At 44.0% G+C, this 123,264-nt stretch overlaps 4 protein-coding genes across 6 annotated transcripts; 3 read left to right on the forward strand and 1 right to left on the reverse strand.

The window, feature by feature from the left end:
- Positions 1-8,815: 8,815 nt before the first annotated feature.
- SAT1 (spermidine/spermine N1-acetyltransferase 1) lies at positions 8,816-12,578 on the reverse strand. The gene is made up of 6 exons (XM_066599811.1): positions 12,327-12,578; positions 11,770-11,821; positions 11,231-11,314; positions 10,309-10,410; positions 10,180-10,220; positions 8,816-9,305 (listed from the first exon to the last, which is right to left on the reverse strand). The coding sequence occupies exons 1-6, from the start codon at positions 12,390-12,392 to the stop codon at positions 9,135-9,137; spliced, it is 516 nt and encodes a 171-aa protein (XP_066455908.1). The 5' UTR covers positions 12,393-12,578; the 3' UTR covers positions 8,816-9,134.
- A 2,005-nt stretch (positions 12,579-14,583) lies between these two features.
- ACOT9 (acyl-CoA thioesterase 9) lies at positions 14,584-46,388 on the forward strand. 3 transcript variants are annotated; one of them, XM_066599813.1, is made up of 16 exons: positions 14,584-14,710; positions 16,228-16,325; positions 21,486-21,512; positions 26,223-26,268; positions 29,055-29,225; positions 29,650-29,687; positions 31,334-31,417; positions 33,507-33,610; positions 35,380-35,453; positions 36,352-36,419; positions 36,514-36,625; positions 37,708-37,798; positions 38,582-38,667; positions 41,816-41,903; positions 42,591-42,741; positions 46,021-46,388. In XM_066599813.1, exons 1-16 carry the CDS (start codon positions 14,694-14,696, stop codon positions 46,098-46,100), a joined length of 1,335 nt encoding a protein of 444 aa, XP_066455910.1. In that variant the 5' UTR covers positions 14,584-14,693; the 3' UTR covers positions 46,101-46,388. The 3 variants fall into 3 exon arrangements, with proteins under 3 accessions (XP_066455910.1, XP_066455911.1, XP_066455912.1); XM_066599814.1 differs by lacking the exon at positions 21,486-21,512; XM_066599815.1 differs by lacking the exons at positions 14,584-14,710; positions 16,228-16,325 and having other exon boundaries at positions 21,486-21,519.
- Positions 46,389-50,965: 4,577 nt separating this feature from the next.
- Positions 50,966-76,586, forward strand: EIF2S3 (eukaryotic translation initiation factor 2 subunit gamma). Its single transcript, XM_066599812.1, has 12 exons — positions 50,966-51,079; positions 59,776-59,839; positions 61,883-62,010; positions 62,597-62,718; positions 68,005-68,099; positions 68,772-68,930; positions 69,235-69,369; positions 72,116-72,210; positions 72,950-73,094; positions 73,926-74,095; positions 74,200-74,372; positions 75,762-76,586. Exons 1-12 carry the CDS (start codon positions 51,011-51,013, stop codon positions 75,823-75,825), a joined length of 1,419 nt encoding a protein of 472 aa, XP_066455909.1. The 5' UTR covers positions 50,966-51,010; the 3' UTR covers positions 75,826-76,586.
- An 18,751-nt stretch (positions 76,587-95,337) lies between these two features.
- ZFX (zinc finger protein X-linked) lies at positions 95,338-122,818 on the forward strand. The gene is made up of 8 exons (XM_066599816.1): positions 95,338-95,585; positions 103,689-103,780; positions 109,277-109,822; positions 112,968-113,117; positions 113,228-113,371; positions 113,963-114,100; positions 116,058-116,210; positions 118,824-122,818. Exons 2-8 carry the CDS (start codon positions 103,717-103,719, stop codon positions 120,014-120,016), a joined length of 2,388 nt encoding a protein of 795 aa, XP_066455913.1. The 5' UTR covers positions 95,338-95,585; positions 103,689-103,716; the 3' UTR covers positions 120,017-122,818.
- The last annotated feature ends 446 nt before the right edge of the window (positions 122,819-123,264 follow it).

The following is a 123,264-nucleotide window of genomic DNA, read 5'->3' on the forward strand; positions in this document are numbered from 1 at the left end:
CACATGGGTAGTGACTTCAAAGCAGGCCTGACAGTTAAAATACACAAGCTCGAGCCGTCACCAGAGGAACACATATTCACCCGCCAGTTGTGGACAGGTTATTAGACAACACTTGCGTTACTTTTGGATTGTGTGGTGGCGACTGCCTTTGCTGGGTTGAAACGTTCAGTGGTGCTACCACATGTTCTACAGTCGAAGTGTGTTGCTGATCTTTGTGATTTATAGAAGATTGTTTCCATACCCCACTCACATTGGGGTTAAGCATAATCTTAATTTCTGAATAATACTTATTTATTAACAGGATCTTCTACTGCCAACTTAATCTCTTAAATTTTTTTGTTAAAATAAAAAAAATAATTTTTTTTTGTAATCCTGGTGTTAACATCGTACCCGACTCCAGTGTCATCTGCCTACTGCAACAACTGCTGTAAAACCATGTATGGACAGCCACTGATGGGTTAAAGACTATTGAGCTGAGAAGACTTGAAACTGAAAAAGCAAATTGCTCTCGCGTAGAAAGTGAAGCTTATGTAACGTTAGTAATGCAGTTTTACGGGTTATGATGTGTCATTTTTTTCTCGGAAACAACAGTGATTTATTTTTTTTTATTGTTCACATTCTATAATTAGAATATCTTTTACTGCTAGCCATTGGAAAACTGGAATGACAGTAAGGCTAATTTCACACAGGCGAGTGCGTTATCGGGTTGTGAAACTCGGCTCGATATCGCGCTTGCCAACATGCGATATTTCTGCGAATGCAAGGCGTTTTTGGGTTAAATCTACCTCAGGGAAAGTAGCGATCCTCCGGCACGGCTGTCAGCTAAACTCTCTCCCTCCGGCCAACGGAATTCTGGGCTGTGGCGTATATACGCTAAAACCTGGCCGTGTGAATGGACAAGAAAACGTGAGATTTAGCCACGACTTGGTTGCAGCTTTCTCTCACTCATGCAATTTTTGTCCATGATGCGGGTGGCTGAAAATCGCAACGCCCATGTGAAAGAGGCCTCAGAGATCTGACCTGATTTTGCACTACTAAGGACAAAAACACATGGATGTGTTTTTCTCTTCTTATATAGCGTGATAATCACGGCCGTATAAGGGCACAAAACGAAACCACTGATCTCAATAGAAGCTCCGTGTTTTCGTTTTCACGGCTGGGATTTCTCGTCCGAGAGAATATAGGACCTGCCCTATCTTCCCTGCACGTAGTGAACAAATGCGAGGAAGATTGTCAGCCACTATCTTCCCACCTCTTTTTTCAAACTCCTACGCTCTGGTGCATAGTTTGAACTGCCAGCGTGGGAGAAAAAGTCTCCCTCGTTCAGATGCAGCTACACTCCATACTGTCCAGCGTATTTCCGCCCATGGCAGTGTGTTTTCAGCCTAAGTGCGGCTTCACGTGAACGTAATTAGCTGTGTGCAGCTCCCATGTGACAGTTGCGCGGCACGCAGCAACTACGCAATGACATTGCATACTTGCTGTGGGCCGCCGATCGTCATGCACTATCTTGACGTGCATGCACACGTAATACACGGCAAGATAGTACATGCTGCGATCTTTATTGCGCGCATATTTCATATAATATGTGTGATCAGAAATATGGGAGGCTATAGCAGATTGCTACAGTGTATTTTGTGCATGGAATATGCTGTAACCTAACGTTTCTGTGAAGAAGCCCTAAGGGTTAATTGCTAGGTGTTCTATCTCATTTTTCTCTCCTTTTTTCTGTTTAGTCTGCTTACCGTTTTGCTTGTTTATTGCTTGTATGTTTCTTTTCAAACTAAGCAGTGCGTCATGTTCTTATGCTATAACTAAGGGCGGCTGTGAGCTTGAAACGCACCGGTTTGTGATGCCACTGTATGTCCTTCCTATTGGGATTTTAATATGTTTCAATAAAGCTGTGATTTTACAGATGTTGGATCCTTTTCTTGCTGTTTTAGGGCTCATGCCCACGGGCGTATGCTTAAAGCGCTGCCTGTCACCCCACAGCACTTTACCCATTGTGTAACCATATGCTCAGCCGGCAGAGAGCCAGCAGAGACTGCGTATGGTTGTGTGTGGACTGCGCATGCCCACGTATCACATGGAGATGCGCAGTGTGACTCTTTATTTTTTCTAATTCCCTGCTGTTTAAGAGCAGGGATGGGTATGAAAACGCTGCCTATACACAATGCATTGCATCAACCACAATTTTCAGTGGGGTTAGTAAAGCATCACACTGTCCCCCTCCCTTTGCTGGCTGATCGCAACAATAAAAGCTCCCATAAAAGCTTATGGGAGTAGCCGGCAAAGGGAGAGAAGTGGGAGGGAGTTTAGCAGCGTGACCCGCCGCTAAGGTCCCTCCCCTTCCCCTTGCCAGCAGCTCCCATAGGCTTGTTTGGGGGCTGCCAGCTGATCGTGACCAAAAGATAAGGCAAGACCTATCTTTTCCGACCGTGCTTAAAAGCGGCCAGCTGGAATCTGCAGCGTATGTGCTAACTTTTCCAGCCAGACGATTTTACATGCTGGAAAATTGCCCATCTGAACGAATGCATTGGAATCCAATGCTTCAGATGGTTGCGATTTTCAGCCGACAATTTATGGTGGCAAAATAGCTGTGATAAAACGTTTGTGTGAATAAGGCCTTATTTAAACCAAAGGGGGTGCTGAGTTTCAACCAAAAAATCCAGTATGTTTCTCTATTAAGTAATTTTTGCTGGTGGTCACCTCTCCTAAATGAATGACAGGAACCTCCACCCATGACATAACTGTGCATAACATACATTTTACCAGAAATAATGTCCTCCTTAACACAAAATCTGAGCCTGAGGGTGTTTTGGGGGGAAATGAGTAGTTTCATTATTATCTTGTTGCACAGCAATAGAACTGAGAACCAGGAAGAATAAAAACTACTTTGTTGAGAAGTTATATGTGGTTGTGCAATTGAGACATGAAAAATACATAAACCTGGTGATTATGTAACACCAGAAAAGATAAACTTTTCTATACAATAAAAAAGCCCAATATACTGACATATACCTGCCCAATAGATGCTCTTCTGGCATCCCTCAGGTGAATGGACCCGATGGATATTTTCTGCATTTACACTTGAAGCTGTTTGTTGCATAAACTGATCATTGAGAAGAAACCTTATATAAACATTAAAAATTTGCTTCTTTATCTCTTCCCCCAAGAGACAACCATTTTGTATTTGTGCCCAAGTGTCTTCCTTAGGCCATGAGTCCAGACGGTCACCCTGTGTACCTCCATAACTGGAGGATGACCGCGGAGGCATGCAGGCGGCCATGAATAGTTTGATTTTTCTTCCACTCAAGAAATACGCAATTCGTACCCGCAAGTGTGAACGAAAAATCCAAAATGAATGCCTTTCAATGCTCATGTTTTACCTCGCATCATCCGTATGGACTGCGGTCGAGGAATCCGCAATACAAATCCGCCCGTGTAAGCCAGCCTTATGAAGACCACCTACCTTGACATCCCCAATACGAGGTGGAGATGTCAAATTTCTCTCAAATGTTTCAGATAGAGAAATGCAAATTTTCCCTGCTTCATCTTCTTAGTGAAGACAATGCAAATTAGCAACTATCGCACCAAAATGTTGACCACTCAAATTGCCTTTCCACAATGAAAGAAAACCACCAAGGGACCTTTTACACTGGAAGGCATTACGCCGCAGGACGCAGCCAAATTCGCGGCTGCAAAATTTAACACCAAAATCCGCAGATCTAACCGCAGATTTTGATTCTAAATTGCAGGCAGGTTTTACTCCATTTTCAATACTGCATCAAAATCTGCAGGTAGCCTACGGATTTTGGTGCGGAAATTAATGTGGCTTGCGGGGCATCATGCGGCCTACTTCGTCCCATATGAATAGTAATCACCATTGCTTTTGGACTGGGGACTGTGCAAATTCTGTTCACCTTAGAAACTACTTCTTCATGTAGGATAACCGCCATAGCGGCCACTTCTGTGTCATCTTATTGTAGACGCAAACCTTCAACAACATTGGAAAATTGAAAAAGAAAACAATGCATATATCTGGAACCTGAAATGGATTGTATTGGTAACGCACTGAGTCACGGGCTTTCTTAAAGGGAATCTGTCGCCATGTTTTTGCAGTCCTCACACAGAGCACCACAAGATAAAGCCTGTCACAGTGATATGTCTGCTGTGAGTATCTGTGCAGTAGTTTCGGATAAATTTGCATTATATTAGTATTCATGAGCTGTAGTCTAGCCACAACCATCCCGACCTCCCGCCAATGATTGGCAGTACTCTCTCTATGCACAGTAATAGGCAGACAGCAGTCAATTAGTGGCTGGAGAGCAGGGTGGGAGTAGGTAACCTGCAGATCATGAATATCCAGGACTACCTTACAGGGGTTTCGTCATTACAACAAAACCCTGTCCACCTGCTCAGCCCAGCCTAAAATAAAGAAAAAGGGCATACTTGCCGTCCTGGAGCCCCGGGACGCAGCTGAGAGCCATCGCCGGTATCGGCGACGACTTCTGGGTAGATGGCTCGGGGAAAGTCATGTGTTGTCTGCGGCCAGAGGCTGTAGCCTAACTGTACATACGTCACAGTACATGCTCCTGGTAAACATGTACGGTGACACTGCGGCCTCTGATTGGACGGAGACGACACCTGACTTCTGCTGGGCCTTTTACCTGGAAGTTGCCACCAATATCAGCGGTGGCTCTCAGCTGCTTTCCAGGGCTCCATGACAGGTGAGTATGCCCTCTTTTTTTTATTTTAGGCCGGGCCGAGCAGGTGGACGGGGCTTTGTTGTAATGACAAAACCCCTTTAAGTAGTCCTCTATGCCTGTGCTGCCACTGATAAAATGTAATTTTCTCTAAAACTACTGCAGAGATAGCACAGCAAATATATCACTGCAATCAATATGACAGGCACTACCATGTGCTTTCCTCAAATAGGGGTACAAAAAGATGGTGACAGAGTCTCTTTAAAATGTATTACATGGTGATAGATGATCCTCTTGAATATAATCCGTCATATTACAGACATAATCATTGTCTCATGAATGATACAAAAAAGCGGTAGATCTGTGTACCGAAAACTAAAAAAAAGTCTAAATGAAAGTAATAGAGACATAAAATGAGATTTGTCATGCTAAATTAATGGCTTGCATGTGGATATAATTTCACTAGAGGTCAAACACTGTACATCTGTGGACAATAGCTGTGTTGAGTCTTAATGTAATGCAATAAGAAGGCTACATTAATTTATTCATTTCAACTGGAACATAATTGATCTTGAGTTGGGATTTTGCTTTTATCAGGATAGTTTGTGATTTGTACAGTTTGTGGACATCAACAATATTGAGCTAAGATATAAATTGTTGGAAAATATCAGCTCCTAAAAGGAGTTTTTGTTTTGCTGCGCAAAAGGCTCTCAGAGGCTACTTGCGTGTATGGCCTCTTTTTACGGTTGTGTAGAGCTTGCTGACCAATAGATATGCCTCTACGATGCAATCAAAAAGATTTTGCAAAGTTACGCCCTTTTAGACACAACGATTTTCGCTCAAAAATCACTTAAAGCCATCTTTTGAGCGATAATCGTTGTGTCTAACTGCACTGACATTGTGCAGTTTTCGTTAAGCCGTCGCTGATCGCTGATCTTTCAGCATGCTGAAAGATCAGCGATCAGTTATCAGGGATTCACAGCGGAATACAGCTGATATTATTGTTTCAGCTGTATCCCAGTCCCTGAAGAACAGAGTGGTCAAGCTGTGTTCTTCATACCCCTTTCGAAGCGCTTGGCTGTATAACAGCCGGGCGCTCCAAGCAGAGAACAGCTGGCTGTAAAAGACAAGCGGAGCCACCCCGCTTGTCTTCTGCATCCCCCGCTCGGCACACTCGGCGACGGTAACAAGAGGGCATCCGCTACGTTTAGAGGAAAGTAGGTTTCATCGCCAACACAGAAAAGGGCTCTTTACTGTTAGAGCAGTTAGACTGTGGAACTCTCTGCCTGAGGATGTGGTGATGGCAAAATCCATAGAGGAGTTTAAAAGGGGACTTGATGTCTTTCTAGAGTGGAAGGATATTACGGGATATAAATCTTAGGTTAATTGGTATACAAGCTTGTAGGAAATATTAGGGGTTGATCCAGGGATTAGTCTGATTGCCATTAGGGAGTTGGGAAGGAATTTTTCCCCCAAAAGGGCTAATTGGCTTCTGCCCTTGGTTTTTTTTTTTGCCTTCCTCTGGATCAACAACACAGGAGGATAGACAGGCTGGACTAGATGGACATTGTCTTCATTCGGCCTTACAAACTATGTTACTATGTTACCCTAGGAAACTGGAAGCCTCCATAGCAGGCAAGAAATGTGGGTTACCAAATAATGGCATTAATGGTACCCTCTTATTGGGCAGTCCACATCTTATCGCTGATTTATACCACATTTTCAGGAAGTCTTCCGCGAAAGGCGAGTGCTCTATAGTATTAGGTATCTTGTCTGTGCCAACCATGCCAAACACCCCACCTTCATTTCCATATTATGAAATTTTAACCTGAAACGCAACAATAGTGATTTTTAACTAAAGGCCTTTTTTCAGGGAACACATAAAGAACAGCTGCTCTGTGGAAGCCTCCACGTCGACCTCTGTGTAGGAGCCGGCGCCTGTAATTGCAGGCATGACTCCAATTAATTTCAATGAAAGCCGTGCTTGCAGTTACAAGTGCCGGCCACTACATGAGAGCTCGGCGCGGAAACTTGCACTCTGACCTCGATGTATTTGCGGTGCTGACAACATGCGCCCAGTCAGTTGATCAGTCGGGGTTCCAAGTGATGGACCAAAGCTAATCAACTGTTGATGACCTATTCTGCTGATAGGTCATCAATATTATTGTCTTGGAACACCCCTTTAAGCAGTTAAAGGGCCCGTGATTGGCACTAACTCTAACTGCGGCTATTAGAAACAGGTGATAGTCACTGGGTATGAATTGAGTTCAGTTCCCGAGCCTGCTTAACACAATCCTTTGTAACCCATGACAGGTATATCAAAGGTCGTTAAGAGGTTAAATAATGCAAAACAGGATTACTATACTTATAAACTGAATGACTCACCCCCATGTGTTTTGAGAAAACAAAAAAATTGAATTGAATTTAGAATTTGTGTGTATGTTTCTGTTTGTCCTTGAACAGAAATAGTGATTATAAGTGTACAGACAATGACGTCATCTCCTATTCCTACATTAGCTTCAAGGCTTTTGCACTTATGCCTTCATGAAGCCACCCTTAGTTCCATAAATGCATGCCTTCTATAATCACGTTTAGCAGACCATGCTGACTTGCATGTGGCAGACGTAAAGTGTGAAGACATCCTTAAAGAATAATTATAATTTCTGGTGACCTCAGCATAAGCTGCCATGTGTGTACATGAGGAATAGCAGTACTTAGAACTATAAAGCTAGGGCTACATGGCAATTTTGGCTGCAACACAGGTCACATGGCCAAAAATCACAGCATAGCCTTGCTGTGACCTGCAGATCATAAGAAATCTATTGTCATGGCAATGTGAGACACTCCGTAACCACATTGACTTCTATTATGTTCCAGTGTCACAGTGATCTTGGCTGGTGAACCTATGTTTTGGCTAAGTTGTTGTGTAGCCCAAGCCATATCACTTGCATCCTGCATTTATCAGTAGTTTTACTTTCAGCAGGCTCTATTACTAATTGGCAGTTTTCCCTGAACTTGTCTGCAGCATAAGTGCAGACTAGCTTCTATGATGTCTCCCATACACAGCATACAGAAAACGAGATCCTGCTCCTTTGTGTTTGTAGCACACCCTCAAAAACAGTATTGAGGACATTATACAGTAGTACTGAGCAGTGTAGCTGTGAGTATCACTGCCCCGACAGATACTGTCGCTTCTAGTAAGTTTTCTATCTCTAGTGTTTCCTTTTTTCTCCTCACAGACTTTTATGGGCAGCAGCTGTAATCTGATCCCTTAGTAAGTAGTAGATTTGTCTTTACTGAAGACAAATTCTAGCAGTGAACTAAGTGAGAAGGGGAGAAGGAATCTGGCAAGTAGAAAAACACTTTCCCTACTATATTGCTAGGTTTCTTTACTTGTATTATTGATTTATGCTTAAAAGGAGTTGTTCCATGAAAAATATTTAGTTAAATCCAGCTCGTAATGCTAAACATTTTGTTTTTACACTTATTTAAAAAATATTTCCATCCCCAGATATTCCAGGACTAATGTTAGAATAGCGCCACCTGCTACCTTATTCTGTATCTTGCTCAGTAACAGTTCCATCAGTTTAGTCTTGCTCTTCTTTCTGCTCCATACAGCATAGAAGCAGGACTGTGTAGGTATGTCCACCTTGGAATTTTTACTGAGGTGGACCAGCTACAAAAAAGGCAAGACTGCTCAATAGTAACAGCAGGTGGCACTATTCTAACATTAGTCCTGGAATACCTGGGGGACAAAAACCTTTTTTTATAAGTAAATAGAAAAAATGTTTAGAACTATGAGCTGGATTTAACTATAAGCAATATTTTTGTGGGATAGCCCCCTTAAGACTTACATCTGTTCAAGTATCATTAAATAGACCCTCCCATTCATCATCCATACATAGGACAAATAGGGGGTCTGTATGCATACGAATTATGCAGATGCCATGCATGTGCACAGCATAGTCTATCTCTCTTGGACTATAGTAGAGCACAGGATGTTAATCCTCCCTTCTACCATTACCCCAAATATCTATGTGCTGAGTGAAACATTCAGATGTATAACCATTCATGATAGTAGTCAGAACATTAAAGAAAGACACCCCAAGAACCGAGAACAAATGCTGCTCTTTAATTTGTAAAAACATGTTAATTATACAAAAACCTTAAATACCAGTGTGTACATTGTACACAATCATGACTTACAAGAATGAAGTTATATGTACACATAACTGAGGATCTTTTATTTTGAAGGCGGTCAGAACTGTCTTGTCAAAAAGGAAATTGGTGAAGAGCCGATGAGTGATAATCTCATGCTACAATGTCACTGGTACTAAAGCTTCTGAATTAGTCACCATGTAAACACTACATAACAAGCAAAGCATTTTTATTTTTTTTTTAGCAATCTCCTTTGGGATATATTGGGCTTCACTCCTCAGCTGCCATCTTGCATAAGTACTCCTTGTCGATCTTAAAGAGGCGCCAGCCTTCTTCAGTGGAAAGATCGGATGCTCCACGTCTCTTGTAAAACCGGATAGATGGTTCATTCCACTCGGCTACCAGGAAGTGCATACTGCTGCAGCGACACTTCACAGCAATCTGGTGAGAAAGGGCAAGTCAGTTAGACATGTAACATTGACCAAAATATGGTGGATTTTAGACAAGTCTCGGAAACAGACGATTCAAGGCATTAGTAGGAAATTGATCATGTAGGATATGGTTTTTGTATTGGCAATGCACTAAAAACTATCAATCCAAATTGCTATCATTGAGTGACAGTATCTGTAATTATATATTTTGCTAAAAGTGCCATGTATTGTAAACCCCACCAAATGCTAGAGGGAAAAGATTACAGCATTCTTCACAGCAAAGTGCTCCTTTGACTCCAATTAACGTCTGCTTCATTCAGGAGAGATGAAGACAAACCATGGATCCATTTAGTGTTATTGCCCATCTTTGTCTACTCCAAGTGAAGCCAAGAGCCATAGACGCTTCGCTCTAGACCAGTGTTGGGTGAGTTTACACTACACTAACCTGCACCAATAAGGTCTGACAAGTCAAGTTTTGAAATTGGAGGTACACCAAATATAGCTTAAATCCTAACACCTTATAAACAGCTATGTATAGTAGTTGGGCACGTCCATTTTGCAAATAAGGATGGCTATTCACTCTAGATAGCTGTTGGACGAACACCTTTGGCCAACTACTATCTTGCCTGACACCTCCTCTGTCTGAGGAACTGATGAAGTTAGGAGGCCACCATACACAGATCAGCCGAATCTGCCAAATTAGCTGATTCTGCTGAAATGCACATCATTTGACTATATCCACTCTTATGCTGCACAACAGGCAACTGCACAGAAAATAAAAATTGTTTCTAATGAGGACAAGAGATCTACTTGCTACTGTAGAACTATTTGAATATTCTGTCTTTTACTAACTGAAAACCAATTAGAATACAAAGAAAACTCACCTGACTCAGATGCTTGAATATTTCGGATCCAATTCCTGACCCTAAGAGAAAAAGAAAACAGTTCATATAAATTTGTAAAATTAACATCATTCATTACTGACCATCGTTATAGAATGATTGAGAACATACCTCTGAGCTCATTCATTACAAAGAAGTCTTCCAGATAGAGAAGTTTCCCTATCCATGGGTCATATGTGAAGTAGTACATTGCGAACCCAACAATTGTATATCCTGTTAAAGAAGAACATTATTCGTTTAGAAGGCAACCCAAAATACGCAGTGCCAATAGTTTATGCGACTCCATGCATATCAATACAAAGGTCAAAGTCATATTCATGTAGTAAATGTGGCACGATATCCATTATAGAAATATACTGAGATTTCCTTGTACACGGCAGTTCAGAATAGTAATCCACAGCGCCATAAACTTATCTGTCTCTCCGAAAAATAAGGACTTATTTACAGCTTTGGTTATTGGATATTTAATCCAAATTTGCAAATGTTTAGGCCAGGAGAGGAAAAAGCAATTTGTACCATAAAACAAAAAGAAAAAAAACAAACGTTGGTGTCCACACAAAGGAATTGTAAAGTGGAAAGAGGGAGATTTCTTACAAGCAATACTGCCCCTTAGGTCAAATTTTCAAGTTGGTAACAGATTGCTCTTGGAAAAAAAAAAAAGTGGTGGCGAATGTTCTGCAGACGTAATGAAAAACTCCATGTTCTCCACTAGAACACTCATCAGCTGCACACGTTTCTGATCTACCGTGTTGGTTACTCTTCAATGGATGTCCCTAGTGGCCTTACCTCGTTTCATGCTCATCTATGTTATTGTGTAACGGATCTTTTAGTTACCTCCCCACCCGCCCATGTACACGGAAGGGCCATCCATGTACATGGCGAAGCTAGAGACTGTAACCTGAAGATTGGGACAAATTAAAGAGAAAATGTGATTTAACAAATATTGCAACCGCTTACAAATAGGGTCAAAGCAAGAAATGCCACAAGGTTCATTATAGGTCGGATAAAGGAGCTAAAGAAATTAACGTGTTACCATCAGCCGTCTGGTTCTCTTTCGGTACTTCAGCAACAAGACAGTGGTAGAAAGGATGTTCTCCAAAGCCGTCTTCTAAAAGATCTTAACGAAGAAGAGAAATAATTAGGATTGCATGTTGTGAGAAACTGGTAAGTAGACACCCCTCCCCCTCCTTACAATGTTCCATTTTATTTATCTAAGCAGTGCTCCAAAGGCTCATGGGACCAGACTGGCAGAAAGCCCATTCTAAGATCACTGAAGCAAAACAAGTCCGTCTTTTCAAGTGTAAAAATAACTGTACAGCGCCGCAGGTGCTCCGAGACTATAAAACCTGAGACTTCACAAAACACCTCAATATTCATGCAGAATGGCTTATCGAGGAAGTTCCATGTATGGAGAACATGTTCAAGGCTCTTTAGCTCCTGCTCAGAACAGGTTGGGCAGTTGGGGGCTCAAGTGGTTTCTCTTGCATATTTTATAAAACGGCCATTCATAAGTAATAAAAGGAACATAGAAGTTGCATGAAGCTGTATAGAGGTTAGAAACGTGTTCCATACCTTTCTCAGTTAATACTACTTGGTTCTCCATATCTTCGTACTTCGCCAATTCCTTCAAGAAAAGAAAAATTAAGGTTAGTTAATGTAACTAAAACAGTCCAGTTTGCACCCACACTCCAAAAATACACCGAGCCCCATTATAAACTAACCACACCACTGCAGAATATGATGGTGCTATACTGTACCACAAACAGGAGATAAGTTACAAGACCTCGAATTATAAATGCTTATCACTGGGTAATAAGTCTAAACGGGAGCGAGCTGCTTAGTAAAGATAAAAGGATTGCTACATGATCATTGTTTTAGATCTGATCAAGAGCAAGTGAAAGTTACCCATCTCCCGTACAGCTAGTAAAGGGTTATTTATTGGCACAGATGGCAACCTCTGCCCCTAGGGGTGAGGGGAGGATGAGACTGAAGGACATACAGTAAATACTGAAGAGCTTTTGTATAAGGCTGATACTCCCCCCTACATTCCTCAAAGACAAGTGCGGACTATTTACACATATATTTGCATAACACGAATATTCAGTTAACCCAAACTACTGAGGAAGCACCTTTATGAGTCGCAGTATGTCCTTACAGTCTCCGGGCACAGCTGATCGTATAATATAATTGGCCATTTTCGTCTCTTGCTCTTTTTTCCTTTTCTCACAAGTCCTCTGTACGTGAAGAGAAGTAGAAGGTGTTTCTTCATTCGCTTCCCAGGGGCTTTCGCTCCTCAGTCAGTCTGGGACCCTGACTTGGCAGAAACTCCACAAACAAGCCACGGTGCTCTGCAAACTCCACCGACGAAGTGAGGAAACAAGCCGAATCGGCCTATTTATAGATGTTGAGCCCCTTCTGGTCACACCCTCCTTTGTGTTTCAGCCATTGAGATTAGGCTTGCGTAACTCCTTTCTCACCCCACCCTATGTACTGTGATCACTGACATCATGTATCCCGGAAACTGTGACTCACCAGAGGGATGTGATCTGCAGCTCGTCACTGTCCCCTAGTGGCCGGCTTTTGTCTTGGCACTCTTTTAAACAAAGTGCTTGTATGGTGCTTTTTTATGTATATAACCTACATACAATAAAACGTCTCTAAAAGACCACCTCTATGAAAAGACCACCCCCCATATTCAGACCAGACTTCTAGTGACAGTTTTTTAGTCTCACCATATAATATGGGGAAATTTACTTAGACCAGCATTTTATAAAACAGATTAATGTCCCTTTTACACAATTCAATCTGAGCCATATAATAAGCGCCGATCACCAGGATAGGCGCTCGTTTAACTGGCCTTCACTCGTCAGCTGACAAACGTGAGATTGACGGGTCCCGAGACCCATATTTAACAATGTATTTTTATCTGCCATATTTTACGCCACAACAATGGAGGAATTTATTGTGAGGGTTTTTAAAAGTCTGTTTTGTTGGAGGCAACATTATCGTTATTTGCAACAAATTTATTGCAGTGTTGAAGGGATCATTGACACGACCCTGATTTCATTGCGCATTACATACCTGATGCGCAGCCGCGTGATATGTGGTAAATGGAGTTAGGCCCCCTGCACACGGGCGGAAATTCCGCGGTGGGATTTCCTGCAGAATTTCCGCCTGTGCATGCCTGCGTAGGATTGCATTAGATAACGCGGCATGGAAAAACAGCAAATTTTGCCGCAGCAAATCCGCATGCGGCCGCTAATCCTGGGATTAGCCAGCCAAGTGGACGAGATTTCTCAGAAATCTCGTCCACACTAGACGGCAAATCCGCTGCGGCTAATCCGGCAGAAACCGCCGCTGCGGCGTGGCTTTGCCGACCGCAGCCGCGGATTTGCCGACCGCAGCATGTCCATTCTTTTTTTCTTTCCGCTGCGGCCGTGCTCTTCTCAATGGGAGCGCCGGCCGCAGCGGAAGAGCGAGCGTCCGGGCCGCTTCAAAGCCACCGCAGGTTTTTCCGTGGCGGTTCTCCCGGTGGAAATCTCACGTTTTTTGCTGCGGCCAAACCGCGGGATTTGCGTTGGGAATCCGCCCCGTGGGACCCCAGCCCTAGGCATATCTAAAGAAGCAACAAATTTCTCCACATTGTAGGACATTTTGCTAATCTTGTCGACGATATGAGCAATCTGGCCTCCAGCAAACCCAACCTCAAAAATGTCCCCCTAAAAAATGTTCTCCAACATCCCCTTTCCTTAACAAATTGCAAAACTGCCTGACATGGCGCAAAAAGGTTTACCATTTAATAAATATGGCACAAATGGGAATAAGAATGAAATTACGGTAGAGCAAATTTGGCCCCAAACAATCAGGTGCCCATGAAATGATAACGCAGGAATGTTATCTTCTCTCCATGTTGTCGGTTTCACAAGCCCACCCTCCCATTTCTCGGGTTGTCTCGGTGTTTGTTTTTGTTTTCTCTTCACAATGGCGCCATTTACATTCCCGCCAAACAACAGAAACCTGGGAACTAGTGTTGTGATATTTCCAGTCACAGAGACGTTCTGAAGTAAAAACACAATATTGTGGTTTATCGGTAACAAGTTTATTTCCTGATGTAATTTCACGACCCCACATAGCCGTGTCCATCATTTTACTTCACACCAGCGCAGCAGGCTTACAATGGCAGAGGCCATGTTTGTATTCAGTATAAACATAAAATGCACAGGGGTTAGTGTTATCCCGCACTAGCACGCCTGGGATGTGGCTCTGCTAGTGAAGGGTTGTGTGATTCGCATTATTTGAAGGACTGAGGTAACATAAGCACTGTGAGGCCCTGACAATACTGTTATCTATGGTAGCTGGGCGCTCTGTACTGCGTCTCTATGGTGCGGGAGGAGCACTGCAGAATAGATGGGTGTGTCGCCGGCAGGGGCAGCAGAGAGCATTGCTCCGTGTAGAAGGCTGCTTGTCACCGCGGAGGGTCTGTGACAGTAAGGACAATGCTGCTCGGAGTCAGGTAGGAGCTTCTGTCCTGCAGTAGGTGACACCGCCCACACGGCTGTCCTGATATGACCTCTGCCGGCAGCCGTAGGCCACCCGGAATGGGGCAATGTGGGGGAGTTCTCACAGCACAGGGTGTGGGCCAGGAGTTACAGGAATGGGCAGGAGTGCCAGCTTGTGAGGGAGCTGTGCCCACACGAATTCTTTACAGTGGAACTCTTTAATTAATGACACCATAGCAGATCGTCATTAAGTAATTCCGCACACCGCCCTCATTATCTATGCTGTGCCAAAGCCCATTCTCCTGTATTCACTGTGTTTTTACTGCAGATTTACCAACTTTGGGCATCCCTCCAAGAATTGTACCTGCGCCCCTTCCGAGGTTATGTGGTAGTCGGCAATGTTTAGAAAAGTATATATTTCTGCACTTTTTTGTAGTATTGAAAAGTGTAACCCGCTACGCCCTTCTTTTCCACAAAAAACATGGAAATGTATACTTTTTTTTTTTTAATATCGCAGTCAATGGTAAATATGGCTGTATGTTTCCATACGCTTTAATGTCTGCGTTTTTTTGTGATCACATGCCTTAAAAAAAGTAGTGAACTTTGAAACTATTAAGAAAAACTAATTTACAGTGAAAAATGTGCAAGGTTTTTTTTTTCATATAAAAATGGATCAAAACATGATTAAAAAAAAAATATGGGCTTTTACACATTTTTATTTTTCATATAGATTTCTTGCATGTGAGGGTGCCAGTGTGGACGGGGCCCAACTGTTGCACCCCTGTTCATATACTATGTTATAGATTGGCTTGGGACCCCCAAATGTAGCTAGAACAGAAAGCCAGTGCATGTCCCTCCCCAGCAGACCTGCCTGATGCTTGTTGGTCTGGTTGTACCCTATAAGAGGGAGCTTTAGCGGTTGTAAACAGGATGCTAAAATGTACAACTGTCTAAAAAAACATTTCACGCGTCCGCCTCTAGATTCCGCAGCAAATACCGCCCATAGCAGGCAATGGAAACACGGATTATCCTGCATGAGTGTAAATCAATTGCGGTTTTTATTTTTTATTTTTTTCCTCTTTCCGCCCGCTGGAGAAATAAATTGCAGCCTGCTCAATTTTGCGGCGAATTCCGTGCGGACGGCTTCCATTGCGGTCATCATTGCGGAAAGGTCGCGCCAAGCGATGGTGCGACATCTGTACTGCGCATGTGCGCCAGCCGTCACATCCGCAGCACAGAAGAAAAAGAATCCGGACAGGTATGCGGGGGTCACCGGCCGGGCAGAGGGTTGGATTCCATTGTGGGATCCTTCAGGCTGCCAAAATCCACATCCAAATCTGCACCGTATGGTGTGGATCCGCTGAAGGTTTCACCACTTCAATTGAAGAGGGCAAATCTGCTGCAGATCCACACCAAAATCTGCCTCGAAACCCGCATGAACGGCGTGCACATTGGCGCATATTTTGGTGTTTATTTGCTGTGTATGATCGTGAACGCGCTCTTATTGATCAGTCTGTTCTCTCCATTTCAGACTTGGTGTAACCTGTCGAGGGTCTGGGTTTCTCAGGAGATGGCTGATGACTTCGAGCACCATGCACTCAAACGGCAAACTACCAGATATGTATGAAGGTAAATAGTGAGATGTGTTATTGGCTGCAGCCCCTGTGGCATCCTGTAAACCAGGCGGACTGCAGCTCTAACTCAGACCGGAGCGGGGGACCACGCAGCGGCACAGGACACGGGGAGAGGTGAGTATATGGGATGGGCAGTATTGGCTACTGCCACAATAAATTGTGCCCCGCTCACTTTATGAAAGAGTGGCAAGGTTCAACATGAAAGTTAAAAAAAACTATTTTGGAGCTTGCAGAAAAACAGAAATTTTTATGCCAGAAATTTGGTGTAAAATAATACACATGCCTTAAGGTGCTCATTTCAAGAATCTTACTGCTAAGATTTTGGTATTTGATAGAAAAATTAGGTTCCAGCAGGGCCGGTACCAAACTTGAACTACTGTCTCCTTAATCTCCACATTGTTGGGTTGATGGGGTTTACTTCAAGGCAATCTGTCACCATGTTCATTCTGCCTGAACCACAACATAAGCCGGGACAGGTATGCACAACACTGCAGTGTTTAGGAATAAACATACGTTGGTGTTTGATTCTGAATGGCGCTCCAAATCATGAGGGCACTGCCCTGCTGGCCTCCCCCTGCCTACATCATATAGAGTGACAGCTCTCCCCATATACAAGCAAAGAGATAATGGTCACCCTAGATGATCTAGGCGGGCAGAGGCCAGCATGACGTCACCCCCATGACGCAGAATGAAACGTCAAAGTATGTTTATTCTGAAACACTGCAGAGTACACACCTGTCTTGGGTTCATGCTGCCTGTGGTTTGGGGAGCATGACGCTGGTGACCTTTTTAAATAAATAGGAAATAATGTATATGTAATAAATACATATATTACATGCACACTTTTTCCTCAATGCATTTTGCCAGGCACAACTTTTTATCTTTGTGTAAAGTAGCGGCTTAGGCTCTCATTTTTTGCAGGACAAGTTATAAGTGATCCAGTAGTCCTACGCCACAATGACACTGAAAACTGTTAGAACTTGTCCTGCAAAACAGAAGGCCCTAAATGGCTACTTTACACATAGAAATAAAAAGTTTTGTCTGACAAAATGCATTGAGACAGAAATGAAAAACTTCCTTGCAGGGTGGATTCTCTGCAGGTTTTTCATGCAAACATTCTGCATGGAAATTCCGCAGCATTTACAGTAGCTGCCAAGTGGATGAGATTTTGAAACTCTCATCCACAAGCTGCAGAAATAATCCGCATTAAACCCATGTGGAAATTGACATGCGGTGCAGAATTCAATTTCACAAGAAGTCAATTTTATTGCCACTTCCGCTGAAGAATTTACCGCTTCTCTATGAGGTGTGAATTCTGCACAGAAATGCGTGATAAAACCCACATGAAAGGGTGCATGTTTGCAAGCAGGCATTCCTCTGCTGCAGAATGTACATTGCACTGCAGATCAGCCTGTGTGAACTCAACTTTAAAGTCCATATAGTCTCATTACTTAAGGGGTTAAATCTGTGCAGAATAGTCCACACACAGCCTGTATTTGTAGTATGCTGTAATTCAGGTGCTACCCTGTTTCCCTGAAAATAAGACATAGCATGATTTTACAGAATTTTTGAGGATGCAAAATGATTTTTCAGGTTTTTTGAGGATGCTTGAAATATAAGCCCTACTCCAAAATTAAGCCCTGCTAACAGTTAATTAAAAAAGTCAATTTAAATAGTGTCCAGACAGCTATACATGTAAAAAAATGTAACCTTTTTGAACAAAAATTAATATAAGACACTGTCTTATTTTTGGGGGAACACAGTAGTACCCTTTGCTTAAATGACAACAAAGAACCCACAAACTGTGTGTGAAATATACAACATGAGGACAGTGTGAGAACTGCCCATAGGCCTGGCATGTGCCTTCTGGGGTACCTTAGGTTGAGAAGCTAAAGCCCCAATTACACACAGATTATTGCTCAAAATTCATCAGAAACTTAACAGTTTTGAGCGATCATTTTGCATTAGCAACTAATAGGTTAATTAGCCCATTAGTAGCTAACTAGCTTCATTTGCATGTATTTAGATAACAGCTGGTGGTCTGTTCTCCAAATACATCACTATAGTTCTCCAGCAGGACAACAGCTGAAAGAATGTTATCAGTGCTGCGCACGGAGAATACAGCATGCCATCTTTCTTAGCAGGCACGATGGATTTTAAGCTGAGCTGAACTCTGCGATGGACGAAAAATTCACGATGAGCACACATTTACATGCAATGATTATCGCTCAAAAGATGGCGTATCTCAGACTACTTTCCTGTCTGAGATGATTAATTTATCAAGTGATAAGGTTATTACATCAACATTGTTGATATTTAATGATATAGTATGTCATGTGGAGGTTGGCATGTGTGAAAACGTTCAGTCGTAATTGGCAGTGCCTGTAAGGCCGCTCTCACATTCGGGTCGGAACCTCTGGTCGGAGGTTCCGTCACAGATCTGGCTGAAAACACTGGAAGAAAAGCCAGACAGCTGGACTGAAAGGGGGCGGACCGGACCCTATTCTAGTCAACGAGGTCCATCCGGTGCAGTTCGGTTCTGTCCTGAACAATTCGGCCGTGGTGATCCCCTTTCCTGCTCCCCAGACGGTGCAGGAAAGCGGAATCCCTAGCACACATGTGAAACCACCCTGACATAATGTGTCTTCTGTAGTAACAGCGTGTACTGTATATGGAATTATAAGTAAATGCTTTCAGCGCTTCCACATGTATACATTGTAGCTGGCATCTGGACGGCACATTCACACTTTTTTTTTTTATCCTTTGTTCTCCTGAATTGCATATTGTACTGTGTGTGGGGGGGAGGGGGTGCATGCCATGGTAGATGGCACCCACAGTAAGTACAATGCACGGCATGTCCTCATATATTGTATACTCCAAGTACATCTTTACTGCAGAGATCTCCTTGATTTGTTCTCTTCTGGCAATTGTATTGAGACAATAAAGCCTGATCGCTGTATAATCATCGGATACAATATACCCATATACTTTGCTTCACTTGTGGAGACTCGAAGGCAACAGACCTTTTACAAACCTTGTCTTTAAGGGGTTTTACAGGACTCCAAGGAATATTTTTACAGCCCTGGAGTGCTGTGATGAAAGAAAAGAAAGTCCCAGTCCTCCTTTAGTGGCTCCCCATCCCATCCAGCACTGGAGCTCCAGTCCCCACCGTACCAAAACCGGCTGCGGGCACGTGCCGTTCACTGTGCATGTGGCTGCTTTAGCGCTGATGCTGTCAGACCGCTGAAGCCTGTGATTGGCTCAGTGGTCACATGCGCAGTGAACAGCTTCTTCTGCATTCGGTGCAGTGGGGACTGGGACCCCAGTGCTGGACGTGGAGCCACTGGAGAGGCGGCGAGTATTACAGGACTGTGTAAGAAAAAATAATTGAGTCCTGGAAACCCTTTTAACTGGATATACTTCTATTGATCTAAACAAAGCTACATTACCTGGACTCCAGACTGATACATTGTGGCAAACAGCCAGAGAGATCTGTGAAGTTGATGTACAGTCTTTAGCTTGTAGGGCATTGCCTGGACTGATACAATTGTATCCAGTTACCATCTGAAAGCGCCAGGTGAGTACCAGTGTGCTGCCTCTGGTTGTAAACAAGAATGCTGTCATTCACTGATGGCAAACTGGTGAAGAATTGAAGCATAAGGGTGACTACCCACTACAGTTTTTTTCACTGCGAAATTTGCAGCGTTTTTTTTCCTGCAGGGATCTATGGGACTTGTAATGTTAAAATCGCGATTGTGCAAAATCACGATTTCGCGGTAAATTGCGATTTTGCGCAATCGCGATTTTAACATTACAAGTCCCATAGACCCTTGCAGGGAAAAAAAACGCTGCGAATTTCACAGTGAAAAAAAACTATAGTGGGTAGTCACCCTAAAGCTTATTAGGAAGTTGTACAACTGTGTATTTACACTGAATGGCCACTTTATTAAAGGCACCTACCTAGTAGCATGTTGGACCTTCTTTGGCCTTCACAACCACAGCAGTTCATTGTGGCGACCAGAGTGCCCATGGCTTGTTCCACGTCACTCAATTTTTATGTCTTATTTTTCGGATCCTAATGTGGGTTCCCACTGACACTGATCCACGGAAGGCTTGCTCACCTGGTCTTTCTGCTGCACTCCGGAGTCGCATGTCTAATTTCCATTCAGGGAAACGCCAATTGTAAGAAGGCCGGTGTATCAAATAGAGGTTATTCAATGTACAGAATTAAATTAGTTGAAGAGTTTGTTATTACTAGACAGAGAACAATTCAAGAAGCTTTATTTGAAGAACATTTACCAAATTCTGAGTCAAATGACTAATAATGGATGACTTACCGTATTTTTCGTCTTATAAGACGCACCGGTCTATAAGACGCACCCCCGATTAGAGCCGGAAAATGGGTGAAAAAAAAAATTACTCACCCTCCCCCGGCGGGCGGCGGCGTTCGGCGGCGGGCGGCCGGGCGGCAGCGGCGGCATTGGGCGGCGGGCGGGCGGCAGCGGCGGCATTCAGCGCTGCAGGCTGTCGCTTCCTCCTGGTCCACGGGAGAGCATTACTTTCTGGACGCAGGGCTTAAAAATCCCCGCCTCCAGAAAGCTACTACTGTGATTGGCTAACACACCGTCAGCCAATCACAGCCATTCAATGACATCATTGAATGGCTGTGATTGGCTGAAGGCGGACGTGTGTTAGCCAATCACAGCCATTCAATGATGTCATTGAATGGCTGTGATTGGCTGACGGCGTGTGTTAGCCAACACAGTATTAGCTTTCTGGAGGCCGGGATTTCAAGCCCCGCGTCCAGAAAGCAATGCTCTGCTGGGGACCAGGAGGGAGCGACATCCTGTAGCAGCGCCGCAGAACACTGGGAGAGGTGAGTAATGATTTTTTTTGGCGAATTTTCGGCACATTCGCTTTATAAGACGCAGGAACTTTCCCCCCCCCCCGCTTTGGAGGCGGAAAAAGTGCGTCTTATAGAGCGAAAAATACGGTAATTTGTGGGTCTACAAAACTAAAGAGCAGTAAGTCAAGCAAAATCGGCAGTGCATTGTACTAGAGCCGGGTGGCATGCTGCGATGTGTCGGGTTGGACTACATGTGATTTGCGTTGCTTCCCTTGTATATTGTTTGTATAACCTTGTCTTCCCTTCCAGGATGCATACCCGTCCATGTGAATAATGGTTTGTGGTAATTTAATGCATGATCTTAGCTCACCTTGCTTTACACTTCTGCTGTGCATTTTGTTCTGGACTGCAGAGACACTTGAGGTTAGATGGTAAAATATGATAGTGTTAATTGGGCATAAGCAAACTGACACAGTACTCACTATTACAGGCCAACTATAGCCAAACCATAGTGTTTTTACATTTGATTATGTTTAATTTACACAAACTTACAAATAGAAACAATGATAAATCATAAAACTGCTCATCTTGTTACAGGCCCTAGTATGCTTCTATATGCCATTTTACCCTTCCCACTATACATAGATCCTTTTGTTACTGTGTCAATCTATTTGGTATTTGACAGAAACAGAACTGGACTTCTAAGTTTAGACTGGAGCTTTTGCACCTTGCAAGAGAGTCGAAAACAACCACGATTCTCCATAGACATAATTACCATAGTGTTTTGGACTATGAGACGCACCCCAGGGTTAGGCAACAAATTTTGGGAGAAACATATTTCATACTTTTCTGGTGATCTGAGGAACAGGAGAGGTCAGTGTCACTAACTTCGTTGGCCCAGTGTAGCACCTCCTTTTTTTTAAATTCTAAGGTGGGGATTAAAAGGCAACAATCCACTGCTGGAAGGGTGACTTTGGATGGGGCAACAGGAGTGATAGTGGTAAATGGAGGCGGAGCCCGCCAGAGATCTCTACCGTCTGTCCGCCTCCAATCACTAGATGAACGACTCCATGTTTATACTGAGCGAGAAGTTGTTCCATCTCAGTGAACTGAAATGGAACAACTAGCGACTTCTCACTCAGTACTTCGTTGGGTGCCGTGTTTACACAGACCGACAGTTCGAGAGATTATTCGGCTGACTATAGGCCCATGTATCAGTACTATAAGGCTGTGTTCACACAGTGGAGTTTCCTGTGTGAATTCCAGCTCTACAATCTGCATCAACATCCACGGTTTTTGGTGCAGATCTGCACAGGGATTTAGCCCTAATTTACATGGAAATGCATTTTTCACATGCAGCTTTTGCACGTTGATTGGCTAAATCGCTGTGCGGATCAACAGCGAGTGTCGCAGTACAAAGACATGGATTTTAGAGGCGGAATTCATGCAGAGAATTCCGTTGTGAATTCCGCCATATGAACATACTCTAAGGCCTCATGTCCACGGGCAAAAGAAGAATTAAAATCCGCAGCAGATTTTAACTCTTCTCCTGCCCGCGGATCCGCACCCCATAGGGATGCATTGACCACCCGCGGGGTAGATAAATACCCGCGGATGGTCAATAAAAGGGATTTCAAAAAAAATGGAGCATGAAAAAATCTGGACCATGCTCCATTTTCATGCGGGTCTCCCGCGGGGACGGCTCCCGTGGGCTTCTATTGAAGCCTATGGAAGCCGTCCGGATCCGCGGGAGACCTAAAATAGGAATTTAAAAGAATTTACCCATCCGGAGCGGACCGGGAAGGTCTTCTCTTCCTCACGGCCGCAACTTTCTTGCTTCGGCTCGGCGGATGTGCCCGGCGCATGCGCGCGGCACGTCGGCGACGTGCCGCAGCCGTGACGAGTTCATCCGCCAGCCGAAAAAGAAGATCCGGCCGTGAGGAAGAGAAGACTTTCCCCGCCCGCTACGGATGGGTAAATTCTTTTAAATTCCTATTTTCAGCCCTCTTGTCCGCGGGGCAGGAGGGACCCGCTGCAGATTCTCCATGTAGAATCCATAGCGGGCCTGATTTTCCCCGTGGACATGAGGCCTTAGGCTGCCTTAACACTGGCGAGACAATCAGGTAAGATTTGTGCGTTGAGACACATAAATATGAACCCCCCATTCTTTTGAATAGGTTCATATACATTAGCGATGTTTTCCTGCATGGCACCACGATTCTATGCAGGAAACAAGCCTGAAATACAAGCCCTACCCCGAAAATAAGCACTAGCTACAGAATAAAAGTATACACCATCTTAGAAGCGCTGTCCAGGGCTCCGCTGCATCTTCTTCCTGGCAATGTTTTTCATCTCTTATGGCGAGGAATTGAAAAATCCCCGCCTCCTGGAAGGGCTGGCTGTGATTGGCTGACGCTTAGCCAATTGCAGGCAGCGCTTCCACGAGGCAGGGATTTTTCAATCCCCGGCCAGAAGAGATGAGGGAGAATAGTGCTGGGAGAAGACACGACGGAGCTGACAGCGCTTCTAAGGTGATGTATCCTTTTTTTTTTTTTTTTCCCCCCCCTGTAATTAGGGCTTGCTACAAAACATCACACGTGTGAATTAACCCATAGGAAAGCATGGGTTTCACATACATGTCATTTGTAGCAACGCAGCAGAATCGCACGACTTTGTCGCCCGTGTGAACGAGGCCGTATGTATGTATGTATGTATGTACGTACGTACGCACACACATGCTGCAGCCTCATTTCGATCTTAAAGGGTATAAATGATTTGTTGCAGTGAGTGTAAAAACCCAGCTTTTCTGCTGGGCTCTCTTGCTGGCTGGTATGACTGTTCCCTCACTTCTGATTGGCCACAGGATCGAGACCTCGGAAAGGTCCTTCACACCAGCTTTGCTCTCTTGCTGTGCTCTGTTGCACTCAGAGGACCTGCAGGATGGTGAGCTTCAGTGTATAAGATGTAGACCCTTTTTATCAAAATCTTTTTCTTGCTAAAGTTGTGTCTTATAGTCCAAAAAATACTGTATTTTTCTATAGTAGGATATAAAAATAGCACACGGCTTGTATAACAGGAACTGTTATGCTACATCATAAATCAATATGGCTTCCAGCACTTAATCACCTCAACCTCAACAAGCGCATGGAGATCTGGATTTGTCACCTGTTAGTCACAAACTTAGTTCCTAACCATAGTGTTACCTAGAAAACATTGAGGCCAAATGTTTGGGAACTCGAGGAGTCCCTCATAAGTTGAAGACTGACCTCTACCAGTGTCTGCAAAGCTTTATCCAGCCAGCAAAATGCATTTCTTCATGTTTTCTGCATTCATGACTGAGGGTTTGTGTGATCTATTTTCATCTTCATCCCACTTGGTTAATGCTGCTCTTATTCTCTTCTACAGCTCTGACCTTTTTATCTGTTCATCTGTTATGTTTTAAGTTCTTGCCTAAATCCTTATTGTTTGGGAAGTTTGCAGTTACATAAGACTGATAAATATGCAAGGAGGTCCTGACTGACCACAAAATTGGTCATGAGAAAAGAAATAGTACATGTATTATTGTAGATATGCCAGATCTATAGTGACAAGAGCCCCCTAGATTACTGTCTTTGTCCATCTACCTGCTGGGATCTTAACAATGGCTTGGTTATACTTGACATGATTATTTCAGATAGAAAAATAATTGGGTAAACCATTGCAAGCCTATGTCCCCTAAGGGAATACAAAAATTGATTTAGTTTTGAAAAAAAAAAAAAAAAATATATATATATATATATTTATTTTAAAGTTCTGAGTTTTAAAAAAACAAACAAAAAAAACCTTTTCCCATATTCATCTATCAAAGTAATGCATTATTTAACCCATGTGCTGAATGGCGTCAAAAAAAGTACAATGTTAGAATTGCGCTTTTTCGGTCACCATGTCCCCAAAAATAAACAAAAAAAGGTTAATAAAAAGCAATCAAAGTTACATGTATGCCCAAATATTACCAATAAAATCTACAGGATGTCCCACAAAAAACGTGCCCTCGTACAACTATGTCGATGAAAAAAATAAAGTTGTAAAGCTGTGTACAGCAAAAAAAAACCCTATATAAATTTGTTGTAGTAATCGTACGGACCCACAGAATAAAGTTAGGTCATTTTTGCTGCAGTGTGTACACCGTAGAAACAAGACACCCTCTTCTCCCAAAGATGGTGTAATTGCAGTTTATTATTCAATTTCACTCCGTTTTTCCAATTTTTTAAAAAGTTTTTCAGTACATTATATACTACAGTAAATAGTACTATTGAAATATACAACTCATCCTGCAAAAAACAAGCCCTCAGACATCTACGTTGATGGATAAAGAAAAGCATTATGATTTTTTTTAAATGGGGGGGGGGGGGGGGAAATCAAAAAAGAGGGAGAAAAAGAAAAAAAAAAAAGGCCGCATCCTAAAGGGGTTAAAGGGAACTTGCTACGTCCCCACAGCACCTGAAGTAAGTTACAGTGCTGTAAGGGGATGTGACAGGGAGCCGGGTGATGTTTTTTTGTTTTTTTCCATAGTCACTCAATCCTCTGATCCAGCGCTCTCTGAAGATCGCACAAAGCTGGAAAATCTGTCCCTTTCCAGAGTCTCGTAAGCAGGCTCTCCTGTACAAGTCTAAGAGAACCCTGCGCCCAGGACTCTGAAAAGAGTCAGATTTACCAGCGGCATGGGATCTTCAAAGGGCAACAGCAGTGAATTACCAGCTCCCTTTCCCGTCTCTTAGTAGCACCATGTTAGGTTATGGTGCTGTGGGAACGTAACGGGTTCCCTTAAACTACAGGAATAGGGCATACGCCACACAAAGAATCCCCATTTATACGCTTGTAATAACTGGTAAATTGCATCCTCTCGTTCTATCTGGGTAGGCCTTCTACAGAGGTGAGTTCTATGGTGGGACCTTCCAGCTGCTGTCTGTGTCTTCCTTGCTCTTCCTTATTTCGCATGGCCTTGTCTCTTGCATTGCTCTAGTATGTTTGCCCTCTAGTAACAATGCCCATCTCCTTCTCTTACAGTGCGTGATAAGCTGAGGGAAATAGTTGGAGCCTCTACAAACTGGAGGTATTCACTCGCCATATTATGCTGCGCCATATTGTATTTCTTTTATGAATGTGCACAATGAGGAAAAGTTTCCCTTTTGCATCAGAAATGGAAAGCTTTCATTTTGCTTCTGTTGGGTTTACAGAAATCCAATGGAATGGAAGCAAACTGTAAGCCTCCCATTTAATGGGAAAGGAGATGGAACCTCTCCATTCTGTTTTAACTCCATCTCTCTGTTCTAAAAACGGAACAGAGAGATGCAAAGTGTGAACGAGCCCTTGAGCAAACCAATAACATCCGTTACAAACTGCTTGTGAAGGATGTCTAACTGATGCATACAGGAACAATTTTTTTTTCTTTTAAAAATAAATATTTTGGGTCCGTTAATGAGGGAAAAATCCCGCTGATGTGAACTCGGCTTAAGGCCGCTCTCAGAGTATTGAATTTTTACTCAGTATTTGGTCCATGTTTTGCAGACCGTAATATGAAGCCAATGTAAATCTACGTATGGCCTCATATGGCCGCATCTTTCACGGTCGTGTTTAATCCACCACTTTTGTCTGTGTAGTTACATTCATTGGTATTGTTTTCTATTGGGCAAATACGGATCCATATTAACCCAGTAGAACATAAAAACAATGACCGCAAATACTGATGACGTACGGCGGCAACCTCACCTGTAAAGTGTCAGTACTATGCATCAGTGTTAAAGATGTGTCTTCACACATGCAGTTTATGATTGAGACTTCTTTCTATGGGAACCACTTCTGGTTTTGGCTTTAAGAAAAGCATCAAAAACTGTACGTGTGTTTCCCGCCTCAGGGAAAACTATTGGGGTGGATTTATCCCCTAGTCACACCAAATACAAATTACATTTTAAACTTTTCCCGCAAATACATGTAACTGGGTATCCATCCTGTTGATGTATTGCCACAAATGGACGTACAGTCACTGTACGGCTAGTAGATGGTACGGGCACAATAGTTGTGCCCATACCATCAGCAGAGGGCGCTGTGTGTCAGATATAGCCAACATCCACTGCAGTGGCCATTAGATGCTGTGGACAATAGCGACCTTGGCATCTAGGTGGTTGGAAAGAGGGAGGGGCATCTAGGTGGTTGGAAAGAGGGAGGGGCTCCCATTTTCATCCCATCAGCATGGCACAATGTTTTCACAGGGTGATGATGGCTACCAAGGCAGCTGGGAACCTAGTAAAGGGACAGCCTGCTAGATTCCCTGTCAGTTCATTACTGACAGGCAGCAATGCTGTGGTATACCAAAGCATTTTATAAGTGATCGCATTGTGAAGTGCCCTAGTGGGCTTAAAAATATAATTAAGTACAATTTATTTGAAAATAAAGTGTTCACAGTTTAAAGAAAAAGAGTGAAAGCATGTAATATATATATCTATATCTCTATCTTTTTGAAAAAGTGTTTTAAGACATTTTAGACACATATATGGTATTCCTGCAATCGTAACCAAAGGGTAATAAAGTTAAAATGTTGTTTGAAATGGACGGTGAAGAACTAAAAAACAAAAAGCAGGATTAGTGATTTTTTTTTTCCATCACTAAATCTAACATTCTGCAAAAAAACCCAAAGCACAAAAACCCTTTATACGGCTACATCGACTGAAAGATAAAGGAGTTAAAGTTATGACTCTTGAAATGTGGTGAACCCCCTCCCCTTTTTATTTCTCCATAAAATGTGCTATTATTGTTAACATTTATCAAATCATACAAAATCACTGAATAACGCATTACAAGGGCAGGTACGAACCCCAGTTTCCAGCAACATGTCAAAGGCAAAATGCTATATGGGGGAAGTATCACAGGTGCGAAATACTGATGAAGAACTAGTCTTGCATCTACCATTCATAAAAAGCTGGGGTGAATGGTTGCTTGATAAAAGGCCGTATTTACATGGCCGATAGTGAGTTGCGCCCAACATTCTCAGGTGAGACTCGCAGTGCACAGAACATGGATAACATGTCCGAGTTCTGTGTGATGTGTTGGACACCGCAGGTTTGCATGCACTGTTCCTGCATGTAAATAGGACATGCTGGCACTCTTCTATCTTGCAGCATTGCTGCGGGAGAAAAATCTCCCATGTAAATAGACTCATTGCAAACAATGGGGTGTCATTTTGTGCGTCCCGCAACACACAAAACCTACGCGAGAATATCGGCCGTGTACATGCAGCCTTATACTTGTGCATAGATAAGTCTTCTTTACGGTGCCAGTCGTACAGATGATAAACAATGCATTTGGTATCGCTATTATTGCGCCAACTAACAGAATAAAGAACACATTATAATACAGTTGAAAGTGAATATAAGTTTAATTGATTAGCTTTATGTACCCTGCAATAGTGCGAGTGAATAATACAAAAAATAAGCCCTTGTTACAGCTGTATATAAAACCGCTCCGTAAATGGGACGTTCTTAAGGCCAGCTTCACACACGTATCACGGTGACCTTTCCGTGTTCCATATGACGGTGAGGTCTACTGACTCGAACTGTCACCATCCTAGATCCCTATAATGGGACCACTCAGGTCAGTAAACTCCATTGTTGGGCGACGATATACGTCCATATCACTGATTCAGAAATGCAGCCATAATACTTTCATGTGAAACTGACTTAACCCGAAAATAGGCTGCGTGCTGGAGACGATAAGTAAGAGAATGGTGTGGTTTTTCTTTCCTTGCCTAAAATGTACTTTATTTAAGTGTGTAAGTACAGGGTATTGTAACTGCCATCCGATAGCAACAGGTGTCTTATTTTTGGCTCTTTTGGATTATATTAGAGATCATGTGCAAGCCATGGAGGAAAGGAAAGCCCTGCAGTCCCTCCTGGCCAAGAAGCAAGAAGATCTTCCCCCACGCAGGATGAAGGACAGTTATATTGAGGTTTTGTTACCACTTGGCAGTGAACCACAGTTGAGAGAAAAATACCTGAATGTATACAACAATGTCCGGTAAGAATATTTTGCCTGAAGCAATATGTATATACAATGACTACTAAATGGGCTTTGTCCTCTCCTATGAGACCCATAAACTAAGGTAATGCACTGATAAGAGTTGGGGTGCTGAGTCCAAAGTTACTCTCTTATACACACCTTCCTCCCCTTTCACCCACTGCCTACTTGAGTGGACTTGTCTACTGTATGCAGCTTGCGAGAGAACAGGGAGGAAGGTGAGTATCTTCAGATTCGGTGCAGCAGTAAATTCATTACTTTATGGGACTCATAGGAGAGGACTGAATTTCTTAAAATTTTTAGACCGCCCATGAAGTATTTTGGCTGTGTTCGTACTGAAGAATCATGAAGACCCAGTACCATTTATAAGACGTTTGAGGCCACTGTTTTTAGTTTGACTACTTAAACTGTAATTGTATTGTAGGTTTGGCAAAATCCTTGAAGACCTGGACAGCCTTGGAGGTATAAGACCTTGTCGATGTAACTGGATACTATAAAAGCAGTTTGTGAAAACACAGAAGTCAAACTTGCGAAACCTTCATAATTAATACTTTGGGGTGTAGAAATCGTATCCAGTGAATTTCTCTGTAGGTCTACCTTTTATTCTTTAGTTCCAGGCTAATTGTTGGGCTATAAGACGATAATATCGGGCACTTAAAGTATCAACAGCTCTCAATACAGCATTTAGAAATTTGTAATGGACTATATGGAAGTTGTAATGTTACTGACAATCTGTATTAGTGACCTTCGTTCTCACTACCCATGTATAGAGAACATTGGGTGGAAGAGATATTTGGCCAGACTGTTATGCACTATATAGACAAAAGTATTTGGACACTGCTGAAAATCAGCAAATATGCAAATACCGAGTTTGCCGAACGGCATGCTGGGAAGGGCATGGGTAAAATAAAAAGCTGCTCATTTTGTAATAACTATTCAGTCATCCGATCGGGCACTTGTGGGACGAACTGGAGCGACAGGTACGACACCGTCACCCACGCCCATCCTCACACCAATCTCTTCTCACAGCCTTGCACAAGGAATGGCGAGCTGTTCCTGCCCAGACTTACAGAGAACTTGTGGAAAGTATGCCTCAACATATTACCGCTGTAATACAAGCAAAAGGATGGCCGACACGTTACTAAATAGAATGATAAAGCACTTTTTCTGAAAAACATGCAGTGTCCAAATACTTTTGTCCATATAGTGTATATGTTAAAAAAAAAAACTTCAGACAAGACATCCTGGTCAAATGTTATTAGTAATAAACAGTTTCTCCCTCTATGCCTGTTGAGTGGGTATACTCTTCATGGTGTGATGTGTCCTACGAGCCCATCGGCTGTCTCCCACTGGCTATGGTCTGTCCCCTTTCATAGGATGCCGCCTCACGGACACACTGAGAAACTGCAGCAGCATCTCCCTCCTCGTCCTCTTCTGTTAACTGTAGATGGATTTGGCAGTGTCATTCACCAGCTGTAAAATTACAGGAGAGCATATTTTAAATTAAATCTGCTACAAAGATCTAAGATACCAAGGCTTAATTGTTTATTTATATTGAGGGGAAATATATTTCCCCTTCTGTAATGTATTTATATTAGTGTAGGGACCCACTACATGCAAGGAACCGTGAAGTGGTTAGTGGGCTCATGTATCTTGGCCAAAATCCAACCAATGCCTTGCATTTATTATCTATCATTCACATGCAGCGTAGCTTTAAGACTCCAGGGGGAGCCCAAGGTGGCAGTACCAATGTGATTCACTGATGGAAATGCAGCGCAACCCGCCGAATTAACATGGTGTCATTAATAGGTTGCTGGTCTGCGTGGTGAACTACATATATCAGAATGGCCTGCCACTTTGTATTCATTCTGTGTGGGAGTATACACCAAGCAGCCACCCCTCTCCATATCAAGAGGCAGTGTGATTGGCTGTCTCAGTGGTGTCCTGCACTGGTGCAATTAGCTCCCTCATTTGGTAGTCAGCTACCTGCATGGTGAGAGGATGCATCTATAGGCACTCCTTAGTGAGTAAGTATATGGCTGTTTTCTGTGATTGTGTTTATCTACATTGAGAAGCATAATGATTTCCTTTCCCTTTTTTCACTCTAGTTCTCGTCTGTTATACTCATACAAAGTCTGAATCCCGTAACATGTCTCCTCTGTCAATCGTCACAGCTCTGGTGGATAAGATAGGTAAGCAAGATAGGTGAAGGTATTAAAGGTATTATTTGGGGAGCAGTTAAAAAAGCTTTACCAGTAGAAACTTGTCTAAACAATGTTGGGCAACATCAGATAACTTGCATGTAAGAAATTTGGTTTTAGCATTACTCCCCAGTGTAATACTGCAGCCATTAGCAAACTTTGGGGTGTGAGGCAGGACTTGCATTTGCTCCGTTTGCTAAAAATTCCATGATGCATCTTCGTCTCCTTCTGCACTATATTACTGCCCATCTCTGAGCTCAGTCTCTGTATTCCCAGTTACTAGTCACAGCTCTGGAATAAAACCCTTATGATGAACCCACAACACAAAAGACCACCTTCAGTTGGGCGGTCAAGTGTCAGTGTAACCTCATCGGGAAAAGAACTACTGGACTTTCAGGCACCCTGCAGTGTACTGTCAAATGGGGAACTGGCCTAACGGGAGAAACGTATGCATTAGTAAGTGTAGCCATTCTATAGGGGTCTTCTGACTTTTTTTTTTTAATAGGCTGCCCATGATAAAATACACAATAAGAGATCCTGTATACCTGTACTTGCTCCTCTTGGATCCCCACACCTCGGCACCGCATTTCTATTTTCACTGGCAGCACTGTGTTGACTGCTGAGATCTGTGTTTGGCTACAGCAGTTTGATATCCCATTTATAGACTGCCTCGGCAGCCTGTGAACGTCAATGAAAGGACCTCCGGCCGACTTCACGTGACTGCATTCCTATCGCAGAATCCACGGCCGGGGTTTGCACAGAGGATCCGCAGCAAATCGCATACATTAAAAGGTATGTACTTTTTGCTTTTTTCTTCACACTCGTGGAAACTAATTGTGTTTTCTGCGAGCGGAGGAAAAATCGCAGCATGCTCTATGGTGCTGAGGACTCCACACAGACGGCCTCCGTTGAAGTCAATGGAGGCTGTCTGATCCGTAAGCCCAACTGCAATGTCAATTATCCACGTCATCGCTTAGCAACACTGCGGGAAATACAAATATTAAAAAAAATAAAAAAAAATTAAATCTGTACTGTGCATGACTGACGAGCGCCCACCGTCATCGGCAATGCTGGATTTCGCTGCGGGAACCTGCATGCGGAATCCGGATCGTTTGTGTGCAGCCGACCTGAGAGAAAGGTGTATAGGGAGGGTGTTGTTGTGGTTTTTTTTTTCGTTTTTCTATTTATTTATTTTTTTTGGTTTGTTTTTTTTTTAACATGGGCAGCCTATTTAGGCTGGTTTCACACAGGACGGAATTGCTAAGGAATTTCTAAGCGGACTTTCCACATGGAAATTCTGCCTGCAATCTTGCACCTGCGCCTAAGCAGCAAAGTGGACGAGAGTTGCAAACATCTCGTCCATACGCTGCGGACAAGCCGTTGTGGCCAAGACCCACTGAAACTGAAATGCCACGCGGAATTCAAAGCTGTGGCATGCCAATTGTATCGCCGTTTCCACTGCAGCCATCTCTCCTCTCTAGGAGGAGAGATGGTCGCAGCGGAATACAGGTGGTGAAGCCGCTTCAAAACCTACGTGGGTTTTGACGCTGTCTTTCTGTCGCGGAAATCTTGTGGAATTTCCGTGTGGTCTCGCTACGGTTATTCCGCAAGATTTTCGAGGCATTTCCGCCCGTGTGATCCACGGGCGGATCAGGTTCCGCATACGGGAGCCCGCTACAGAATCTGACCTTGCCCGTGGCCGAGGACACTGCTAACCCATTCGGGTCTTTTGTGTGCCTGTCCGGGTCTTCTGTTTTCTTCACTGCCATCGCACATGCGCAGTGGAGTTTTTTTTCTTTTTTTAAACGCCTGCAGAATCTGCGGCCCATCCTTAATTAAATTGTGGACGGGCCACAGATCGGACTGCTTCATCTGACTATAATGGAAGCTGTCCATGCAGAAATCGTACTGAAATGGAGCAAAACAAATCTGCATACTTTAATTCATGTGCGGACACAACGCACGTACAACAGTAATGCAGTGTAGTTACCATCTTGTATAAGGTTTTATGTGCATTAATGAAACAAAAGCAGTAACATTTCTACATATTCTATATTTCTCTTCTTGTAATCTATTTCAGATCTTCGTAAACAGACTATTTCTCCTGATTGTGATATCAAGTTGACAGGCCATGTGTCTTGGGTTGGGAAGACCTCAATGGAAGTTAAAATGCACATGTTACAGGTATGTGAGACCTGGGGCTCATTTAGACACTGTATACATTTTAAACAAATACAGAAACTCTTCCCAGAGATGGGAGAAACGTTGGTTTCCCCCTAGGATGCCATATCCTTCTTTTCCTAGAAATATATATTTCACAAGTCTCTCTTGTCTTTCCTTCTACTTCTATAGAACCTTTAAAGACAGCCATTGTACTAATGTATGTCAAAAGAAGAATATGTATACACGCAAGACATATATAAACATCAGATTTAGGCCGTCTGCACACAACTGTGCCAGATCCCTCAGCAGAATTCAACCCATTGCTCGGCTAGTGACCCCTGTGTACCTGTCCGCCATCTTTTCTGTGCTGCGGAGGTGCCGGCGCGCCAGGCCCACATGGGCATTACAGATAATGCCGTGCCATCGCTAGCCGATGACGCGGATCCCGCGACCTTTCCACAATGATGATTGTGGAATAGCCACGAGTCTGATGGCTTCCATTGACTTAAGTGGAAGCCGTCCATGCGGACTCTGCACAGAATTGCAGCATGCTGCGATTTCTCCTCTGCAAGTGGAAAATCGCAATCGATTTCCACTCGTGTAGATGAAATCGCGTTTTACATAGCATGCTATGGGCGGTATTTGCTGCGGAATCTGAAGTGGGCAAATCCGCCCGTGTGCGGCGGCCTAAACAATATTTCATTGGATAGACTAGTTCACAAAACGTTTACCTAAAAACAGGCATAACGAATTCAAAAGAAGCCGTAAGAAACACGGACTGCAATCACATCAACAATGAATAGACCCACATCTGATAGTTACTTTAGTGAATACTAAGTATACAAGCGTATAACGCAATTAATATTAAACGTGAAGTATCAGGTGAGTTGTCATATACAAAGATAACACTTGCAGATCCGGTTCTGTCTGCACCCTGACACGCGTTTCATACTGGCTTTCTCAAGGGATATCTACTACTACAGATTGTTCTTCCTATACTAACAGTAATACGCTAGTGATTCTACAAAATGTAGAAGTGCTCTAGAAATCCCTATACTGGAAAATTAGTTTATTAAGCAAATCATCCCACAAATAGTAACCTGCAGCTCCTTGAAGATGAATGGAGCAGCAGCACACATGCTTCTCTCATTCATATGGGGGCCAGGCAAACAGGAAACCCATGCCTTGATCATTAGGGGTCCCGGCAGTCATATTCCCACCGATTAGATCTTTATTCCCTATCCTGTTCTGTTTAAAGAAACCCACTGGGGCCTGGCTGCACCAGCTTCTCTGACTACTTGATACACACAGTGCATTAGTATGCATAGGTAGTGTCTTTGTTCAAGCCTGAAGGGTCACTTTAATCTTGGCAGACCCCTGACATGTCAGTAAGTTCAGCTGCATATTATTGCAGCTGTGGCCCCACTGACTCCAACAATGGCACTGACCTTTGTTTCCCCATATCGGCTCTTGGATTAGGCCCTCAGTGCTGTGAATGTGTCTATTTGCAGTCGCTACTAGACACATTCACAGCTCAGGGAACTGAATTTAAGAAGGGCTAGTATGGTGGAGCTGGGGTAACTATCATTTAAATAAATTGTTGGAGTTAGAGGGGCTGCGGCTGCCAGCTATGTAGCCAACCCTGCTGACATGAGGCTATGACAGGCCCTGTTTAAGTGACCTGTTGATTGACATACAGTAGTCATTTAATTTGGGCAGTGTATTATGGGTGTGTGGTGTCTCTGTTCCTCACAGATTATCAAAGCAGTTGTATTTCTTCCTCTCTTAAGCTCCATGATGGCATCTACGTTCCAGTTTTGGATGCAACGTTTGTTATGGTGGCCAGAGATCCAGAGAACAGGAGGTATGTGCATAGTGCTCTGTTAAGATTTTATTCTTGCATTGTAAATTTATTGAGGCATCATCTTTTGCTCTATTAAAGTCCCATTAGTATAACTGCTCCGTTTTTCACAGGACTATTCCTCCAGCAGAACAGCAGATGTTGATTTGCATGAAAAGTGTTCTTTCCAGGCAGTTTGGGGGAGTTTCCTGTAGAAACACTGGTGCGGGACTTAAAATGTTAGCAAACCTTTCTGCCGGGTTATCAGTGCTTTGCAAGAACAAATCCCCTTTATTCCTCCCAAACAAACAGACCGCTTGCTGTCTGTTCATCTGGAAGGAATGAAGAGGATTTGTTTTGCACCATCGATGCTGTCACATTTCTCTATTTTTGGCTATACTCTAGACCTTGGATTCAAGTGCAACTTTGCATTGTTATTTCCCTGCTGGAGACAGTTTGCAGGATTGTGCTGCTGGCATCCGGTTCTCTGTTTGCTTTGTAAGAATATTGACTGTAGCTCCAAGGTCCTCATGACAACATTGTCTTGTGTTCTGACAGTTAACACTCTGACTCGAACTTTTAGTACATCTCTATTTCACTTATATAGTGAGACCTATATATCTGTGTGTGTGTGTGTGTACAATATAGTGAGATACTGTATGTACGTGTGTGTGTGTGTGTATGTATGTATATATATATATTATTACTGTTAGAACATATATAATAATTTTCCCTGACACCACTGTAAAGTAAATGCTCTAATACATAATTGTGGCAATGTTACAACATGGGGAAACTAATTAGACCATTGGTGTACATGAAACTAAATGAGAGCAATTTAAAGACCCTCTAATTTCATGTTAGTTTGTGATTTGATAACCAGATTCTGCATTCTGATCTAATTGTATCCTCCCACCTTTAGGCCAGCTTTTGTTAATCCATTAGTACCAGAAGGTCCTGAAGAGGAAAGCCTTTTTAAGCAAGGAGAATGTATGTACTTGATTGATTACTTTTTTAACCAGTGCTGATTTCTCTATTCGGTCACCTCCTTTGAACTGGCTCTGTTTGGTCATGTTACCTCTAGTGAACAAGTTGAGAAGAGTTGAATTCAGCACAGCATCTTTACTAAAAATGGCTCCAACCGCCGAAGAAAGGAAGATTATCCATGACATATTTCTAAACACTCTGGATACAAAGTAAGTCAGAGAAACAAATAAAGGACATGAGATAGTGGGGTCTTTCTGTCGTTTTAGGTTTTTCCTAATGGCATCAGAAAGTTGCCTTTTATTGAGGGAAGATCTGTCATGTATGAACTTAGTCTGAAGCTTGGATTTTGTTCATGCACAGTCACTAGAAAACTGAGCAGGGGTTTCCAGGACTTTACTATTGATGACCTTGTTATATTGTGGAAGCTGTCAGTGAGGGTGGAGCCGGAATCTGACAGCTCCGTCTGTCTTCATTCCCACTAACAGCTGGCCCTATACCATCTAATCCCTAGGGCCCGAACAGCGGACCCCCACCATCCACTATTGATGACCTATTCTTTGGATACATAATCAACAAGAAAGTCCCAGAAAACCCCTTTTAAGAAAATGAAAAGTGAATGTTTATTGGTTTTCATGTACAACAAGGACACTTCTTTATGGAGATAGTGTTGATAAATCTAAATTCGGATGGATTGGATGGATAAGATAGATAAGATTAGATAGATACGTGCTGACTAGAGATGAGCGAACGTACTCGTTTCGAGTAATTACTCGATCGAGTACTGCTATTTTCGAGTACTTCAGTACTCGAGTGAAAAGATTCGGGGGGCGCCGGGGGGAGGCGTGGCGGCGCGGGGAGTAGCAGCGGGGAACAGGGGGGAGCCCTCTCTCTCTCCCTCTCCCCCCCCCCCCCACTCCCCGCTGCAACCCCCCACTCACCCACGGCGCCCCCCGAATCTTTTCACCCCAATTACGGAAGTACTCGAAAATAGTGGTACTCGGGCGAAAAAGGGGCGTGGCCGAGTAGGCTCGCTCATCTCTAGTGCTGACCATGTAATCACCTTGAGACCACCACAAAGAATATTTCTTGGCTAATAGAGGGGATTAATCAGCAGGTAAAAGCTCACATGTGAGCCAGCTGCTGTATGTATAGGAGTCAGATTCACAAGAACGCGGGCTTTATTTTCTTCGTCATTTTGTAATCTAGATAACAAACTGCATTCTTATAAACAAGTTCCAGAATGGCTTTTTTAATTCTAACTTCCAGAAGTGCCTTATTGTGTGTCTTACAGCACTGTGAGCTTCAGGAGTCGTATCTTGCCACCTAATTCAGTTTGGATGGAAGATGCTAAACTTAAGGGTTTGGAAATTTGTCATCCACAGGTAATTATTATGAAAGCATAATGAGAAAACCATAGCACATTACATATTTTAGTGCTTTTCTCCTATAGTAAGACCTACCCAAATTTTCAGGGGAGGCTTGAAATATAAGCCTTCCCCTGAAAATAAGCCCTTGCTAGGCTACATGTTAAAATAAAAATAATACCTACCGCCGGCGTTCCGGTCCTCGCACTGGTCTCAGTCGCTGCTGCAGGCTGCCGCGTCCTCCTTCAAGCCGACAGAGCAGTTCTTCCTGGAAGTGGGGCTTGAATACCCCGCCTCCAGGAAGCTAATGCTCTGATTGGTTAATCCAGAACAGTGTCAGCCAAGGAAAGCCGCCGCTGGATTAACCAATCACAGCCATTCAATGATGTTCAGGAATAACTATTCTGTTGGCTTGAAGGAGGACGCGGCAGCCTGCAGAAGCGACTGAGGCCAGTGCGAGGACCGGAACGCCGGCGGTAGGTGAATATTATTAGACACTCCCTGAAAATAAGACACTGTGCCTCAAAAATTAATATAAGACAGCATATTGGGGCCATGCTCACATTTTATAACAGAGGATCTGCAGTCAGATGACACAGGGCTCCTTCAGTCTAGCTATGAAGTATCATCTCTGCATAGTATCTGGAAATATACGGTGCCCTGTGCTGGGGGTCTTGTCCTGCTTTGCATCATGACTAATGGGGAATATTTTGGAGTTCGGCGAGGATGATGGATGATGATTTATTGTTAAAAAAAAAAAATGTTTTAAAATATACATATTTCAAATCCCCTTGTCTTCAGCAAAGGAATATCTTCAATAGGATCTTTGGTGGTTTTCTTATGAGGAAAGCACACGAATTAGGATGGGCAATCGCTTGTTCTTATGGGTAAGTGCTATTTTCCAATGACTAGCTTTTGATCCTCTGAATATAATAGGAATTAAGATTTCACAGCTCATGCAAACACAAAATATGTCCTAAATATAGTGAAAGCTCTTTATACAATATGTAGCTGCAATATTCTGTACAGTAACACTATTAATTTCTCATGCATATATTAAATTCGTGGTTTCGCAGTTGATAAGTGGTATGTATGAATTCTGAACATCCTGAATAGAGATGAGCGAACGTACTCGTTTAGGGCAATTTCTCAATCGAGCATCGCTTTTTTTCGAGTAACTGCCTACTCGGGCGAAAAGATTCGGGGGGCGACGGGGGGGTGAGCGGGGGGGGGGGGGTTGCGGGAGGGGGGAGAGAGAGCTACCCCTGCTCTGCCACGCCGCCCCCCCCGAATATTTTGGCCCGAGTAGTCAGTCACTCGAAAAAAGCGGTGCTCGATTGCGAAATTGCCCTAAATGAGTACGTTCGCTCATCTCTAATCCTGAACTTTTTTTAGTAGGTATTGTGTATCTGAGGTTCTGCTTGGATCAAACTTTCAGCCACAAACATGGATTATTTTGTCCAACAAAACGTTACGTATCAGTGTAACATAGTATGTTCGGCTGAATGAAGACAATGTCCATCTAGTTCAGCCTGTTTCAACCCCTTTCTTGTTGGTCGAGAGGAAGGCAATTCCTTTGTGACTCCATAATGACAGCCAGAGTAATCCCTAGATCAACATTTGAGTTCAACAACCCGCTGGTTATTTAATGTCTATATCCTGTAATATCATAGCGTTCTAGAAAGACGTCTAGTCGCTTCTTAAATTCCTCTATGGATTTTGCCATCGCCATGTTCTCAGGCAGAGAGTTCCACAGTCTCACTGCTCTTACAGTAAAGAACCCCCTTCTATGTTGGTGATGAAACCTGCTTTCTTCTAGACGTACCATTGCAGTCCTGGGTATAAACAGATCCTGTGAGAGATCCTTGTATTGTCCCCTCATGTATTTATACATAGTTATTTGATCGCAACTTAAATGGCTTTTTTCCAGGGTAAATAATCCCAATTTTGATAGCCTCTCTGGGTATTCCAGTCCTCTCGTTCTGTTTATTAACTTAGTTGCCCTTCTTTGAACCCCCTTAAGCTCTGCAACATCTTTCCTGATCACTGGTGTCCAGAACTGTGCACAGTATTCCATGTGGGGCCTGACAAGTGCCTTATATAGCGGAAGAATAATGTTCTCGTCCCTCGCCTCTATACCTCTTTTAATGCACCCCAAGACTTTATTTGCTTTTGCAGCAGCTGACTGGCATTGATTGCTCCAGTTAAGTCTACAGTCGACTAGTACCCCCAGGTCTTTTTCCATATCACTTTTCCCTAGCAGTACCCCATTTAGTGTATATTGGTGACATCAGTTTCTCCTGCCCATGTGCAGAACCTTACATTTATCAACATTGAACATCATTTGCCATTTTCTACCCAAGCCCCCAGCTTATCTAGGTCCGTTTGTAGCCGTACATTGTCCTCCGTTGCATTGATTATATTGTATAATTTTGTATCATCTGCAAATATTGATATTTTACTGTGCAGCCCCTCTATCAGGTCATTGATAAATATACTGAACAGAATGGGGCCTAATACTAAACCCTGTGGCACCCTACTAGCAACGGTGGCCCAATCAGAGTACGCACCATTTATTACTACCCTCTGCTTTCTATCTCTGAGACAGTTCTTTACCCAGATACACACGTTTTCACCCAATCCGAGCTGTCTCATTTTATATATCAGCCTATTATTTGGCACGGTGTCAAATGCTTTAGAGAAATCCATGTATACGAGATCAATAGACTCTCCCAGGTCCAGCCTAGAGCTTACGTCATCAAGCTGATCAAATTGGTCTGACATGATCGACCCCTCCTGAACCCATGCTGATGAGGGGTTATACTGTTGTTTTCCTTGAGGTATTCTAGGATAGCGTCTCTCAGAAACCCCTCAAATATTTTTCTAATTATTGAAGTGACACTTACCGGCTTATAGTTACCAGGCTCACTTTTGGACCCCTTTTTGTATATTGGAACCACATTGGCAATGCGCCAATCCATTGGTATAACACCCCGGCCTCTCTAGTGTCCATAAATATAAGAAATAGCGGTCTAGCTATCATGTCACTTAGTTCCTTTAGAATCCTTGGGTGTATTCCATCTGGGCCTGGCGATTTATCGTTTTTTGTTTTTTTTTGTTTTTTTTTAATCCACTTTAACCGGTTTTGCACTTCCTCCTGTGTTAGGCATGCAATATTCAACTTGCTGGATAGCATTTCCACAATGTGCCAGGTGTTTACTTTCAGAAAATGTACGGTGTGTCGGATTTATAAATGCTTTCATTGTGTTTGTCAAAGCTGTAAAACTTGCCTTGGAAGTGAAAGGGTTAAACGAGTCCCATAGTCCTCTACAATGAAACTGTACCTGAGAGATTTGAATCTGATTGTGATGCCATTTTTCTAATGGACACCTTTTCTAGAATCTGTCTGTGGGCAACATTTGCAGGAGAAAGCAAGATGCCCTCTGTGTATATAGTATACAGTAGTAGTTCCTGGCGAAGCTATTGGTTGTAGTTGGCGAAACGCGTTGTCTATATACTCTGGATTGCTGGAAGTGCGCTGTGAAGAAACTCCTTATCCTTCGTACACAGTAGTAGCTGCAGTACAGAGTAGAACCTCCTGAAGATGTTTTTACACCTCTCCCTGCTTCCCCTGCAAATGCTGTTAATGCAGCACAGAGGCAGAATTAGGATACGATATGGGTTTCAGCTTCAGGGGTAACATTCTGCTATATTGTAGGACTTCATTAAAGGGGATTATTCCACCAAAAACGCTTTTAAATATATGGTGTCTGGGAGTCCGATTGCTGGATACCCCAACAATCATGAAAATGGCAGTCCCAAAGCAATCTAGTGAAATGAGTGACAGCTCGGATGTATTACCACAGCCCTATTCACTTTTATAAGGATGTAGCTGAGAGCATTGCTGGAATACCACCACAGACCATGAACTGGTCATGCACCAGTCTTGTACTGTTTGAGAAACGTAAAACACAAACGTAATAAAATGTCAGGATTATTGTGATCCTTGGTTTTAAGCAGAACCTTCTTTCCCAGTGGTTCTAGGCCATATGTAATAGCTGTTGATGACATCATGTTCCAGAGACCAGTGGAGATTGGGTCATTACTGTTCCTGTCCTCTCAGGTAGGACTTTTCTCTTCTCTTTGTTACATGGGTTGAAATAAGATACAGATTCATTACTGACCGGGGAGCGTTTAGACGTAACGAGAAGTGAGCGAACCAGCCATGATTTTCATGCAGGCTGAAACTGAGCGACAAACGAAAAGTGCGCGATGGCTTTGTGTTTAGACGTAATGATTATCGCGCAATGTCGTTCGTCTGAACACATTTTGAGGAGGCATCATTATGTGTAAATGGCCATTAGACTTGGGATGCTTCCACGCATCATGGAATATTCGGCCACACTCAGCAGAATTTTTCGTTCTCATTTATCACCTATCCACAGGTCAGATGATAAATGTAAGATCGCTGGGGGTCCCACCACTTGCCGGAGGAGGAAACTGGGCCATGAGACCCTCGCTCTTGTGACTGATGGGTTCACAGTGGGGAAACGTCAGATATACGGGGGAATGCCAAACTGAGTCTTTGCTGCAGGTGCAGGATGCCCTAGCTATGTGTTTGTACGACTACTACAGCCTAGGCGCACTATTTTAGGATATATTATAGAGCGTATATTGTGGCTAGCAGAGGGCACAGATAGTTGAAGCAATACATTATCTCACATGTAAATGTAAAACTAATTGTATAAGATAATGCAAGTTATTAAAGTTTGCGCTTCATTTGTGATGATTGTTGTGGTATTTCACGTAGGTGTGTTACACGGAGAATAACTACATGCAAGTAAGGGTGCACAGTGAGGTTTCAGATCCCATCACCCGAGAACATCATACAACCAACATCTTCCACTTTACATACATGTCCCATAAAGAAGTGCCACAGATTGTGCCTCAGACATATGGAGGTGAGTATGAAACTTGTTAGAAGAAATTGTCTTTACTTCTCTCCTTAATCCTTTTTTTTTTTTTCTTTTTATAAATTCTTTATTTTTCCTTTTCCAAAATTACCAACAATAATCACAGAAGGAAAATGGGCCCTAACTAGAGATGAGCGAACGTACTCGTTTAGGACGATTACTCGATCGAGCATCGCTTTTTTCAAGTAACTGCCTACTCGGGCAAAAAGATTCGGGGGGTGGAGCAGTGGGGACCTCTCTCTCTCTTTCCGCCCCGCTCCACCCCGCCGCCCCCCGAATCTTTTCGCCCGAGTAGGTAGTTACTCGAAAAAATGCTTTTTCTAATATTAGCATAAAAAAAGGTAAAAAAAAATTAAAATGGCACATATTTGGTATTGAGGCATCCATAACGACGTGTACAAAAAGGTGAACGTTTGTTGTTTTTTTGTACGGCAAAAAGTGTAAAAAAAACGCTAAAAAACAGAGGCAAAATGCTAATTTTTAGCATTTTGCCTCCCAAAAAATGCAATAAAAGTGATCAAAAAAGCCGTATATTCCCCAAAATGGTACCAATAAAAACTACAGCTCGTCCCGCAAAAAATAAGCCCTCACAGAGTTCCGTACATGGAAAAATAAAGTTACAGGACTTTGAATGCAGCGCTATAGAAAAAAAAGTTTTCCAAAAAAAGGGTTTTAAGTGGAAAAACCTAAAAAAAGAATTTTGGTATCCTTGTAATCGTACCGACCCGCAGAAAAAATGTATTGTATCATTTATGTTCCATGAATAACTCTGTAAAAAAAAAAAATCTATGGCAGAATTGATGCATTTTCTCTCCGTTATCATAAAAAAAATAATAAAAGTTTTATAATATAGTCTATGTACCCAAAAATGGCACCATCAAAAACTACAGTTCGCTACGCAAAAAACAAGCCCTTATACGGCCGCATCGACAGAAAAATAAAAAAGTTATGGCTTTTGAAAAATGGAGATGAAAATCCGCCAAAAATCGTTGCGTTTTTAGGCCCAAAATAGGCCATGTCACTAAGGGGTTAATGTACCATATAATGTACTGAAAAAGTTTAAAAAAATTATAAGGGGAGTAAAATGAAAAAAAAACCAAAAACTACATTCCGCCATCTTTCAGTGTGTCTTGTTTCTACGGCACACAAACTGCAACAAAAACAACATAACTTTATTCTATGGGTCAGTACAATTGCTACGATACCAAACTTGTATAGCCTTTTTTTACTGTACTACTTTTTTTACAAAGACATTTTATTTTTTTTTTATTTTCTGCCGCCATCTTCTGCGCGCAATAACTTTTTTATTTTTCTGTCGACGTAGTTGAACGAGGGCTCCTTTTTTGCGGGATGTCTTGTAGTTTCCGTTTAGTACCAATTGCGTTTTTTTCTGGTAGACAGGGTTACTGAAAAAGTGCACTTCTAGTGGTCTTTATTTATTTATTTTTTTCGGACGACGTTCACCGTGTGGGGAAAATGATGCACTACTTTGATAGATTGGACTTTTACTAACGCGGCGATACCAAACATGTATTTTTCTTTTATGATTTAGCTTTTTAATTATAGATAGGGCAAAAGGGGGGTGATTTTAAACTTTTTATAACTTTTTTTCCCCCCACAATTAATAAAACTTTATTAATCTTTTTTTTAACTTTTCTTTTAAGTCCCCCTGAGGGACTACAACATGCAATGCTTTGATCGCTCCTGCATTATGACGTAATAGCTGATGCCCGCACTGTATGAAGAGAATGTACGTCCTGGAAGGGATTAATATATTATTTATACTGCTCAGAGAATGCAGTGAACAATCAAAAACCTGCCAGAATTACAGATTTTGTTAATCTTGCCCCTAGAAAAAATGGAATAAAAAGCTATCAAAATTCTACATGTTCCTAAAAATTAGATAAATGAAGACTAGAGTTCATCCCGCAATAAACAAGGCCTTCTAGAGGTCTGGCAATGGAGAAATAAAATTAATACGGCTCTGGGAATGTGGCGACACAAAAGCAAACCTTTAAGAAAAAAAATGTTTAAATGTACAAAAATAGCAAAACATAAAAAAACTGTATAAACTTGGTATCGCCGTAATCGTGCTGACTCAGAGAATAATGATATCACATTATTTATTCTGCATGCTAAGCGCCGAAAAAAGGAAATCCAAAAAACAAATGGCAGAATTGCTTTTTTTCCCCCCCAATCTCCCTACAAATGTTTTTACAAAAGTTATGCAATACATTATATATACCCAAAAATGATGCCACCAAAAAGTACAACTTGTCCTGCAAAAAACAAGCCCTTATATGGCCATGTCAATGGAAAAATGAAAAAGGTATGGCTCTTGGAACGCAACTGCAAAATTAGTTGAAATTAAATGATTAGACCATTTAAAAAAACCTGCCCTGGTGGGCACGACAGGGTGGTAAGAAACCCGCCACTGAAAGGGTTAATAAGCAGGAGACAGAAGTCATTTTGTAATTTCATAATTTGCTGACTACTTAATAATTATGGGGTAGATTTACTACTGGACATATGCTAGCTGTCTGCTGCAAATTGTCGTGTTACAACTCGTCTAACAAAGGGCCGAGGCTTTATGAAAAGGGGCGTGGCTTAAATGTGACATTGCACCAAAATTTTGGCGTAAACAAAGCCAACTAATAGTTTACGGTCAGACTAGACGGTCTGTAAAGATTAAACAGACTTATCATTCAGCAGAACCACTGATAAATCTGCTGCATTTTAAGACTATAGTGTAAGTGTGCTTTATAACTATTGGACAGTATTCATAAATAAGCCCCATTGTCTTCATTCACACAGGCCTCTGTAGTAAAATTGGTTACTAACCTGAGGTTTTCACTATGCGTATGTGGTCTCGTATAAGCCTTGTGGTTGTCGGATTTTCTCCCATTCAGTGTACAATGGAACAATTATTGAATAAATGATTGAATAATTGAATAAATTACTGTTTAATTGTACACTGCATCACTTCACTACATCTTGAGTGTTCCGCCTCCTCTCATTGCAAATAGTGCAGGGGGGTGGAGAGGAGGCAGAGAGAGGGGGCGGGAGCTCAGTGCACTGCTCCCGGCTCTTCCAGCCTCCTCCCCCTGCAGAGAGAGACGCCCTGTATCAGCTGGGTGTGAAAACCAGGACGATATACGATCGTCTGAATGCACCCTGAGACTGTGGTTTGTCATCTGCATCCTCTAAATAGCTACTCTGCATTTTCTTCCGGGCGATGTTGTATACATGAATGTATTTGTTTTCCAGAGTCCATGCTGTATTTGGATGGAAAACGACATTTTGATGCAGTGGTTAAAAACAGAAATGATGAAAGCCAAAACACCTAAACAATGGATATCACTACCGTAAGGAAAAATCCTGAAACTGCTTTCTAAAGGAAAGAAGGGTTGAGAGCCGGTGGAATTCAGGCTCCCACAATGCCTTGCTATATGGTTACTGCAATTCTGTATATTCATTTAGCAGCTCTTAGAACAATAAATGTAATCCTGATGACTTGTGTTTTTTAACAATACATAAAACATTTTGTACATCTGAATGCTTCCATATCAGTGCTTACATTACATGCTTTTATTTCCACTGTATTGGTTCATAAAATAAATGATATATATATTTTTCCAAGGATTTACATTATTTAATCCGCACTGTCCGTGTCCTGAAAAGACTTCCTTCTGCCTGGCTTCTAACCGTTCTGACTATTTGCCATTGAATATTCTTATTGCTTGCCAACCACTATGTCCTAGAGTGATCTAATTGACTCCATTATTGGATCCATCCCTGGTACATAACTTCACAATATCCTCAAGTACAATAATAAATATATTGGTGCTGCTTCGTAAGACTATAGTTAAACTCTGAATATTACTGGAATCCTCAAGTGTAACGTAGTATTATAAAGAGATGGTGAAACTGCTACTTGGCAAGATTGAATTAGCATGTAGAAATATCTTATTTGGGATATACAGTGAAAATTCTCCAAAAGACCACCTATTTGAGAACATATTGATGAAAAGTATTAATCGTGTTGGACCGCTCTGTTCTTCATACCCCGCCTGTCATCAGGGAGTGGGATACAGTTGAAACAATAGTATCAGCTGTATCCCGCTGTGAATTCCTGATAAGACTCATTGTTGTCTTTCAGCATGCTGAAAGACAACAATCAGCAACTGGTTAATGAAAACTGCACAATGTCAGCTCAAAAGATAATCGTTGTGTCTAAATGGGCCTTTAGACCCAATAACCAGGGTCTCCGCAGCACGCCTACAATCCCCCAGAGTAGGAAAAGGGCTATCGAAAACTAAAAAAAATAACTAGGTCCCTAAAATATCATCAACCATATATGGGGAAATAGGTCAGTCCCAGGTAGCGATTGAACTGTAACTCAGCAAGAGAATATCTTGGAGAGAGTCACAGCCTATGAAGTATTCGCTTTAGTCTTGGATCATCGAGCAGTAACTTCCTTCCATTTTTTACGCTCCGGAGATGACAGCAGGACCTGTAGAGCTGGCCAGTGGGGTAGTAATATCATGGGAAGCTCAAACCTTCCCAAGAACGTAAGCAAGTCCCTCAAATCGCAGAAGCTTGTAGCTTTCCACTCCTTAAATATGATCAATTGAACAGGAAATTCCCATCTGTATGGGATATGTCTCTCTTTTTAGAAAGGTGAGAATTGGGTGCATCGCTCTGCAGAGCTGAAGGCTTCTACCGAACAGATCTGGAAGAATCTGTATAGTAGTACCCCTTGTTCAACGGTGCCTTTCTGCCGAGGATGTTCTCCTTCTCTCTGTAAAAATGCACTCTGCACTCTGCCCCCTAGGTCAAGCGGGCGAGCTGCATCTGTAGGTTGAGGCCCCACAGTTCGGTGCACTTGGTCGAGCTCAATAGTAAGGAGAACGGACTCCCCAAGAACACCTTAAAGATGTCATGTACACATCGCTCCAGGTTTTTAGAGCCCTGAAACTCGGGCACCCCTAGAATCCAGAGATTATTCCTCCGGTTACGGTTGTCTATCTGGGCAGTATTAGATTGAATTACTTTTCGCTGTTGGTCAAGACTATTATGTGTAAGCTTCTGAGCTTTTTCAACCACCTCCACTCAGTGCCACATATGCTGTAGATCTTCTTTAAAAACCTCAATCTTTGTTCTGTATGTCTGCTCCAGTCAGACTACCTCTTTCTCCAAGTCCTCCTTAGTAGGGAATGCCTTTGGAGTACTAATGGGTGTCCCAGTCTGAATTGGAAGCAGCTGATCATGGACTAACGAGGTCTTTGTCTGGCCATAGAGAGTGACTGCTTGGGGCAGATGCTGGGGAAGAAGAGCCATCAACCATCTTGGATGCAGTAGTAGAATCCTTCCCTGATAACTGGGAGCTGAAATATCATTGAATGCCAGAGTCCTTTAGTTGTGGAGAAGATGCAGAAGATGGTTGGGGGTTTCTTTGCCCCATGTCAAAAGTGCAGGTTACCTGGGTGTAGAGAGTCAAGACCCTTCACACCTCCATGGACAAGTCACTGCCCACAGGGGTTAAATGGAAAAACTATCTGCAATGCCCACATAGAATGGGTAGTCCTCTATTCAGAAAAAATTGGGGTGTAAGATCCCTAAAAAAAGTACATGTGATGTACTTCAGCCCAATGGACTGACAGACAAGAGCGAGCCCACAGACTTCCCGAAGAAACTATTGAAAACTATTGGAGTTATACTTCCAGATGCAGAAATGTAAGGCCTCCCTCACACAGGCGTTTGCAGAAAAGCGACATTTGTCAACCCTGCGTTCTCATGCATTTTTTTTACGTTTTGGCTGTGTTTTCAACACAGCTGTCCCTGTTGCTGCTCCCCGAAGCACCCAGCACTTGTCATCACCGACAGAGGTTCTTTTGTTAGTGATAGGGTTTGAAGACCCCGCCTCCAGCAAGAGATTGCTCTGATTGGCTGAGCCCACTGAGTGTCAGCAGGCTCAGCAAATCACAACCAGCGCTGGATGCACCAATCACAGCGATTCATTGAATTGGTGCATTGAGCGCCGGCTCTGATTGTTGAAGCCGGTTCTCCTGAACCAATCAAAGCAATCTCTCGCTGGGAGGCGGGGATTTCAATCCCCATCACTAGCAATAGATGCTTTGTTGGCTTGACAAATGCCCGGCAGTCTGCCTGGAGCTCTGGAGAACAGCTGAAGAGTCCCGGATGGCGGCAGCTAGTTGAGTATTCCTATTTTTAAGGTCGTGCAGGTAGCGCTTGTGTTTAGCGCTGCCAAAAATGTGGTACCAAGTTGTGACATGTTTTCGGCAGCGCTGAAACTGCTGCCCATTCATTTCAATGAGCGCCGCAGGGCTGAAAACTGTCAAAGAGAGAACATGCATCGCTGTCAAAACGCAGCGTTGAAGACGTTGCGTTTTGAACAGCTGCAGTGAAATGAATATGTGCATTGTGCAGCGCTGAAAAGGCAACGCTAAACGCTGTACAAAAACGTCTGTGTGAGGGAGGCCTAATGATGTGAAAAAACTCAATGAGAAGGAAGTTTACAGACTTCCTGAAGAAAGTCCATAAGCGGTGAAGCTAAGCTCCCAGAAGTACAGGACTATAGGTGCAGCACTAGCCACCAGAGACCACTAGATGGCAACCATTGCTCCGTGATTGTGAAGATCTGGCATGAATGCTGGAAAAACAGTTAATATTTGTGAAGTCTCAATAAAATTACTTCAACAGTACGGTAGAGAAGATATTGTGGGCTACAGAGTTGGCTTTTTGTCGAGTCGCACTATAAATAAAAATGAGGACTGCTGGAGGTAAACAGTCTTACTTTGCAGTAAGGCCTAGAAGTGATGCCTTCAAAGATGCTAGTGGATAATGCAGCGAAGATGAAAAGCGCCTGGCGTGTAAAGGAGCCCTTAGTCCTATAAGTTACGCTTAGGGGCTAGAAGTAGGTGAGCTGCTGAGTCCGGGGGTGTAAGTACTTACCTTTCCCGTCACTCCTCCGATGTCAGCGCTAAGTAGTCCACCCATTTTAAGATTAGAATGGGCAAACTACTCTTCTGCAAAAAAACGCAGCGCACTGTTAGCTTTGGTTTTTTGTTTTTTTTTTGGATGGAGAAATAACAGAATGGAAGCAAAGCCTTTCCGGGTTTTTTTGGGGCGGGGGAGGGGAGGTAAACCCATTGAAATCAATATGGAAAAAACTTCAGTTCAGTTTTATTTCAGTTTCTCTCCTCCAAAAATTGAGCAGAAAGACGTAAACCCTGATCTGCCTCTAACGCCGGCGTGAAAGAGCCCTTAAACAGCATGGCGTTGAAACACGCACTAGTTTACAAACTCTCCAATGTTTTGTCTACAAGGCCAGATTCACACGGGTGTATGCATAGTTGCACACACGTGAGCGCAGTGGTTTTTCGGAACGGACATTATTTTTTTTGCGCACGCATAGCCGTATTTCACTGCCCTTTTTCTGCGTGCAAGTCATGTGCATTTGCAAAAAAATATGCACTTCTTGAAATGACTTCACCAGTCTAATGAGTTCCAGATGCGTTCTTCTTCCTACACAATTACTGTTTCCCGCATTTCCTGGCATATTTTGTGCGCATCCCTACTGACCTTATGGGGGCTTTTTGTGCGCAAAAGCACAGGAAAATAGAGCAAGCTACGTTTTTTTGTCCGACTGAAACGCGCAAGTGAAATAAGTGCATGTGAGCGAACGCATTGACATCAGTATGAATGTGGCGGTTATATTTACGTGCCACCAGATGGCTCGTATACACAGTTATAGTGACTCCAAGAATATATTGATTTTGGCAGCTATGTCATGTGACCCACCACGTGTTTCCCTACTGCACCTTAATACTATATAAATATAACATCCCTTGCTGGGATTCTGTTGGTTTTCACACATATGTGTATTTAATTACATCCACAATAGAGAATTGGTGCTGGGTGGTGACATTGCATCATCTGCAGGGTGGAGGTGGGAGCTGAGAAGGAACTACTTCCGGTTCACAGCAGAATGAATGAATGAATACACAAGCCGCTTGTCACTGCTCTCTATTTTCTACCCGGCGCTGAAAGAGTGTAATCTCTAGGTCACGCTGTGACGTCACCGACCACTCACCAATCACTCGTTAGTTTTTCCCCGGAAAAGACGGTTCCTTAAAAACCAAGTTGAGGCGTGGAACGCAACCTGTACCGGAAGTGACCTCCGTGAGCATTCTGGGATTGCTTGTAGTTTGCCTGTAACTTCCTCTTCAGCAAGATGGCGGGCGACGAGCCGGGAGTGACTCTGGGGCAGCCTCATTTATCCAAGCAGGATCTAGCGACTCTGGTGAGTTTCCCACCTTTGTGGTCTGTTATCACCTGAACGGAGCAGAGAGCTAATGCTGGAGTGTGAGGCCCTCATGACGGAGAACACATGACTGCAGGGCTTATCTCCTACCTCGTGTGCTGCCCCGCAGGCCCAGCCGTGAGGAGGTGGCTTGGTCTGTGGCTGAGCACACAGCTGCTCCCTAGAAATACACTTCTCACTACTGCCCTCTTATGGACCGGACGGATAAGGCTGGGTGCACACGAATGGGTTGTATTCTGCAGCGGAAGATCTGCGATCCATCGCGGATAGTAGTTGCGGAAGATCGTTGATGCGTTCGTTTTTCCCGCATATCGTCTACACGAAAGAAAGATCTCTCTCCTCTCCACCCAGCTCTTCTATCTATCCTCCTATCAAGTTGTGTGCCATGTGATGTTTCCCATTTCAATCAATGGTAAACCCTGGCCGATCCCCTGACACTGGCCGATCCCCTGACACTGGCCGATCCCCTGACACGGGCCGATCCCCTGACACGGGCCGATCCCCTGACACGGGCCGATCCTCTGACATGCGGGAGATAAGCGCTGGAGGATCGGAGTTTTGGTGAAGTGGTACGAGGCGTTTTTCCATGAAAACCCTCCCATCCGTAGGTAACGCACGTTGACAAGTGCGATAATGGGCCGTCTGATACCATGGTCGCCCCTGTGAACGTAGCCTGAGGGGCTTGTACACTGATCTAAGGCTCCTTTAGATGGAGCGATTATCGCTCACTTTTACTCGTTTGAACAATAATTCAGTGTAAACGCGATCCGACAGATAATTGTTGGGTTTTCGCTCGTTCATGTTACGCAGGCACACCAACCATTGTTGGCTCATTCACTTATCATTCGGTTTAACCAGCGCTTGCTTAGTCATTCGTATAACAGTGAATGTGAGCGATTGTTTGAACGAGCCAACGATGTATCTGCTCTATAAACTGTCCGCCTGCGCGCTAATAATGACCTCGCTCGTTCAAACACGAATCGGGCTGTCTATAAGGACCCTTATCGTTCACACAAGAATCGGGCTGTCTAGAAGGACCCTTATCATTCACACAAACAATGTCTGGGGTCGCTCGTGCAGCCCGCATATAAAGGCGCTAAAGCGTTCAGTCGTTTATTCACTGTACCAGTGAATGAGAACAATTTACGATCGGTATTTAGCGAACGCGCTAACGATGGTTTTAATACTAGCATGAAGCTAACAATAAGCGAACAAATTATCGTTTGATCGTCGGCTGTTTACTCTGAACGATTATTGTCCAAATTTGAATGATCTAGTGATTTATTTTTCCTCTTATTTAGGCTGGGTTCACACGGGGCGGATTCCCGTTGGAAATCTCGCGGTTTGGCCGCAGCAAAAACCGCAAGATTTCTGCCGGGAGAACCGCCGCGGTTTAAGCCGCGGCGGCTTTGAAGCGGCCTGGCCGCTCGCTCTTTCGCTGCGGCCGGCGCTCCCATAGAGGAGAGCGCGGCCGCGACGAAAATAAACAAAAAAGGAAAGGTAAATAGACATGCTGCTTCTTTACCGCAGCGGATTAGCCGTACCGTGTGGACGAGGTTTCTGAGAAATCTCGTCCACATGGCTGGCTAATCCCGAGATTAGCGGCCACGGGCGGATCTGCCGCAGCAAAACCGCGCCAAATCCGCTCTGTGCGAACACAGCCTTAATGTTTGTTCCGTCCAAACCGAGGGGCGATTTGTCCTGACAAGTGGCTATAACTGTCAGTGTAAACGCTCTGCACGAGTGCGGGCGACCTTAGCGGTGACATCGGCGGTCCTTTACCTGACTGTCGTCCCGTGTGAAAGGGCCATTACACTGTGCTCAGTGCTCCCTACTCACATATTCGCTCCCTCCAGAACAGTGGTTCCTACAGTCATCGGGGAACTTGAGCAGCATGGCGGCTGGCCGAATAACCTCCTGATGGTATGACATCCAGGGGATGAATTTCAAGAATTCTACTTTTTGTTGGTGGTTCCACCGGTTTATCAATATTTGCAGTGAATGGGCTGCATTTACACAAGCGATGCGGCGCACGTTGTGTGCGATTGTGAGGCTCAGAACTTGTACATTTTAAGAACCTGGTGTTTCCAATGGCGCAATATTGGGCCATAAACTCAGGCTGATATCACGCTCAGGAACACGCGATTTAAAAAAAATTTTTTCTCATGGATGCAAAGCATTTTTTGACCCGGTACTACAGGAATGTTGGACCCACAAGTGTTTACAGTGTTTTTGCACATCGCTCATGTATTTGACCCCATATACAACACACAAATTTTGCGCGATTTTCACAGCTGTGTGAAAGCAGCTTTAGGTGATTTGGCTTTGAGAACCAGATACTTTTCTGTATGGGAGCTAAAAACAAACCCACATCGCGTATACATGTCAATACGATTTTCATGTGAGTGTCGTGTGTTTCTATTTCACCTGTTTTGTTTTGTGTTTTTTTGTCCACATATGTAAGAAATGTACAGTGATGAGAATCGCATATATTTAATGCAAAAAACGCATCGCAGAAGCTTCAGGCTGGGATCGCACAGGGCGGATTTGCCGCTGAAATTCCGTGCGGAATTTCGCGGAGGCTAATCCTAGGATCAGCCAGCCATGTGGACAAGATTTGATCCGTCGCGGCAAAGCCGGTGTTGCGGCGCGGATTCCCTGGCCGCAGTATGTCTATTTTTTTTCTTTTTCTGTTGCAGCCATGTTCTCTTCTATGGAGGGTCCGGCTGCAATGGAAAAGCATGCAACCAAGATGCACCAAAACACGTGGCTAAGTGCCGTGGGTTTTGAAGTTGTGCTTTCTCGGCGGAAATCTCACGGTTTTTCGCTGTGGCAAAACCGCGAGATTTCCGCCAAGAATCCACCCCATGGGAACCCAGCCTAAGAAAAATTGCAGGTTTTTGAGTGCGATAGAAGTCCTAATTTTTTCAGCCCTAAGTCTCCCTCGCCTGTGTGAGTACGGCCTGGCATCAGTAGGGGTTATCTGTGGGTATAACAGAACTGTAAGGGTGCTTTTGGACGGGTCAGGTTTTCCACCTGGTGGAGCGAGAGCGGACCAACATGTATGTTTTCTATTACATGGGCTGAGAATCTGCACATGGGGATCACTTCTATGATTGATCGTCCCTTATGCCGTCGGAGCGTCGCTCTGTTTACACTGTGAGATGTACCGCTAATCGGTAAGTGGTTTTTATGCTCACTGAAACTGACCAATCGTCCAACGTCAGCACTCTGGAAAATGGCGCTCGTATGTCCAGAATGAATTAGAGACTCGTGTAGAAGTCTTGTTGGGGAACGGCAGTGATAAAGCCTTGGTCACACAGTGAGCGGCTCCATGACCTCATCCAAAGAGGTTGGGAAGTCTAGAACTGGCCACAAGGCAGCAAGTAGGGGTCCTGTTAGATAGGACGATGGTGATCGCTCAGCGCATGGAGGCCAGAGATCTCTTCCAGCTGCCCGCCTCCACTCACAGTATACAGGCCACACTATCGATGGATGGCGCTCCATTCACTGTTATGTCAGGTGGCTCTCCCACCTGCAGTGACAAGAGGGGGACATTGGACCCCCATTAGGATTGGTGGGGTTTTCGGCACTGAGACACCTGTGATCAGCAGGGAGATGACTTGTAATTCTGGTACAAGCCCTTTAAGGCGCTTCACTTATACCCAACATATAGCCATTCAAATCCATCAAGTGAGCAGACTGTTCAATGTGGCGTCATTTAGGCTGTTTTCACACTGACGTTTTTTGCTCTGCTTTATTTTAGTTGCTTTTTCTTTGCGACTTTATTGTGGTTTTTTTTATGTGGTAAATACAAGGAAAATATAATTTACAACGAGTTGTAATGCTGTTTTTACAGGGGAAATACGTAAAACACACGGGGGCATGTGTATGATTTTTCTTGGCATGAAAAATAATCAATTTTGGCACCCGTGCCAAAATTGCAACTTTTTGATGGTTTATGCTGGGTACTACCACTTTTTAAAAAAGTAGTCGGGGTCTATCATTCAGCTGCATCAGACGTGCTATTGTTTATGCCAGAAACGGTCAGCTTGTAGCTGATGTAGACGTCCGTCCGGCGCAGGTAGGTGCTCCCAGATGCAACAAAATGTATTAATATATAGTGCTGCGCAAAGTTTACTTAGACTGCCATACGAAACAGCGGTCTAAGTAAATAAGCCCCATTGTTTTTAGAACACTGTTTCTCTGCATTTCATGAGTGCATTAAGAGGGGTTCTCTGAGTACCCCAGATATTGGTGGCAGTAGGTGTGTGGGGGGCATGTAGGATTAAAAGTACAAACCTCCCGCTGAGTGCTGCTCCATTGATGCTCGCTGTGCGCCAATGTTCTGTTTACTCCTGGCTGCAATTGTCGTGTGGGTTGTTTACCAATGTGACTGCTACAGCCAATGGGAGACGGACAAGGACATCATCAGTGACTTCCCGTAAACCTGCATCAAGGCTTGTAATTTAGAAGCCCATGTGATAGTTTTACAGGACGTCAACGGGCCTTTTGCCCGGGTGACGTCACCTGCCAGATCCCTAGGTGATGAAGTGGTGGTCCAACGCCATGGTGAGAATATAGATTTGGCATAGGGGGGTCCAAAACTATATAAAATAAGTAACTCAGAAAATCCCTTTTAAACCGCAGTATGTAAATCCAGCCATAAAGTAGGGTATTAGTGTAGCTTGTCTCCACATCCAGCCAGTGTGTCTTACAGTAATGTACCAATAAGGAAGATAGAACAATAGCTTTGCAGCACCACCTATTGGATGGCAGCAGAGGTATTGTTCTATCTTCCTTATTTGCATATTACCCAGAGGAGCATGCACGGCCTTATAAGTCTCCTCACACCTCACCTAGGTGCTCTCCTCAAGGAGAGACAACACTCCTCCTGACTTGTGCTAATGTAGCATGTTCCCACATCCAGAAGTTGTGCCCCTACTGTATGAATGTGCCACTACTTCACAAGAACAAAACGAAATGTGCAATAAAGGGATCTGATGAGCAATTTCACCAACAGTGTCGTTGAGCGGAGCCTCTTGTTACTCCTGTTTCCACTAATATTCATAGCAAACTTGCTACTAGGACATTTAACTTTCATGAAATATCAATCTTGGCGAGACCCTCGTTGGTTTCAGTCCTGTGGATATTGATGCCATCCGTTTTGGTGATAGTTTGTTAGCATGGGAGTACTGAAAGCCATGCCAATTAGAATATTGGCATAAGCCGCCCATTCATCCGACCAAATGTGTGATCCAGGAGCAACGTGACACTGAAAAATGGTATGAAGCGTTGGTTCATTTCAGTGTAGAACTTGGAATAGTCTCTATTCTTGGGTGCTGTTTGGTCATTTCCACTTTCTTAAAGGGGTTGTCCCGCGAAACAAAGTTGGGGTTCAGCACTTCTGTATGGCCATATTAATGCACTTTGTAATGTACATTGTGCATTAATTATGAGCCATACAGAAGTTATTCACTTACCTGTTCCGTTGCTAGCGTCCCCGTCTCCATGGTGCCGTCTAATTTTCAGCGTCTAATCTCCCGATTAGACGCGCTTGCGCAGTCCGGTCTTCTCCGTGTTGAATGGGGCCGCTCGTGCAGGAGAGCTGCTCCTCGTAGCTCCACCCCGTCACGTGTGCCGATTCCAGCCAATCAGGAGGCTGGAATCGGCAATGGACCGCACAGAAGACCTGCGGTCCACCGAGGGTGAAGATCCCGGCGGCCATCTTCGCAAGGTAAGTAAGAAGTCACCGGAGCGCGGGGATTCGGGTAAGTACTATCCGTTTTTTTTTTTTTCAACACATGCATCGGGTTTGTCTCGCGCCGAACGGGGGACCAATTGAAAAAAAAAACAAAAAAAACCGTTTCGGCGCGGGACAACCCCTTTAATCTGGAGTCCTACTACACAAGTACCAAAGAGAAACTCCATTAGGATGGTTTCATACAGGGTTTTTTTAAGCCAAATCCAGAAGGGAATCCAGCAGAAAGGAGAAGTAGAAGTTCTTGCTTTATTTTCCATTGCTTTGGAATCCACTTATGGCATTAGCTCAAAAAAACATTAGAAAGCAGCATATGGCTTTTTTCCAAGAAAAAAAACCCCTGCTGTGAGTGTGAAACAATGCTGCAACCCCTTAGTGACGGCCCTTTTACGCCCTAGCTAAGTGGGCTTTAATCCTAGAGGACGTAAAAACATGCATCCGCTTAAGATTAAAGCCACGTGGGCTGAGGACATAACAGCTCCATGCTGTCGGTGCCCGCATGGAGCTGTCATCCTGGGCTGCAGGAGATGTTGCTGGGGACCGTGATCCAATGGATAGCGGCAATCACAAAGTTTTAAAAAAGTCAAAAAGTTTAGGTTTCACCTCCCCTCCTGGATCGGATCCATGGGGGAGGTGAAAATACTCGCCCCGGCTCCTCTGTGATGTCCTGGTCTTCCGGGACCCAAAGTCCCATTCTGCGCATGCGTGCCCGACGTCAGTCATCGTGCAGTGCACAGAGGGGCTCGCGCCTCGGGAAATTTGAAATCCCTCTGCTCCTGGCTACCATGTGTAGCCAGGAGCAGAGAGATGTCGTCAGGGACGTGATTACTGTTATCAAATGGATAACAGTGATCCTTAAAGTAAAAAGTGTAGAAAAAAGTTTGGGGAAAAAAAAAAGGTTTTTGAAGCTTATGTTTCATCTCCCCTCACGGATCGTATCCGTGAGGGAGGATGAAATGACGTACCAAAGGCCCCCGGATTTATCCGCGGACCTTACCCCAGCTTCTGCGCACGCGCCCGTCGCCGAAATGGCGGGCGCATGCGTAAAAGCCGTGGATTGCCAGGGTAATTTAAAATCTCTCTGCTCCTGGCTACAAAACTAAGCAGAGAGCCTGGAGATTTCACAGCGGGCCGCGGTGAGCGGTTCCTGGTCACGTGTTCACCGTTATCCAATGGATAATGGTGATCATGTAAAAGTTAAAAAAAAAACAAAAAAACGACGTTTCATCTCCCCTCATCGATTCGATTGGTGAAAGGAGATGAAACTTTTTACGGGAGGCCTCTGTATTTGAACCCGACGTGATCCTCCTGCCTGAAGCTTCCCGGATTCTACACATGCGACCACCGGCAAAACGCCGGACACATGCGCAGGAGTCGGGGAGCCCGGAAAACTTAAAATCTTGCTCCCAGCGACCAACGGTCGCCGAGAGCCTGGAGCAGTGACGGGTGGCCTCATTGAGTGGTCCCCCATCACATGATAAAAAGGTAGCAATCTACCTTGGGCTGGTCTTGCATGACCGGATAGGAATGACGGATTCCACATGCGTCTGATTTGCGGTAATACGCAGATCAATCGCATTGGATTACACAATTCCGCTCAGATTGGCGTGTCAGAATTGCGTAATCCATTCACAGAAAAGAGAACGCAGCAGGTTCTATTTTACCGCGGATATCCGCAGCATAGAGCCCATTGTGCTCCATGGTCGCGGATATACCCGCATCCCGTACGTAACTACATTGTGTACAGGCTGCGGGTACCCGGGTCATCGCTAAGCGACGGTGCGGAAAATACAAACAAAAAAAGTGTACTGCGAATGACCGCCTGTGTGAGTAGGCTGTTATGCGCAGTACATTACGCGGCCGTACGCAGGGTCACAGCCGGGCTCACAGCTGGGATCCGCTGCAGGCCTCCGCAAGCGGATTCTGCATACGGCCGTGTGAGCCCGGCATTATTCAGACCGCTACCTGTAATCCGTAATTTACAAGAAGCCCCGGGAACGCTCGCCTTCCTGCAGTTCCAGGAGCAGCTTGTTGAGCGCCTTCTCTGTGAGACCGCCGCATCTCCGCAAGCTTAAGGAGACTCACAGAGCGCCACTTTTTACACCCCATCCCTGCTGCTGAGGTCACGAAATACCCGCAAAAAAGCATGAGGAAACAGTCCTGGTCCACACACCCTGTTGGAGGCATATGAACACCAGGTCCCTGCTACACAGACTGCCAATCACGTGAATGGCCGTAATGTAATTCTACTCTCCGCTGCAATAAATTTGCAAAAGAACCTGATAAGACGACCTTTAAGAACCCGGTTGGTGTCGGTTACGTCTCCAGGTGTTTGTGACTGTTATAAATGCAATAGAGAGGCCGGTTTTACACGATCGGATTTAAATTGTGTCGTCCGCGCAGACAATCTGCGGTAAAACATAGGCATTGGAAGGCATGCATTTTTGAATTTTTCTTCACACTCGCACATAACAAGGGTATTCTGAGTAGGGAAGAAAAATTACATCATGCTCTATCTTACCATGGAATCCGCGTAGACTGCCTCCATTGATGTCAGGAGAGGCATGCGACCTGCAGCCCATACTCGATTAACATTGTGCATGGGCTGCGGGTACCCACGTCATTGTTAAGCGAAGGGGCGGGAAATACAAATAAGCAAGCAAAAAAAACCAACCTGTACTGTGCATGACCGCCTGCGAGCCTCCACGGTCATCCGCAGTACAGTTAATGGAGGTACACAGGGGCACCAGCCGGGCTCACAGCCCATCCTAACCTTTTGCTAGGCTCTCTGCATATTAAAGGGATAGTGCCAAAGGCTCCAAGGTCGCATTGGCGAGCGTGAGGATGAGGATGATGAGTGTATATAAAATGTACATTCCCCTTAATATAACATGTTTGTGGTTCCCCTTCACAGGATGTCTCCAAATTGACTCCTCTCTCACAAGAAATCATCAGCAGACAAGCCACAATTAACATAGGTAAGTTTCCTATAAAACCTGTGTGTAGATATTAGCCTTGGCTTTGTTCTTTTTTGGTTTTATCCAGGCTTCCTCAGGATAGGCCATATTTGATCGGTTGGGTCTGTCATCCAGGACCCCTGCCCATCGGCTGATTTGAAGAAACTGCGGTATTCATGCAGGTTCTTTAATGTTTACATCCAAGTAGGATCCTTTGAGTACTCAGAACGTCGTAACATTTTATAGTGGCCGTTCTGAGTACTGCAGGCTTGTCCAGTTGAAGTGAACAGATCACGCCTGCAGTACTCAGAACGGCTGCCATAAATAATACAACGTTCAGAGTACTCAAAGGATCCTACTTGGATGTAAACACTGAAGAGGCTGCAGCGCCCACTCCAGCACCACAGCCCCTTTAATCGGCTGATCGCCGGGGGTCCTTGGTGGTAGATTGCCACTGATCTGATATTGATACCCTGAGCCTAGATAATCTTTAAATCTGTCAGCTCCTATGAGTCTCATAAACTAAAGTAATGGACTCAGGAGCTGAAGCACTGACCCATGGGATGCTAGTTATGTTATGTGCGCTCCTGTGTAGTCCACGGGATGCATGTAGCCACGTACTGTGCAAGACGACAGCGGAGGAATGCAGATGAGGGTATAAGAGTTGCATCCACTGATTCCGTGTTCCAGCTCCCATGACCACATAATGTGTAACACTTGGGGCTCATGGGAGCTGACAAATTCTCTATAATATTTCTTTCTTTACTTCCTTTACAACTTGCATTTTATGGGCCCTTTATTTGTGCTTTCATAATTTGTCACGTGCACCAGGTCCAGGACGAACGTAGGGATGTATTCGCATGGGACAGACCGAAGAAAGTGAAGAAACAATAGAATCAGAATAAAAAGGGATAACCTCACCCTGACTTCTAGGAAGGAAGAGCCCTGCCTAAAAGTGAGGTTATCGTCCCGTGCCTCAGCCACTGACTCAATGAGCCATTGTCCAGGGCCGATTTAATTATAAAATCTGCGCATGTCTCCTGTGCGGGAGATCTGCACCTCTTGCCGCCCATTGGGATGCATTAGCATCCGCACGACAAGTAAAAGCATGCAGATTTGGGGGTTTTTTTGTTTGTTCTTTTTCTCCTCGGCGTGCGGATTGCACACACAGGAAGAAATCAAAGCACACTCCATTTTCCTGCGGATCCCACAGGGACTGCATCCATTGAAGTCAATGGAAGCCATCCCCGCCACGGCACACCCGCAGCTGTCACTGTGCAGATGGAAAGCAAAGGGAAAGTAGGAGATTTAAAAAAGAAAAAGCACTGCGCATGTATCAGGCGCGGTGCCCAACACTCCCAGAATCATTCGCCATGCTGAAGAAACTGTCTTTTCCTCTCCATGTCCGCGGGCACACATGGATTCTGTTCATGCCTTACACCCAACGGGAAGAAAACACAAACCAATAACTAAAGCACCACTTTTAATAATGCATAAATAAACAGGAATACTATTAACTTTAGGAGCAGAGCTGAGACAATAATCAGCAACACCTAGACCGGATGTCATTGGACGGACAGGGTAACACCCACATGCAAATTCAGTGATGGGGGGGATCACAAATGGAATACAGACAAACAACCAAAGGACACCTAAATAAATGGCAAACCACAGAAGCTTAAGCCTGTTGGACTACCTGGAACTGAGATTTCTTTTATGCAGGACAGATGTCTTCCTGTGTGAACAGGGGATGTACTTCTAACAATTTACTCACCTCACTGGGATGGAATGATCGTAGTGACGATTGTTCGTTCCTCTACACTTTGCATCCATGTAAAAGGCTCTTGAGTGCTGATCAGCTAGCTCTATTGTCAATCGGCCATCTATCTGCCCATGTATTAGGACCCTATTTACTGTGGTTCGCCTTACACTGTGTGGCTATACAGGGTCTGCCCTGCCGTCTGTGTTGGGATTGTGCTGCCTGCTTTCTGTATATTTTTGGTTACGTAAAGAACATTTTTGTGTTTTTTGACCTCCTCCTAAATGTTACTACTTCTGTTCTAGGTACAATCGGTCATGTAGCGCATGGTAAATCAACCGTAGTAAAAGCCATTTCTGGTGTGCATACTGTCCGATTTAAGAATGAACTTGAGAGGAATATTACCATCAAGCTGGGCTATGCCAATGCTAAGGTTGGTGTATGTATAGATTAGTAGTTGGGTTTTGTTATTGCACATAGTTGGGTATCCTATGTCTTTCTATATAGTAGAGTCCCTGAAGGATAGCCTGAAACGATCTAAAATCTGTCACTAATCAGAGGAGACTCCTAATTGGTCCAGTAGCCTTCTAGATTATCATCCAGTTCTGTGTCAGAAGCCAATGCCAGATTACAGGCTGCTACAATAAAGGAAATCGTGCATCATTAATGACATTGAAAATTTGGCTTGATGTAGTCACATGTACAAGCAACACATACATGTTAGGAGAAAAGGTCTCACTAAAATTCTGCCATTTTGGATTCCTTATAACCCTATGTGACTAAGTGGCCTACGACACTTGGAAGCTGAGGGGCTCATCTGCACCTTTTGCTGTTTTTGAGCCTTCTTGGTTGTACCTCTATGTAATATTGCTATAGTCTGTAGTTGCTGTCTTTTTCTGTAGCTGCTTCTTTGCACTGGTTTAAGGTTCACATCCTATGTACTTAATGATACCAGTGGGGAAAAATGTTAATTGTAGCAAAGCTTGTCAGAGCAATGAATGTAACTACTTGCATTGCAGATCTACAAACTTGAGGACCCTAGCTGCTCTCGCCCTGAATGCTACCGTTCCTGTGGTAGCAGCACCCCTGACGAATTTCCTACAGACATACCCAACACCAAGGGTAACTTTAAATTGGTCAGGTAAGTAGGCGCCGAACTATAAATATGAATTTCTATGATGAGACAGTATTCCGCTTTGCTAAGTTCACTTCTGGAAAGTTTTGGAAATGAGAGCTCATCTTACAGCTATTTGAAATGAAGCTGGAGGAACGGTTTACCTTTGTTCCCAGTAGTTGGGCTATGGTTAGACTTCAATAAACCTTGCAAATGCCTAACTAGTGTTTCTTAGGTACATGGAAAATGGATGTCAGAAAAAGACCACCCAGTCCATCTCGTCTGCCCTTATGTTCCCTCTTTTTTTGTCTTCGTATAGATCTCATCCCAGGCAGCTTGAATTCATTTGTTGATTTTCCAACTACGACTGTTGGTAGATTGTTCTAAGCATCTACTACTCATTCAGTGTTTTAACCCCTTAGTGACAGCCCTATCGTAAAACTACGCCCTGCTGTTGCAGGACGTGTATGGAGGGAGGTAACGGCGCTATCTCCCTCCATACAGCGCGGGCATCAGCTGTTTATTACAGCGGCATTTAAACCCCCCAAACGCTGTTCGGGGGTCCCGCACGCCCCCCCCCCCCCCCCCCCCCCGCGGTGAGATCGGGGGAGCCGTGCAGGTGTCATGGCAGCCGGGGGCCTAATGAATGGCCCCAGGGCTGCCTTAGCAGACTGCCTATCAAGCCATCCACACAGGGTGGCTTGAAAGACTGCCTGTAAAAAAGCAGTATGACGTAATGCTATAGCATTACGTCATACTGCAGGAGCGATCAAAGCATCGCATGTTAAAACTTCAAAGTAATGTAAAAAAAAGAATCAATAGTTTTTTTAATTGTTAAAAAAAAAAATCACCCCCCTTTTGCCATATCCATTATAAAAAAATCAAAATCAGAAAATAAAAATATGTATTTGATATCGCTGCGTCCGTAAAAGTCCGATCTATCAAAGTAGTGCATTATTTTTCCCGCACAGTGAACGTCGTCTGAAAAAAAATAAAGAACGCCAGAAATACACTTTTTTCAGTTACCCTGTCTCCCAGAAAAAACGCAATAAAAAGCGATCAAAAAGTCGTATGTATTCCAAATTGATACTATCGGAAACTTCAGGACATCCTGCAAAAAATGAGCCCTCGCTCAACTACGTCGACGGAAAAATAAAAGTTATTGCGCGCACAAAATGACCGCAGAAAATAATTGAAAAGAAATTTAATATCTTAAAAAAAAAAAGTACTACAGCAAAAAAAAGCTATACAAGTTTGGTATCGTAGTAATCGTACTGACCCATAGAATAAAAATATCAGGTCGTTTTTGTTGCAGTTTGTGCGCCGTAGAAACAGGACGCACCGAAAGATGGTGGAATGTCGGTTTTTTTCAATTTCTCTCTGCTAAGAATTTTTAAAAAGTTTTTCAGTAAATTATATGGTACAATAAATAGTGCCATTAAAAAATACAACTCGTCCCGCAAAAAACAAGCCCTCAAACAGTGACGTCGATGGATAAATTAAGGAGCTACGATTTTTTAAAAGGGAGTAGGAAAAAACAAAAATGGAAAAAAAGCAAAAAAGCTCCGTCACTAAGGGGTTAAACAAAAATAATTCCTGATGTTGCATCTGATTTTTTTTTTTCTTCCCCTTTATCCCCCACAACTGATCTCAAGTTTTGCCCCCCCTGTTCTTGTGTTTTGGCTTTCTAATAAAAACACTTCCTTCCTGAATCCTATTTATACCTTTAATATATATATATGGTTTTGATCATGCCCCCCCCCCCCCCTTCATTTCTTTCCTTCAGGATTTACAAATTAAGTCCTTCCTGATACTGCCCCCTTTATATGGAACGATTATCATTCGCAAAATTGTTGAAACTGATGGTTCAGGCGCTTATTGTGCTGTTTAAACACTGATCGTTCTTTGTTTCACATAATACTAATTGCTTGAGGAATGCACAATACTTAACAAGAGCTGGGCCCATCCCAAGCGGTCAATGCTCAGATAATTCCTTTTCTTTAGGGCTTATTTCCACGAGCGTATATCGGCCGGCTGATATACGCTTCCATCTGAGCAGTGCCCCCCTTCCCTCTCCCTCAATGACACTCTGCCTCTCTTCCCCTCTGAGCGGTTTGCAATGGTAGTGGGCGGGGCAGAGCTAAGCTCTAGATCCCTACCCGACCCTTGTCCATTGCCAGCAATAGGAGTGGGCGGGACAGAGCTGAGCTTAGCTCCGCCCCCTCTCATTGCAAACGCCAGACTGGAGCAGAGAGGCAAAGAGCTAGTGAGGGGGAGGGAAGGGGGGAACTGCTTAGATGGAAGCGTATATGGGCCGGTTGTAAAAACCCGACCGTTATATGCTCCTGTAAATAAGTCCTTAGACTGGGTTCACACGAGGCAGACTTTCTGCACAGAAATTCTGCCAGCAATTTTTATTTCTGGATAAAGCGGGAAAGTGGACGAGCTTTCCAAAAATCTCGTCCACGCGCTGCAGGGACAGGACTACATCAAAATGCAGGCGGCGAAGCCTCTTCAAAACCCACGCCAAACGACGCGAGTCTTAAAGCTGCATTCCTCCTGCGGAAATCTCGTGATATTTCCGTGCAGTCCCGCTACGGTCATTCCGTGGGATTTCCGCCCCGTGTGACCGCAGCCTTAGCCCCAATGTTCACGAAGCGCGCTAATTTTCAATGCGGATATCCATAGCGGATGCACTGCGGATCATCTTAAAAATGATTTTTTTAATGGCTTGCGGGTGATCGCGGATTGTGTTTTCATCTCCCATAGAGATGAATGGAGCCACATCTGCGCGGGATCCGCGATAAAATGGAGCGGGCTACAATTTTAGATCTGTGCGGAGCATCCGCAAAGCACCTAAAAATCAAATCTGCAGGGTTTAATTCAGTTGCGGACGCCCCATTGTTTCCTACGGGTGGCTAGAGCTGCTGATCTCCCGCATGGATAAAATAAATCGAATCCGCACATGGACATTGGACTAAGAAAATAAAAAATTCCGGAGAGAACACTACTTGGGCTGTGTTCACACAGAGAATTTGACACAAGTCATCCCATGTGTTTATTAGGAAATCCGCACTATACAGCGCAGATTTGAAATCTGCATCGTGGGGGGGAAAGTGATGTCAAAGTGATGTATATTAACCCCTTGAGTGGCGGGTTTCCTACCACCCTGTCGTGCCCACCAGGGCAGGTTTTTTAAAATGGTCTAATCATTGAATTTCAACTAGTTTTGCAGTTGCGTCTCAAGAGCCATAACTTTTTCATTTTTCCATTGACATGGCCATATGAGGGCTTGTTTTTTGCGGGACAAGTTGTGATTTTTTAAACAGGGGGGGAGGAAAAAAAGAAATGGGGAAAAAAGAAAAAAAGGGGCCATGTCATTAAGGGGTTAAATAATGTATTAACTTCCTTCTCTGGGTCATTACGACGCACGGATACCACATGTGTGATTGTATTTTTGATTTTTTTACAAAGTAAAGGGAGACAAGTGTTTTTATTTTTTTTTATAATTTTTTAACTTTTTTTTTAAATTTATTTATTTATTTTTTTGTCCCTTTAGGGGACTTCCACAGGGAACCCATTAGGACCCCTGATCACATTCCGGGGGTCCGATGGTGACAGCCCTTTACATGCTGCAGTTACAGCCCTTTACATGCAGCAGTCACATAGACTGCAGCATGTAAAGGGTTAACACAGCAGAGATCGGAGGTTTTCTCTGATCTCTGCTGTAAGAGCTGGTACCTATCTGTCATCTGACAGCCAAGCACCAAGCTCTCCCTGCCACAGAGACCATGGGCTTGCTTCTGACAAGCCGATGGTCTCTATGGCAACCTGTAAACAAAGCAGGAGGTTGCTGACATGTCGGCAATATCTTCTGCTGGTTTTTCAAAGCCCTTGCACTGCTCTGTGTGGGTCTGTGCAGGCAGAGCACACTGTCACAGCTTGTGGCATTGTGCTCTGCAGCTCCCATAGTGATACATAGCCCGGAAATCTTCCGGGCTATGTTGCTATGAGCAGTGGAGCTCGTCCCGGAAAATTTCCGGGCGTGCCACGCAAGGGGTTAAAGGGGTTTATCCAGGGAGAATACTATTGCTGACCTATCCTCAGGCTAGTTGATCAGCTGGGGTCCGTCGCTCAGGGCGCCAACCCATCAGCAGATTGCGTGCCCACTGACAGCGCCGCAATTACACAGAGACCGGAGTGGAAGTCTCTGCTCCGACTTCTGAAGTGGCCCCTCCTGTAACTGCTGGCACGGCTCACGTTGATTTCAGTGAGAGCCACGCTTGCAGTTACAAGAGAGGCCACTTCACAGAAGTTGCATCAGAAACTTCTGCTCCGACCCCCTGTGTAATTGCGGCACTGTCAGCGGGCACGCAATCAGCTGATCAGTCGGGGTCCCAAGCGGCGGACCCGAGGCGATCCTAAGGATAGGTCACCATTAGTATTCTTCCTGAGAGCCCCTTTTATAGAGACTGTTACCATCTCTCTGAGGGCAGTATAAGGTAGTGCCTGTCTCACTGATTAGTGATATGTTTGCTGTGTGTATCTGTGGAGTAGTTTTCGAGAAACTTGCCTTTTATGTGTAGCAGCACATACAAAGAGGACTACTTAAAGTAGTCCTGGATATTCATGAGCTGCAGCCAGCTCGACCCACCTCTCCAGCCAATGATCATCAGCCTTCTGCCAATTACTCTGCATAGAGAGAGCTGCCAATCATTGGCTGGAGGGCGGGGTGGGTGTGGCTAGCTGCAGCTCATGAATATTCAGGACTAGTTCTGTGTCTGGCTGCTACTAATTAAATGCACGTTTTCTCCCAATCTACCATACAGATCTACGCAGCAGACCTATCACTACAATCATTATGGCGGGCACGATCTATGATGCTCTGAGGGGGCTGCAAAAAGATGGCGACAAACTCCTTAATGCAAAATTAGTGTTGGGATGTTTGCAGACAGATTAAGCCCTATTAAATGGGAGTAATCCGTGTGCTGATCCACCGCGTTAGTAATGGTAAATCTGCTGCATACACTCAGGGCTCAATGTTTGATTTCTGCTGCAGGTTATGTGGTGGATCCACAGCGGATTCTTTAGACACAGATTATACAGTCTGAACATTGCCTTAGAGGTGTTCCCGACTGCCAAGATGGCGCATTAGTTGGAATTGGCGCTCCAGATAGGAGTGGGTTTGGGTCAAGCAGAGTCATAGGTCACACAAACTTTGTAAATACATCGTTTCAGCAAATGTCAAAGCTGTATTGATCTGTACGTTTCCCACAACTGCGCCTCTCAAGCCTCTCCTATCCTGTGTTCCAGGCATGTATCTTTTGTGGATTGCCCAGGCCATGATATTTTGATGGCAACAATGCTGAACGGGGCAGCTGTCATGGACGCCGCCTTATTATTGATAGGTGAGTTTGTATATATCATGGAAAGATCTTCAGCACTCCCTGTTGTACAGCACTTTGACTGGAAGATGGAGAGGGCTGATATATATCATTGAAGTGACTTTCCAAGCCAGTATCCTTTAGGAACCATCCCACGAGGACATGCTTGTTTTCCATTAATCTGATTAGCACTGAGGTGCCCTACTGGACACGGCCCATAAACAAGAGGCGCTGCAGTTTCTGGGGAAGCAGATCCCCCAGTTATACAAACCATAAAAGTGCTAATTGTGTCAGAACCAATATTTACAAGGAATGGAAATGGCCTAATAGTCCTGTAATGCCACTGAACTGTGCGGACTAAAACTAGACAACTGTTCTATCACATCCACACATAATATGCACTGGCGTTCTTGTCGTATTATTTAACCCTTTCCAATCCACTGTCTGACGTCTAAAGACATTCTGATTTGAAGGCTGTACAGCTCCGATGTCAGAAGATGTCCGGCAGGATATTCTTAGTGTATATTACTGGCCGCTCTGTTGTTGGAGGACTCTTCAGCATGTCCTATACCGCAGTACTGGCTCTAGCCAGCAGATGGCGCCATTGTATAATGTCAGAAAGAGAGAGACCCCTAGGAAACCTGAATCCAAAATTGGATTGCAAAAGGTTAATCTTGTCCAATTTTACATTTACAGCTGGTAACGAATCCTGTCCTCAGCCCCAAACCTCTGAACATCTGGCTGCCATTGAAATCATGAAGCTAAAGCACATCCTTATTTTACAAAATAAGATCGATTTGGTTAAAGAAAGTCAAGCCAAGGAGCAATATGAGCAGATCCTTGCATTTGTACAAGGTGAGTGAACAGCAGTGCACTTGTCTATGCCTAGAGCTGAAAGGTTTTGTTTAGCGTTCTTTTACAAACCTTCAGGTCTTGGCAGCGTTTAGTTGGGTAAACGTTTATGTGACTCTTCAGAACTATATGTATCAGATCTTACAAAGCGATTTCTAGAACACCCTTGATGGTCTACCAGTGATAATTGATCAGTCAACTTTGTTTTGTTCAATAAACTGTACTTTACTTGGTGTTTTAAGTAATGTGTTTTCTATGGCTCAGAACAGGACTGCAGTGTTAATTGTATGTACATTCTCCTAAACAGGTACAGTTGCTGAGGGTGCACCCATCATTCCAATTTCTGCTCAGTTAAAGTATAACATTGAAGTAGTTTGTGAATATATTGTAAAAAAAATCCCAGTGCCTCTGAGAGACTTCACATCTGAGCCCCGACTTATTGGTAAGTAACCTTCATCCTCGTTAGAGCATTTCATGGCCCGAAGGTTGGCCACTAACGTTCCCCCGATCATAGGGCTGTTTAATAGGGAGAACAGTCAGCCAACGAACAAGCAAATGCTTCATCAGCCGATGTGCGGCCGACTAGTGAATATTTTATGCTTACGAAAGTCTGCAATCGTCCCGCTTGAGCATGGAGATGTGCAGCCGGCCAATGATTACTCTATGAGGAATACATGATCATTTGTCTCCACATAGACCATCATCTGCCAGGTGTGAACAGCAGTGAATGAGTGCCGATCCACGTACTTTGATTTAAAACTGCCTGAGAGTCGGCCAGTGTGAAAGCAGCCTTTAGCTGCGGGTTTGTTTACACCGCGTATTTTGGCACATATTTCACTACAGAGTACGTGTTTCAAATGCACTTACAATAGATGTCCCATTGACTTGTTATTGGGAACCGTGTCCCTGTCTTGACGACTGTGTTTTTTCTGGAAGCGTATACTCGTTGTGGGTAAAAAGCCAAAACTGTCACTTTTTTTTTCCTACTTTGAGTCGATTTTAAATCAATGGGATTTCCAGATATGTCAAAATGCACGTCAAATGCAAAATAAAACCCCCGAAAACGGTTGTGTGCGGATTTTGATGCTGCGTATCCACAGCTGGTTTTAGCAGCTACCGCACTCCCCCTTCACTCACAATTCTTCACCCAATGTACTGTCACTCAGAAGGGGTGTGCTGGTAGCTCAAATAATTGGGACTTGTGGCGAAGAACTGTAGCTGCTGAAACCATCCCCCTCTGCCCTCTTTTCATTTAACACTCTGCTGATGGATTTTGCAAGAGTCTGGGTTCCCTATGCTGCAGTATGAGATACACGCAAGCATCGGAAATAAACTTTTTAAAGCTTTTAAAGGGGTTGTCCCGCGCCGAAACGGGTTGTTTTTTTTTCAATAGCCCCCCCGTTCGGCGCGAGACAAACCCGATGCAGGGGTTTAAAAAAAAACGGATAGTGCTTACCTGAATCCCCGCGCTCCGGTGACTTCTTACTTACCTTGCGAAGATGGCCGCCGGGATCTTCACCCTCGGTGGACCGCAGGTCTTCTGTGCAGTCCATTGCCGATTCCAGCCTCCTGATTGGCTGGAATCGGCACACGTGACGGGGCGGAGCTACGAGGAGCCGCTCTCCGGCACGAGCGGCCCCATTCAGAAGAAAGAAGACCGGACTGCGCAAGCGCGTCTAATCGGGCGATTAGACGCTGAAAATTAGACGGCACCATGGAGACGGGGACGCTAGCGACGGAACAGGTAAGTGAATAACTTCTGTATGGCTCATAATTAATGCACAATGTACATTACAAAGTGCATTAATATGGCCATACAGAAGTGTATACCCCAACTTTGTTTCGCGGGACAACCCCTTTAATAAAATTTTGTTAGATTTTTTTTTTTTTTATTTTATATTTTTTGGTTTGTTTATTTATTAAATACATGGATTTAATGGGGTGAAAAAAGCTTTGTGTCTACAGCCGTTATACCTTTTAACATATTTAAAGGGAATCTGTCACCTACTTTTAGCCCTATAAGCTAAGCTCATGGGCTGAAAGTAAGTGGCCAGCTAAGTCAGAGGATGTAAGTTTTTTTTTGTTTGTTTTTTTTTATACTCTCCTTCCTCTTCGTTTTCCCAATGTCAGCGCTGGAAGCCGCTGCTGAATGCATTGAGTAGTTCTGCTCATTAGTCTGCCTGTTCTACTTTTATAATAGGCAGATTACTTGGTGTGCTGCTCAATGTATTCAGCGGTGGCTTTCAGTGCTCACATCAGAGGAACAATGGGGAAGGTAAGTATAAAACTTACATCCCAGACTCCATGGGTTACCTACATTCAGTCTGTAAGCTTAGCTTATAGGGCTAAAAGTAGGTAACATACTCCCTTTTAAAGGTTTGTCATATCCCACCTCTCCCTTCTTCCCTTCAGGCTGTACAATCAAAGTTCTTTCCTAATGATCTTATCATCCAAAGTAAAAAAAAAATTGAGCATGAAGAATTCCAACCAGAATTGATCACAGTGTAAGGCCCAGTGTCCACAGGCGGATTTTCGCTGCGGAATCCGAAGCGGGTGTTCCGCTCTGGATTCCACCGCAATAAGCCTCCATAGCATGCTATGGTAAAAAGCTTCTACATGTCCACTTGCGAATAAGAAATTGCAGCATACTCAATTTTGCTGCGGTTCCTGCATGGACTACTTCCATTGAAGTCAATGGAAGCTATCCGATCTGCAGACCGTTCGCAATTGATGTTGCGGACAGGCGGTGGATTCCGCAGGAAAGCAGAAGTTTGAGGGGGGAGCAAAACTCTACTGCGCATGTGCATTGGCCGGTGCTTCTGCACGCATCCGCAGTGCATAAAAAAAGAAGACTGACAGGTAAGCAGGGTCATTGGGCGCTGGCAGGGTCTGATTCCGCTGCCCGCCTGTGGACATGAGGCCTAAATCCCGGCGCACCATTCTTTGGATTTTCTGTTTGTCTTTTGACAGTTTTTTTTTTTTTTTTGTTTTTTTAAAAAATCCAGTTGGTGTCTGGAATCTTGTGATTCCTAAATTCTACAGTAATATGTCAGCACGCACCAAGTTCTCATGGATGTTCCATCATACTCTTGTGGTCTTACTTTTTGTGATGTCATTCTAAAATGAAACCCTGAATTTTGTTGACGTGATTTTATAGAAACCGCTAACGTGATGTTTTGTCTCTTCAGTTATCAGATCTTTTGATGTCAACAAGCCAGGATGTGAGGTTGATGATCTAAAAGGAGGTGTAGCTGGAGGCAGCATTCTAAAAGGTGTATTAAAGGTATGGCTATTAGTTTCTAATCTATGCTTATGTCCTTTTTTACACTGGGCGGCAGTCAGGTGAGCAACTGCACGAGCGCCGACGTCACCGCTAAAGTTGTTGGCGCTCGTGCAGAGCGTTTACACTGACAGACTTCACTGCTGGGTCGCAGGCTTTTTGCTCCGCGCTTCACCTTCTATGTCAAGTGTCGAAGGGGAGAGTTTACACTGATCGACAAACAAACAATGTTTTTTATGCTGACTGTATGATTATCACTCAAATTAGTTTATTTGAATCAATTGTGAGCGATGATCGTCCCATGTAAATGTCTATTACAGCTACCAAAGTCATGTTTGGAAACCAAATTACTTGACATGAGGAGATTAGATCAGTGTTGTTGGCTCACTGCCTGAGCGCATTGCAAATTGCCTAAGTATTTAATACATGGGTTTTGCCAGCGCAGAAATTCATAACATGTTGAATGGATGAAGGTTATATTTTATTGGAGGATATAGTGGGCTGAACACAATGCAAAAACATGCATTGGCCATCAACCCCAGTCAAATGGATACCAATTGCTACCCACATCCTGGATAAGAGGACCATGAGCTCACCAGCAGATGAATGGCCCATTTGATCATTTTAGTACTTTAATTTTTGAACCCCGGCACACTGACAGCGTAATGTGGTCTGATCTGTTTAATATCTGTGTTCTGTCCTAAAAGGTGTTTCACTTTCCCTCCTTTCTTCTAATTGTTAGGTTGGCCAAGAAATAGAGGTTCGTCCTGGTATAGTCTCTAAAGACAGTGAAGGAAAGCTCATGTGCAAGCCTATCTTTTCTAAAATTGTGTCTCTCTTTGCGGAGCACAATGATCTACAATATGCTGCTCCTGGAGGCCTTATTGGTAAGTGGTGTGATGTAGAATAGTCTTGGGTTAGTTATTAATGCATCTAATTCTATGTTAACAATAAATATTTTAAGGGGTTGTCGAAAATTGGGAAAATACAGGTGAAATGGAACCTTCCCCTAACAAATGACATTTTTATAGAACGGTACAATATTGATAGCCTCCATCTGCGCTGTGCAAATCCCAAACCTATAACGTAACTGCGGCCTGCAGTGAGTGGACAATATAGTCATGTGGTATTACTTTTACTTTGAACACCCTGTGACTGAGACCTAGTCAGTACACAAACCAGTGGTGTGCCTGCAATGTAGACAGACCACACGGCTGCTACTGGGCCCAGAGAGCAAGGGGCATGGCTGGGGGCTGCAATGAATGACTCCACCTTCCCCCGTCAATCATCCAAGCGCTCTGTTTCATGAAAGAGGGTGGTATGCTATTGTAGTGTGCATGGCGCCATCTTTCCTTGGTCATGTGACTGCCGCTGGACCGGCTGATCTTTGTGTGCGCGCCTCCTCTTGTCCCTTTTTCACCCGGCTCCATCGAGGCCAGTCAGTAGCTATTGTCGCCTTGCTGCCTTTTGTGCTTAGTAACCAGAGAATTCGTAATTCTTATGGCACTGCATGATTTCTATATACGCCCCTGATACAGACCCCACATGGCCTGAACGAGAGTATGGACAGGACACAAATCAAGTGACATTATACAGTACAGCTTCAATTAATAGTGGCCCTCCACCGAGTGCTGGGACAGATTTCTAGTGACTGCAACAACTTTTTGTCGCACTGCCTATTATAATGTGTAGCATTCTACCTCCTCTGGTTTATGCAGGTGTTGGTACCAAGATTGACCCAACTTTATGTCGTGCTGATCGTATGGTTGGGCAAGTACTGGGTGCAGTTGAAGCACTGCCGGAAATCTTTACAGAGCTGGAAATCTCTTACTTCCTCCTCCGGCGTCTCCTTGGGGTGCGTACAGAGGGGGATAAGAAGGCTGCAAAGGTAAGGGTAGAACAGAAGTATGCAATGGAATTAAACTTTCTTTGTGTAGTGTATACATTTATAGCTTTAGTTTCTAAGAAAAATACGTATTTTGTGTATTTCAGGTTCAAAAACTGTCTAAGAATGAAGTTTTGATGGTCAACATTGGTTCTTTGTCCACTGGAGGTCGTGTCAGTGCTGTAAAGGCTGATTTGGGGAAAATAGTTCTTACAAATCCAGTGTGCACAGAAGTAGGAGAGAAAATCGCTCTTAGCAGAAGAGTGGAGAAACATTGGCGGTAAGATTCTACCACAGAACAACTGCTAACACTAATCTTATCAGACTTTAGGCCTGATAGTGTGTGTTAGACCTGAAGGTTGTCGGTTCAATCCGTGCTTGGTTCAGGTAGTCGGCTCAAGGTTGATTCAGCTTTCCATCCTTCTGAGGTCGATAAAATGAGTACCCAGCTTGTAAAGGGGTAAAGGATGACTGGGGAAGGCAATGGCAAACCACCCCACAAATAAAACAGAAACAGTCTGCCAAGAAAACGTCACGATGTGACAGCACCCTAACACGGCTTTTTACAGTAATTTAATGTTGGAACACCTGCTCTGCTGCATCATATCCCAGCCGTTTAACTCCTTAAATGCTGCAGTGACTAGTGACTGCGGCATCTATGTGGTGCAGACTGAGTGTTTCTGTACACTGCATGGGTTGCTATGGCAGCCAGTGACTTGGACATCAGGATTCACTACACTGTAGACCCAATTAGACCTTGCCAAAGGGAGACCTGTCAGTATACTACATAAGTAGTGTAGTATATTATGTAAGCAACCTAATGATTGTATGTCAGTCGAAAAACCACACGATTGGTATTGCCACATTTATAATGACTCACCTGTTAAAAAAAAAAAAGAAATGATCACTATATTCAATCCACATGCCGAGTGCTATAAAAAAGCCCAAAATAACAGTTTTGTTCATCTGCCTTTCCAAAGAAACAAATTGAAAAGCAAGCAAGAAAGTCATATGTACAAATAAAATTGACTAATCGCCCTGCAAAAATACAAGCCCTCATACTTGTCAATGGAAAAATATAAAGACTATTACTGTGCATACGTAGTACAACTTAAGTATTTTTTGGATAGTGACTATGTAAAATTTAAATTTCTTTGACTGTCTAAAGGCCTGTAACAGATTTATCCATCATGGGTTCTGGGGGTATATGAGGCAGGCCCAGAAGCTGAGCTCGCTTCATACCCAGCAGCTATCATGTGTGGCTGCAACGGTTTAGATGCTGCAATCAATGTTGACTGCTGTATCTAAGCAGCTGGTCACAAAGGGGTCTCCAATTCCTCATCTGTTCCCCCAATAACGTGATCACAGGGTGCAGTGGAATCCTGGGGCCTAGTGAAGGCTCTCAGATGTGCCCTAGATTAGTAAGCTGTTGTCAAAAGCACCGTACAAGCGATCAGATGATGGTTCAAGTCCCCTATGATTTCATGTGATATTTTCTGGCAAGTTGCCTTTTGAGTCTGTGCGAATCTTGATGGGAATTCTCCATTTCATATATGTCCGTGCCAGGAGAAGCCTTCTAGACATAATTACCGTTTGACCACAGTTTTGTTTTGCATTTTCCCTTCGTTATGTATACATTGTATTAAAATCTTGTTTCTTTCTTTTGTAGCTTGATTGGCTGGGGTCAGATAAGAAGAGGAGTGACGATAAAGCCAACTGTAGATGATGACTAGAGACAAATACCCCAATGCTGCTAAAATGTTTTTAAAAAGACACACTTGCTTTTGTATCACTTCAGCAAGTGCTACTAACTTTGATAAGTTAAGGCCCATTTACACTGAAAGATGATTGCTCAAACGACAGTTTAAATGACCATTTTGAGCAATCATCTTTGCATAAACTTTTAAGTAGCTAATTAGCAACTTAAGAGTTAAATGCAGACTGAGCGGGACACTGCAAACAGCTGCTTTGTTCTCAGAGCTTTCAGCTGGTATCCTGCTGAGCTGATAGCGCCAAGAACAGCAGGAGCTGCTTTGTTCTGAGCTATCGCTGAGAGCTCTGTGCGGGATACCAGCTGAAAGAATGCTGGTGTCCCGCTGAAAATTCTGGGTGCGGCGCTGATTTGGCTCATCGCTGACTTTTAGCTTGCTGAAAGTCAACGATGAATGAATAGTGCACAATGGCCACCCATTTAAACACAACGGTTATTGCTCAAAAGATGGCTTTTGAGCGATAATCATTATCTAAATGGGCCTTTAGCTCTTCACATCCCAGAAGTCAAATATTTACAGGGCCCCAAATTTCTAATTTATAACTGAGCAGGTTCTCAGCACTTGATGCTGTTCAGAGACCACCTGCTGTGTAACACATCAAATTGTATGCTTTTCTTACAAAGTATAGTACCATTTACTTCATTCTACCAGATGTGGTCAAAACCCTCAAGACCCATGTCACCAATGAATGAATGTCCGCAAAATAAACTTCAAAAGACCAACGGCTTATTTTATTTTTTAACTGTGTGCTTTTGTATCAAGTCGATGAAAGTGTTTCAGCACATAAATGGTTTTTAAAATACAGTTTAGTCCACTTAATGCTCTGGAAATCCTGGCCATCTGCTGCTGCAGACATCTAGGGGTGTGTGTGTGTGTGGGGGGGGGGGGGGATGTCTGCCACCCATTGAAGGGATTTGTGTAACCCTTGTGGTGATTGTACGGAGTCCACAAGGCATGGATAAGGGTAGGGCTTACTTGGTGATTTTTGGGTACAATGGATGGAAAAACCAAAGATCCTCTTGAGTCACAGGTGCCATGATCTACAGGTCAAAAAAATCCACAAAGGTTGACTTTTTTTGTGACCTCTAGGTTGTGTTTGCGATATTCTCTCTAAATGTTAATTCCAATCGGTGGTTTACAGCTCCCCCCTCCCTTCACATCACAGAGCCTGCTCACTACATTCCCCCATAAATTAGGTAGTCCTCTACACATTCACGTTTTCTATGTTCACGTGGCTGCAGTAAAGCAAACTTCTGATTTGCTGTGAGCAGAACAGCAGCTCGGGCAAGATGGCTGCCCCAATAATCACATACAGAAAGTAGAATAAATTAAAAAACTAGACTCAGAAAATTAGACTATTAGAAAAAATGTTTTTCTGTATCAGGTTTTAATTAGTATAATAGGAAAAATGTAGATTTATGTATTGAACTATGAAGTAGGCAATGTTATGACTAGGGATGAGCGAGTATACTCGCTAAAGCACTACTCGTCCGAGTAATGTGCTTTAGACGAGTAACTCCCTGCTCGTCCCTAAAGATTCGGGGGCTGCCGCGGAGCGGGGAGGAACGGAGGGGAGATCCCTCTCTCCCGCCCGCTCTCTCCTGCTCCCCGCCGCAACTCACCTGTCAGCTGCAGTGGCTCCCGAATCTTCAGGGACGAGTAGTGCTTTAGCGAGTATACTCGCTCATCCCTAGTTATGACGCTCCTGAATTTACTCAAGGTGTTTGTTTTGTAGCGGTACTTTCTGTTAGCTTTTTAAAATCAAATGGTAAAGGTTAAAAGGAATCGGTTGCCACCTTTATTCTTTCTGTGAGGACAGCACAGGTAGTGACTCATGCGCTAACTGCGATGATATCTTTCTTAGGTATCCATGTAGGTTGTCAGACACTAAAATTCTATTAGCAGCTAAGCACAGAGGACTACAGGAAGTAGTCCTGGATATTGAAGGCTAGCCCCTTCCACCCCATCCTGCAGCCACTGATTGACAGCTGTTTTTCTATGCACAGTAATAGGCAGACAGTTGTCAGTCTAGAGGGTGGGGCTAGCATACAGCTTATGAATATCAGACTACTTCCTGGAGTCCTCTGTGTGCGCTGCTGCTTATAGTTTGTCACAGACATATAAAACAAACGCATGGCTGCAAGCTGCATGCCTGCCTCTACCTTAGGGTATGTCCACACAGGGCAGATTTGCTGCAGATTTTCCATGTGTACAGTCCACAGAGAAAATCTGCAGCATCTATAGTAGCAGCAATGTGAATGTGATTTTCAAAATCTAGTTCACATGCTGTTGAGAAAATCTGCCCAAAATCCATACGAAAGTTAACATGCGGTGCGGGATTTAAATCTGCAGTGTGTACATTAGCGTCAGCGGACTTTTGGTGGGGACCATCTCTTTAAATGAGGCAGTGACTTCTGCAAGAAAATCTGCCTCAAATGATGCAGAATGTCTGCTGCGGACACTCTAACCAATTCCACCCGGTGTAGACATAATTTCATGCTACCCTTAGAGAGGGCAATATAAAAGTGAGGACTGATTTCCTTTAAAAGGGTTTCCCCACAATCTACATTTATCACACTTTAGCAGGATAGATAATATTTGTACCATGCACCCTCCATCACAAGAGTCGGGGGTCCTGATTTTCCTGTACATCTTCACTTGACCTGTGATGAGGACTTTGAATGGCGTGGCAATTAAACCGTGTGTCTTGGCACTCTAATCATTCTCTTTGTGGCTGATGGAACAGTTAGAGACCCTCAGAATAGGTGATAGATAATCAACTTAGGGAAGAACCTTTTTTGTACTGCACAGAGCATATGTTACACGTCCTGATTTTTAAATGCTCGCCTCAGTAAATGTAAGATGTAACAGCTGGAGTTTAGTGTTTTGGCATCTTAAGGTCCTTGATCTTTTAAATGATACCAGGCTCCATACTTTAGGTGCCATACTAATGGTAAACTCAAGTACCGAAAGTAAAATTAAAACGCGTCAACTTAAGGCCCATTTACACTAGCCGATAATCGCTAATCGGCGATCGTTTTAGCGATAATCTGTGCGTGTAAATGTGCGCCCATCGTCCGGCATTTTGGGCACTTTTAGCTGATCTTAAATTCAAGCTAACCTAAAAATCGTCATTCAGCCTTATCAGGAGTTCTCTGTGGGGAGTGCTGATAGCATTGTTTCCCCATGGAGAACAAAGGATCTGAGCACAGATAATAGCCTCCGGCTATTAACTGTGTTCAGGGAAGGCCTCATTTGCATACATAATTGGTTTTTAAGTAGCTGAGTAGCTACTTAAATACCAATTCATTTTTATGCAAAATGATCGCTCAAAGCTGTTGCTCAAACTGTCTTTGAGCGATCATCTGCCTGTGTAAACCAGCCTTTAGGCCTCATGTCCACTTGCAAATTCTAATTTAAAATCCGCAGTGTTTTTCCTGCACGCGGATTTGCGCCCCATAGGGATGCATTAGACGCCCGCAGGTAGTTAAATACCTGTGGATGTCCTTTTTCCCTGCAGACGCGGATCCGCCCGGCCGGATCTTCTTGCTTCGGCCCGGCGGATGTGCCCGACGCATGCGCGTGGCACGCAGCCGGCGTGCCAAGCACATCCGCCAGGCCAAAGAAAGCAGACCCGGCCGCGAAGGGTAGACACGCTCAGCCCGCAGCAGGTGAGTTTATTCTATTTTCAGCCCTCATGTCCGCGGGGCAGGAGGGACCCGCTGCAGATTCTCCATGGAGAATCCGTAGCAGGCCTGATTTTCCCCGTGGACATGAGGCCTTAGTGGGGGTTTTTTTTTTTTTTGTTTTTTTTTGTGGACTACAAGTTTTCGTCTTCCTTTCCGTGCTGGAGTTTACCATTGTTAAGATACACTCTTAGGCCTCATGTCAACGGGTGAATCGGATTCTACAAGTGTTTTTTTTTTTTTTGTTTTTTTTTTCAACTTTTGCTTTCCCGCGGTATCTACGGCCAGTCTTCAATTGAATTGCAGATCAGACGGCTTTCATTGACTTTAAAACAAATCTGCATACCTTAATGCATTTGTGGACGCCCATGTATCCCTATGGGCAGCTTGATTTGCGGGTGACCTGCGCGGATTCTGCAAATAAAATCCGCCTGTGGACTTGGGCCTTTTTACTTCTCGCATCGCTGTCCAGAATTGAAGCATGTGTATCTGTTCATATAGCTGGAAGTGAGCTGATCGACTATTTTAGGAGAAGTACTCAGGGCACAGCTCTCGCTTGAAGTTGGGGATCAGTATAAAAGGTTTACTTGATGATTCTGCAAAAGTGTTCGATATCACACTTGCCCAGGTACATGTGACCTGTCTGAGAAACAATGTGTTAATACATCGCTGAAGTGATTTTCTTGCTCCTGTGAATAAGCCCTAAGGGGTGTGGGGAGGACTGCAAGTGATAACGGGAAGAAAATTCCCAGCCTGATGTGGTTATGTTTCCTGTACAGCTTTCAGTGACCTCGGGGACATAAGTGACATCTGCACTCTGCACATCTTGACATTTTTATTTAAAGGAGAGTTTATAAGTCTCGGGCTCTGTCTGGATCACTTTTAAGGCCCATTTAGACACAATGATGATCGCTCAAAAGCCATCTTTTGAGCATGCAGTTTTCGTTAAGCAGTCGCTGATATTGTCTTTCAGCATGCTGAAAGAGAACAATCAGTTAGCTCTAGCCCGCTGTGAATTCCTGATGACATTGTGTCAGCTGTATCCCGCTCCCTAAAGACAGGCACAGTATAAAGAACACAGCGGTCCAGCTGTGTTCTCCATACCCTGCTTGGAGCGCTGAGCTGTATAACAGCTGGGCGCTCCAAGCAGAGGACAGCTGGATGCAGAAGACAAGCGGCCCGCTTGTCTTCTGCATCCCCCGCTCAGAGAACAAGGTGATCACTCAACATTTGAGTGACAAAAGACATCTTTTGAGCGATAATCGTTGTTTAAACAGGCCTTTAGGGTGCTTTTACATGGGCGAGACTTGCACAATTTGCATGGAAACAGACTGCATTGTTTTCAATGGGTTTATTTACATGTGGGTTAGTCTCTCTCAGCGATGCTACAAGAGACTAAAAAATAATGGCAAGTTCTATTTTTCAGCTTTTTTTGTTTTGCATAAATTTTGTTTTTTTTTTTGTTTTTTTTTTTTCTTTCTCCTATAGGTTGTAAAAATCACTTTGCACTGAGATGTACATGCAAGTTTTATGTGACTGCAATGCGATATTTAAAAAAAACAAAAAAACCCTATTGAAAAAACATGCAGGTTTCATGTGTGAAAAAATCGCATGTTAAGTGATGTGATTTTATCACAAACTGCATTGTACTCACATGGAAAATCGCAGTTTTACAAGCATCATATTGGTCCAAAAACATGTTAAAGCCATACATTTTAATTCTGGAAGCACTATCAGCACAAGTATTGTCCATTCAGAACTTAAAGGGGTTGTCCCGCGCCGAAACAGGTTTTTGGCCATTAGGCCATTTTAGACGGCGAAAATTAGACGGCAACCATGGAGACGAGGACGCCAGCAGCGGAGCAGGTAAGTGAAAAACTTTTTATAACTTCTGTATGGCTCATAATTAATGCACAATGTACATTACAAAGTGCATTAATATGGCCATACAGAAGTGTATAGACCCACTTGCTGCCGCGGGACAACCCCTTTAAAGATATATGCTGGGACTTATAATTATTTTTTTTTAATTGACTGGGGACCCACCACTCAGCCGACTGCCAATCAGCTGATTCCCAGGGCTGCTGTCACTGAGATCAGCTTAGTGGCCTTGGTTGGTATTGCAGGCACAGCTCTCATTTAATTCAATGGTGGCTGTGCCTGCAATACCAACCCAGGCTGCTGTATAGTCGGAGCTTTCTGCACTTACCACAGTGACAGCAGTGTCAGTCGTTGATCGGTGGGAAGGTAAGCATTGGGTTGGTCATCATTAGAAAAAATACAAAGTCCTGGAATACCTCATTTGAAAGGATTGTATTTTCACGGAGAAGCATTGTTTCACAAAGGTGAGGTGATCTTGCCAAATGTCAGGCAGTGGTTGGAGTAGTATAAAGTATGGTACCAGTCAATTTTTAAGAAGTGAAGGGTAGTATTGAATCATTCTTCTGATCCAAACTGTGTTTGGCAGACAGAACTTCTTGTCTGAATGCAAAGTCCTTACTGTAGATTTCTTGGAAAAGGAATAATGGACTAGTTCCATGGATGGAAAGTCATAGCCGCACAAAAGAATTGAATTCTCAAATATATACTTTTGCTACGATTGGCAAAGGCAATTTCCTGTTTAATCAAAACAATGCCACCAACCATAAAAAGTGCAATTTTTCTTTGTAGGTCCCTTTTTTTTTGTTTTGGCCTACAAATACTGAAGCAATGGAAATATTTTGACCTCTTCTTATTTGAATCCACTCCTGGGTTTGGCTTATATATACTGAAGTAAAATACTGCCATGTGAAAGTGGCCTAAAGGCAGCCATACACATTAGATGTATGTCCGATGAATTGCCAATTTCCTCCGGACCAGCTAATGTGTACGCTGGTGTCCAGACGTTTCCCCAATAGCAGATGCTGGGGGGAAAAATTGTAGGGCGTGTTCAATTTTAGCAGAGGGGTCTAGCAGCGGGTTATTTTTCTGTGGAGAACGCAGACCTGCTCCTAGCGGCGAGTGAGACCTGACAAGGCAGCCATTGACAGTAAACCCTTCCCGACAGTAGTTCCTGTATAGTACATGTGCAGCGCTGGTTATGAGCTTCCCCCACCATTAACTGAGTGGGATCGCTGCTGTAATGGACATCTGCCAGGGTAGGAGTTGGCTCTGAAAGCAGTCAGTTGATCCTATAAATACCATGGTCAATGGTGACTGAGGTGTTTAAATAGTTTCAAGGCCCCTTAGTTACCCCACCAGTCACCGCTGTAATGAAAAATGTAATACTGAACCCATTTGTTTAGGAAAAAACTGTAATTCATTTTCAAAGCCCAACTCCAAAAACCTTTTGGGACAAAACACTCACTGTACATACCCCTCTATGTTTCTTGAAAAATATATTTTCCAAAATGGAGTCTTTTCAGAGATCTTTATAATATCTGCTTTTTTGCTCATTCACCAATACGAATTGCGTATTCCACGAGCAGAGGAAAAATCACAGCATGCTCTGTTTTCCTGCAGATTCTGCGTGCATGGCCTACATTGAAGTTAGTAGAGGCTGTCGGACTCGCCGCTCATACACAATTAACATTTTATATATATATAGCGCATGATGGACTGCGAGCCTCCAGAGTCATGCACAATACGAGAAAAGTATGAAGGGTCGCTGGCTAGGCTTACAGCCGGAATCCACTGCAGGCCTCCCGCATGCAAAATCTGCTGCTCCTATGTGAGCTTGGCCTTACAATCAGAAAATTTTTCAAAGTTTTTTTGTAAAATTTTTTTCAATATCAACAAAAAATTTGACAATTTACCACTAAAAAAAAAACGGAAAAAAAAATCTCAATCACTTGGGTAAGTAAAAGCTTCACTATCGTTTTTACCAGAGAAAAGAATCTCAGATTTGGCTGAATGGGTCAGGAAGGCCAAATTGGGAAGAGGTTGTTATCCACTAAGTTAATTGTTTTCAACAGATGTTCCATAGTATTCTAGTGCAAAGATCAACACTGGAAGGACCCTTAGGCTGGGTTCACACAGGGCAAATCCGCCTGCGGACGCTTATCCCGGGATTAGCTAGCCATGTGGACGAGATTTCTGAGAAATCTCGTCCACACGGAACGGCAAATCCGCGGTGGCAAAGCTGGCGCTGTGGCGCGGATTCGCTGGCCGCAGCATTTTCATTTTTTTTCTTCTGCTGCGGCCGCGCTCTCCTCTATGAGCCGCGGGTTTTGAAGCAGCGCTTCTCCCGGCACAAATCTCACGTTTTCTCGCTGCGGCCAAACCATGAGATTGCCGCCGGGAATCTGCCCCCTTGTGTACCCAGCCTTAGGCCTCATGTCCATAGGCAAAAGTGAATTGCGGATGATCCGCAGTTTAATATGCCAATAGACATTCATTGGGCATCCACAGGTAATGAAATATCTGTGGATGTCATTTTATCCCGGCGTGCGAATCGCATGCATAAAATAAAAATTGCAGCATGCCCCATTTTCTGCGGTTTCTTGCACGTATGGCTTCCATTGACGGCTTCCACAGGGTGTGCTGCGGATCCGTGGGAAAGCAGGAGATTAAAATTGAAAAAACGGCGTGCCTGGACGCATACGCCGTGCAGAGGAAAAAAAATCCGTCCCTGATGGAGGAGACCTGCACCACTTCTGGACAGATGAGAAAATTTAATTCTTGGTTTCATGGCTATGGGTACAGCTGAAAACAGCTGCGGGATTCTGCACTGGGAGTATGTGCATGCCTGTGGACATGAGGCCTTAGGCTGCCTTCACATGGGCAAGAAAATCGCGTGAGATTTGTGCGTTGCGAGATGCACAAACATGAACCCCATTCGGTCATACATATGAGCGATGTTTTCATGTATGGCACCACTATCATTCTGTGTGCTCTTGCATCGCAGCCCCCGTTGTTTCCAATGGTGCCAGCGGCAGAATCGCACCACTTGCTTAGGTGTACGCGATGCAAGATCTCACATTGAAAAGAATGTGATAAATACCGCCATCCTCCAGCGTCTGGCAGCTGCGGAGAGGATCTTTTCATCCCCGAAGTGATATGAGGCTGTTTTGACATAAAACCACCTCGCATCTGTGGGGAATTCACTTGGTGGGGAGCATGATAAGGGGCCGTCATTTATGGCCCCATACCACGCTCACCCATGTGAAGTGAGACGGAAATTCACACAAGTGTATCTGATAACTGCTGGGCTGCACCTACAAGCACACGCAGCCCGGCAAATCGCATGATTTTTCTCACATTGCGACAGTGCTATAAGTCGCATGTATGTGAAGCCCGTGCTTTTCTTCATATTTGCGATGTTTTGTCTGATGTGATGTTGCGAGGAAAAAAAAATTGCAGCATGCTCTGTACTGCCACGATTTGCGATGTTTTTAAGCCCATGTTTCCCTATGGAGCCTCCTTGTTTATTGCATCTCATGAACTAGCGATTTTGGTAAAATAAGTCCTAGCTGCAGAGGAAAAAAATACTTTGCAGGCTTGATTTGAGTCCTCTTGCTGCTGTCCGGAGCTCCAGCAGGCGTCCTGCAGTCCTCGTTCACCCACAGAAGATATCTTCCTTCTGGGAAGCGATGGCTCTGATTGGTTCATTCAGCGCTACTGTCAATCAATGCAGCACTCCATTAACCAATACGAGAGCTGTGACTGGTTCAACCTGCTTTGCATTGATTAGTTCTTCGAACTCTCCTCAGCCAATCACGTTGTGGAGGTGGGATTTATGAATTGGCCAATCAATGCTGCAGCTCAGCCAATTGATAAATTCTGTCTCCACACTGTGTTAAGTTCTTCAAACTCTGCTCAGCCAATCACAGCGCTCGCATTGGTTTATGGAGCACTGAATTGATTGGCTGGGTAGCGCTGGATGAACCAATCAGAGCCATTACTTCCTGGAGGCAGGTTTTTAGATTCCGCTGAGCTTCATAGGCTTTTGAATGCACTACTATACTGATGTAAAAGAATAATAAAACCTGATGCTATTCAAGTAGGACAAAAATAAAAAGTAAAAGTATCAAGAAATAAATCTTTATTTGTATAGCGCCAACATATTCCACAGCGCTTACAAAGACAGGGTGGATACAGAAGGACAAAAGTACAAAAATTACAGAACCACGGTTACATAGTGATCAGTTGATGGAAACAATAGGGGTGCGGGTCCTGCTCCAACGAGCTTACATACTACAAGTAATGGGGTGATACAGAAGGTAAAAAAGGGCTGGAGATGTGCACAGTATGGCGAAGTGGAGATTGAGGGGTGATATACACATAGACAATGGTCAGACATTAAGCCATGTGATGTCAGAAACAGTGTGACTGCAGGAGGCAGTTGATGGTGGCTAGCAGGGATTGCAGTCACTAGGACAGGGAGCATGTTATCAGGCGGCATACAGAGGGGTTTGGTTTAGGAGATATGGTATGCCTCCCTGAAGAGGTATGTTTTTAGAGCATGCCTGAAGTTTTGAGAGTCCTGGATTGCCTGGATAACCTTTTGTTAGTGTGTTCCAGAGGACTGGTGCTGCTCTGGAGAAGTCTTGGAGGCTGGAATGAGAGGTTCAAATTAAAGGTGTGTGCAGTCTGATTTCGTTAACAGAGTAGAGGGCGCAGGCTGGGTGATGGATTGAGATGAGGGAGGCAATGTAGGGCGGCGCAGTGCAGTGGAGAGCTCTATGGATGAAGGTAGTGAGTTGAAATTGAATTCTGTATTTAACGGGCAACCAATGCAGTGACTGGCACAGGGCAGAGACGTGTGTGTCGCAGCTGGACAGGAAGATGAGCCTGGCTGCCGCATTCAGGATGGATTGGAGGGGGTAGAGTCTGGTGCAGGGGAGGCCGATCAGCAACGAGTTGCAACAAACGAGCCGAGAGTGGATGAGGGCAACAGTGAGCGTTTTTAGCGTGTCCGTGGTGAGAAAAGGGCGCATTCTTGTGATGTTCTTGAGGTGCAGCTGACATGTTTGGGCCAAAATTGAGAAAGTTTTGAAAAAAATATATTTTCACACTTTCAGTTGCAGTATCTCAAATATGTGCAAACATACTGTACAAATTTTTGATAAGATATATATTTCCAACTGTTTACATTACTCTGCACATTTGAAAAACGTTCTTTTTTTTTAACCATTTAGGAGACGTACAAATTTAACATTGATTATTAATATAGATGAGCGAGCACCAAAATGCTCGGGTGCTCGTTACTCGGGACGAAATTTTCGCGATGCTCGAGGGTTCGTTTCGAGTAACGAACCCCATTGAAGTCAATGGGCGACCCGAGCATTTTTGTATATCGCCGATGCTCGCTAAGGTTTTCATTTGTGAAAATCGGGGCAATTCAAGAAAGTGATGGGAACGACACAGCAACGGATAGGGCAGGCGAGGGGCTACATGTTGGGCTGCATCTCAAGTTCCCAGGTCCCACTATTAAGCCACAATAGCGGCAAGAGTGGGCCCCCCCCCCCCCCCCCGCACTGTCAGCATAAAGATCGTTCTCCTCTGCCACAGCTGAATTCAATGGAGCCGGCAATACAGCAGGTTCCACTGAAAGCAATGGGCTGCCGGCGTGCGCGGGATGAATTGTCGGGAAGGGCTTAGATATATAAGCCCTTCCCTGCAATTCATCCAGAAATGTGTAAAAATAAAAATATATACCGTATATACCGGCGTATAAGGCGACGGGGCGTATAAGACGATCCCCCAACTGTCACCTTATTCGCGGGGAATACAGCGGAGCAAAGAATAAAAATCATTACTCACTTCCCCCGGCGTTCTGCGGCGCTGCTGCAGGCTGTCGCTCCCTCCTGGTCCCCGGCAGAGCATTGCTTTCTGGATGCAGGGCTTGAAATCCCCGCCTCCAGAAAACACACGTGCCTTCAGCCAATCACAGCCAATGACAATGATGTCATTGAATGGCTGTGATTGGCTGACGGCGTGTGTTAGCTAATCACAGTAGCTTTCTGGAGGCGGGGATTTCAAGCCCTGCGTCCAGAAAGCAATGCTCCGCTGTATTCCCGACGTATAAGGTGACAGTTGGAGGGTCGTCTTATACGCCCCGTCGCCTTATACGCCGGTATATACGGTATATATTTTTATTGTAACACATTTCTGGATGAATTGCAGGGAAGGGCTTATATATTTAAGCCCTTCCCGACAATACATCCCACGATCGCCGGCAGCCCATTGCTTTCAGTGGAACCTGCTGTATTGCCGGCTCCATTGAATTCAATGGGCAAACATCGTTCTTCTCTGCCACAGCTGTTACAGCTGTGGCAGAGAAGAATGATTTGTCTTCTATATATTCTCAATGGGGTCGGCGCTGCTGCCGCCGGCCCCATTGAGCGCATATAGAGAAGAGAACAGGAATCGCAGATCGCACATAGGTGCGATCTGCGATTTCTATGGCCTAAGAAGGACCGTTGGGGTTCTTGAAGCCTACACTAACTCCTAACGCTCTCCCTACAGCAGCTCCAACACTATAGCACTGTCCCTCAGCTATCTCACAACGCATCTGTGGCGAGCCGCGGGCGGGCAGATTTTAATACTCGGGTGACACCTAATCTCGCCAGCCACTCACAGCAGGGGGGTGGTATAGGGCTTGAACGTCGCAGGGGGAAGTTGTAATGCCTCCCCTGTCTTTCTATTGGCCAGAAAAGCGCGCAAATTTCTCAGGGAAGAAAATGAAAGTGACTCGAACATCGCGTGGTACTCGTCTCGAGTAATGAGCATCTCGAACACCCTAATACTCGAACGAGTATCAAGTTTGGACGAGTATGCTCGCTCATCTCTAATTATTAACATTTTGAGAAACATTTTGTTTTCCGGCACCAAGCCAAGATTGCAAAAGCTCATAGGTGTCAGAATGATAGATACCGCCCACAAATGACCCTATTTTAAAAACTACACCCCTTAATGTATTCACAGGGGGTGGGGGGGGGGGGGGGGCAGGAGTATTTTTACCCCACAGTTTTTTTCAGGAACTAATGCAATTTAATGGAGAAAAAATAACATTTCATATTTTTGCAAATATGTCATTTTAAAGGCAGTTTTTGTCTCTATAGTGCACATGAAAATGAGGATTTACACCACAAAACTGATACCCCTGTTTGTCCTGTGTTCAGAGGCATGCCCATTGTGACCCTTATCTTATATCTGTATGCACAACGGGGCCAAAAACGAAAGGAGCAGCCGGTGGCTTTCAGAGCAGACATATTGCTTGAAGGCGTTTTAGACCCCATAGAACACTGGTAGAACCCTTGAGCGGCCAAAACTATGGGGAACCCCCACAAATGAACCCATTCTGGAAACTAGACCCCTTAACAAATTCATCTAGGGGTGTACTACGTATTTTAACCCCACAGTTTTTGAATGAATCTAAGCAAAGCAGAAGGAAAAAGTTGCAAAGTTTTTTTTGTACAGCACAGATATGAATGAAGACTTGCATCCCAAAATTGATACCCCTTGTTTGTTCCGTGTTCAGAAACATACCCATTGTGGCCCTAATCTACTTATAGGACACATAGGTAAGCCTATAATGGAGGGAACAACCATTGGATGTCAGGGCACAACTGAATACATTCCAGGCCCCATTGCTCACTTGTCCAGAAAAAAAAATTGACTCCCTAAAAATAATACCCCCCTCTGCGCCCTTTTTGGCTTTCCCTAAAGCTTAGATAAAAGGAATAATGTAAACTGTGTGGTATGTCCGAAGACACGGGTAATTACGGAGGCTGATTGGGATAGGCACATGGGGCAACTAAACTGGGTATCCCTTCTGCTCCCATGCTTTTTTGGGGGGGATTTCTTGACCTCAGTGGCAGGGATGGGGTGTAAAAAGTGGCGCTCCATGAGGCTTCGTAAGCTTGCTGAGGTGCGGCGGTCTTACACAGAAGGTGCTCAACAAGCTGCTCCTGGAACTGCAGGAAGGCGAGCGTTCACGGGGCTTCTCGTAAATTACGGATTACAGGTAGTGGTCTGAATAACGCCGGGCTCACATGGCCGGATGTGGAATCCGCTTGTGGAGGCCCGCAGCAGATCCCAGCTGTGAGCCCGGTCGTGGTTCTACGTACAGTCGTGTAATCTACTGTGCATAACTGTGTGTTCACACAGGCAGTCATGCTCAGTACACCTTTTTTTTGTTTGCATTTCCCGTGTCGTCGCTTAGCAATGACACAGGTACTCGCAGCTCGCACACAGTGTAGTTACGTATGGGCTGCGGGTGTATCCGTGACCATAGAGCACAATCGGCCCTATGTTGCGGATATCCGTGGTAAAATAGAACATGCTGCATTCTGTTTTCTGCAAGTGGAATACATAATTTCGACCTGCTAATGTGAGCAGAATTGTGTAATCCAATGCATTTAATTGATCCACGTATTACCACGGATCAGACGTATGTGGAATCCGTAATTCCTATCCGGTTGTATGAGACTGGCCCAAGGTAGATCGCTTCCTTTTCATCATGTGACTGGGGACCGCTCAACGAGGCCCCCAGTCACTGCTCCAGGCTCTCAGCAACCGTTAGTAACCGGGAACAAAGAGATTTTAAATTTCTAAGGCCCTTCCCAACTCTTGCGAGTGTGTATGGCATTTTTGCTCGCGGGCACATGCGCAGAATCTGGGGAAGATCCGTGGAGGAGGATCATGTCGGGTTCAAATACAGAGGTCTCCGGTAAAAAGTTTTATCTCCTCTCACCAATCGCATCGGCTAGGGAAGATGAAACTTCAACTTTCATTTTACTTTTACGTGATCATCATTATCCATTGGATAACGGCGATCACATGACCAGGGACTGCTCACCGCAGCCCCCCATGACATCTCCAGGCTCCCGGATACCTTTGGTAGCCAGGAGCAGGGAGATTTTAAATTTCCTGGGCAATCTTCGACTTTTGCGCATGCGTCCGCCATTTTGCTGACGGGCACATGTGCAGAAGCCGGTGTAAGGTCTGCAGATAAAGATTCCATCGGGGGACAAATCCAAGACTTTAGTTATGTAGTTTCATCTTCCCTTACAGATACGATCCGTAAAGGGAGACGTAACTTTAACTTTTTATTCTGACTTTTTTTAAACTTTACATGATCATTGTTAACTGATGGATAACAGTGATCATGTGACCGGTAACAGCATACAGCGCTCCCCAGTCACATCTCCCTACACATCATTGAATGGCTGGCTTTCATTGGCTGATGCGGCACTCGATTAACCAATCCGAGCAATAGCTTGCTGGAGGCGAGATATTCAAGACCCACTACCAGGATGAACTGCACTTTTCGTGTGCAGGAGGACATGGAAGCCTGCCGGAGGGCCACAGCCCAGCGTGAGGGACCCGAATGCCAGCTGCTAGGTGAGTATTATTTTGTTTTTTTCATGTAGTGTAGCTAGGGTTTATTTTGGGGGAGGGTTTATATTGCAGGCCCCCATCCAAAAATTAGGGTAGGGCTTATTATCGGTGAAACATGGTAGTTACTATATGCATCAGAGAGGCGGGCATTCAGATACTGCCTTGCAGCTGATTGGTACACAGCTATTCATGGCAGCATGGGAAGTGTAGGAGAGGAAGTCCCAGCCAGTACGGTGCCGGCAGAGTGGTTGGCATTAGGACATGCCTCCACCTGAAAGTGAAAATCACAGAAAGGGAATTATCAAACAGGAAAAAAAAAATCACAGAAAGCGGCCATACTCACTGATAGATTGGTGCAAGAGGGCAGGCATATAAACCACATGTCCCTCAGACATGTAGAGGCCAGACTGCTATATGGAGGATCCAAAAACAGACGATTTTTTTCTGTTCCATAATTCCCTTTCTGTGACTTTAACTGTAGGTGTAGATACCCACAGGGAGCGAGGACCCTTGCTGCGGGCTCACATATTCTACCCTGTGGTAGCTGAAATATCAGCTAATACCTCGCATTTATCTATAACACGCAGTGCGGCTCTGACTGTTGGCGGAGCCCAGGGTGTCAGTGTCGGTGTGGCGTACCTTCAGGGTACAGGGCAGCCCGCTGGTTTCAAACATGGCGACGTTCATAGGTTGCAATCCTGCATGGTGCACTACACGTATCATGTGGTCTGACATTCTGTATTTGACTTTCTTGTGTAGGAAATAACACTACGCAACCACCCCCCTCACTATAATGAGGGTTTGTGAGTGGTTGTCTCATCAGTGTCCTCACATGTGTCTGTCTTTGGCTCCTCCATATCGCAGTCTGGCCTCTGCATGTTTGAGGGATATGTGGTTTATATGCCTGACCTCTGGTATCAATGAGTATGGCTGCGGTCTGTGGGTTTTCTTTCCACCTGAAGGTGGATTGAAAACCAGAAGACAGCATAAAAATAAGAAAATCTACCTGGAAAACTAAATTGATAGAGCTCAAACTGAGTGAAAAAACAGCCAAAGACGACCCTGGGGTGCTTTGGAAATTTTTTTTTTTCATTCCAGTACTATTTAAGTAGTTTTCCATTATTGTGACTAATTATGTCTATTATTTATTTACACACACTAAATATATATACAAGCACACACATACATGAGGGGTGTTCATTAAAGATTTCCCCTGACCCACTCCTATTTATCGCACCATGCTAAAACTGCACACGTTTAATGATATGTCTCTATGTTCGGCTGTCCACGGGCAATGCAGTATCCCGTGGCGAAGCTCCGCTGCGGGAGCCACCGGTGAATCTCCACCGGTCAGCCCTATCTAATAGGCTGACCGCGGAGAATCGGGGCAATTCGCAGCATGCTGTGAATTGCCTGCCGCGAGCGGAGAATCGCTAATAAACTGCCATGGACAGGGGGCCTATAGGTCACATGCCAATTTGCAACTCTGAACTGATAACGGTCTTTCTTTTACAGGTGCTGAAGCGGTGCGAGGTCTGATAATGGACCCAGTGAAATACAGAGCAGTCATCAGGTTCCTTTACATGTAAGGCCGCACACCAAGGGAGACGGTTGATGAAAGATTTATGGGGAGGATTTCCCAGCATATGATGTCGTCAAGAACTGGCATCTTCAATTCAATGTGGTCGGAATTCGGGGGAAACCGCTCCAATTCCAGGGTGACCCCACTCTGCTATCGATGAACAAACCATCCAGCAAGTGCACGCCGCCATTTTGAAAAATCGCCGCATAACCATTCGCGTCCTAGCCCAAAATGTCAAGGTTGGTGTGGGGTCCATGGAAAAAATCATCCAAGACCATCTTCATATAGGGTTTTTTCTTTCTAGTAAAATCAGTTGTAAGTATTTTGCTAGAGAACAGTTGTAGGTCTTGTGCTTTGTAGTTTGTTTGTTTTTTAACTCGATTGCTGTCAGTATAGGAATGTTCTCCATAGTTTTCCTAGGGTACAAAATGCCACTGATTGCAGTTTTCTTAAGGCCCATTTAGACCCAACGATTCTCACACAAAGCCATCCTTTGAGCGAGAATCATTGGGTCTAAACGCGTGGCCATCGTGCAGTTTTCGACAACCATGAGTCTTATCAGGACTGTGCGCTAAGTTCTCAGTGGGATACCGCTGACACTATTGTTTCAGTTGGAATCCTGCTCTGAGAACACAGCAGGAGTATGCAGAAGACTGCACTCCAGCTGTCTTCTGCATATCCCGCTCGGAGCACTTAGCTGTATACCAGCTGAACGCTCCGTGAACACAGCAGGAGTATGCAGAAGACAGCGCTCCAGCTGTTTTCTGTATACCCCGCATGGAGCGCTCAGCTGTATACCAGCTGAGCACTCCGAGAAGACAACAGCTGTATGCAGAAGATAGCGGTCCCGCTTGTCTTCTGCATACAGCGTGAGCCTTCATTTACATGCTTCTGCAAAGTGACCCCTCAAAAATATCACTCAAACTGCCATTTGAGTGAATTGTGACCTATCATCTTGCCGTGTAAATGCACATAACGATTATTGCTCAAAAGATGGCTTTTGAGTGATAATCATTGTGTCTAAATGGGCCTTTAGGCATTAAAAGGGTTGTTAAAGTACACAGGAAATAAAGTGTGAGCTACTGCTGTGATCCAGTGATCCTGGGAAAGAGGGGGCCTGGTCCTACTCCTTGACCTGAGGGCGCCATGGAAGCTTGGGGAGGGGGTTAGTGCATCCAGCCATCTTTCTCCATTATATAGAAGTAACTGGGGTGGTGGTCATGTATTCACACTCCTGCTTCATCCCCAACCCCATGACTGTTCCAGCATTTGAACCTCCAGTGATCATACTTATCCCCCATCCCACAGACACCAAACCGGTATTTGCCACTAATGACGGCGAAGGGTCCAGTTCGAGGATTCTGTCATAATGCTGTTTTTGGCATCTGTGATGTAACCCCCGGTGCAGTGACAACCACTGTAGGAACGCTCCCTAAGGCCCCTTCAGACGAGCGTATGCGTATTGGCGGACTGGTTTTTGTGCGCGCACATTTTACTGTACTGTCTCAAGGTATGTTCATTTGTGAGCGGCAGGTGAATGTACCGATGCAACGGCTTGGTCTGAGTTCCAGATGTGTTCTTTTTTTCAGCAGAATTACACAGCGTATCACACATCTCAGGGTATTCTGTGCACATTTGCGCACCTTCTATGGGGCCTTTTGGAGCACAAGTCGAACATGCTGCGGGGTATTCGGGGGGGGGGGGTGACCAAAATGTGCAGGAAAATACACATATGAACAAACCCACTGAACTTAACGGGTTCGATGTACTGCGCACAAATACGCCCGTGTGAAGCTGGTTCAACGCTAAAAAGGGCGCCGGGTACGTTCTCTATACATCCATGTGAACGGAGGGGTCACTTAATGCATTCACACCGCCTTTCTGTCATAATGTACCTAAAAGTTGTGCTATCTTTTAGGAAAACTGGATGTGGAGGTGTTCACAACGTAGCGGGTATCAGGTGATTTGTGTTACATTTTGGCGCACTCAGATGGAGCGATTATCGGAAAGAAGAAAACATCCCTGCATTGTTGGAATTACAATGATTCGTTCAGCGTAAACAGCCAACTATCCAACGATAATTCATTCCTCATTCCTTTCATGGAAGAATGAAAATTGTTGGCTCGTTCGGTTTAAAAACGGATTGTGGACTCCTCTATGTTGGGCAGGCGCACACAGGCGTAATATTTCTTATTACACACGAATAATATGTGGTGAATGGAGTCGATGTAAGCACACTGATCTTTATTGATGCATGCGTTGTGTGTAATACGTGCATAAAAAAGAGCGCATGTTATAATTGACTGCGGACGGAAATGCTGTCCACACGCTATTACACTGCGTAGGGGTGGCGGTTTTTCCATCTGTTGCTAGGTAACAAAGCAATGCAAGTTAAAAAAAAAAAAAAGAGAAACCGGGGAGCTGGACTGTGAGATACGCCGTGCGCAGACATACGCCATCACCATCGCGGTGACCGCGGCCAGTCATACGCTGCGTTTCACCACACGCTTGTCTGCGGCCGCCATCACAGTGAACGAGCAATGTATCTGCCCGTATAAACGGCTCCTTCCTGCAAACAATAACATCGTCCCGTCTAAACTGCCCTTCGTTCGCCCCATGGCGTCCGTGTTGCTCGGGCGGCTGGTTCCAGGGCCCTCCATTATCAGCAGCCCTGAGGGCGGACGGTGCTGCACCGTGAGGTGACCCGCCGAGCACAGGGAGTCCTATCTAGATGTACCACATACATGGCCGCCTATTGCTGTGGTGTGCCCGGAGCCGGCGCTACTAGCCGCCAGTGGCGGCCCTCCGCCCCCCGGCAGCCGCTCCGGGCCCGGCCTGGCCTCTGTGCAGCAGCAGCCTGCTGCCGTGCGGCCTCCCCCTTCCGCATTTTCCTGAGGCTCTGCGGCAGTGACGTCTGCTGCTGACGGCGGCCCCGGCCAGGAGAGCTGCCCGCTCTTTTTCCCTCTCCCTCCTTCCCCCCTCTCTCTCAGCCATCGGCCCCTCCCTTTCTGCCTCTCGCACTCGCTCTATACCTTCCCCCCTCCCTTCGAACCAGCCATCGCGCACAGGCCTAACGGACGGGGCGCCGCGGTACCGGCGTACTCAGGCCATCCCGGCGACGCTTGCAGGTAAGGCCGCGGCGGGGGAGTGTGCGGGGGCCTAGGCGGGAAACCATCGCAGGCAGGAGGGAAGCGGCCGGGCCGGCGGGGGGGACGCCGCGGAGCGTGCAGGAGCGGCGGGGGGCAGCGACCGCCACCTCCCCGGGGTCTGTGTACGGCTAGGCCGGGTCATCACTACTGGCGGGACGGGGGGAGGCAGGCCGCGGCCTTGTGTGGCCCGCTGCTAGGCCTCCGTCCCGTCGCTTGCCCTTCCAGGCCTCAGAGGAGGCCGCAGCTAGGCCCCGGCGGGGGCGGAGGGAGGAGGCGGCGGCTCGCGGATTGCCGCCTGTCTGCCGCCTCTACCCCCCCTCTACGGGGACGGGCGGTGGGCCGCGCGGTGCTGGGCGGACGTTATGGCTGCCGGACCGCACAATCCTCACACAAGTCACGGCATTTTTGGGGCGACTCTGTGAGGCGGTGGAATCAAGATGGCGCCGGCCCACATGCTGCATGTGAGGGAGGGGGAAGGGAGGGAGCGCCGCCATCTTGGAAGAAGACAGCACGGCTTGTCCTGAGGCGGGGCCGCGGCCGGACCCTCCCTGCCCGTCAGCTGCACCATGTCGTCCTGTTAGCTGGACGGGTTATATAGGACGGGGCCACCAATGGCGCACTGCCCCCTCAGGGAAACATGGGGTTAAACGTGCTTGTGTGAAAGCAGACAGAAGTACTAGAGGAGGCCGGAGGCGTTATATAAGGCCGGGCTCACATGACCGCGTTGGTGCAGCGTACTCCGCGCTCAGGCTAACATTTCCCATAGGCGGCCATATTGGCTGTCATGCGAATTATGTAAAATGTGCCAAAAAATATTCCCAGCGTGTTATATTGTGGCGGCCGGCAGCGAATTACGGAATCTGAGGCGGCCATACGTGTCTGTATCCATTCATAGAATATACACCATCACGGAGCTCGTTAGGGCCAGAAAGATCTGTGTCTGGCGTATAGCGGAATAATGTAAAGCGCCTCAATGTACCGCATGCAGGGGGATCTCTAAAGGGATCCGGTCACCAGGCTCATAGTGCCCCGCCCGCGGGCAACGTGGCTCCTGTAGGGCCAGTTTCACACGGGCATCAAAATCACGTAATTGGCGATGCGACGGCGCCGTAAAGCCGGGGGCTCCTTCACGATGTTTTGTAGGCTGCGACATTGCGAGGAATCCAAATGGCGGACTGCTGAATACTGCTGCGATTTGTGAGGTTTTGTAGCCTGTGTCTTCTTGCGGGTTGCATCGTAGGAGAACGCGGTTGGCGGGCTGCGCAAGTCTTACTGTAAGAGGCCCTAAAATAAGCCCGGGCTGCAGAGAAAGAAATCCATCGTCTAAGAGGGCCTGCCGGCTCCGCTGCACGTCTGCTGAAGCCTCCAGCACATGTTTGAGGCAGCGCTCAGCCAATCAGTGAGCTGGCTCTGATTGGCTGAGCCGCGGTGCTTGAGAACCAATCAGAGGCAGCACTTCCTGGAGGCGGGGTCTTTCAAACTCCCGGTTTCTTTTATGCTGCTAGGCCTTTATTTTCTGCATATTTGTGCACCAAGATGTCCCATAGAAGTCCATAGAGATGTGTAGGTGCGCGCAAAATACGCTAGATACGTGAAACACTGTGTAACGCAAATTAACGCGCCCCTGCGTGCGTAGAAGTAACGTAAAATACCCTAAAATGTGTACAAAACAAGCATAGTTTATTCTGCAGAGACGCCACACTCATGCGCACGCAAATACGTGTACGTTCATGTGGCGCTTGCCTAACACCTTCTTTCCTGTACACAGAAGGGCACAGAGCTGGCGGGCGGGCGCGGCTCATCCCCCTGACTCGGAGCTCAGCTGGCAGGCAAGCTTTGAAGTGCATTCATTTATTCTGAAATGCTACAGTATTTTAGAATACCCCCCCCCCCCCCCACACACACACACACACACACAGGGGAACGGGCATCCCTGTCTGGGGGCATGCTGCCCGTGGTTGTGGTGGTACGGACCCAATCACAGAATCCCTAGAGTCATTTATTAACCGCCTGAGTCTCTGAGCGCCCGAAGCTTGCAAACATAATAGCTAATAAAGGAATCGTTGCTGTAAGGCCGGGCTCACACGAGCGGGTTGGATTCTGCATGCTTATATCCGCCATAGAAGACCTGCGAATGGTCGCGGAAATGAACTGCACATGGTCGCGTATGCCTACGGTTTTCCGCACGGATGTACATGTATGGACAGCGTGATGTCTGCACAGAAGAAAGATTGCAAGCAGGGAATGACATCAGAAAGTTGCCCAACCCCTTGGAGATGCCCGATCGCTCAGGCGACATTCTCTTGTGCTGTTGTGGTGGGAGCTGCTCTCTAGGCTAAATCTGCTCGCGCCCCCCCCCCCCCCCCCCCCCCACACACCTAATACTGTCTTTTTTTAGAAGAGTATTTAATGTATAACTATGCTTTATAAAAACTTTCAACACATCATAGGGCCAGCTGGGGGACCCGGCTGCTGAGACCCCCAACAATCACTAGAACTAGCCAAATGAAGCACTCATCTGAGCCCTGTCACTGCTCGCTAGCTCAAGACAGACTCCGTAGAAAGTTTATGGGTCCATCCTCAGAGACGAGACTAGCTCAGTTCTGCTTTAGCTGACTTGTTCTAGTGATCATTGGAGGTCTCAGCAGCCAGAACCCTAACAGTCAAGTCTCTGACATGTCAAAAGTCATTAGAAAGTACAGTTACATTTTAAAGGCTATGGAAGCTTGTGTACGCCTGCCTTTTTCTATTAATGGATATACCTTTATATGAAAATAATTCTCAGTTCTTTCTGAGCTGGTGGGTGGAGACTAGCTGCTATCATAATTCCCATAGATGGCACATGAAGAAAACTGCAGATTCTGCTTCCTAACGCTAGTACGCACAGAGGAATAGCATCAGCTTGACAGACACTAGAGAAGTTCTGAGCAGTGTAATGTCATTTCAGTTGGTGTATCACAGTAAGTCACTTACTGTTAGCAGCAACCACATCTGTGTGAGTCTGTTTCCCTTTCTAGCAGCTACTCCGTCCCCCTCCTTTGCTATAGACTTCTATAGGCAGCATGGTCACCCTTCTTCACTTCCTGTTTCCATCTCTGTTACTAAAGCCAGAGTTCACTTGACAACAGGCAGTGGCCAGCAAGTTAAGGCCCTTTTACACTGGCCAAGAGTATTTTGGACGACTGCACAAGTGCTGACATCACCGATGAGGTCATCAGCGTTCGTGCAGAGCATTTAAACAAAGACTTGCTGCATTGCAGGCTTCTTGCCCACTTCTTGCTCAGCACTTCACCTCCTATGGGGAGCGGGGAGCCAGCGAGCCAACAATGTTTTTTAAGCTTACTGAAAAGTCAGCTTAAACAACAAGTGAGCAAGTTTTTGTTTTCCCATTCACACTGAACAATTATCGCTCAAATTTGTTTAAACAAATTTTGAGCGATAATCGATACGGGCCAAGAGGGAACGGGGACCCCTAGTGCTCAGCATTTTAGAGGGCTTTTTTCAGCGCAAAAATGTCATTTTTAGGTAAATTGATTAGAGCTTTTGCTAGTCATCAGTGGATATCTTATTAACACACTTTGTCGCAAAGTGCAGTGCCCATTTAATGAGCGCCAATTGATATGTTATTAGTTGGCGCACTTCAGAACAAGCAAGAGTCGGGCGGTATAAGAGGGTTTTATGAAATTAAAACGGTAACATAGTGAAGAACAAACGACGACACTTGAAAATGTTACTACTGCCTATGATGGAAGACTGAAGATATACAGAGACCTGTCATTTAAAGGACTAAATGTTGAGAGAGAGACCTTAAGGGGGGGTGGGGGAGGGGGGGAATAGGGGAAACAGTTATATATATAAAAATGTTATAAAGATATGTAAAAGATGAAAAATTGAATAAAAATACTTTCAATCAAAAAAAAAAGGGTAACATAGTATATAAGACCGAAAAAAGACATGCGTCCCTCTAGTTCACCTTATTACATTGATCGGCATTGCTAAGCAGTCTGCCCATTATAAAATTAAAATGGAAAATTACTTTAATGCACTGAGCGGCGGCTCTAGGGGAGGTAATGAAAACCCTTAAGGGCTTGCCAACGTGCGTTTTTTTTTTTTTTATACTGATGCAAGGCGTTTTTTATTTAAAAATTCTCATCACTTCTGTGAAATTACGATCCTCATCGCACTGGTATGCAAATCGAACGGCATGCAAGTGCAGCAGCATCGGCCCCATTGAAAGCTATGGGAGAACTCCATGATACTCTCTCGCAGCTATGACCGGCGGGGGAGTCCCATCATCCCCACGGTGATGGAGGGATTCCCTGCAGTGATGCGAGGCTCTTTTCGCATGAAAAGGCCTCATATCCATTGGACTTTCAGATGGTGGAAAGTGCGATATTTGGCTGTAAAGCGCGTCCTGATATTGCCCGCGCCCATGTGAAACTAGCCTAACAAGTTTGAAAATTGAAGTTTTTCCGAATTTTTATTAGTGTTTTTTTACTTTGTAAGGACAAAATTCACAGGTGAAAATTTACCGCTAACATAAACTACAATATGTCACTAAAACCATCTCAGAATCGCGTTACGGCATTCAAAAGCTATTACTATATAAAGTGACATATGTAAGACTTGAAAAATAAGACCTGGCCCTTAAAGGGTTAAAGTAGTCCTGGAATTTCCCATGAGCTGCAGGCTAGCTGCACCTACCTGCCCTCCAGCCACTGAATCACTGCCTATTACTGAGCATAGAGCTGCCAATCATTGGCTGGAGGGCGGGGTGGGTGTGGCTAGCTGCAGCTCATGAATATTCAGGACTAGTTCTGTGTCTGGCTGCTACTAATTAAATACAACTTTCTCCCAAACTACCGCACAGATCTACCCAGCAGACATATAGCTATCTGATGGTGCTCTCAGAGGGCTGCAGAGACATCCTGACAGTCTCTTTAACAATGAAATAAAGGGTTATTTTCTTTAAACCCTTAAGGCCTCCCTCACACTGGCGTCTGCAAAAATGCAGTGTTTTTGCAGTTTCAGCAGCGCTGGCATGCATTTTGCCAGCGTTTTAAGTACAGATGAAAATGCAGCCACAGAGGCTGGAAAAAAAAAACCTATTTGGCGTCCGGGTCCTCCCGCTGCTCTCTGGTGTTCCTGCAGGCTTCCGTGCAGTTGTCAGCGCAGACAGAGTATCTCTTCCTGGTAACGGGCATTGGAAACCCCGCCTCTAGCAAGAGATTGCTCTGATTGGCTGAGCCAGCTCTCGATGCACCAATCACAGCCATTCAGTTGAAATGCCCAAAAGTAGAACATGCACCACTTGAAAATCGTGGCGGTGAGAAGCATCGCAATCTAGCTGCTTTCTGTGCCTGTGTGAGCAGTCCCATTGAAAACAATGGGAGCGTTGTACCGTGATTAGGGCGGTGCTGAAAGGGTCGCGGTAAAAAGTGTCTGTGTGAGGGGGACCGTAGTCTTTTGGCAGTGGCTATTAAAAGACGGCACAGCAAAATAAAGTCGCTTAGCGGCGGGTGCATCAGAATCTGGGTGCTTGCTCTAATAGCGGGGACAGGAGGAACCATGGATTCCTGCTGTTTAACCCTTTATATGCTGCGGTCAGTGCGATCGCAGCATGTAAAATGCTGACACAGGGAGGAGGGGGCTCCCTGTGTCACCCATCGGATCTTTGCAATGTGATCGTGGGGTGCTGATGGGCTGCTATGGCACCTGGGGGCTGTAGGTACCCGTGTAATCGCTAAGCGATGGCATGGAAAAATACAAACAAAAAAAGCCCTGAACTGCGCGTGACTGCCTGCGAGCCTCTGCAGTCATCTGCAGTACAGGTAAGTGCCGTACGCAGGGTTACCAGCCAGGCTCACAGCCGGAATCCCACCCACTTGTGTCATACCGTCCATACTGAGATAACAAGACGAGAATAGAAAGTGGAGGAGGGTGAAGAATTGTGCTGCTCATAGAAGTCTATGTAGAGAGGAAGGGAATGTGTGTGTGTGTGTGTGTGTGTGTGTGTGTATATATGTGTGTGTGTATGTATATATATATATATATATATATATATATATACACACACACACACGCATTCCCTTCCTCTCTCCATAGACTTCTATGAGCAGCACAATTCTTCATATATACATATATATATGTATAATTAATTCAATGCAGAATTTGCTGCACGTTTCTTTTCGTAGGAATTTGGGAAACTTCTGAAAGGTCCAATAAATATATGTTCTATTCATCTAAGCCTCTTATTATCAAAAACCTTGATAACTAGGATGTGGAAAAGGCATTAGAAAATCAGTTCTTGCCTCTCGTCTCCGTTACACTAAGTATCCTTATGCTGCTGCTTCCTGAAAAATCCTGATATGTTGTAATACAGTAAATTTATGACTTAAAACCATGAGTCATATATGGAGGAGTCGGAGTGTGGGAAAATTGAGGAATAGGAGGTTTGGCTTGCCGACTCCACAGCCCTGATTACTAGAGTTACATTTCACATAACACTAGACAGCAAATTGTAAGGAAAGGAGACCCTGGGGGCCAACGCTTCAGAGACATTTTTTCTTTTTTTTTAATGTTTCTTCAGCTTAAAAAAAGTTAGTGATTTGCACTTTGCTAGTTATGATGTTGGCCATCACATCGGCACAAGTCTCACAATGCACTGATCGTTCGCATTGTCTCCTTTCAGCCTAACATACTATGTCCATCTAGTTCAGCCTGTTCCTCCCCCCCCCCCCCCCCCATTGTTGATCTAGAGGAAGGCAGAGGGCGAGATCTTCTCCTCTTCAGAAGTAGGACGTGATTTTTAACATAGATTCCACAGTAATCTTGGCTTGCCTTGGCCGCTAGCAAAGGAGAGATGAAACAGTATTTCTGCTGCTTTCCTTTTCCTGCCTGTTCAGCCTTCTTGAAACAAGTATTTAAAAGCAAGACAGCGCTCGGGTAAAACCAAATAAATAGCAAGGACTTCCCTGACGTAGACAGCCACACCTCTGGATGTTCTCCAGAAGCACTGAGCTGGGTCCAACGTAGTGTAAATTACTATGTACAAAGTAACAGGTACAGGGCTACGCGTTTCAGAGACTAGATCACCTTTTTCAAATACAAGAAAGAGGCAGTTTTAAGAAGGGACCCCTCTCTCCCCAAGGACACTCCCCAAAGACCGACAGTGATTTTTCATTACAACACAACCCTAAAGCATATTTTGTCTTCTGTTTTTTTCTATTACTTTTTTCCTATTGTTTTTCATTAGCTCAAGATAATCCTGTTTTTATTTCAAATTGCATTATATTGTATTTCTTTTATTGTTCCTCAGTTTTTTGTTTTTACTCTCCATATATCTTTAGGCACAGTACTGTTTTACATTTAGCCAAATTTAAATCCCTCGGCTTTTAGTACTGCGTATTAAGACCCATTTAGACACAATGATTATTGCTCAAAAGCCATCTTTTGAGCGATAATCATTTGTGTAAATGGGCCCATCTTTCAGTTTTCTGCCGAACGATGGATTTCAGTTCGGCATGGAGTCCGTCGTTCAGCAGAAGAGCTGATAAGACGGACCAAACGCTGTGTTCTGCCTTGGGAGCGCTAATTGCATTCTCAGCTGTAAGCAGCAGGGCAGAACAAAGGGGATGTATTCAGTGAACAGCGGGCGGGTGGTCTGTTCCCTGAATACTGCTCCTGGCGGCTCACATGCTACTAATTGGTACTAATAGGCATTAGTACCAAGTAGTAGTTTTATGCAAAATGATCACTCAAAAGCCATCTTTTGAGCGATCATCTTTGTGACTAAATGGGCCTTTACACGCACAAAAAATATGAGCGGCATACGCTCATGTGAGTAAGCCCTGATGGAAGAAAGACACAATGCGAAATTATGAATCATTTTACGGGAAATGCGAGTATTTAGTGAAACTGACATGCCAAGACAGCTGGTAGACCCTCTTATCATAGTAGCACTGATGTTCTCTGGTATATAGGAATTATACCTGACAATGTTGGTGTTTTCTCATTTACACACTGGTTATATTTGAACGACCTATCTGATTTGTGCTACCCTTTATTTTATTTTTTTTGCAGAAAAATCAGCTAATGATTGTTCAGAGTCATGGAAGAAGATGTAGCCGAGCTCGCGCTGCAAACAGAACCGCATGCATTTTTTCATACTTCAGGTACGTGCAGGTTTATGTGGATGAAGGTACATCTCCAGCGTATGATTTGTGTGCGTAACATGGATGTATACACAGTGTAATATACAGGTCACTAAGGGGCTGGATCTGTGCTGGAAGCGAACGGAGCCTCTGATGCAGATGTGAATGCAGCCCTAACTGTTTTTCTGTTACCGTTTTTGCTCTTGCCTGTTGAACAAATGATCATCAGCAGGTTGCTGTAACAGTCTGTTATAAAAGATGCAATACCAGAGAGCGTTGACAAGGATGTAGAGTCTTTCAGAAGGCAAAGCACAATTTTTAATTAGAAATGCCCTTTAACCTTTTGAATGCCATAATAATGTTCACGTTCGATGAGCACAAATTAACTCTGGTTTCTAAAATAAAAAAAAATATTCCTTTATACACACTCATATATTTTCTGAAAGAAAACACCTGGCACGTTGTCCGTATGCCACCCAGCACTTTACTTTCATGGACACCTTCAAGAAATTTTGCATCAAATAGTAACATAGTTTGTAAGGCTGAATGAAGACAATGTCCATCTAGTCCAGCCTGTCTATCCTCCTGTGTTGTTGATCCAGAGGAAGGCAAAAAAAACCCCAAGAGCAGAAGCAAATTAGCCCTTTTTGGGAAAAATTTCTTCCCGACTCCCTAATGGCAATCAGACTGTTACCTGGATCAACCCCTAATAGTTCCTACCTGCCTGTATACCCGGATTAACAAAAAAAATGTCATGGGTAATATGATGTTCCCATCAGTGTTCTGGTTATTTTCCTTTTTTTCTGAATGGGGAAAAAAAAAGTTGTACTTGCAGGTAGGGCTAGGCGATTTTAATCTCCATTTTTCTTTTTTTGCCTTTGTTGCTAAACAAGCTTAAAAAAGACACTTCTTTACACAAGGGAATTGTATACACAGCAATTACTTAATATATATTGATTATCAGAATTGCATGGGACAATTCGCATAATTAATACTGTGTATGCAATTCCCTTATGTAAAAGAAAGCGGTATGAACTGTTAGATGCTGTTCCACACCAACAGTCATCCCAGCCCACCATGTACTAAGCACACACTCCATCACAGCCTTTATATATTGTCCTCCCCCCCCCCGGCCCCCATCAGTTTCCATATACTGTGCTCTCCCATCCACATCGCATCTCTCCATGTACTTTCCTTCCTCCAGTCACCACAGCCCCGCACCCCAGTGTCCTACACACACCACTTCCTCCCCAATATTAGTCCCGCCAACAGGGGGCAGGGCTTATCCCAGTTTCACAATTCTGCTGACATTGCTGTCAGTGTGGGACGGACCCAAATAGAAACAATTCTGTTTGTATTTGTTTATGCTTCCATTTAATCTGTTTGCTACAGCTGTACAACTGTGCACGTGCAGTTGTAAAATAGAGCTACATTTCAAACAAAAAACTGATCATAACTGATGCGAATGGATAATAACTATTCATTTTTTTCACAGATCAGTTGGCATACGTTAGACATCCTTTTTTTGGCTTTGAAAAAAATGACGGATAAAAGGACGCCAATGTGAACATACCCTAAAGTCTTGCCCAAGCAGAGCCTGACATATACAACACCTTCTAAAATAAAAGTACAAGATGTGCAGAGTTCATGTCCTTTATATCTATATATACACACCCATCATCATGTCTATATACACACATCAAAAGCGAAGAGACCAAAATATTTATGATCCAGGTGACCGTAAACATTTCAGCCACAGAGTCGACAAATTGTCCTGCTGAGGTGTTATATGGGTGATTATATGTTCAACTGAGCATCTACTCACTCCTTTACTAGAAAAAAGGCCTCTCTAAATATGACAGAGAACATATACATTCCCTGATTGGTAAAGGGGTTACTGGAGGCTGTGCAAGAGATGACAGAAACAAGCTGTGATCTCTCTTTCTGATATTGCATGCAGTTTCTACCCACCCTTATACATACGCAGGACCAGGAAATAAAACTCTTCTTGCTGCTTTCTGAATATTGTGTCTTACATCATTTGAAAATTAAGATTCTGGGCTTTATTACACTAAGATCTAAGCTCTAGTCTTAATGGCTATGGAAACCTTTGTGCATTAAAAATCAATACATATCTGAATAAGTCCCTGCAGAAAAAAAGTGATACATATCTGTTGTTTGCATTAAGTTTTCCTTCTCGTGCTTTTAGAAAGCCTCATACTTGGTTTGCAGTCTCTCCTACCTTTAAGTTTCAGGCTTGAGTGTGTTCCTAGCACTGATTAGCTGGTCTCTTTCATGAATGTGCACAAACTCTGATCCCCCCTCTCTCCTTTTCAGAAGCTGTGTAGCATAACCACACCCACTCAATACTACACAGCTATATTACCATCTACACTCAGTGTAGTTGCTGGTCCTGTTCCCCTCATTGCTGATGAGAGAAGAAAATTCAGCAGGAGTACATTTACAACCCCCTGTAATAGTAGCTTTCTCTGACTTTCTCATACAGCCCTCTGTAATGGCTAATTGGAAAGGCAGTAAATGCAGGTTCACAAGAGAGAAGCAGGCTAGTGGAGGATTTGTCAGTTTACTCTTGACAGAATTTACTAAGATTTCAGTCCTCCAGTTTGCATTGTCTTGGAAATCAATACAAACCTAGAAATCAAACAATCAATTTTTTAGTGAAAACAATTACTGAATTCCGTAAAACACATTCATAAAGGCTGCAAAGCTGTACATAGCCGTCAAATGAGTTTTCCCATAAGTTTAAATTGCTTCATAACCTCTCTTTCCTGTTTGCTGCTCACCATGACCTTTCAGTGCTGCAGCTAATCACTGGTAATAAAAGGTCACTGCTGTGGTCTGTGATTGGATGCATGGTCACATGTCTTGGTCAGCAGCAATCAGGAAGGATAAGGTGTCTGTGAAGCAATTTTGGGGGAAAACCTTTTAATATTCCAGCTGCAGCAAGGGTTTTAAAAGGACTTATCATAGTCTCATGTCAACAGGCTAGTTGCAAAGCTTTGCGGTCATGGCCCTGCTGGCCCCAACAATATCTTGATTTTGTGTCTACTCGCCCCATTCCATTGTACGGACTCCTTAGATTTGGTGATGTGAACGTGTCAAGTGGGTTATCCCCTCTTCTCACTGTCAGTCAAGTCTGATGTCACCCTTTGATAGTGAGTGGTGGGGACTGCCCACTTGATACACTGGCAGTGCTGGGACCGGATTGTAAGGAGAGCCTGTAGGATTAAACAGAGGTGAGTGGAACAAATGAAAGACATTCTTGGGGTCAGGGGTCAAGGTTATGCAGCTGATCCTCTTTAAAAACAAGATATATTACATATGTTCTTGATAGTGATTGGATTACAGAGGTACTACAAAATGTTATATATTTTTTTCAGTTTATATAAAAACTTTGATAACATTTTGTAATGGCCTGCAATTTCTCCGTTTCTTTGTACCCATGACAGCGCTTCATATTCTGCGTTGATAATTGATAATACACTGGTCATTTCATTAGAGACACCCATCTAGTAGTGCGTTGGACTTTCTTTGGCCTTCAAAACCATAACACTTATTTGTGGCCTTAATGGGGTTGTCCCGCGGCAGCAAGTGGGGTTATACACTTCTGTATGGCCATATTAATGCACTTTGTAATGTACATTGTGCATTAAATATGAGCCATACAGAAGTTATACACTTACCCCCTCCGGTGCTGGCGTCCCCGTCTCCATGGCGCCGACTAAAGCTGCCTTCTCCTTCCATTAGACGCGCTTGCGCTGTCCAGTCTTCTGTTCTGTTGAATGGGGCCGCTCTGGCGTGCTCGGTCTGCACATGCGCAGAAGACCTGTGCGGCGCAAGCACGCCGGAGCGGCCCCATTCAACAGAACAGAAGACCGGACAGCGCAAGCGTGTCTAATGGAAGGAGAAGGCGGCTTTAGTCGGTGCCATGGAGGCGGGAACGCCAGCACCGGAGGGGGTAAGTGTATAACTTCTGTATAGCTCATATTTAATGCACGATGTATATTACAAAGTGCATTAATATGGCCATACAGAAGTGTATAACCCCACTTGCTGCCGCTGGTCAACCCCATTAATCTTACAAGATGCTGAAGTTTTTCTGCAGGGATATTGGCCTATAGTTTCTTGTAGTTGCAAATTAGATGTAGGTACTAGATACTTGACTGCACCACCTGTTCATCAGAACGATTCTTGACATCCCCTTCTAACCCCTTTTGTCAACAAGTTGTTCAGGGTCACAGGATCCCCATTAGCTGGATGTCTTTCATCGATCACACCATTCTTGGTATACTCCTGATGCAGTTGCATGCGAACTCCACAAGGTTTGCAGTTGCTGAAATCCTGGTTTCAGCTAGTCTAGACCCGATGACCATGGCTCATTCAACCTTGCTCAGATCACTAGATTGTTCTCATTCTAATGTGGATTTACGCTGAAACTGCTCAACAGAAAAATTGCTCACGTGATTTTATACTGCACTTTAGTGTCACAGGTCTACCTCTTATACAGGGAAGCTCTAATAGTGAAAAGGCCGCTGTCCCTAATGGTGTCCATTTAGTGTATGTAGCTGATATCTGCACAAAGGTGTGTTCCAACATATTAAGGCAGCCTTCACACTTGCGATCGCGATATCGCTGCATTTCTTAAAGGCATCCTAAATTACGTGTCAGATTAGTAAAGTAGCTGGAAGGCATCAAAGACTATATAAAGTATTTTCCCTTGTAACCAACAGTGTATATGCGTTGATTTTCTTGCCAGTGCACTGGATTTAAAAAAAGGGTCTGTTTGAGAAAATGTATCATTTTTGTGGTTCATTTCCAGAGATATGTTGTAATGGGGTTTAGCGTACTTGAAGGCCTTGCTGAAGAAATATTGTCTTCAGTATTACAGACTTTTTTCCTACTCTTACAAGAACTGTTACTTATTCTCTATGCAGTGCATTATTCACCCACTCTACTATATTGGTGGGATCTCACAAATTATTCTGGTTGTCCCCTGTGATCTAACCCTGATTACAAATCTTTTTCAGGTACTTTGGTGTTGTCCTAAATTAGTTCACTATTAGATACAAATTTGTAGATCTGCTACTTTCATTGTTTCAAGTTGCCAAATTGATTGATGCAGTTAGCTGCATCTTAGGTGCAGAGGTTGGGCTGTCCGATCACAGCAGGGCAAAGATTATAGTCCTTCGGGGCCTGCTTCAGGCATTACTATTTTACGGAAGTCCTCTAATCCACTGATTGTCAAAAATTGGATATACTTGATAGATTTGTAACTAATCAAAAAATCACAGTTACCATTACAACATAAAAATACCTGATTTCCCGCATCCCCTCCTTTGGCAGATAGGGGGGAACTTATTTGTAATACTCTTGTAAATGTATTATTAAGCAAAAACCATGCATGCTTTATTTAATTACTGTCAAGAAATGTTTCAGTAATATAAATATATTCTAAAATGAAACTTTCCACTTTGTCTTCATTTCACTATTTTGTAGAAACTGGAACCCCTCACCTTCATGGTAATGAGATAATCGTGGAAATCCAAGAGACTGTCTTTGTTGCAGATGGGGACGGAGGAATGGCTGTTCAAGGATTTCCAGATGATGCAGACTCTGTTGTTATTCAGGATGTAATTGAAGATGTGGTCATTGAGGATGTGCAGTGTGCTGACATTTTGGAGGGGACACGAGTATCAGAGACTGTAATAATACCAGAGCAAGTTCTAGAAGATGAGATTGGCCCTGATGCCGAGGAGCAGGAACTGGAAGAAGATGTGTTATCCAATTGTGACGTTCCTGAGAATGTCTTGGACTCTGACTTAGTGGCAGGCGCATTGACTGTTACCAGCAGTGAAAATGTTGTTCATCCTGCTCATGGAGTAGGAGAGGAGATGGCAGAGCATGGTCTTGGTGATGACATGATTTCAGAAGAGGTCCTTGTAGCAGACTGTGCTTCGGAGGCTGTGATTGATGCTAATGGCATTCCAGTGCAAGGTCCTGATGGGGAAGAAGTCAATTGTGATGACTACCTTATGATATCTTGTGAGTTACAGCCCATTCTTTTTCACATGTTCACATAATTGCAATTATAAACTGAAATCTTCTCATATTGGCAAACTGTAACCATAAAAGGTACTTTAAAGCATAGCAATGCTTTTCAGGCGACTTTTCAGAATAAGCCGCAATGAGAAACACAATTACTGGCTATTATGACGTATAGGTGGGATGTTTCACCAGTTTTCCAACTTTGCAGGCTTTATATATCTAATTCTCAGTCTTCCCTGAGCTGGTGGGTGTGTAAACTGGCTACTGCTATGTCTGTCATACACAGCACACAGAGAGAGGAGATCCTGCTCTCCTATCCCTCTGTAGCATGCTCTCAGAAGGCACCACATCATGGACGACATTATATAGCAGTATAGCTGTGAATCCAGTACTGAGGTGAGATAAAACACGTACTAGAAGCTGAAGCCACTTCTCTTTATGAGTCTCTCTGCCTGTCTCCCTCCAGCAGCTCCCTTCTCCACTCCATAGACTTCTATGGCCAGCATGAGACAGCAGCAAGCAAAAATCCACCCCCACCTTCACTTAATCCGTCTCTGCTGATAGAGACAGATTTCGTAGGACAACAGACAGTGTACATCAAGTTAGAAGGAAGGAAGACTCCTAGTGGCCAGCACTTTCAAGCAATTTAGTTTTGTTTTGTTTTTTTTTTTTCCTACAAAAAAATCATCATTTTAGGTAAATAAAGAGTTTATTTTCTGAACAGGAATATACTTTTGGAAATCTACAAGAAAAAACTTTGAGGCAGCAAATAATGGAATTGCATTATGAGGCTGCATTCACACGAACGTATATCGGCTCGGTTTTCACGCCGAGCCGATATACGTCATCCTCGTCTGCAGGGGGGGGGGAGGATGGAAGAGCCAGGAGCAGGAACGGAGCTCCCGCCCCCTCTCTGCCTCCTCTCCGCCCCTCTGCACTATTTGCAATGAAAGGAGGCGACACGGGCGGGGCTAAGTTCCGAGAATTAGCCCCGTCCCGCCTCTCCCCATTGCAAATAGTGCAGAGGGGCGGAAAGGAGGCAGAGAGGGGGCGGGAGCTCAGTTCCTGCTCCTGGCTCTTCCATCCACCCCCCCCCCCCCCTTCTGCAGATGAGGGCGATGTATATTGGCTCGGCGTGAAAACCAAGCCGATATACGTTCGTGTGAATGCAGCCTGATGAAGTATGGTCATAAGTTTTATATCAATTTTTTTTTAAATATAAAAATCCTGCTTTCTAAGGCTTCCTTCACACAGACGTTTTTTTACTATGATTAGCACGACGCTTTCAGCACCGTACTAATCGTGGTATAACGCTCCCAATGTTTTCAATGGGACCGCTCAGACAGCCACTCGATCGCAGCTCTTTCCAGCGTCGCGCTTTTCGAGCTGTTTCTGTTCTATTTTTGCCTGTTTAGCGCCCTCATCGGTAATGAGGTAAGCTAAAATGCAGCCGAAAGCGAAAGTAAAATCACGTCGCTTACCGCAACGCATGTGTGAGGAAGGCCTAAAGTATCTGTTTGACTTTAGACAGATATTTTATTTTTTTTATGTGAAAGATTAAGGCATATTTTCCCACTGAAGTCTTAAATTTCATTTAATCTGCTAACCTAAATTAATATATTTATAATAAACTAGATAACTGACTCTTAAGATAGCCGTACACCTGAATGTTTGGCTGACAGACGCTCGTTCTGACCCCATTTCCATACTTATATATGCTCGGCTGAGCATACATGTGTTCTCAATGGGGAGAGGGGAATAGACTGCTGGCAAGCTCTTCTGGCAGCAGCTTATCTCCTTTGAGCACAGGACATAGCAACATAGCTGATATGTCTTTTTCCCTGACATCTGGTCTTAGGGGTGAGTCGGGGCAAACGCATACATATTAGATGCTCAGCCAGCCCAGGTGAAGTGTGTATGGGCACCTTTAGGGTGCCATCTCATGAGCGTTAGCACTAACTATTTGCTGATAATTGCCAGGCTGATCCTCAAGTCTGGGTGCAGCCCAGCAATTAACTGCAAATAACGAATGCTGGTGGCACTTTTATACTAACACTAAGGGCTTATTTGCACAAACGATTTTGAACTGGATATTGCGCATCCAAAATTTGCGCATGTAATACCCAGAGAAAAGAACCCATTGATGTCAATGGGTTCGGTCACGTGTGTTTTTTGCGCACGCAGTTCGGTTGCACAAAAAATAAAAGCAGCTTGTCCTAATTTTGTGTGTATATGCGTACGGTTGGCACATAATAAATTAAATTTGCCATTAATATCAGAGGAAGCATGCTTGCGTGTTTTGTTTTGTTTTTTTGTGCGCACAAATATGCAGAGCTTGCACACGCAAGAAAACTCACAAGCATGCTGCCTTTTATTTTCAATGAGCAATTAAATTTATTGTGGACTAATTGGTACGCAAAACACACCAAAATAGGACCTGCATTTCGGTCACATGAAGAAAAAAAAAAAACACAGCATGTGGAAATCTATGGGTTCTATTCACTGTATCATGCGCACAAATTTTGCAAACGTTATACGCCGCCAAATGCGTTTGTGTGAATAAGCCCTTACAGTTAAAAACTAAACTCTTATCTAGAAGCCTTCAGCATGCCTAATAAACCGAAGAGAGGATATGTTATGCTGAGACTTTTCATTTTCCACTTATGTCATTAGTGACTGCTTATATAAGTACTAAGGGCTTGTCCACACTTATCTGCTGGCATCTGTGGTTGTTCAGAGAAGAAAACATGCAGTCCAGCAAAAGAGAGGTCCATCGCACAAATGATCACATGTTATCAAATGGTAAACCCAGCGGATAAGTGTGAACCGTAGAACCATCATTTCCACATTTTGCACTCGTGAAGTGCAAGAAACCAAGACCGTTGCATGCATGTTGAAATAAATGGCTCTGTACTATGAAGTAGCAGCTCTGGATGCACAGTTGGCTACTGAGGGCATAAAGGATCAGTTTGTATGCCTTTGCTCACTGTTGCAGAATAAGGATTCATTGGCTCGCTGTGTGTATTTTTACATTCTCCCTTCCAGCACTTTTCCTAACAGTTTTACGAAGACTTTGCTGTGTGCTAACGGCACGGCAATCAGTTAACTCCCTTCTAATACCTATTTTATATCTTGTTTTAAGTGGATGATGCTGAAAAGATTGATGAAGATTGTGCGGAAGAAATCGCTATGGCTGGGGAAGTGGACGGAGACCCAGTTAAATTATTAGATGGATCGTGTCCAGAAGTCATCAAGGTTTACATCTTTAAGGCAGACCCCGGTGAAGACTTGGGTATGAAAGTTCAATTTCATTGTGAAATTCACGTGTTTGTCCACAAAATAAAGTGTATTAAGTAGGATTTTATTAAAAATAATAAATGACGTTCATATATTCCTCATCAGGTGGCACTGTAGACATTGTGGAAAGCGAGTCTGAAAATGATCCTGGAGATGGACTTCTTGATCCTCATACTGGAGGTCGTCTTCCTCGTGAAAAGATGGTTTACATGGCTGTGAACGATTCTCAGAATGATGATAATGATTTAGGTGAGTTTATAAACTTGTCACTTCTGCCCTGTAAGCATTCTGTAGATTGACTAGTGAGTGGGAACAACTATTTCTATTTTGTTGCATTTAATTTAGGTCATTTTAATTGTTCTGATTTGCAGATATAGATGTGCTCTTCAGTTTAAGAGTAACTGCACTTTTAAAAAACCTGTGGCATGTCTGAGGGATATAGCAAAACTTTTTATCAGTAGGTGTCCAGATGCTAAGACCTACACTGATTGCTGAAATAAATAGGCTGCTGTGCTCACTCAAGCGTTATGCAACAATGACAGCCGAGGATGTACGTCAGGTCCTTTTGGCTTCAGAAGACTGACACATAGACATCTATGCATCCATCTTCAGCAGCCAAGAAGTGCCACCAAGCAGTGATGACAGCCGATGGGGTATAGCGCTCAGCTGAGCCTTGCAGCCCCTTCAGTTCAGCACCCAGAACCCCACTGATCCGAACTTTTGACATGCCACTGTAACTTGTCAAGTGTTTTTTTTGTTTTGTTTTTTTTCTGTTTTTTGTTTTTTAGTGCAGTTACTCTTTAAAGAAAAGTTCAAAGTAATGTGGGTTTGTTTCTTCAGATGTAGCAGAAATTGCTGATGAAGTATACATGGAGGTAATTGTTGGAGAGGAAGATGCTGCAATAACGCATGAACATCAGCTGGATGATGCCGAACTAAGCAAAACTTTCATGCCAGTTGCCTGGGCTGCAGCTTATGGTAAGGGCATCAGTGTTAGAGATGCTGTATTTGCATATACATTTTTCTTGCATTATACACTTAGGCCTCCTACACATGGGCGTATTTGCCTTGCGGAGTTCGTGGCGGGCGTCCGCCTCCAGATTCCGCAGCAATTACAGCCCATAGTATCCACTAACTCGCGGAGAATAAATTGCAGCATGCTGCGATTTTTGTGCGGGGTACGCACGGCCGGCTTCCATTGAAGTCAATGGAAGCCGTCCGTCTCACGGCACTTCCGCAGTGGGCACTGCGGACGTATCCCGGGATACATGCCACCCCACAGTGCTGGTGGCTACTGCGCATGCGCAATGGAGTGTTGGCTGGCACATTGCAGCATGTGCAGAAGCCCGCCTGACCGGTAAGCTGGGATCACCGGCTGGGCACCAGGTCAAACTCTGCTGTGGAAATCCCGCATGCAGGGTCCGACCTGCTCGTGTGCAGGAGGTCTTAGTTGTTATCATCCTAATATTTATGTTCAGCCCTCTTTTGCCCATCCCAATATGTTATAATGTCCAGTATCGTACTGCACTTTGAGAGACTGCGATCGAATTAAAAGGGTTTTTGGGTCTTTTTTTTTTTTTATTGATGACGTATCCTCAGGACGGGCCATCAATTGTTGATTCCAAAGATAAAAACAAGAGGTGGGCAGAGTTTCTGTGGTACAAAAGAGACCTGGAAGAGTGGTAGAGTCCGCGATTGCTGCCACCTAATGGCACTACAAGCCGAAGGCTGCAATGGTGTCAAGCACATAGAGTGGAGGTGCAAAATGCTATCTCCAAATCTCCTTTTTTTGCTCCCAAATCCTAGCATTTCTATCCCTCCACTCTATCAATTGTTAATTGTCGGGAATCCAGCGTTTGGGACCCCGACCAATCAGCTGTTTAGACATCCGTTGTCGTCAGCAAAACACAGTCCGAAACAGAAACTAGTTACTCTAACCCCCGTGTAGTGGCCAGCACTGGTAATTGCAGGCACCGCTCCCATTAAAATGAATGAGAGCTGCTGATGCAATTACAAGCACCAGCAACTACACAGGTGTCAGAGCCATCTGCTTCCACTCTCTCATGTGTTTTGCAGACCCCAGCTGATCAACTAATGGTGAACTATTTTGAGGATAGGTCAACATTAAAAATTGCGTAGAAGCCTGCTTTTAAAACAGTGTTGTCCATTGTTTACCTGTAGAAGTCTGGTAACAACATGTGCTGAGGTCAGCTCTAAACGCTGTACAAAGCTCCTATTCATTTCAATGGGGCTGCTCACACAAGTGTCAAATAGCCTGTGTCGCCCATTGAAATGAATGGGCAGCGGTTTCAACGCTACTAAAAAAAAAAGCAATACAACTTGGTACCGCGTTTTTGGCAGCGCTAAATGTCCTAGCTATACTACCTGAGAGAAAAGAAAATTTGATATTCGCCTTACAGGTGCCATCGGGCTCCCCACAGCTGTTTTCGGAGCTTTGGGCCAGCTACTTGTCAAGCCGGCAAAGCGTCTATTGCTAATGATGGGGATTGAATTCTCCGCCTCCCAGCAAGAGATTACTGTGATTGGCTGAATCCGCTGTGTGACAGCCCGCTTAGCCAATCACAGCCAGCGCTGGATGCACCAATCACAGCCATTGACTGGCTATAATTGGTGCATCCAGCTCTGGCTGAGAGGGCTGTCACTCAGCTGATTCAGCCAATCGGAGCAATCTTATTATTCAATTTTTTTATTCTACTACTTTTAGCGCTTTTTTGCTCTGTCATCCCCATTTTTACACATTATGTCTTTATGATAAATGCTGGTAGTAGCAGATTCCTTTTACATTCACCACTTGATTCACCACGGTGATTTGACGTTCATCATAACCACTTTGTTTAAACTGTCCTAATAAACTGTCCCACTATGTGACTACAATAGAATAAAAAGTCTACTTGTTAATATACTTGTGTTGCAGGTAATAATATGAATAACAGCCTGGAGGGAGTGGAGCACAGGAATGGCACTGCTAGCGCCCTTTTGCACATAGATGAATCTGATGGTCTGGACAGGCTTGCAAAGCAAAAACCAAAGAAAAAGCGAAGAGGGGAGAACCGTCAGTACCAGACTGGTGTGTGTCTTGATGACAAACTGCATTCTGTAAAAGTTTCTTTTGCTACATCGTAATAGAGAAGATTTGTTGTACAAGATAAAAAGAAAAATTGAAGGTTTTTTTTATTTATTAGAAAGGTTTTTGATAAGAGTACAGATACGTCTCAATAGCCTTAAAATGCAAGAAAAAAAATGAAACTTTACCATTTTATATACAATTCTTTATGGTTCCACAGTCTTCTGGGCCAACAACTTCAGCTTTAGGCCATACACGTACATTGGAAATGTTGCAATGTAAGCTTCTGATTTTGACTGCAAATGTAGTAACTGTTTAGGCTGAAGTAGACCTTTACCTTTATACCTTTGCATGTCTACCAGCAGGTTTTCACTTGAACATTGTATACAGAGGAAAAACTCCTTTCAGTCATAAAAAAAAGTAATTCTGCAGACCTACCACTAGAGGTCCTAGTTGGTTGAAAAATATAGATTTTATATAATTGTCTGTCATTGCAGATCATGCAAAATATATTAATATATATCACAACTTACAATTCAGCATGGCCAACGTCCTGGTTAATTTCTTCAGTGCGTTACGTGCCGGACAGCAGACTATTATTCAGATTTATAGTTGCTGTAATATTGATCTCCCTTGGGACGGGATACTGAATTCTTAGAAAAATTCATCAAGAAAAAGAAATGGAAGTTTTTAAAGATAAAAATAAAACTTTGGAGGGCTGATTCTATTTTAGTGTTTATAACTCATGGCTCTGTAATATAAATACTGTAGGCATTTGGATTCGGGTGAAGAGCTTGCTGCTACCCTAGTGAGCTATTTCTGACCAGGGTCTATTTCCTTAGCAGCTCGTAAGACTGGAGTGTATTGGCTTCTGGTGGTGTTATCTATGTGTGTACTTTGCACATATACAAATTTATATAAGACATTAATGTTAACTGATATAATGTAAACCACTGGAGTTTCTCCTCTCATTATAGCCTCACAAACCTTGACTGTAGATAGTCACATAATGCACATTCATTCCTATGTGTAGCTTATCTTAGACTTTGTTCACATGACATTCAAGGTATACTTTGTAGGGAATTTCCTAACCTAAATCAACTATGTAAGCCTGTATCTCACTATACAGGAATGCAGGTGGCATCTTGCTAACTGGCAACCATTGTAAAAAAAAATAAAAATAAATGCACATGCCTATTCTTTATATAGTTTTGTATGGAATATATGGTCTACTATGCTTTCCATACTGTGGGGAAAAAAAAAAAGGTATACGGACAGGCTAAAAGGACACTTTTTGGAGGGCTGGGGAGGGTCTCCAGATGAATGGAGCCCTATGGATATGTTTGGCATATACAGCAGGAGATTTTCCCAGCATATACACCAAACTTGGGTCTTACGTGATACGAACAGACCCTTAGGCTGGGCTGCGAAGAGCGTATCTCGCAGGTAGGGGGCAGGCTGCAAGATATATGTCCGCAGTATGCAATGATATTGCATACTGGCTGCATGCCGCCTGTCGACATCTACTATCTTTGCGCGCATGCTCGCATAGTACGCGTCTATGTAGGACATGCACAGAATATATGTATAAGAAAAACAGCAGCCACTCTTTTGATTTGCAACATGGCTGCTTATAGAAGATTGGTACAGTGTATTACATGCAAGAATACGCTGTACCAACACGCTCATATGAGCTGGGCCTTAGACTGTATGAACTCTGCTGTTTATAGACCCTCAGTACGGGAAAATAACAAATATTTTGTCACACAAAACACCTTTCCATATAACCGCACTATTAGGGCTCAGGTCCACAACCGTGTATTACGTGTGCATTACATGGACACGTGCGTCAGTGTGCTTTCATTGATCCATGCACATGTGCGTGTGGACACTGCGTAGCGATACACAAGAGAAATAGATTACAGCATGCTCTGTTACTCAGAGTACCCATGCAGTGTTAGCCCTATACATTGGTATAGACAGAGTATGAAATGCTGTCCATATGCAATACATTGCGTATGGGCAGCATTTCCATATGCATCCCCGCTCTAAAACAGAGCATGAGCCCTTAAAGGGGGGAATGTATTCAGAAAATGACATACTGTATACGTTTTTTAAAGTATTTTTGGTCTTTTTTTTTTTGTCAAATGTATATTCACAAAAAATCCTGTCTGCATTTTTTACACTGACTACTAAGACTAATAATAATCTAAAGCTTCATTTCTGTGGTGAAAACTTTTCAGCAGCCATCTCTGTATCACAGGCAGAATTACATTAAATGGTAACGCCTAACTATATATGACACAGGACCCACCATTCACAATTCGGGGGTAATAACTCATGTTTCACTGTCTGATTTCAATAAGCTGAAAAAATTTGAGTTGATGCCTTTTAATGGTACCTATAGTATTAGCGCAAAAAAAAAAAAAAACCTTTACAGGTTCTCCTTTTGGGTTTGCAGAATTGGATGTATAATTGAATCTAAAGAAAATATAAGCAGTTTATTAGCTAAAAGACAGGAAGTTTAACTTTTATTTTAGTTTGAATTTTCCTTTCAAACATCGTCCGTTTGCTTCACTGCCAGAAAGTAATTACATTGTGTGTGTTATTTCACAGCTATAATTATTGGACCTGATGGCCACCCTCTTACCGTTTACCCATGTATGATCTGCGGCAAGAAGTTCAAATCTCGAGGCTTTCTGAAGAGGCACATGAAGAACCACCCTGAACATCTGGTGCGTAAGAAGTATCGCTGCACTGACTGTGATTACACCACCAATAAGAAAGTAAGTCTGCATAACCACCTGGAGAGTCACAAACTGTCTGCTGCAGTTATTAAAACCGAGAAGGACTTGGATTGCGATGAATGTGGGAAAATCTTTCTACATGCTAATGCTTTGTTTGCCCACAAGCTGACCCACAAAGAAAAGGCGGGCAACAAAATGCACAAGTGCAAGTTCTGTGATTACGAAACGGCTGAACAGGGGTTACTAAACCGGCATCTTTTAGCCGTGCACAGCAAGAGCTTTCCGCACATCTGTGTGGAGTGTGGAAAAGGTTTCCGTCACCCATCGGAATTAAAGAAGCACATGCGCACTCATACCGGCGAGAAGCCGTATATTTGTCAATATTGTGACTACAAATCTGCTGACTCCTCCAATTTGAAAACTCACGTTAAAACGAAGCACAGCAAAGAAATGCCATTCAAGTGTGAGATATGCCTCCAGACATTTGCAGACTCTAAAGATCTGCAGGCACATGTCATCCTGCATCAGGAGAGCAAAAGTCACCAGTGCCTGCATTGTGACCACAAAAGCTCTAACTCGAGTGACCTGAAAAGGCATATTATCTCTGTACACACCAAGGATTATCCCCACAAGTGTGAAGTCTGTGAGAAGGGCTTCCACCGGCCCTCCGAGCTTAAAAAGCATGAAGCTGCACACAGGGGTAAAAAGATGCATCAGTGCCGGCATTGTGAGTTCCAAATCGCGGACCCTTTTGTGTTGAGCCGACACATCCTGTCTGTACATACTAAGGAGTTGCCATTTAGGTGCAAACGCTGCCGTAAAGGCTTCAGGCAGCAACAAGAACTAAAAAAGCACATGAAATCTCACAGTGGTAAAAAAGTGTATCAGTGTGAGTACTGCGAGTATAACACCACAGACGCTTCAGGTTTTAAACGCCATGTCATCTCCATCCACACCAAAGACTATCCCCACAGATGCGACTACTGCAAGAAAGGCTTTCGCCGGCCATCTGAAAAGAATCAACACACAATGAAACATCATAAAGAAGCTAGCTTAGTGTGATTTTTGTCTATTGTGGGTATTTGCAAAATATTGCTAAAATATACCTGTTCTTGTAGATAACAGTGTCAGGGTTTGTTTTTTTTATGACTATTAATCTATGTGCCTCTAAACTATTAATTATTTTTATATTCCAGTCCGGCTCTTTGTTTGTTTAATAAATGAACAAAGCTGCAAATATGAGGAGAACACTGGATATGTATGTTCAGTGCTTTCTTCTAGCTTTGTCTGCCCATGATTGGTTGTTTTTGTTTGTTCCCCTAGTATTTTTAACTCTTGCTCTATCATGGCACGCTATCCACAGATCACGCTTCCAAAACTTTTGGCTATTCGGTCCTCTTTGTCTACAAACTTCAGGTTTTTTTTGTTTTCTTTTTAGAGACAAGTATAAAGAAAATACTTCTTCCCTTTTAGGATCCAATCCTGGTATTGGTTAGAAAAAATACACATCGAAAACTGCACTAAATGGACAGCTTTTAAAAGGGTTTTCGAATACTTAAATTGATAACCTAGCTTTAGGAAAGGCCATCCATTTACACGAACGGGTTGTGTTGTGGGTCCCCCCTATCTCAGCTTCCAGTGACCAGCAGGACCAGAGAGCAGCGGCACTTGCTGGAAAGGTATAACATTTTCATTGCAAGACCTGACACAGTGACACCCATGAGGTTGTGTGGTACGGCAGCTTGGGCCACTCAAGTGGAGACCATACACCCTGGCATGCATGTGGGTTTTACTGTAGTTGAAGGCACTTTGCACTGAGGTGATACCACCCACGATCAGCAGCTCTCATTGAACACAAGGGTTCTGGCATTGACACCCCAACTGACCGTGTATTGGTGGCCTATTCTAACAGCCTGTTACCAATACAAATTCACAAGAAACCCCTTTTACACTTGCTGCAAGGTTAGTTTATGAAGAGGAGTAACTTTTTAAAATTAGTTTGAACCCTTCTAGCAGCAAATGAAAGTTCATCTGGTCTAGAGCTACAAAAATAAAGCAGACCTTACCAGAAAGATTTGGGAAACCCTAATAGCCCTTTAATCTGGGCTATGATTCAAAGTACAACAGGGCCACCCATGTAGGGGGGAGTATTAACTCAATTTAGGCAAAAATTTTAATCATTCTCCGTAATCTTAATTTGGGTTCACTAATGCATTTGTTTATGCTTTACCATTTCAACTTTTAGACCTGGTTTGCGGCTTTCTTCATCTGTTTTGTATTCAGTGTTATTCAAATCTGGATGTTTCTTATGCTCTTTGAAAGAAAGTGTCTATCTCAGAATATATTCCCAGTATTTTAACAGAGGTGTTTTTTTAGAGGTTTTCTTTGTTTTAACAAATGCTAAAGATCTTCTACTTCCCTAAATAGCAACTATATCTTCAGGTTGGGGACAGAAATGCTTTATTGTAATATAGACAACCCCAATGGAGGAGGGCTGGAGACATTCTCACAATAAAAGTATTGCTGGTTATTGTGTATAAAATGTTGACGACTAATTTTATTTGCATCAATAATATAATCTTAGAAGCTATGCAGTGCAATTATGCAAAGAACAATGTAGATATATTCACTTACCACGTCATGAAAATAGCTGACCCATCGATAACCGTGCACCGTACGTATTGATCACATGTACTTCTGTTCGTCCTCTTCAGTGAATTGGCACATGGAATTTTTAATGGAGATTTTAAATGCTGTTTACATTTGTGATACCTTCTGGCTTATTTTAATTTGGGTCTTAAATTATTGAAAAAAATGCACTTTTTAATATTACTGGTAGTGTTTTTTGCTGCATGCAGATCACAAATTGGGGGAAGAATCGGACTTGTATTGCATATTAAATACAGGCAGCAATGTAAACTTGCCTACAAAAAAAATGGAGTCCCATTAATGTTTGCGTTCTCAGTGGATTTTGTAAAATGTTAATGGCACTTTCTGGCAATAGACTCTTGTACTATATCATGATCCAGCATGTGGTGACACCACTCGTTGTGCTTTTTATACAGTCAAGATGTTTTTCTTTGCACATATGACACTAAAAGTAGGGTAAACGGATACGCAAATTGCCCCATACTTAATGTTACATTAAGAGATTCATCCATGTAGAACATGAGACCTTCTTGCCCAGTACTAGTGAAGGAGGGGATCGTCCTTGTCGGCTCGTACTGTAAGTGGGGCTTGTCTTCACGTTGGAATTCTAATGAGGTTGCTTATGTTACCAGAATGTATTATAATAAAGTCTAATAGTTACTGAAATTGTTCCAACATAGGCATACGAGAAATACCTGCAGTGCAGTGTTTATTATTCCCAACATATGTATTATCCAATTAATGTGTAATGAGGTTAGAATATACTCAAGGCTTCACTTCATTTATTTTTTTTTGTTACAAGAACGGGGCTGTATAGATGTAAATTTTGTGTTTTTTAAAGTTTTGGGTTCTTAATACATTTTAGATTCATCATCTGGCTTTTGTAAAGACCACATCTGTAAAAAGAGGTTGTAGCTATTGTTCATATTTGTTTCTTTGTTTCCATGGTTTTAGTTTCAGCTGAAATGTTTGGTAAGTGCTCCAAAATTTGAATGTTCAAGAGGTACAGGTTGTTTTGTTTTTTTTTTATTTTGTTTTTTCTTTGGAAAAGAACATTAATGTAAATTATTCATTAGACAGCCTGTAAAATATTTTATTGTCTTTATTCTGTGTACAATTTTGTATAAAAAGTAAAGCAAAATCAATATAGGGATGTGAGATGACCTTGTAATTGTGCTCTTGATAATGTGGTAAAATAAAGAATATTTTCCTGTTGGTGAATGTTCAACGTATTTTATATCTCGGGAAATAAACCATGACCATTGCTTTTTTTCCCTTCACCAGCAAGAATACCCATAAAAGCTGACTATTATGATCTCTACATGTGAGTGCGATGCACGTATTTTTTTTTAACTTGCAGGAAGTAATGGGTGAGCATTCTGCAGAATTACGGAAAAATAGAATATGCTGTGATCATTTTTTGAAAATAATGGCTCATCTTTGTGCGTCTCACAAATCACTTGTGAGAATATCAGCCGTGTAAAGACTGCCTAGAAGACTGCACTCACAGATGGTTTTGTACAGCGTTTTAGCGCTGCCTTTTCAGTGCTGCGGTGAACGCTGTACAACTCTCCCCTTCATTTCAAGGTTCACACAAGTGTCAAAACGGAGCATCTTTAATGCTGCGCTCTGACAACGATGCTTGTTCGATTTTTGCCCAT

The sequence above is a fragment of the Eleutherodactylus coqui genome, chromosome 4, assembly GCF_035609145.1.
Source record: "Eleutherodactylus coqui strain aEleCoq1 chromosome 4, aEleCoq1.hap1, whole genome shotgun sequence".
Taxonomy (NCBI): Eukaryota; Metazoa; Chordata; class Amphibia; order Anura; family Eleutherodactylidae; genus Eleutherodactylus; species Eleutherodactylus coqui.

Coding starts and splice junctions, on each gene's coding strand:
- ZFX (XM_066599816.1), top strand. CDS start 103,717: ATGGAAGAAGATGTAGCCGAGCTCGCGCTGCAAACAGAACCGCATGCA. Junction 113,372..113,962: donor GAATGATGATAATGATTTAG/GTGAGTTTATAA, acceptor TTGTTTCTTCAG/ATGTAGCAGAAATTGCTGAT. Junction 116,211..118,823: donor GAACCGTCAGTACCAGACTG/GTGTGTGTCTTG, acceptor GTTATTTCACAG/CTATAATTATTGGACCTGAT.
- SAT1 (XM_066599811.1), bottom strand. CDS start 12,392: ATGGCCAATTATATTATACGATCAGCTGTGCCCGGAGACTGTAAGGAC. Junction 11,315..11,769: donor AGTAGTATTAACTGAGAAAG/GTATGGAACACG, acceptor TTCTTCGTTAAG/ATCTTTTAGAAGACGGCTTT. Junction 9,306..10,179: donor TATTCAAGCATCTGAGTCAG/GTGAGTTTTCTT, acceptor CTTTCTCACCAG/ATTGCTGTGAAGTGTCGCTG.
- ACOT9 (XM_066599813.1), top strand. Junction 37,799..38,581: donor TGGAAATTTGTCATCCACAG/GTAATTATTATG, acceptor CCTTGTCTTCAG/CAAAGGAATATCTTCAATAG. Junction 42,742..46,020: donor TGTGCCTCAGACATATGGAG/GTGAGTATGAAA, acceptor TTTGTTTTCCAG/AGTCCATGCTGTATTTGGAT.
- EIF2S3 (XM_066599812.1), top strand. CDS start 51,011: ATGGCGGGCGACGAGCCGGGAGTGACTCTGGGGCAGCCTCATTTATCC. Junction 62,719..68,004: donor GGTAACTTTAAATTGGTCAG/GTAAGTAGGCGC, acceptor CCTGTGTTCCAG/GCATGTATCTTTTGTGGATT. Junction 74,096..74,199: donor GGGATAAGAAGGCTGCAAAG/GTAAGGGTAGAA, acceptor TGTGTATTTCAG/GTTCAAAAACTGTCTAAGAA.